This window comes from the organism of the source record quoted next, unplaced genomic scaffold (genome assembly GCF_019419815.1).
Source record: "Pyrus x bretschneideri cultivar Hongxiangsu unplaced genomic scaffold, Pyrus_bretschneideri_v1 Contig2, whole genome shotgun sequence".
NCBI classification, from domain to species: Eukaryota; Viridiplantae; Streptophyta; class Magnoliopsida; order Rosales; family Rosaceae; genus Pyrus; species Pyrus x bretschneideri.
Window position 1 is genome coordinate 10,779,298 of NW_025999501.1, and position 141,827 is coordinate 10,921,124.

General features: G+C 36.7%; 16 protein-coding genes and 3 long non-coding RNA genes across 27 annotated transcripts; 10 read left to right on the forward strand and 9 right to left on the reverse strand.

Moving 5' to 3' along the window:
* The first annotated feature begins 6,276 nt into the window (after window positions 1-6,276).
* On the forward strand, window positions 6,277-8,154 carry LOC125476770 (macrophage migration inhibitory factor homolog). The gene is made up of 2 exons (XM_048583280.1): window positions 6,277-6,542; window positions 7,653-8,154. The coding sequence occupies exons 1-2, from the start codon at window positions 6,279-6,281 to the stop codon at window positions 7,878-7,880; spliced, it is 492 nt and encodes a 163-aa protein (XP_048439237.1). The 5' UTR covers window positions 6,277-6,278; the 3' UTR covers window positions 7,881-8,154.
* Window positions 8,155-10,371: 2,217 nt separating this feature from the next.
* Window positions 10,372-12,472, forward strand: LOC103962144 (macrophage migration inhibitory factor homolog). 2 transcript variants are annotated; one of them, XM_048583525.1, is made up of 4 exons: window positions 10,372-10,533; window positions 11,595-11,795; window positions 11,889-11,947; window positions 12,082-12,472. In XM_048583525.1, the coding sequence occupies exons 1-3, from the start codon at window positions 10,423-10,425 to the stop codon at window positions 11,940-11,942; spliced, it is 366 nt and encodes a 121-aa protein (XP_048439482.1). In that variant the 5' UTR covers window positions 10,372-10,422; the 3' UTR covers window positions 11,943-11,947; window positions 12,082-12,472. The 2 variants fall into 2 exon arrangements, with proteins under 2 accessions (XP_048439482.1, XP_009373089.2); XM_009374814.3 differs by lacking the exon at window positions 11,889-11,947.
* A 1,181-nt stretch (window positions 12,473-13,653) lies between these two features.
* Window positions 13,654-14,682, forward strand: LOC103962143 (PRA1 family protein B4). The gene has a single exon (XM_009374813.3). The coding sequence runs from the start codon at window positions 13,713-13,715 to the stop codon at window positions 14,394-14,396; it is 684 nt and encodes a 227-aa protein (XP_009373088.2). The 5' UTR covers window positions 13,654-13,712; the 3' UTR covers window positions 14,397-14,682.
* A 1,159-nt stretch (window positions 14,683-15,841) lies between these two features.
* LOC103962135 (probably inactive leucine-rich repeat receptor-like protein kinase IMK2) lies at window positions 15,842-19,391 on the forward strand. Its single transcript, XM_009374806.3, is given in 3 exon segments — window positions 15,842-17,264; window positions 17,267-18,413; window positions 18,532-19,391. Coding segments are annotated over 3 exon segments (2,481 nt in total). The 5' UTR covers window positions 15,842-16,556; the 3' UTR covers window positions 19,158-19,391.
* Window positions 19,392-20,818: 1,427 nt separating this feature from the next.
* Window positions 20,819-24,778, reverse strand: LOC125476953 (sister chromatid cohesion 1 protein 1). Its single transcript, XM_048583658.1, has 14 exons — window positions 24,464-24,778; window positions 23,828-23,906; window positions 23,645-23,723; window positions 23,453-23,556; window positions 23,244-23,329; window positions 23,004-23,159; window positions 22,605-22,770; window positions 22,433-22,515; window positions 22,156-22,342; window positions 21,980-22,046; window positions 21,692-21,822; window positions 21,497-21,581; window positions 21,283-21,395; window positions 20,819-21,168 (listed from the first exon to the last, which is right to left on the reverse strand). Exons 1-14 carry the CDS (start codon window positions 24,611-24,613, stop codon window positions 21,086-21,088), a joined length of 1,569 nt encoding a protein of 522 aa, XP_048439615.1. The 5' UTR covers window positions 24,614-24,778; the 3' UTR covers window positions 20,819-21,085.
* A 3,646-nt stretch (window positions 24,779-28,424) lies between these two features.
* Window positions 28,425-30,685, forward strand: LOC125476654 (dehydration-responsive element-binding protein 2C-like). Of its 2 annotated transcripts, none has more exons than XM_048582985.1 (2): window positions 28,425-28,643; window positions 29,069-30,685. In XM_048582985.1, the coding sequence occupies exons 1-2, from the start codon at window positions 28,621-28,623 to the stop codon at window positions 30,540-30,542; spliced, it is 1,497 nt and encodes a 498-aa protein (XP_048438942.1). In that variant the 5' UTR covers window positions 28,425-28,620; the 3' UTR covers window positions 30,543-30,685. The 2 variants fall into 2 exon arrangements, with proteins under 2 accessions (XP_048438942.1, XP_048438941.1); XM_048582984.1 differs by lacking the exon at window positions 28,425-28,643 and adding an exon at window positions 28,652-28,786.
* An 8,304-nt stretch (window positions 30,686-38,989) lies between these two features.
* LOC103962142 (protein DETOXIFICATION 44, chloroplastic) lies at window positions 38,990-43,860 on the reverse strand. The gene is given in 17 exon segments (XM_048582952.1): window positions 38,990-39,175; window positions 39,178-39,197; window positions 39,273-39,394; window positions 39,472-39,567; window positions 39,683-39,799; window positions 39,897-39,968; window positions 40,089-40,252; window positions 40,335-40,435; window positions 40,553-40,649; window positions 40,773-40,908; window positions 41,007-41,126; window positions 41,375-41,511; window positions 41,597-41,734; window positions 43,265-43,363; window positions 43,366-43,388; window positions 43,501-43,663; window positions 43,666-43,860. Coding segments are annotated over 17 exon segments (1,764 nt in total). The 5' UTR covers window positions 43,787-43,860; the 3' UTR covers window positions 38,990-39,137.
* Window positions 43,861-45,079: 1,219 nt separating this feature from the next.
* On the reverse strand, window positions 45,080-48,450 carry LOC125476660. 2 transcript variants are annotated; one of them, XR_007257984.1, is made up of 2 exons: window positions 48,214-48,450; window positions 45,080-45,389 (listed from the first exon to the last, which is right to left on the reverse strand). It is a non-coding gene; the product is annotated as an uncharacterized LOC125476660 (long non-coding RNA). The 2 variants fall into 2 exon arrangements; XR_007257985.1 differs by having other exon boundaries at window positions 46,141-48,450.
* A 12,314-nt stretch (window positions 48,451-60,764) lies between these two features.
* Window positions 60,765-64,227, reverse strand: LOC125476633 (protein trichome birefringence-like 35). The gene is made up of 6 exons (XM_048582932.1): window positions 63,818-64,227; window positions 63,372-63,651; window positions 62,899-63,070; window positions 62,424-62,620; window positions 62,171-62,320; window positions 60,765-61,295 (listed from the first exon to the last, which is right to left on the reverse strand). The coding sequence occupies exons 1-6, from the start codon at window positions 64,026-64,028 to the stop codon at window positions 60,965-60,967; spliced, it is 1,341 nt and encodes a 446-aa protein (XP_048438889.1). The 5' UTR covers window positions 64,029-64,227; the 3' UTR covers window positions 60,765-60,964.
* A 1,207-nt stretch (window positions 64,228-65,434) lies between these two features.
* Window positions 65,435-69,298, reverse strand: LOC125476651 (protein trichome birefringence-like 34). The gene is given in 6 exon segments (XM_048582971.1): window positions 65,435-65,966; window positions 66,576-66,734; window positions 67,016-67,212; window positions 67,998-68,175; window positions 68,500-68,699; window positions 68,701-69,298. Coding segments are annotated over 6 exon segments (1,293 nt in total). The 5' UTR covers window positions 68,911-69,298; the 3' UTR covers window positions 65,435-65,617.
* Window positions 69,299-82,263: 12,965 nt separating this feature from the next.
* LOC103944883 lies at window positions 82,264-82,821 on the forward strand. Its single transcript, XR_007257940.1, has 3 exons — window positions 82,264-82,424; window positions 82,519-82,662; window positions 82,763-82,821. It is a non-coding gene; the product is annotated as an uncharacterized LOC103944883 (long non-coding RNA).
* A 222-nt stretch (window positions 82,822-83,043) lies between these two features.
* LOC125476940 lies at window positions 83,044-84,332 on the forward strand. The gene is made up of 2 exons (XR_007258221.1): window positions 83,044-83,100; window positions 84,141-84,332. It is a non-coding gene; the product is annotated as an uncharacterized LOC125476940 (long non-coding RNA).
* Window positions 84,333-88,847: 4,515 nt separating this feature from the next.
* LOC103930152 (abscisic acid receptor PYL4) lies at window positions 88,848-90,717 on the reverse strand. The gene is given in 3 exon segments (XM_009339447.3): window positions 88,848-89,223; window positions 89,810-90,043; window positions 90,045-90,717. Coding segments are annotated over 3 exon segments (684 nt in total). The 5' UTR covers window positions 90,486-90,717; the 3' UTR covers window positions 88,848-89,214.
* Window positions 90,718-105,182: 14,465 nt separating this feature from the next.
* LOC103930154 (uncharacterized protein At5g01610) lies at window positions 105,183-107,165 on the forward strand. Its single transcript, XM_009339449.3, has 3 exons — window positions 105,183-105,439; window positions 105,832-105,886; window positions 106,566-107,165. Exons 1-3 carry the CDS (start codon window positions 105,353-105,355, stop codon window positions 106,934-106,936), a joined length of 513 nt encoding a protein of 170 aa, XP_009337724.1. The 5' UTR covers window positions 105,183-105,352; the 3' UTR covers window positions 106,937-107,165.
* A 15-nt stretch (window positions 107,166-107,180) lies between these two features.
* On the reverse strand, window positions 107,181-109,183 carry LOC103930155 (mitoferrin). The gene is given in 3 exon segments (XM_048583527.1): window positions 107,181-107,638; window positions 108,053-108,435; window positions 108,438-109,183. Coding segments are annotated over 3 exon segments (978 nt in total). The 5' UTR covers window positions 108,823-109,183; the 3' UTR covers window positions 107,181-107,428.
* Window positions 109,184-113,599: 4,416 nt separating this feature from the next.
* On the forward strand, window positions 113,600-115,698 carry LOC103930157 (ferritin-4, chloroplastic-like; the record flags this gene model as incomplete). Its single annotated transcript, NM_001302284.1, is given in 8 exon segments — window positions 113,600-113,957; window positions 114,068-114,151; window positions 114,273-114,333; window positions 114,426-114,513; window positions 114,654-114,715; window positions 114,833-114,898; window positions 115,152-115,215; window positions 115,326-115,698. Coding segments are annotated over 8 exon segments (798 nt in total). The 3' UTR covers window positions 115,379-115,698.
* A 5,123-nt stretch (window positions 115,699-120,821) lies between these two features.
* LOC103930159 (protein TIC 56, chloroplastic) lies at window positions 120,822-126,278 on the reverse strand. 3 transcript variants are annotated; one of them, XM_009339454.3, is made up of 7 exons: window positions 125,513-126,278; window positions 124,960-125,157; window positions 124,366-124,648; window positions 124,126-124,288; window positions 123,500-123,726; window positions 121,181-123,409; window positions 120,822-121,020 (listed from the first exon to the last, which is right to left on the reverse strand). In XM_009339454.3, the coding sequence occupies exons 1-5, from the start codon at window positions 126,231-126,233 to the stop codon at window positions 123,532-123,534; spliced, it is 1,560 nt and encodes a 519-aa protein (XP_009337729.2). In that variant the 5' UTR covers window positions 126,234-126,278; the 3' UTR covers window positions 120,822-121,020; window positions 121,181-123,409; window positions 123,500-123,531. The 3 variants fall into 3 exon arrangements, with proteins under 3 accessions (XP_009337729.2, XP_048439485.1, XP_048439486.1); XM_048583528.1 differs by having other exon boundaries at window positions 120,822-121,029; XM_048583529.1 differs by having other exon boundaries at window positions 120,822-121,096.
* On the reverse strand, window positions 121,152-121,772 carry LOC103930158 (RNA-binding protein cabeza). The gene has a single exon (XM_048583401.1). It carries the CDS (start codon window positions 121,770-121,772, stop codon window positions 121,152-121,154), a length of 621 nt encoding a protein of 206 aa, XP_048439358.1.
* A 10,738-nt stretch (window positions 126,279-137,016) lies between the features above and the next one.
* On the forward strand, window positions 137,017-139,748 carry LOC103930160 (APO protein 4, mitochondrial). 4 transcript variants are annotated; one of them, XM_048583531.1, is made up of 4 exons: window positions 137,028-137,153; window positions 137,967-138,035; window positions 138,093-138,264; window positions 138,607-139,748. In XM_048583531.1, exons 2-4 carry the CDS (start codon window positions 138,011-138,013, stop codon window positions 139,352-139,354), a joined length of 945 nt encoding a protein of 314 aa, XP_048439488.1. In that variant the 5' UTR covers window positions 137,028-137,153; window positions 137,967-138,010; the 3' UTR covers window positions 139,355-139,748. The 4 variants fall into 4 exon arrangements, with proteins under 4 accessions (XP_018498745.2, XP_048439488.1, XP_009337733.2 ...); XM_048583532.1 differs by having other exon boundaries at window positions 137,042-137,153; window positions 138,006-138,035; XM_018643229.2 differs by having other exon boundaries at window positions 137,017-137,153; window positions 138,005-138,264.
* The last annotated feature ends 2,079 nt before the right edge of the window (window positions 139,749-141,827 follow it).

A 141,827-nucleotide genomic window follows, 5' to 3' on the forward strand; every position in this document is an offset into this window, starting at 1 on the left:
CGAGCAAAGTTTCAATCTTCTGTTAAATCTGTTGGGGCTGATGTTATTCCCTATACGCCCTCTCTTCTCTTGAAGAAATGTCAAGCTTGGCCGCTTGAACACAAACAAGATGTTGACTAATCTCAACGCGTTTTCATTCTGCTTCTGGTTTTCTAAACTATGATAACATTATCATTTGGAAGTGGGTCAAAGCTTCATTTTGTTGCAATCACCTTCTGACAGTTTGCATTCACCATTTGACTTCCTTCAAATCTCAAGCCTATCTTTCCTCTAATCCAATTGCAGTGGAACTCTAAGTCATACCAAATCTTAGGACAGATACTTTTAGGTTTCTTGATTTAGTTTGAAAAGTCGACTTTAACCTCTCTACATGAGGCTCACATGGTTTTTTTTACTTTAATGAGAATAATAACATAAGTTTGAATTTGGACTGAATTGCTAACGTAATTTACCACGAAACTTTAATTAACAACTTTTTCATTAGAAACGTCAAAGTAAGAGCGCGGTTTGACCACAAAGACTACGATTCTTAAATATTTGGCCCGCAAAGACTATGATTCTTAAGATATTTGGCCTAGTTTTTCTGGCCCGATTCATGAATTTGCGATGAATCAAAGTTTCCAAGGGTTTGAACTGTTTTAGTTACTAGCATAAAAGTAGATTAATTAGACCATCTTCAAAGGAAACTTTGATTTGAACGCTTATGTGGCATATAGATCTTTTTATAAATTTTGTTCTCCAACCGATATGTCAAATTTAAACTATTACTTATTACATTATTTACTTTTTATAGTTGTAATTAGTATTTTGAAACAAACGATAAATATAAAAATTATGAAAATAATTTATTAATTACTATAAATATATTTGAAGCTGCTGCCATATTTGACAACAACTTCCTCTGCTGTCTTTCCATGTCATGCCACATAAGAATTGGCATTTCATTTGGAAAACAATTACTGATGTGGATTTTTTGACATCTTGTTTGAAAATGCTCTTATTAGTTCATTTTTATGGGTCATTACTCATTAACACATGTTAATATAAGGACGGTGTATCTAACATTACAGTTTAATGTTATTATTCTGTATTTGTAAGTTAAAAGTTCTAAGTTCGACTTCTGTTAATGTCACATCCCGACCCGGGCCCCCACCACGCCCTCACGGTTTTGTTTCTAGGAACTCACACAAGAACTTCTCAGTGGATCACCCATCTTGGATTGCTCTCGCGCGAACTCGTTTAACTTTGGAGTTCCTACGAAATCCGAAGCGAGTGAGCTTCCAAAAAACCTCGTACTTGGTAGATATGAGAAAATACATATAAGGCTTATAAGATCCATTCCCTTGGACGATATGGATCTAACAGTTAAAGAATTTCCATGAAAGACAAACGTGCATGATATTCATAAGTTATTGCATACATCTCCAATTCCACCACCACATCCATTTTCGATTCATAAATCTCTCTTTGTCTCTCTCCTTTGGCTTTGGGAATTTGATGCTGAAAAGAAGTTCTGATTCCCAAGCAAATTTCTTGCTAATGGGTTGAATTTTATTGGTGAAATTCCACTATAAAATCTGATATAGCTATTAATTCTAGGCCATACCAACCGAGAGAGAAAGTCGTGTTGCTCACTCGTTGGGAATGTGTTAGTGCACTTTGGGGGGCTGCCGGCGAGGCCAACGGCGGCGGGGAGAGGGGAGATACAAGATTCGTGTTCTAGAAATTCCATAGTTGTATATATGAGGTATATTTTTTTAGGTTTTTATCACGAATGGTTTCTAAAATTAACCTACCACATCAAGATGGTCTTTGAAATTGAAAATAAATTAATGTAGTCCCTGAAAATAGATGTTACAAATCAATATGATTATTCCGTCAAAATTTTTGTTATATAATGACATGACACATAACTGAACCTCACAAATGTAATTAATAGTATCACTTGAAATTAAAAATATTTAAATATTAAGGCAACTATTTTTATTTTTGTATAATCGAAAACTTAAAAAAATAAAATAAAAGAAAAGATGAATGCATCCTCTTCTTCCCCTCCCCAATTCAAAACCTTCATCGCCTTTTAAAGCTTTCGGGATTTCAGAAATCCTTCACACTTCGGATAGATTTTCGCTACTAAAGTCCACCACAAGATCAACCCCCAATTTGGTTGGTTGGTTAAACAGTTAACATCAGCATCGCCTTATCTTGGGATTCAGCTCCGGTGGCTTCCATTTCTTCGCCACAACCGTCGCCTTCTCTTCATCATCGGAACTCGCTGACAACTCACCATCCTCAACCAAGTTTGTCCCACCCAGACTCAATCCCGACTCGCCGGACTCGCCCAACTCAACCGAGTTTTTTCATTTTTATTTTTTTAAGTTATTAATTATATAAAAATAAAATTTTAATTATTTACAAATTTTTAGTTTCACATGGTAATATTTAATTAGATTTGTAGGACTCACTTATGTGCCACGTTAGCACATAATAGAATTTTTTTATGGAATTATGACAGAATGATCACATTGATTTGCAACATCTATTTTTAGGGCTGCATTGATTAATTTTCAATTTTAAGGATCATCTTGATGGAGTTGGTCAATTTCAGAGACAATTTGTGATAAAAAACCCTATTTTTTTGTCAAACAATAGATTTTGTTAGATGACATGTTAGATTAACCACATGCGAGGTTTAAACTCATGCCGTTATGTAAGGGCTCAACACATTTCTATCACTGTGGTAAATGACCACTTGCTATAAATGATGTATATTCAATGTGGGCAAACTTGGGGAAAAACTCAATTTGTCAAAGACATTCATTTACATTGTTTTAAGCGTACTGTGTACGGAGAGAGGACGACAAACAGCGATGGAGGTTGGTGGTTAGTCCGGTGGGTAAGGTTATCAAATATTCAAAGAGGTGGGTTATTAGCTTACTCTTAACTATACGGTTAATATTCCAATTTAAGTTACTGAAATTCACCTATTGTTAGGTACTGGGTTTTTTTACAAAAATATCTCGGCATTATTAGGAATGAATCTATACACTTATATATTCTATACTATTTTCTTAATTCCTGATGTGGGACTTATATTCAACAAAGATTGTATTGGCTTTTCGTTAAAATGAACAGTACCGGAAGCTTTTCGTTAAAGTTCCCTTAAAATTAAGGTTGTTGAGTCGATTAAATATAGCAAATATATAGATAGTTCGTAATGTTTTTACTTAAGTCTTTTTTTTATACAATTCGATGACTAAATGATCTTATTTTTTATTGATTTTTTTGCAGAGATTTACAAAGTCGCCTATTATATTAACGTTTTTTTTTATCATAAACACAAAATTATGTAAATTGGTTAAGAAATGTTTTGGAGGAATTCAATCCTCATTTTTTATCATTCTTGAGTAGTCAAGCATTGTAATTAATATGAGTTTTAAGTCTCATGTGCATTGGCGAGGTATGCACTATTAATAATAGGATGATAATTTCACACACTTCATTTTACCTCTAACATACCCTTTCAAATTTTTATTAATTATTTGCTCTTTTCAAGTATTTAGATAAATACAAAGGGATACTACACAATTCGGGTCCAAAAAAGTAGAACCCCTCCAAATTTCCCAACTACATATATAAATGATAACCTTTTGGCAATTGTTTTTTTTTTTTTCAGTTTAAAAATAAGTTTTATATTTGTTTTAGATCTAATTACATATTTTTTAATTAAACAAATTCAAAAATAAAGAAAGAATAATTAACCACTCACAAAGTGAGTTCGAAAATTCATTTAAAACGTGCAGAATTACCATTATGTACCTATTTTGTTTGGGTAGTTGTTCGATGTTCTTCTCTAACAAAGTGAGGGTAGTATAGGAATTTTAACAGTTTCACCATCTTTGCTAAATTAAAAAAGTGTGTAGGAGGTAAAATGGAATGCGTGAAAATTACCACTTTTAATAAACATAAAATTTTGTAAATGGAGCATATAGTAAATTGACGAGGATTTGTTAAGGAGCCAAATTAGTTCTTAATATCAAGCTATCTCAACAAGTAAGTTATAAAGTTTCAACTAGCCAAGACCTAAATATGCCTTTTCTCTAATATATTTTTTAGTGTATCGGCAAAACAAGGATAATAACTTCTGCAATTCGGGTCATGAAAAATAGCAACCCTCTAATTTTTCCAACTATATAGAAAGGGGCGTTTTTATACAGGCACCTCATGTTTCAATTTCTTTGATTAAACATCTGTTCCTTTTAGGAATTTGATTAAATTTTTTTTTTATAATTTTATTAGAGGTATGTTTGATTATTGGTACGCTTGATTTTATGGTACATTTGTACATTTTGTTCTTGGTACATTTAGAATCTAAATATATCAAAAGTTGATACGCTTATTTTCAAACGTACCATAAGTTTTAATACATTTTTTATATAACTATACGTAAAATTTTAACAAATTAATAAATTTTTCTTACGAAAGTATTAATGACCTTTTAATAAAGAAAGAGACTAATTACATATGATAACAGAAATAAAAGGTTACTTTTTTTTATAATGATAGTGAAGAATTAGTTCAATTAATATTTTTAATAAAAAGCCACGAATTTAAATTTTCTAGATTACGGAAAATTGGAATTTGGTTGTTAGCTAATTTAAGTGGATATATATAGAAAAAATGCTAAGTTGTCAATTGATCAAAGCATCTTAATCAAATTTTATAAATGAACAAATGTTTTGTCTAAACAAGTTGAAAAAAATGCAGGGGATTCTAATTAATATCCTACATATATATACTAGCCCTTCTTCCAACTACATATATAAAATATGCAATTCGGGTGTAGCTGTTGTCTTTTTAAAATTTAAAATTTAAGTTTTATTTATGTTTTAAGTCTAGTTACATATTTTTTTAATAAAAAAATCAAAACCAGAGGAAGAATAATTAATTCCCCACGATGTGCGCTTGAATATTGATTTAAAATATGTAAAATTACAATTTTATTTGAGTAGTTGTTCATTATTCTTCTCTACTAAAGTGAGACAATATAAGGATATTGAAAGCTTCACAAGATGGGCTAACCTTCTAGCTGCGCTTCTGCCTATTTCAACTCGTTAAAACTTATTCGTCTTCCACAAATTCGAAGTTGGTGGTAGGTTTATCGAAACTAGCTTTAAAGGGAAATGTATGTTAAACTATTAAAAATTGTAATGTTAAGGAGATTAAATTTATAAACAAAATTTTGTAAATTAAACGATATGGAAGTTGATGATTGCATTATGATCTATGCGTTGATAAACGTATTCATTTTTATTATTGATACATCATTTTATTTACAAATTTTATGTACAAATTTAATCTATCTAGCATTACCTTTTTTTTAATATTTTAACATACATTTCCCCTTCAAGCTCATTCCGACAACCTTAACACTAACTTTGAATTTATGGAAGATGAATAACTTTGAAAAATGGATGATTAAAAGATTATTGCTATATTTAGCCTCTTGTCACACATATATGTGTGTCGTATTTTGATTTTTTATATTAAATTATGTTTTTTAGGAGATATTTTTGAAAAAAATGAAGCAACGCCATGACACCGGAAACGTGGTTTTTTTTTTAAATTATTTATTTTGCTTAAGATTTTAATTTCATTCAAAATGTTCTAAATTTACTATTTTGTCTCTCACTAATTACATGTAGTATTTTAAATCTCTAACTAGCATTTGGCTACACATTTTATGTGTATGAACACATTTTTTTTAGAAAATGAGAAGGAGAGAGGGAGGGGGAGAGAGAGAGAGAGAACGGGGGGGGGGGAGTGAGAGGTTTTTTTTTTTGTTTTTTTTTTTTTAATATTAGAGGTATTTTAACATTATCTGTAGGTGAGGATTTAATAAAAAACAGTAAAATTTGGACCTGTGAAATTATATTATTGCCCATCATTTTTTTTTGTGTGATAGAAGACTAAGTTGTTTTTTCACCTCTTATTGTTGACAAAAAGGATTTCATTAATTAATAGAGATTATTGGACGGTATTTTATAGTATTTTGAAAACTTCACTTTCTCCTTCTCATTTTATATGTAGAGATAAGGATAATGCTAAGAGACACAATTTTTAAATTAAATTTACAAATTAAATGATGTGTCACAAATATGAATTAACATTTAATTAATAATTTAATCATCAATCACTGTATTATTTGATTTACAAATTTGATTTAAAAATTTAGTCTATTCAATATTATCAGAGAGATAAATATCACCAAGATTCCGATGGGCTTGTTTTTCAAAAGAGCAGCTGTCTCGTTCGAATCCCACATCTCAAACTTTAGTCCCTTATTTATTTCCACCCACAAATTCATAAACAAGTTTTGGTTTTGGAGGTTAAAACTCAAATTCCAAAAGAAGGAAGATCGGAAGATAAACATGCCTTGCCTTTACATCTCCACAAACGTCACCCTTGACGGAGTCGACAGTGGTTCCATCTTTTCCGAAGCCACCAAAGCCATCTCTGACATTACCGGAAAGCCCGAAGACGTAAGCTCTCTCTCTCTCTCTCTCTCTCTCTCTCTCTTTCTCGCACACACAGAAAAAAACACAACCGATGTTGGAGATGGGGCATCAACAGTTTGCACCATTTGTTAGTTTAATCGCAGTTGCTATATCGTCATGTAGAGAACGATAGGTTTGACTTTTGTTTGCAACGCAAAATAGGTAATGTTTGACTGGCCTATGTGATTAATTATTTCTGGAGTCTAGAAAAAAAAAACCCACTAAACTAGCTTTTGGTCGATCAACAGTGGGATTTGATCTGGGTTGGGTATTTTAAATATATATATTTTTGATTCATCAGCTTCAAAATATCATCTGTGTAAAATGGTAATTTCTGGGCTGTGTTCGTTGATCTGCCAAGTTGGAAAGTCAACTCAAGCAGATGGGGATGCCATGTCCAAATCTGAAGGAATAAGGGGAGTTTTGATGGTTCAGAAATGAGAAGCTATCTACACCTCAAAAGTCTCTGTGTGAGTATCCCAAGCAAATAATTTACTTTCACGCGTGTAACTTTGCTGATGATATGATGTATTACTTACTGATTGTGGATGTCGTTGTAATAATTTTCCCGAGTGTAAGTAAGTTTTTCTCCTGCCTTGACCAAAAGCCTTCTGTTCAAGGGCTGCTGAACTATATATGTTCACTCTGCTGGTGATTTTTTATTTTTCCTAGTTTATTTATTTATTTATTTTCGGGGGCAGGAAACTGTCTGTGGCAGTGATTGAAGGGTCTCTAGTTTACATGGAGATTAGGGTTTAAAATTTTATAAGCCAGTTGCTGTCTGTTGACATAATATAAAGCACTGGAGTAGCTGTCCATTTGGTTGGAATCCCACTACCTTCTTTCCGGATCTTTAGAACTTTACTCAATAATCAGTACTGCTTACACATATATGCCTAATTTGACTCGCAACCACTAATCTTAACTAGGGTTGTACTCGAGTCGTCCACGTGCGAGTGGTTCAGTCTCGGCCATGTGGGCTCTATATTGCATCAATAATGATTAGGAGTTATTCACTCGCATGTGGACGACTATACTTAGCATTTCTCGAACCCTTTGTATGTTTAATTGTTGAACTTCTCTTTGCTTGCACAGTTTGTGATGGTCTTACTTAAGGGATCGGTGCCCATATCATTTGGCAAGAGTACTACTATACCGGCAGCATATGGGGAGTTAGTAGCAATGGGCGGCATTACCACGGCAGTGAAGAGGCTACTGATCGCCACTCTCGGCACGATTTTCGAGTCCAAGCTTTCGATCCCAAAAACTCGATTTTTCCTTAAAGTTGTTGATGTAAGCACTGCTACAGGATCTAAACTGTAAATGAAAATTTCTAATGTTGTTCTCCAACAAAATAAAGGAGAGGCTAATCTGATCGATCTGTTGTTTTTATGCACGGTGTGAACTTGTGGTGCGTAAACTCGACAGATGAATCATGAATTTATGTACAATTCCAATTATTTTCTTGTGAAGGAATAAAGGATAGTGAAGTTAGGACACAGAAAGGAGAGGCCATGTCTCCATTTCTTTTTCCAGTCCTGTAATAATTTGGATGAATTTGACCAAGTTGGAATGATGCTTGACCTTACTTTTTTTTTCATGTCATGTACGCAATAGACCAATTTCAATTTCTTTTCATAGGGGGACCATATAGATGAGGGTTCTCCAATAAATCATAGACACAAAACTCAAATTTGGTTTTGATCTCAAATCCAATGGTTATAGAAGAGTTCCAGTTTGTTTAGGATTACTTTTAGAATGATTAGAAATGTTTTATGTTAATTAAAAATATTGATGCAATCTTGAATCAACGTAAATTCGACTGTAAATTACATACACAAGAACACAACGATATATTGTGGTTTACCTCAAGTTGGGGCTACGTCCACATTGGTGTAAGCCCGGTTTTCACTATGTAAAATGAGGGTTACATTGTACATAGAGATTTGGTACTAGCTAGGGTTTTGTCATCCTCCTACAGTGAGGGTGAAGTATCCTTTTATAAAACAAATTTTTTCTCCCCTTTTATATAAGTGAGATCCAATATATGGTACAATAAATAATATTCTAATTATGTTTGCAAAAAAACTTAAAAATAATTTTGCATCGTAGAAGCTCCTTCCGAAAAGCACATCTAGAATGTGCTCCCAATTGCTTTTTTCAAAAAGCACTTGCACTTGAATTTTAATAAATTTTTGAATGAGTTTATACCAAAAGCATTTTGTTCCAAAATGCTTCAAAAAGAAGTAGTCCCATACGACATCCAAATGGTGGAATCATAGATGAAAGAGGGAAAGGGAATTTTGATTCCCACCCATATGCAGATTTTAGGGAGTAGTAGTTTTCCACTCTATGAGGAGGGTTGTGTCCTATCATTATCACCGACCATTCACATATCGCTTGTGACAAACTAACATGTCAAATTGTACACCAAGAGATGATATACAAATCACATGTGAATGAAATTAAATACAATAGGCGACTGACATTTGGTTCGAAAAGTCGAAAAAACTTAAGCATCTTTATTTTAGACTTCAATTATCTATACTTCTGGAACTCAAAAACGTGCAAAACTTTGATACAAGTAAGTCGTGTATGTTTGCTATGAATCTGGAAATTTTCACATTCATTGGACAAATGAGCTATGTTTAATGAATTTTAGGTACATGTCGTTTTCTGAGTTTTTAATACAACAAGAAGTCGTTTATTTGGAATTTTAAAGTTTCATTGGTAGTTTCTGGATATCTGATTTAATGAGTTTAAATTTTCTTTTGTCTGACTCTTTTTTGTTAATAATTTACACTCTTAAACTATCACCTTCTACTTTTTGTTCCTCTTAATCTCACACCTCGAATTTTAGAATGATTTTGAAGTGTGATAATTTCAAACGCTAGAATTTCTCCATATATTCAATTCAACATACACCATACGTAAGGAGAGTGCTGAAAGTATTTCATACTAAATCATGAAAGTTTTGTATTAGTTTTTGAAAGATCTTGGACAACTTCATCGATTGCTTATTGATTTTGTGTAAATGCTTTTTTCACTTTGTCCATTTTTATCTCTTTGAGCTAGCAAGGTCCGGAATATTCACTCGTGGATGTGTCGGGCCATTGGGACGAATCTTAACCCAAAGTCACTCTTCGTAAACAAATATTGAGCGCAAGTGGCTCTTTACCACAATGGTATAAATGTGTTGAGTTCTTATATGACGACGTGAGTTCAAACCCTGTTGAAGGCTAATCTAACAAAATCTATTGTTTGACAAAAAAAAAAATGAATATCGAGCAGAAACCTTTAAGGTATGTTTGGTATCCTTCTAGAATCTAAAATTTTATTTTAAAACTGAGTACCAATAATTTAGATACATTCATTGTTATTTTAACTAAAAATTGAATATAAGAAGTATACTAAAGACCACTTAGTACTACAGTTTACTGATATTCATCAACTTGTAAGTGAAAGATCTTAGATTTGATTCTCGCCAAAAATGAATTTGAACCACATTATTGCTAGTTCATTGTGAGACTAATCTCAACCCATCTTCCTAGTATAAATTATATCGTTTGTTTAAAAAAATAAAAAAATAAAAAAAAATAGAAAGGAGGATGCTAGAGAGGGCCTTAGATTTTGGAGCCCTTACTCTCGTCGCGTTTCGGACCCGCTTCTCAGCCCAGAAATGCAAGTACTGGAATGGGCCCAGAGTGAAAACATTAGGCCAGGCCCATAAGGGCATTTTGGGTAGTTGAAAAGTGTGATGTTTACACTGATATTTTTCTCTCACACATAAAACAGAAGGGTTTACTTACCAACGCATTTCCAGAAAACAGCCAAAGAGTGTGAGTGACTCCGGGAAGACGAAACGATGCCGTGCCTGAACATTTCAGCTAACGTGAACCTGGACGGCGTCGACACCTCCGCCGTCCTCTCCGAAGCCACCTCAACCGTCGCCAAGATCATCGGCAAACCCGAGGCTGTACGACTTTGTCCCACTCTCTCTCGAGCACACACATTTACATACTTTAGAATTTTTGTCCCAAATTGGAAATTTTATGTATTGATGTGTTGCTTTTTCAAATTTACGTTTATTTATTTCTGCTGAATTAACGGTAAATTTTCTAAAACAGAAATAGGATGAATGTTTTTGGTAATTTGCAATATTTTGTTGAGAATTTTGGGGGATGACTGAGTAATTTCTCTACTTGTAGGATGTATAACTTGAACACTCGGAGAAAGGGTAAATAATACTCAGTAAGTTGAACCTGTTAGAGATTGTGGATTTTATTTTATTTTTTTTGGTTTTATTTTGTTTTGTTCTGTTTTTGGAGATAATGTAGTTCTTAGGGATTGTTTCACAAAATTGGAGAATCACCAATGCCTTTTCAGCGATTTGACTAGACCCGATAAGCTAGACGCTTCACCTACCCGACCACAGAGAGAATAGAACGAGTTGCTCGGATAAGGGAGCAACTCGAGATGGATGCAAGATCCTTTCTCCTGCCCCTCACTTAGAAGAGAAAGAAAAGTTCTTTTTTCATTTTGCGCTAACGTCGAATAATCTTGGGGTTTAGGCCTGCCTGTAATCACTCATCTAAAGAACTTTTAAATTTTGCTAAACACTCTAGAAGTGATTTTGGCCTGCCCGTAATCACTCCCAAACTGTTAGTCATGGACGAGGACAATTATAGAGTTAGGAGAATGATTTTCGGACTCCAGTTTTCTCCTCTGCACAACCTGGTTATTTGTGTCCATTGATTATCCTTTAATTTGTTCAATCAAAACGCCGTAAATAAGCAGGGCGTGTAGGAGGAGAAAAAGGTAATTACTTCCCTTAACTTTTAGCCTCATAGGCATGCCTTATTGATGATAACTTCAATGTCGTTTTATTCCTAAATTAGATGATAAAACAGCTATTGTTCTACTAATATTGGATGCGAGGTTCATAGTGACTTACTGGGGTTAAACTTTTTACCCTTTGGTTGATGGTGATTGTGTCGAACACATATGTAAACTGTGTTCGTGTGTGTTGATATGCAGTATGTGATGATTGTTCTGAAGGGATCAGTACCCATATCTTTTGGCGGGACTGAGGAGCCAGCTGCTTATGGGGAGTTGGTCTCCATTGGCGGCCTGAATCCTGATGTGAACAAGAAGTTGAGTGCTGCAATTGCTGCAATTCTCGAGACAAAGTTGTCCGTGCCCAAGTCACGATTTTTTCTCAAGTTCTATGACACCAAGGCAAGCCACCATCTCGCCTTTTTAATTTTCCATAGAAAGGGGCATTGGCATCTGCATGTGCTTCTTCTCATTGCATTCTTCCTGCTTGTTTAGGCCCACCAGAGTCAAGAATATGCACAGTGTTTGCATGCTTTACACCAGAACTAGATCATGTAAATAAATCTCTACTGTTTAAAACCCCGAGCATTGCTCCTGTTGGCCTTTCTCAAGAATCAAACTCATGTTTAGTAGCCATTTATTCCACTTGTTGATACGTTTAATGATTCCGATGTTTGCTATTCTGCAGGGTTCCAACTTTGGATGGAACGGGTCTACCTTTTAGAGTACGTGTTACCATTTGAACAGTGTCTTAAATTCGCCATGAACTTTCAGACAGCTTTATATGTAAGTGGTGATTTCATGTTATCGAAGTACTTTGAAATCATAGACTAGTTTATTGTCATTTTCCGTATGCGTGCTTAAGTAGAACCTAATGGAACTATCAAAGGCTTGTTGTATTCTTCGATTGGCGTAAGTTGTATTGAGCTGGTAGTGATCAATGATGTTATGGAACCTGTAGTTGGCAATCAGGGTGTTATGTTCATCCGTTTGGTGTTTGCATAACTGCGTTTATACTTTGTGAATTTTTCACCGTGGTTAATTTGTGGAATTGTTAAATGTCGTGTTTGGAGCCTTGAGTTGAAAATCTGTGTAGCTAAATTGCATTGGTTGGCATATGTAATTGTATTAGTTAGGATTGTTCTTTCGTTTGTTTTATACAAACTCATGTGCGGTTATCATGCGAGTTGTGAGAAAGTGGCACCACAACCTCCTCCCTCCCCTTGGTGGTCAACATCGCCTAACAAATTAACAATTACTTACATTGCACGATGTCAAATGCTTTTGAAAATATTGTCTTACAAAATTAATGTGACAACTTTTTATATGGTGCACTTAATGTGGTTTAATAAAATTCATCAATATGACAACCTGTATGTACTTCTTTTTCTTATATAAGCGATAGTGGGAGAGATGAAACCGTACGGATCTTAGATGTTTTTACGGAGAAAAACATCCTATAACTAGCGTAGCTCTCTCTAGTCCACCCTAGACCGATCCCCCTCTCACCTAGATCCTTTAACACGCCCAATACTTGGCGTCTGCTTAAATACAAGGTAGATGTTTTTAATCAATTGAGCTACGAAATTTTATTCGATATGTATGTCAACATTTGGGTTGAAATCGAATATATATCTTATCGTTATTAAATGATGTTCTATAGCAATGGTGGAAAGCAATTCTTTTTTCTTCTAACAATTAACTATCAACTCGATTAAAATAATAATAACGGTAAGTAAGTAAATAAAAACAACAAAATAGAGTGACGATTGAGACAATTTAAGCAGTTTTTTTGAGTCAAAAGATTTGGAAAGGGATCTTCTTTGGATTCCTTTCAACAAATTCATCAATCAGGGTCCTTGAAATTTGATCAAACAACTAAAAACTGGAATCTCTTTTAAAAATTATAATAGCTTTAACTGTTGGATCAAATTTGAAGAATTCGAATTGATGGATTTGATGAAAGAATCTGGAGGGTAACCTTTCCAAATGATTTACGCGGTTGAGCTTGAGACCCTGGAAGTAAACATTAAACGGTAAGAAGAAGAAAACCACCTTTCACCAATGGGATAGTCAAAATATTTTTCACCTGGTTTCCGTCGTTTACTTTCCGTCGGCGAAACGTAACGACGACGCAAGTTGAACCGTATAAACTCGTATTTCCATCCACCTTCCTTCTCTTCAAACTTTCAACCTTCCACCTCACAAGTCCCCCTCCTTATTTAACCAAACCCCCTAAATATTTTCCACAAATCCCTCCAAAAAGTTATCAGAGAGATCCGAGACAGAAAACCAGATCCACCGACACCACAACGTAAAATGTCGACTCCGACAGCCCCGCCGATCCTCCCGGTATCCACAACCGCAACAGCCACTGCCGCCGGCGGAGGGACGGCTCAGTCCCAGGCCCCGATCGCTACCCCGGCCTTCCGCGCATTCATCAACAACATCTACGACACCTGCCGCAACGGCCTCGCCCAGCGCCGCCCCTGGTCCGAGCTCCTCGACCGATCTGCCTTCTCCAAGCCGGAATCGTTCTCCGACGCCACCGTCCGCGTCCGTAAGAACTACTCCTACTTCCGCGTCAACTACCTCGCCGTCCTCGCCCTCACCGTCGCCGTCTCCCTCGTCACCCACCCGTTCTCCCTCTTCGTCCTCCTCGGCCTCCTCGCCGCCTGGCTCTTCCTCTACCTCTTCCGCCCCTCCGATCAGCCTCTCGTCATCTTCGGCCGCACATACTCCGACACCCAGACCCTCTGGGGCCTCATCGCCCTCTCCGTCTTCGTCGTCTTCCTCACATCCGTCGGATCCGTCCTCATCTCCGCTCTTGCCATCGGTGTTGCAGTTGTCTTCGCTCACGGCGCCTTTAGAGTTCCCGAGGACCTCTTCCTCGACGAGCAAGAGCCTTCCGCCTCCACTGGCTTCCTCTCCTTCCTCAACAACGCCGCATCCAATGTCGCTGTTGCCACATCCCCAGCCGTCGTCGCCGCCGCTCGCGGTTGATCTGATCTACGTCCCCACATTGTGATTGGATAGCGCACAAGACGATGATGGTACAATAAATTTGAAGCATTTGTTCTATAAATATATATGTAGGGTGAATTTTCTTGGCGAATTTGTATGGATCTGTGTACCTTCTTCGTTCTGATTTAGATAGAAAATTCATGTTTTTTGATGGTTCTTGGTATATCTATCAATCAAACTTTTGTCCCTTCGTTTCTTCATTTGGTTTTGTTAAATACAATTTGTAATTGCTACAGATCTATGATATAGTTCATTCTTTTTGGCAGTGTGCATCTTTTACTATACAGCTTGTTTGTAAAAATCTCGTGGCATTGGATCTTTTGTGATTATCTCTAACACGAGTTTCAGATCTGTATGCTTCTCGGTTCATTTGTTAGAACTAGTGAAATTTTGTTTCTTCTACAAATTTAGTTCAAATCAAACGCTCCTGAATCGGTAGTGATCTCTATGTTTCTTGTTGTTTAGCAACAGCAACACTGTTGGCAATTCAGTTGTGCTTTGGTGAGGACTTAGGAGAATGCCCGTGAATCTAATATATCAATAGCTAAGTTGTCCGAATCAGGTTTTGTTTAGTTTTGCAAGCATTTGAGATGCCATTGCTGATACCTGGTCGTTTTGATGGTTGAAACTTAGGCGTCGTTCTCATCCATATCGTGATGAATTCTTTCCTTGGTTGTTAACTGTCCATGGAGTAGACTAGCAAGCACCAGTTTCTTTACATAATCTCCATGACTTCTGTAAATCTTAGATAAGAACAGTTTCTATCATCTGTGACGTTGTTCAAGTTAACCATATAGTGAGTGTTGAATCGGGCATGGGCTTATGAGAACCCGTGAGCGTTTCTAACTATTGCACTTGAAGCTAGTTTTGCCTCTATGAGTACAATGGATGGATTGCATCAGGTTTTGACCTGAGAGAACTATTTTGTGTTGTTTATGTTAGTTCCTATCCTTTGGAAGGATTTAAGTTCGGTCCAGTTTTCTTTGGTTCTCCGTCGGGTTGCAATTTACTGAGCTACTTTCATTAGCAAATTATGTGTTGCTCGAGTCTTCGACTGTCCTCGTGCTAGCGGATTCATGAATGATTTTCTGCTGCAAAGAGAAACAAAAAGGGTTGATACTCGTCCTACTATTCTTCATACAAACTGATGGTATTGTGATTAGTCCGGGGATAGTCGTCGGATTATTTGCATTGCTCCCTCCATCAAATTTGTTTTGTTTTGTTTTGGTTTGCAGAGTTTAAGGAATTGTACACCAGAACACGGTACACCAGATTTTCTTCTGGGTAAATAATCGGACACCAAAAAAATCCACAAATAAGACCACTTACGAGCAACAATAACCAAGCCATATTTAACTAAATGGGGCCGGCCGTAAGAATTCTAGAACGTCATTGTGCTTGGTTTTGAGCCAAGACTGCTTACGAACATTTAATAGAAAACATATGTAATGAATTGGAGATTAACTAGACAATAAGTCGTATATAAACCACGGATTTTTCGAGCTCTTTTATAAATTCTAATCATTATGACCATGATTACAAGAATCACCAGATTGTTTCTTTAAGTTTCCCAGGATTCATTGGTCCTGAATCAATCTAGGACGTCTCGAACAAAGGCTTTCAACTTTCCACCAGAGGTTATTATGGTCATTTTACGGCATGTATCAAGTGATAACACATTGCCCTTGGATGCCAAATGTGCCCTACGAAATATAGCCGTTGGAGAATCTTATAACTCTTTTACCTAAGTGAAGACCAAACTCCAGGTTTTTCAACCGTAACCGTTATATGGTGGAATTCCACCACAGAAATAAAAAATAAAAATAAAAAAATAGCCGTTATCTGATAAACAAAGGATGATGAAGAACTAGTCTTTCGATCCCACCCAATCTCTCCTGCCTGACCTCTTTACATTATTTTTCTTCCTTGCTCACTCAGATCTTCACATGCTCCAACTGCCTCAATTATTTCTGCCTCCTTATTTATCTTCCATTTCGTTTCTTCCTCACTTACAAAAATATACTTCACACCTTGAGCTCAACCCGAAAACGATACCTTCGCTTCTCCCATCGTTTTCGGGTTTTCTAGAGCTTGTTTCGTCCAACTTCTTCGATTCTTCGTAGAAATTGCGGTCCTTCGATGTTTATGGAATATAAGTCCTTCTTCATCCATGCCTTGCTCTTTGTTCATCTTTTGGTTGTCACTTACCGGCCTGTTTCGGGCCAGCGAGGGAATGATGGAATGATTGTGACTCAATCCGATTACCAAGCTCTTCGAGCTTTCAAGCGTGAGCTCATTGATTTCACCGGCGTTCTGCGCAGCTGGAATGATAGCGGACGTGGAGCCTGCTCAGGCGGGTGGGCAGGGATTAAGTGTGTGAACGGACAGGTTATTGCAATCCAGCTTCCGTGGAGGAGACTCGGGGGCCGAATATCTGAAAAGATTGGGCAGCTGCAAGCGCTTCGGAAGCTCAGCCTGCACGACAATGTCTTGGCTGGCCCTGTCCCCTTGTCTCTCGGCTTCCTTCCCAATCTCAGAGGGGTTTACCTCTTCAACAACCGGCTTTCGGGGTTTGTCCCGCCTTCTATTGGTAACTGCCCTCTTCTCCAAACTCTTGATTTAAGCAACAATTCGCTTACTGGCACGATTCCTTCTAGTCTTGCAAATCCTAAGAAGTTGTTTAGACTTAATCTGAGCTTCAACTCGCTTTCGGGTTCCATCCCAACAAGTCTCACCAAATTCCGTTCTCTCACCATCCTTGCCCTCCAACACAACAACCTATCTGGTTCCATACCAGGCACTTGGGATGCTGGAAATCGAAATCTAAGTTACCAACTTATGATCCTGACCCTCATAATCTGATTTCCGGAACTATTCCTAGTTCTCTGAGCAAATTGGGTTTTCTTCAAGAGATTTATCTGGACAACAACCAGATTTCCGGGACCATTCCCGAAGAAATAGGGGAGCTCACAAGGCTCCAGAAGCTAGACTTATCCAACAATGCCATCAATGGAAGCTTTCCTTCTAGCTTTTCCAACCTCTCCTCCCTTGTTTCGTTGAACCTCGAGGGCAACCACCTCGATAACCAAATCCCGCAAGGCCTGGAAAGGTTGCAGAACCTCTCAGTGCTCAACCTGAGGAAGAACAATTTCAGTGGCCACATTCCAGCATCTGTTGGGAATATCTCTGGAATCTACCAACTGGATTTATCCGAAAACAAATTCAGTGGTGAAATTCCTGCTTCACTTTCCAGCCTTGCCAATCTCACTTCGTTCAATGTCTCTCACAACAATCTTTCTGGCGCCGTCCCTTCTCTGCTCTCAAAAAAGTTCAATGCCAGCTCTTTCGCGGGGAATCTTCAGCTGTGCGGGTACAGTGCTTCAACTCCGTGCTCTTCTCCCCCGCCTCAGATTCTTCCATCTTCTCCGCCAACGGAGCAGCCTTCGAAGAAAAAGCATCACCACAAATTTAGTACAAAGGACATAATTCTCATAGCGGCTGGTGCCCTCCTGGCGGTTTTGCTTCTACTCTGCTGCATTTTGCTTGTTTGTTTGATCAGGAAAAGGTCTGCTTCAAAAGGAAAGAATGGTAAAACCGCCATGAAGGCCGCTGCTCCAGGGGGCGCTGCTAAGGCAGTTCCTGGTGGCGTTGGAGTTGAATATGGCGGTGAGGCTGGTGGGAGGCTTGTTCACTTTGATGGGCCATTTGTTTTTACAGCTGATGATCTGTTGTGTGCCACTGCTGAGATAATGGGGAAGAGCACATATGGGACTGCATACAAGGCGACATTAGAGGAAGGAAACCAAGTTGCAGTGAAGAGATTGAGGGAAAAGACAGCGAAAGGTCAGAAGGAGTTTGAAATGGAGGCTGCAGCAATTGGGAAGATTCGCCACCCGAATCTCTTGGCTCTGAGGGCTTATTACTTGGGACCCAAGGGAGAGAAGCTTCTCGTCTTCGATTACATGCCTAAGGGTAGCCTTGCATCCTTCCTTCATGGTAAGTTTATTCATCGATGCTCATCAACTTTTCTAATTCACATTATTCATATATCAGAAGCGCTATTGGTTTTAACCCCTTAACCATCTTGTTTTTGTGATGTATATTCCTTGTGCAGCTCGAGGGCCGGAAACCATCATTGATTGGCCAACAAGGATGAACATAGTGATTGGCATCACGCGTGGACTATGCCACCTCCACAACGAGGAGAACATTGTACATGGAAATCTCACATCCGGCAACATTCTGCTTGATGAGCAGACAAATGCTCACATTGCAGACTTTGGCCTTTCACGCCTCATGACTGCAGCCGCCAACACCAATGTGATTGCCACTGCAGGAACCCTCGGCTACAACGCACCTGAGCTCTCAAAGGCCAAGAAGGCCACAACAAAGACTGATGTGTACAGCCTTGGGGTGATCATACTGGAGCTCCTGACAGGAAAATCCCCTGGAGAACCGATGAACGGCATGGATTTGCCACAGTGGGTGGCTTCGATTGTGAAAGAGGAGTGGATAAATGAAGTTTTTGATTTGGAGATCATGAGGGATGTGCCAACCATTGGTGACCTGCTGCTTAACACATTGAAGTTGGCTCTGCATTGTGTGGATCCATCGCCGGCTTTGCGGCCGGAAGCTCAGCAAGTTCTGGAGCAGCTGGAGGAGATTAAGCCTGATCAGCCAACTGGTGGTTCTGCAGAAGAAGGAGCAGAAGTACCACCAGCAGCAGGCAGCAGCAACTGAGTAGAAAAGGGTTAATTACTTTTACTTGGGATAAATGTGGGTTTTATAATTGTCAGTTAATTTGTTGATAGGATTTGGAGGAGATATAGATATATTCTTTGGTATATGTAAATATAGGTTTTAATTATATTGTTTGATTCTTTTTGTTTCAAGCTGTGTTTCTGTTAACAAAGCAGAAGAATGAATAATCATTATAAGAAAAAACATGGTTATGTGTTTAACTATTTTCACTCATTTTCCCATTTGTCTCTCTTCCAACCAAACTTAATTTCTTGTGAATCTATGAGAAAAGACAACACATTCGCACACCACAAAAAACCCTAAAAACTTGACTTATTACGTAGCAAGTATTCACTGATACCGCTCAATTTTGTCTCCATTGAAGTGATGGAAACATCGCTCCATCAGTCCATATATTTCAAATTCTAACTTGATCCCATAATGCAAATCGAGTGAAAAAGTTATTTAATAGAGAAGAGAATTGTGACACACATAAACTACACAAAATATCATCGTTAAATGAAAACAAACACTTCACATTTTAAAACATATTTTTGTATACTTATATGTATTTAATACGATTATTATCTGATCTCTGACAATCGGATATAAATTATATAAATATATACAAATAAATAAACCAGAAATATAAAAAACCATTTTACATTTTTTTTTGGTAGGATAAATAATAATAAATTAATTAATTAAGAAAAAATTACTTTACAAACCAACCTGTTTCGTGCGACTCTCTGTCTCTGTCAACTAATCTGCTCATGCAATGGAAGACCATTCCATAGACAAGGTAGCAATATCCGGCCCGGCCCTAGCCGCCACGATCCAACGCTTCTCCACCTCCTCACGCTCCGTTGACGGCCTAATCTTCGGCCACGTCAGCCACATCCCCCCTACCCTTACCGACGACTCTCCCAATTCCACCTCCTCCGCCACTCTCATCGCCACCATCACCGCCTTCTTCTGGTCCGCCTCCATGGACAAGGTAACGATTTCACAATATGGCTACCCTAACTTGCTCTTGGTCACCATGCACCCTCTACGAAAATTTAAAACCTCTTCATTAATCTCATTTTTTAATGGTTGTATAAATGTTGCCTTTGTGTGGAGTCACAATGTGTTTGAAGTTGGAGGTTGAGTAGCACCGCAAATCAATCATTTGACAACAAGCATAGATATTTTAAGTCGTCCCGCAAAATTCAGCTTTTGATGTCTACTTTTGTATTCTTGATTTTCTTTTGGAATCAGTGAATATCGTTCATGGTAAAAAAATGAAGAGTAATTAAGTTTGTCTTGGTATACTAGATAGTATTCTTAACACACTGATATTGAGATTCAACCACTTGTATTATGACACTTTGTATACTAGATAATGTTCTCGACACACTAAAAATTTTCTCTTAAAATTACAGATTTTAACTTTTATGAAACCCAATGAGTTCCACTTCCAAAACTCACGTGTGGGCAATTGATCTAAGCGTTTCTGTACATTTTTCCTTATTGTAAAGTTGAAAATATTCTTGACAGAAAAAAATAATAATAATAATAATTGAAATTCAATTTTCCTTTCTTGGATATTGAGATTGAATTAAAAATATTGAAAAAAAATGATAACATCTAAAAACACACACACACACACACAGAGTAAAACTAACAATTTATTAATTTATAAAGGAGCTCTTGAGAGGAACAGCAACGTCCCCGTTACAAGATTGTTTTAACTGCTAGTAGTAAAATGCTGATAACTACAGAAAAAAGGGTAAGTCGATAAGCGCCTAAACGTTAAGCGGATGAGCAAATCTCTAATCTCTTCATCTAATTCTAATTGTATAACTATTTCCATGTTGATTAGGTCATAACGTAGGTGGGGATTAACGACCTACAAGTGTAGGACACTAGGTGTGGTCTCACCTCGTTCACATTTTCGGCCCTCTCGATATGAGAATCTCCCCGTAAGCGGTCCTCTGTTCGACTCTTATGACATCCCGGGTAGCCAGAACTGCGAAGAGTTATACATTATGATCCCGTCTTAGTTTCAAACTAGGTTAATATGTTAAATGTTACAAATCATAGCAATTAAAAAGGAGCACATAACGTACGGACAGGTAAGTACCACAAGTTTTGTAGAATAGCATAGCTGATTCTTTCCGGTTCCTTCCTGCAGTTAGGTTGTCCAGGGATTCGACCCGAGGAGCTCCCTCAGTCTCAAAATGTGATTTCAGAACCCTGCAATCATTTAAATACAAGAGGAAAACGCAATCAGGCAACCGAAACTGGAAGTTACTTGTTCACCAAGCAAATGCAGCAGATCTCATAGGCGACCTTACCTTCTGATAGTATCGGTTGTTTTGTCAAGCGGTTGTTCCATGATCGGTTTTTGAGTTTGAGTTGGTCCTGTTTCCACCAAGAGTTCTGCAAAAAGGAGTTACAATGGTGATTGAAATCCTACTGAAAGGAAAGAAGTTAACCACCACGGCTTTGGTTGCTGCAACAACAGGAAGGAGTAGTAAGGTATAATATACCTTGATCAAATGCCGGGCCTTGCTCAGGTGACCTCGACAACTCGAAATGTACATCGGGGTGACTCATTTCCAATAGTGGTTCAAGTCTAATGTTGCCCCCGGATGCTGAATGAGGCCTTTTCTTGCCGGATCTGTCCACAGCCAGTACTTCATCACAGGATTTAGGAGAAGCAACAAATCTCTAATTGCATGTGACATCTCATGATAATTGTCCAAAGAAAGAATTCATGAAACATTTTATAGCTTTGAAAATCTTAATATATTGGTTGATAAAAACATTTTACTAACCGTCCTGAATTGCCTTCTGAAGGAATTGCCTGCCCTGATGCTGAGCTCGGGATGGATCTTACGTCATCTGTACATTTGAATGAAGCAAGGAACTGATTAGAATATCACTGAATATGTTTGAAATGCTTTAACCAAAGATCCAAGGTATGAAATGTATTAAACAAATTTAACTGTACCAGAATTTCCAGGCGTGACCATTGGATTAGTATCATTTCCCGCTAAGCCAATGTTCTTAAGGTTAGCTGTCAGTCCATCCATGAATACACTTGCTGGGTCATTCTTGCCTTTTGTCACACCAGAACTTGGCCTTTGCTTATCTATGGAAGACTGGGAGCCAACTCCACTATGAAAATCTTGAAAAGGCTTCACATTTTAACACATTTTAACTTGTCAGACATGAGCTTAATCAGTCTTTTTGGAAATGAACAACTAATAGAAGGTGGATTGGCTTACGTATCCCATCGGACCATCAAAGTTTTGTCTCTCAGGCGGTATTGGTGACAATGGTCCTGGGGGCAGGGGTGAAGAGGTTCGTCCTGCAGACACAGCAATAATTAGGTGCTATTTCTTCTTTTTCAATTATTATACATGAGGAAGTTCTCGAAACGAAATAACAAGTACTGACCAGCAGGAGACTCATGGGGAGTTGGGACACTTTTCATCCACATATCAAGGAGAGGACGTGGATAATATACGTTTTTACTTCCAGTTGTAAATAAATCTTCCATTAGTACTTTAGGTGGCAGGTCCATGAGGTTAGCTATCTTCATAGTTGCCATTACATCTTTGCGCTGTAAACATACATAGTATAAAACATTGGCAGTTATAGTTTGTACTTGGTAACATAGAATCCAACAGTTTTTTCAACAATTTTGAAATAAAATTTATGCTGCGTTAATGACAATCGAAAAGTAACCCATCCTAGTCCCTTCGACTTGAAGTTAGTATGTACGCATGTAGTCTCACCTGCCTTAAATAGATTTGGCTTAAACTGATGGATACACCTTAGAGATCAGGGACAAACCTTCCGTTTTCTTGCATCTCGTGATAGATCTGAAGGATCTTGGAGCCAAGATTGATATACATGACCAGGAATGATTGTTTGTTCAAAATCCATTCCAGATGCTTGCTTTCTTGTTTTCCTTTTTCTAGTCCCCTGTCTCTCTTGAACCAGCTTCATCTACAATCCAAGATTGATTAGTTTGCAGTTAATTTTCCAACTTTAGAAGATGTGTTATATGAAAACATGATATTTACTTGCTACCTGTCTAAATTCCTTGCTTTCATATGGCTGATTGGCCTGGTGATCTGGATGTTGATCATCTTGGATTGTATCAGCTGCAGGAGGCCCTGAGATCAGGAAGAATTTCATGCTTGCAATTGTGTAAATTAAAGTGGACTTGTATCCTACTTCCAAATTCATCTAAATTTAGAAATTTAGAAATTATTTAATAGGTAAAGGGATGATCTGACCTTCCTGATATTCATCGCGAGGAGGTGAAGGGGGTATGTGAATGTGTGTGTGCTCTCCTGACGTGAAGTTAACCTGTGTCTCTTCATCCCCTTCGATCTCAAATCTTCCATCCACATAGAAAACACGTAAGACCATGATTACAACTTTAAAAACATGGGGTTTTCATGTAGGAGGATTGAAACACGTCTCACCTCTCCAAGCGATTGTACATAAAATGATCAGCTTGAAATGGATCAAAGCGTTCAGGTAAGGTGATATTCTCGACATCAGCTGAATGAGAGTAACTTGTGTTAGCAGATAAGCAAGCTTTGGACATGTGGACAAAAGACTCAAACCTAAATTACGAAGAAATCAGATTAGAAGAATGATACAACCTTGGTAGAGTTGCGGAGCTGGATCTTCCTCCCCTGCTGCGTTGTTGTTAACATATTGTTCATCGACACTATCAAGCCGCTGCAAAGAGAGACAATAGCTCAACGAGGCAATGCAGCGGGTTCAATCAATTCAGAATGTTTTGTATGCAGTTCCTACATAGGCATCTTCCTATCATACACAAAAACTATAAGGCATAATACAACAGTGGAAAAGAACACAATTCGTCCTTTCTAATGTAACACGAGCCTTGGCACATCGCCATAGAAACAAAAAGTTTAAATTAGTGTCATAACTGGTAGTATAGCTTTCCTCAAACGGAAACTATGGCTCATTTGGGAAACACTTTTAAATGATTGAGCGCTTTTAGAGAAAATATTTTTAAGTTTCGTAAATTCATAAAACACAAGCAATAAAAATAGTTCAATAATCAGGACACATAAACTTGACCCATCATTTAAATCTTCTACTCACAAACCCTATTCAGGTAATTCTTCAAACACCTTTCAGACACTATCAAGTGACAGGCACATAGACAGTTTCCCCTGATTGACAAAAATACCCTCAATGGACCATCCATGAGAGTCTGAAATGTAGGTAAATGTTGTACAAAAACCCGGAGAGGTTCGACATTTTACCATAGCAAAATAGGAGGTTTGCTGAAACTGCATGGAGGCGCTGCGGCCGTGGGAAAAATTAAGCATTCCTTCAATTTCTGTGTCTTCATTCTCAGGCAGCGTAATAGCTTCCTTTCTGCAGAAAAAAAAGGAGACGACAAAAACCCACATGTCAAATGACAATCCTGCCCCTCCACTACAAATGTCACTCTAAACTACGCCGCTGTTTCTAAAATACGCCGGTTCTGAAACTTATGGTAACTTGGAGAAGAAGAAGAAGCAGCGGGGAGGGACCCACCTGGCCTGAGATCTTCCTTTGGGGAGGACGGTGGGGTCCCCAACAGGTTTCGTCTTCCATGCTTCGTTTAATTCGACCTACAACAGCACACTCGGATATGAAAAATAAAATAAAAATCAATTAAACAAACAGAGAAAAATCGGAAATTAAAACAATTAAGAAATTCGAAGAAAAATAGTACCAGTAGACGAGTCGCATCCTCTGTACGGAAACAAGAGCAACACACAGAAACAGAATAAGTCAGAAAACATTTGTTCGAAAATTTTGAAATCAAAATTCTCCGAAATTCGAAGCGAAAAAAGAATGAAGGATAGGAACGTCACCGTATAGGAGCTTCACTTTTCGTTCGTAGACGATGACGACTCCACCTGGAAACGCAAACGAAGCGAAATGGTAACAGAGGGGGGGGAGAGAGAGAGAGAGAGAGAGAGAGGGAGGGAGGGAGAGTTTGGTTACCCATGAGAATCCCGGAGAGACGAAGAGCCATGGGAACCGAAGGGTTCAAAATCTCTTCGCTGCAAAATTAAAAAAAATGCAAAAAATCATGTTCCATCGATTTAGCTGCACAAAAAACCAGTGGAAATTATCGGCGAAACGCTGAAAATTTGAAGAAGTAAAAAGGAAGAGAAAGAAGTAAGGAATTACCAGATCTTGATGAGATCGAGCTTATCGAGCTTCCTGCGGTTGATTTTGGCGTGCATTGTAGCAGCCCTCCTTCGCGAGTTCACCATTTGCAAAGAAAAAATCGTTTAAAATTCGAGTTTCCAAGAGAAAAATGGCATGAAAAATCATAATTCCAAAGAAAAATAATAACAAAATAGACAATAAAACTCGAAAATCCAGCGAAAACGTCAGTTTCCAGGCGAAACTGCATGAAATTACGATGAAAATGCAACAGTGAAGTATACGGAAAAAAAGAAAAAAAAACAGAGCAATACATGTGACAAATAGATTCAACAAAAAATCGTGTAAAAAAAGTGAGAGAAATCGGAGAATCTGAGTGAGGTTTTACCAGATTTGACCCAGAGGAGCTTTCCTAGCTAGAAGCTGGTGCGAGTAGAACATTCTGTCGACGGTGAGAGTACGACGGCTAAAGAGAGAGGGATGGAGTCGAAGAGAGAGAGAGAGGAGAGAGAAAGTAGAGAGAGAGAGAGAGAGAGAGAGCGAGAGAGAGAGAGGGAGCTGAGAAGGAAGGAGGTAAATGGTAATGGCGGAGAGTGAGTGTGTGACTGTGTGTGGGTGTTTGGCTCTCTGCAAATATTAACGGATTTTAAGCGCGCGAGAACAAAGGGCGGCTTTTGCAGGAGGGACGTCGAATGCGTGTGCTGTGTACGTGATTAAATGACGTTGGATGCAGGGAAGCTTTGTGCTACAAGCTTTGAGAGTCTGACAGATGGACGGTATGTGCTGCGAGGGAGATTATTAACGGCTGAGATTGGAGGTTGAAGCTAAGATTTTAAACTTGGTTGGGCTGAAATGTAAATATGTGATGTGTGCGCATACAGAATTAGCTCCATAGCCACGTGGCTAATCAGGATTTTATCTGCCCAGTTCATTAATTTTGCATTGTACAGACTCGGGCTTGGACATGATCTCAAAAGCCCAATATGAGCCATGACCCATGAAGATAAGCCACAGGCCCGCCACCGAGTCAGGCCATGGACCTAAGGAAATGGAGCTACAAGCCTACAACCCATCAATTATCCAAGCTCGAGAATTTGAATCTATGGCAACTAAATAAGAGGAGCTAAATTCTTTTCTGTAAGCTAATTAATATTACGGTTTAGTGGTTTATCTTCACTTGTAAGTAAGAGATCTTAGGTTTGATTCTCGTCAAATGCGAATTTGAACTACATTATTGCTAGCTTAATGTGAGGCTAAACACAACCCCTCCCCTTAATGTAAATAACCTCACTTGTTCAAAAAATTCTTTTCTAGGGTAATAATGATACCCTAGCATCAATGGTTATGGTTTCCAATGACAATTTGATGGATATTTAATTTTATTGGATGAATTCTTATTCACTACGAGAATTGAATGCCTTATGTTTAAGGTACTTGAATGATCACCTTAGGGCTTTGCATATAATAATTTTAAGACAAATTTGAGGCATTACTACAATATAATACGAATTAACTTCTTGTGAATTACATAGTTGCGGTAACAAAATTTACAGTTTGCATGATTCTCTCATTCTCTTCTATGTAATGAGTTTTTCATGTTAAATTGATGATATGATCGGATAGACTCTATGTTAGGATATATGACACTTAACGAGAATTATGGTCTATAGTGCCTTAACCGAACTTAAATACGAAAATTGTTATCTAAGAGATGAAATTACTATTAAATGCATTGAAACCTAAACCCGTTTGTTTGTGGTTAATTACAAATCCCTAGACCTTCATCCCTTGCCTTAAAACCCTATGTTTTCTTCTCTTTAATCTCAGTTTTAATTTTCTATTATGTTTTTATTTCCTTATAAAATCATCACAACAAATTCTTCACAAGTTTCATTGAATTGTTAAGTCGAGGTCTAGTTTATTGTTTGCGTTTCATATTTTTGGAGTTTTGTGTTTTTAAAATAATTAAGTTTAGTTTAGTTTAGTTTATCAAATTGGAGATTGAATTAGAATTTTCGTGGGAATGATACTTGGACTTGCCAAACATTATACTATGACTATGTTGTTCATAGGGATGGGCAAAATATTCATGGGTATGGGGAACCACAATTATTCGTCCATTTAAAACTCATAAAAAAATAAACGGTTATGGGTATAATCGTTTACCATTGAAATTTAAATAGGTGGTTATGAGTATTACTCACAGTTACAAACGGGTATCCATTTAACCATTTATTTTAAGGTAAAATGCAGTTTGACCCCCTAAACTATTACCTCAATTGAAATTGGAATGGTATGAAGACTTAAAAGATTGAAATACGGAAATGCATGTTAAATGTACCTATAAACTTGTGCACTTGCAAGTTTACTCTAATCCTCGAGGCTTTATGGCTTAAAAGAGGTCTTCTCTGACACACATACTTATGTACACATTCAACAACGCATTTGGACAAAGAACCACTAGATTGATCTGGACGGTTAATAGAAAGAGCGGTGGTTAAGTTACAACCGATGGTATTATGAATTTTATACAATTGGCTACATGATTTCAAAATATTTCATTCCCTTATATTTACTGTGAATCAAATTTAGTGTTGGTTAGTCTTCTTATGGTAGTTTGTCTCAGCTTGGTTTTGGAACTTTTGTAGCTTACTTGTAGCGTTACTTACCCCTCCAAAGGTAGACTCTTCTTGTTGACGCGCGTTCAGCTCGATTTTGGAATTTTTATATCTTTACTTGTCCGAAGGGCTTGCTTTTATTTGTAATTTTGGAACATGACCCAAATTGTTTCTCAACTTGAAGAAACATTCAAACCAAAATTAAGCGTCTGTTTAATTTTAAATGCAAAAGCCTTCCTGGGCAAGAAACCGAAATGACAAAACAGAGGACGGCTCTTACGTGGCGAAACAGGGGCCACTAATCATCGCATGAGCTGTCCATGTCATTAATCCTTTTCGGGAGTATCTCGCAGTGCCATCGTGCCCAAGTCAGACACGGACGCCATTGCTTTGTTGTTATCTGCCCCCACCACAGCCGAAAACAGAGAAAACCCCGGCTCCTCGAAAGCGCCTCGAAACCTTGCTCAAGGGGCAAAAGCCTGTTTACACTTAAACCCTAGATAAACCCCTTTCAGATTTTCAGCTAATTAGAACGCAAAGGTCTTTGTTTTTGTTCTGCATATTGGACGCCCTGAAGGGAGTTCAGAAACGGACCCAGATAAAAAGGAAGAAGAAAGCAAGCAGATTTCTGAACTCGCATGGCGTCCGAGGCTTCCGACGGGTGAGTTCTTGAGTTTTTGTTGTGATTTTTCATCTGGGGTTTTCTGCGTGATTGATTGCCTAAATCCAAGTTTGGAGGTTTTTCAAGTTTGGGATGGGACTGCTTCTGAAATTGCTTCTGTTTTCGGGAGAAGTGCTAGTAAGGTGCTTATCTAGGAAGCACTTCAAGTTTAATAAAAATTTCAATGTCATTCTAACGAAAGAACTTTTAGCAAATGTTCTTAAGTTAACCGAAGCACTTGGATTTTTATAATAAAACTTGCAAAGAGTTTGTAATGAAAGCACTTTTAGCAAAACGCTTATAAGCATAAGTGTTTTCTACAGCAGCAATATCCCAAACCCGAACGAGAGGGGCATGGAAGTTAATTTGTTCGTGTTGATTGTTTAAAAGCTGAAACTAACTTTGGATTTGGTTCAACTTTTCAGGGATAGGAAATTGCGGAAGAGGCGCTATGGGTGCGATTCGATAGAGGACACTCTGGCTCGGTGGAAGAACTACAATGAGAGGCTTGATTTTGAAAAAGATGGAGGGACGAAGACTCGGAGGGTTCCGGCGAAGGGCTCCACAAAAGGGTGTATGAGAGGGAAAGGAGGGCCCGAGAACTCCAGTTGTGTCTACAGGGGTGTTAGGCAGAGGACTTGGGGAAAATGGGTGGCAGAAATCCGAGAACCGATTCACGCTACGGGCGGCGCTGTACCGAAGAAGAAGAATAACCGTCTTTGGCTTGGGACTTTCCCTACAGCCTGGGAAGCTGCACTTGCTTATGATAAAGCTGCTAGGTCAATGTATGGCGCTTTGGCCCGGCTCAACTTCGCAAAAAACACTATGGATTTGAAGGACTACTGCTCTAGTTTTGTGTCACCTACAATGACTAAAACATCATCACACGAGTCATCGTCAACGTATAATAGTGCGGATCAGGCAGAGGAAAGATCGGGTTTCTTTGAGGACTGTCTGCCCACAGAGCCGAAGCAGGAAATGATTTGTGCTGAGGGATTGGTGACTGAGGAATTACAGCTTTCCAATGCTACCTTAAGAGAACCAAAAGCTGTGAAACGGGAATACGAAACCGAACGCGAGCTTGTTAAGAACGGTGTTGTTTTTCAGACGGGGAGCTATGGAAGCTTCGATCATAGGGCCGATTACTTGCGAAATGAGCTCCCAGCTGTAAATTTTGATAGTGTATTTGATGGGAAGCCTCGTAACGATGTGGATTCTTTGGAGATACTTTTGAGGTCCAATTATGCTCACTTAACTGAGCTTGGAGACGGGGAATGCAATCAAAGAAACGGTTGCAACCCTTCAAATGGTGTCAAATTTGAGACACCAGCAATGAGGGAAGCAGTGGTGAAAGAGTTCCCGGTGATTCTGGAATCTGGAAGCCACAATGGCTTAGATGATAAGTACAACAATATGCATAACGAGCAGAAAAATGTTCCATCTGATGATGCTGGAATGAAGGGATCGATAACTGGTCAACAATTGCTGGGAGGTTTAGCAGAAACTACAAAATTAAATGGCCATAATCGCGATGGCTTCATACATACTTATGCTTGCTTAGATGATTTAGACGTGTCATACAGTCCAGGATATGGCATCAATGCATCGAATGACATCGGAATGCAGAGGGAGCTCGACGATAGACTCGAGTACATGCATAACTGGTCTGCAGAAAAAACCTATGGCATTGATGCTGCTCAAGAACAACAATGGGAGAGGAGGCATTGTCGCCCTATGCAATTTCAGACACAACCAGAAGTCGACATACCTGGAAGCTCGAATCATACGCAGGACGGATATTTAGACGTGGATTTCGGTTCAGATTTAGTCAGACAAAGTTATCATTCCGGTGTAATGGAAGAGCAGGGGCTGCATTATTCATGGTTCCCTTACTCTTAGTTGTGTTTTTTATTTGATTAGGAATTCTATTGAAATTTTCTTGAATGGAAATAGGAAGATTAGCTGTATGTTTTATGTTAAGAGATGCATTTTATTCTTTTGTTTGTAATTTCAGTTTATTAAATAAAGGGGTTTGTCCTTTAGTGAGTTGGTTATGTAACGGAATGCTGAGTTGGCATTTCTGAGTGGAAAAGCTACTAAAATGGAGCAATGGCCTCATTGCTCCTCGAACGGTTATTTGAGTTTTATTAATTAAAAATTCACACGAGCTTCTTGCTCGTCTTCTACCTCTCCCATTCCATATCTCCATAGCTACACTGTCCAGGTTTTGCAGGTTCTTAAACATTGGTATCCCCCAATTTCGATCCTGGATCCCTTTTTGTATGCCACGCTACAATCCAAACACTCGATTATCTCAAATGGACGCTCGAGTTGCTGCTTTGGAACCTTCTGTTGTTGCACTCTCTGACTCCATCGATTCAAAAATGGTGATGTTCTTCGAACAATTCCGTCGGGAGCAAGCGTGTGCTCGTGGGAGCGGAGGTTCCACTTCCGATGCCGACCCACCTCCACAACCACTCATCGCTGATCTTCCTGATTCCGGCGACCTTCATCCTCATCGGCCTCAACGTGTAATTCCTGAAGGTGGACTCTACCCTCCTCGCCATAACTGGCAGCCTCGCATCGATTTTCCCCGATTCACTCCTGGTGAAGATCCACTTGCTTGGATTTATAAATCAGAACAGTTTTTCACCTACTATTCCATTCCTGAGCTTCAGAAGGTCTTAACAGTCTCGTTTCACTTGGAAGGAGAGGCAATCCGGTTGTGATATCCGTCCTAAAATTATTATTTTATTTTATTCTTGACGTATTTTAAAGATTTAATTGGAACTAATTCTTTATTTCTTCAAATTTAAGAAAAACGAAGTGAAGGGGTACTTTAGTCATTTCTAATTTTCTCGATCTTTTCGGTCAACTATTGAATTGATTAGGTAGAGTTCGATGAGCGCGTAGGCGTAAACAGATCTTATTTCCGAGTCCGAATGAAGAAGTTAGAGACGTTTGAAGTTGGTAGCATTATGGTAATTTTACCAAAATGCTATAATTGGAGTGAAAACTCCAGAAAAGGGGGGAGGTTTCAGAAAATGGAAAGGGGAACTGCCTAACCCGTTTTAGGGAGAATTGGACCCATAAACCCACCAAACTTGACATGCTTGTATCTTCTTCATCCGAGCTCCGTTTTGGGTGATCTTGGTGTCCATGGAAAGCTCTTGACGAGCCCTACATCTCTGTGATGTTAGATTTCCCCATTTCTTTTCCATCTTTGCAGTTCGAGGTCGCAAAGCCCACGACTTTTTCTGGCGATTTTATCATTTTGCTGGCGATTCCGGCGACGATTTCCTTCGAGTGAGGCATGAAACTTCATCTACTCTTCATAATCTTCAAGTGGGTATGCTTAGTTTGTGCTTTCGTATTCATTTTAGAGTTGGGTGTTTAGAACCCTAGAAATCCGGTTTTCTCCGGTGAAATTGGACGGTTTCCGGTTAGAATTTATCGTCGGCCTAGTTGTGAAAAGTGTTTCCCTTATTGAGCTCTAGCTACCACGTAAATTTGAGCTCATCTAGTTAATGTTGAAAATTCGAGGTCTCTAAACCCTCCATCTTGACTTCCACCGCGTGTGGCGGTGCGTGGGATCGTTCACGAGTGTTGTCTAGGTTTCAAATACCTTCTAGTGACCATGTGAACCTATGTCTAGCTCGGTTTCCAAAGATTCAATTGTTTGGTGTGGTGATCAATTTGGACCGTCACTTGTTTGTGTGATTGACGAACTACGAATGGCTTGATCCCTGTCTAGGGTACGTAGGCAGTCTAACAGGGAGGTTAGATGCAGCCATAATGCATACAAAAAATAACTATGCGATTCGATTATTGAGTTGTGCTTGCCCATATCCCGGAGGTGGGGTATGATAGAAACGGATTTTTGGTGACGTCACGTGTCAATTCTGGACGTATGTCGAGATTGGGGCGTGACAACTTTTATGGTATCAGAGCATTGGTCCCCGGACCTTTGAATTTTCAGTGGACGCTGATGCTTGCCCTGTAGTATTAGTGGTGTCAAATTTAGAGTTTCCTTAAATTTGTGAACCTTGGAGGGAGAGACTAGTACATCTAGCCTATGGGATATGAATTGGGTAGCTATGTTGACCGTTCGTTCGAATCATTTACATTGGTTGTGGTGATTCAATTCGTATCAGTTTCGTTGTCTTCTTATTCCAAGTGTTCTGTCCGAGAACGTTATGTTCTTTGAAATCTGGTGGCTAAAGTTTCCTTAGTGAGTTAGTCGTTGAGGTAGAAGTTTAGTTTCGTGGTGAAGTGGTTGTCTTGAAATCCCCGTGTTGGATTTGATTGACAAAAGCATTAGTGGGGGGATACTTCTTGGATTCGTATTTTTGAATTCTTAAAGTATCGAAAGTGAAGTTGGTTAAATTCTTGGTGTCGAAGAGAAAGTCGAGATCCTTATCCGATGTTGATGACGTGGTTGTCAATACGAGTTCGAATAGTGGTGTGGTAGTTCCTTGTACTTTGGCTTATGGAAATTTCGGGGGCGAAATTTTTATAAGGTGGGGAGGATGTGATATCCCATCCCCAAAATTATTATTTTATTTTATTCTTGACGTATTTCGAAGATTTGATTAGAACTAGTTCTTTATTTCTCCAAATTTAAGAAAAACGAAGTGAGGGGTACTTTAGTCATTTCAAATTTTCTCGACCTTTTTGGTCAACTCTTGAATTAGTTAGGTAGAGTTCGATTTCATGGGCGTGTAGGTGTAAACAGATCTTATTTCCGAGTCCGAACGGAGAAGTTAGAGTCGTTTGAAGTTGGTGGCATTTTGGTAATTTTACCAAAATGCTATAATTGGAGTGAAACCTCCAGAAAAGGGGGGAGAGGTTTCAGAAAATGGAAAGGGGAGCTGTTGGACCCATAAACCCACCAAACTTGACCTACTTGTATCTTCTTCATCCGAGCTCCGTTTTGGGTGATCTCGGTGTCCATGGAAAGCTCTTGACAAACCCTACATCTCTGTGATGTTAGATTTCCCCATTTCTTTTCTATCTTTGCAGTTTGAGGTCGCAAAGCCCACGACTTTTCCGGCGGTTTTATCATTTTTTCGGCAATTCCGGCAACGATTTCCTTCGAGTGAGGTATGAAACTTCATCTACTCTTCATAATCTTCAAGTGGGTATGCTTAGTTTGTGCTTTCGTATTCATTTTAGAGTTGGGTGTTTAGAACCCTAGAAATCCGGTTTTCTCCGGTGAAATTGGACGGCTTCCGGTTAGAATTTATCGTCGGCCTAGTTGTGAAAAGTGTTTCCCTTGTTGAGCTCTAGCTACCATGTAAATTTGAGCTCATCTAGTTAATGTTGAAAATTCGGGGTTTCTAAACCCTCCATCTTGACTTTCACCGCGTGTGGCGGTGCGTGGGATTGTTCACGAGTGTTATCTAGGTTTCAAATATCTTCTAGTGACCATGTGAACCTATGTCTAGCTCGGTTTCCAAAGATTCAATTGTTTGGTGTGGTGATCAATTTGGACCACCACTTGTTTGTGTGATTGACGAACTACGAATGGCTTAATCCCTGTCTAGGGTACGTAGGCAGTCTAACAGGGAGGTTAGATGCAGCCATAATGCATACAAAAAGTAACTATGCGATTCGATTATTGAGTTGTGCTTGCCCATATCCCGGAGGTGGGGTATGATAGATACGGATTTTTGGTGACGTCACGTGTCAATTCTGGACGTATGTCGGGATTGGGGCGTGACACTAGTGGTTTTAATGGCAAGATTGTTTGCAAAGCACTCATCTGTGGGGGGATTTCACACACACATTTTGCAGAGAATTTACAATCAGGTACTCTCAAAATGCACTCTTCAAATTGAAACAATCAGGTACTCTCAAAGATTACATCACTGAATTTAGGCGTTTGGCAAATAGAACCCATGATTTAGGGCCTATCTTGTTAAAGAGTTGTTTCTTGGGTGGATTGAAACGTGAACTTAAATATGATGTTAAGTTTTTGCGCCCTTCTGATGTGCACGATGCCATTTCAATTGCCTTACAAATTGATGCTCAGTTGTGTGATTTGAAGAGTGGCTATACTAAGCCTTTTACACAATCTCGAGTGTTACACACCCCTACTACACCACACACCACTCCTAGTGTTAAACCTTCTAATTTCACTGTGAAGCGGTTATCTCCTGAGGAAATTCAGAGAAAAAGGGAGAAAGGTGTGTGGTGGTTTTGTGATGAGAAGTGGCGCACATGACATAAATGTGCTACTAAGCAACTCCTCATGCTTGATCTAGCATACCCTGAAGAGGAGATCACTAGTCAACTACTAGAAGAACCTCCACCTGAATTATTACAAATGGAACTTAGTGAATGTGCGTTTTATGGCACACTTGCTAAGACCACTGTGAAAACAATGAAGGTAATAGGTTCAATGAATGGTCAACAAGTCACAGTTCTCTTGGATTTTGGAAGCACCCATAACTTCGTGGACTCTAGACTCCTTAAGAAATTTGCTTGGCACACCTCAACCCACTAAACCATTTGAAGTGATGATTGCGGATGGGGGTAAGGTTAGTAGTTCAGGTTGCTGTACTAATGCTGCTTTATAAATTGGGGGTTATGAATGTGGTGTGGATCTATACTCCTTGCTAATAGGAGGGTGTGACATATTAGGGGTCCAATGGCTTTCGTCAGCTAGCTCGGTTCTCTGGGATTTCCAGTTACTAACTATGGAATTTACCAAGAATGGTTCTCAGTATAAACTCAGTCATAGTGATACAACTGCTCCACTGATTCAAGAGGTGACTCTTCAACAACTTGACAAAGAGATTTTCAACTCTAATTTGGGTTTGTTCCTTTATTCCATTGAAGATAGAATGGTTGAAGCTTGTGATTTAAAACCCTTGCAACTTAAGCAACTACAAGAAGTGTTGGGGCAGTTTGAAACCATTTTTGTCTGATCTATTGAGCTACCACCTAGTAGGGTTCACAATCATCATCCCACTACTTCTTGGATCTAAGCCCCCTAATATAAGACCTTACCATTATGGTTCTTTACAAAAGATTGAAATTAAGAAGGCAGTTCAAGAACTACTTAATGTAGGTTTTATGAGACCAAGCCACAATCCCTTCTCTTGTCCAGTTCTCCTTGTGAAGAAAAAAAAAAGGAACTTGGAGAATGTGTATGGACTACAGGGAGCTTAATGCCATAACAATCAAGGATAAGTACTATATTCCTCTGATTGATGATCTCTTGGATGAACTACATGGTGCTAGGTTTTTCACTAAGCTTGATTTAAGGTCCGGTTATCATCAACTTTTGATGCATCCTCAAGACATTGAAAAAACTGCTTTCAGAACCCACGAAGGTCACTATGAGTTCTTAGTGATGCCTTTTGGACTCACTAATGCACCTACAACATTCCAAAGCCTTATGAATGATATATTCAGACCCCATTTGAGGAATTTCATCCTTATGTTCTTCGATGACATATTAGTCTACAGTAAGACTTGGGAAGACCATATGTTGCATCTTAAAATGACATTTAAGGTGTTGCAACAGCACCAACTTTATGTTAAAAAGCAGAAATGTTCTTTTGGTCAAAGTTGAGTGGAATATTTGGGCCATGTCATATCAAGCAAAGGTGTAGAGGCTGATCCCTCCAAGATTCAAGCTATAATGGAATGGCCTAAGCCTACTGCAGTGAAAGAATTGCGAGGTTTCCTTGGTCTCACAGGTTATTACAGGAAATTTGTGCCTGGTTTTGGCAAAATCTGCCAACTACTTTACCATATGACTAAGAATGATGGGTTCTTGTAGACCACAGCAGCTGAAGTAGCTTTCCAGAAGCTCAAAGATACTATGACCTCTCCACAGGTCCTTGCTTTGCCTAATTTTAAACTGCCATTTGAGTTGGAATGTGATGCCTCTGATAATGGCATTGGTGCGGTTATACAGCAACAAGGGAGACCAATTGCATTTACTAGTCGAGCCTTGGGACCTAAGAATCAATCTCTCTCCACCTATGAGAGAGAACTCATTGCAATTGTACATGCTGTCAAGAAATGGCAATCCTATCTTCAGGGTAGGCATTTTATAATCAAGACTGATCACTGCAGCTTGAAATATTTTCTCAACAAAGGGCTCATACAACATTCCAACAGAAGTGGGTTTCCAAATTGATGGGATTCAATTATGAAATTCATTTTAAGAAGGGTGCTGATAACATAGTCGCTGATGCCCTCTCTAGAAGACAAGTCACAAATCATGACACTCAGTGTTCTAATGGGGTAAATCATTCATCCATGAATTGTCACGCTATCTCTTACCCCTATTTTGGGTGGTTGGATGAATTAAGAAGATACAATGAAGAAGATGCTTAGATTAAGCAAAAAAGGGCAGAGGTTACAAACTTTGGGAGTGGAGTAGCCAGTGGTTCTAAGTTAGCCCATTATCATGTTGATAATGGCTTGCTCAAGTACAAGTCCAGGATAGTAATTAGCCCCAATTCCACTTGGAAGCTTAAGCTTTTGGCTGAGCACCATTCAACACCTGCCGCAGGGCACCAAGGTGTATTGAAGACCTATCAAGGCTAAAAAAGGGTTTTTATTGGCCAGGTATGAAGGGAGACATAAAGACCTATATCTCAGAGTGTAATATTTGCCAACAAAACAAGTATGAAACTCTACCTCCTCCTGGTTTAATTCAACCTTTGCCAATTCCTCAAAAAATTTGGACTAATATAAGCATGGATTTCGTTGTGGGATTACCATCTTGCAAAGGCAAAACTGTCATTTTTGTGTTAGTAAATAGGCTTACTAAGTATGCTCACTTCTTAGCTTTAGCTCATCCCTATACTACCATAACTGTTGCTCAGTTGTTTGTTGATAACATATTCAAGCTGCATGGAATGCCATCTACAATTGTGAGTGAAAGAGATCTGTTGTTCCTGAGCACTTTTTGGAAGGAGTTCTTTAAGTTGCAAGGATCACAACTTTGCATGAGCTCGGGGTGCCATTCTCAGAGTGATGGACAAACTGAGGTGGTCAACAGGTGTGTTGAAACATATCTGAGGTGCTTTGTGGGAAACAAACCTAAGAATTAAGTCAAATGGTTACCATGGGCAGAGTGGAACTATAATACTTCCTATCATACTTCTTCAAAATTTACTCCATTTGAATTGGTATATGGGTACCCTCATCCTCATGTTACTTCTTATGACTTAAGTACTGCAAAAATGGACTTTGTGGAACAAGAGTTGATTGAGAGGGATAAGTTGCTTACCATACTCAAGGTCTAACTTAGTAATGGCTTAGAATCGAATGGCAGTTCAGGCAAACAAGAAAATGACTGAGAGAGAGTTTTCTGTTGGTGACTTAGTCTATCTTAAGTTGCTGCCATATCAGTTGCAACCATTGGATTCACATGCTTATCACAAGCTACACCCTTGATACTACGGTCCTTATGAGGTATTGGAGAGAGTAGGACCTGTTGCTTACAAGCTCAAATTACCTGAGGGATCAAAAATACATCCTGTTTTTCATGTCAGCTGCCTCAAGAGGCACATGAGAAATTTGGATCTACCTGTAACAGCACTGCCAACACTGACAGATGAAGCTCAGATGCAGGATTCTCATCCATCAGATGCTCCTTCGGCAATAATTGCCAGGAGAATTTGCAAGAAGGACGACAAGACAGGTGTTCAGTTGCTAGTACATTGGGTTGGACAAGAAGAGAGCACAGCTACTTGGGAGGATTACGATGATTTTCATGCTGGGTTCCCAACATTTCAGCTCTGAAACCTTGTGGACAAGGTTGATTTTAAGGAGGGAGTGATGTTAAGAAGTGCATTTTATTCCTTTTGTTTGTAATTTCAGTTTATTAAATAAAAGGGTTTGTCCTTTAGTGAGTTGCTTATGTAATGGAATGCTGAGTCCGCATTTCTGAGTGGAAAAGCTACTTAAATGGAGCAATGGCCACTTAAATGGAGCAATGGCCTCATTGCTCCTCGAACGGTTATTTGAGTTTATTCATTAAAAATTCACACGAGCTTCTTGCCCGTCTTCTACCTCTCCCATTCCATATCTCCATAGCTACACTGTCCAGGTTGAGCAGGTTCTTAACAGTTTTAACCCGAAAATATAAATAAATCTATATCTTTCATGGTGTAAGAACTTCCCTTTCGATTTCAGAATCTTTGATGTCGTTTTGTATATATTTGTAGGCGTTTTATGTTATACAAGAACCTGGTGAAGTATGGACGGGAAGAAATTTTCGGTTTGGAATGCCGATCATCATCTGCATCCCTACATACTAAATTTAGCTAGTCGGAAACCAGTCGAATTCACTCCTTGTTGATCCAGGTCGTCTTAATAATCCGGCAGGCCCTTGACAACCTTAGGATAACCTGTGTTCGAAAACAGGTTACACCAGTAGCATCAGACTTCAGACAGTTACTTGTGTTCGATAGCCCCTGATGAGTATTTTTACCTCCTGTCCCAGGAGATTCAACATTCGTCACGTTAACTTTCCTTTTTCCTCTCATCCCAGACCAATTTGATGGTCCAGTTCTTGTGCCCAACCTGGAGTGCAATAGTATTTGTCAGGAAGAAGTTCAAGTTGCGCGATGACAGGAGCTCGCACAGAAATTAGTTTACCTCCAAATCCCAGCTACTACGCGCAATGCCATGAAGAGAAACAGCCCGGTCCAGACTCCAGCAAGGCCAAAAGATGGAGAGGTAACAAGTATGACCGCGGAAGAAATCAGTCCTACTAACACCTACCCAAACAAAAAGAGAGGTGAGAGGAGACCATATGATATAACCATTTGTTGTTCACGATAGGATCCGGGAATACCATCGAATAGGCAGCAAATCCAAAGTCTGATACTCCGTAGTACAGTCCATCAATAACAAAAGCTAGAGCATTTATTGGCTGAGATCCAGCAACAAACTGGCAAACAATATCCATATCAGGTATGTGTAGCAGTGCAACTAATGCACACATGAAGCAAGTAATAGTCCATAGGCTTCCAACAAGCAAACTGTTGAGATATGTAGTTTCCTACCAATAAACCAGACCATGCAATTGCCAGGACTTGAGGGTCTGTGCTGAATAAGCTAGAAAACGCTTTAAAACCGATGAATAACATAATTCCCAAACCAATTCCCGTCACTAAACCAATCTGTTTGAAATTCAAAGAACAGTGAATGTAGATTCAGAGGAAAAAAAGGATATCAATTAACGATGAGAATGAAACAGTTGAAAAGAAAAATATGAACTTGTAGAACTCTATAAATTACTAGGCGTGCTTGTTCATAATCTTGTTGGGAGTAACCACTGGCGAGAAGTGTCTGAAGAAACATCATTGTAATGATTAAACTAGATCTAGTTCGTTCACACAATTTATTTCATTCAATTCTTCTGCGTAAATTGTTCACGTCATATGAAACTTGTGAAGTCAAATGTCACACCTGACCAGCCAGTGCTAAAGCATCGGTAAGCAAAGATACTGCCAACCAAACTTGAATGCAAATCTGATGGCCAGCCATGGGGATAGGACCCTCCTGGGCTGCCACGGATGTGGCTAGTGTCGTGGTTACAACAACTGCTAAGCTTCTGCCAATAAGAAGGACCCCTGACAAATACAAAGGTCGTTTAGAAAAAACTCAAATATCTGTATCATCTATATTTCATAAACAAGTTCACAAAGAACCTACCAGATTTAAGGTAACCGATGATTCTTCTCCCATCAATATGGGCAGGGACAAGTAATACTTCACTATTCAATTTCCACAAAAGAATAACAGCGATCAGGTACCTTGCGAAAAATAGACATGAAGAGTTGTGTTAGAAAGAAAACTTGACAGAATTTTATGATAGGAACATCAAGATCAAAATCCACCAGTAAATTAAGTTTACCACATCGTTGACGTATTCAGAAATCACCGTAGCAACAGCAGCACCGCGGATTCCAAAATCGAAAATAAATATCAATATTGCATCCAATATAGCATTAAGTAAGTTGCCAGCAACTGAGATAAAAGAGCAGACATTGTCATTTTCTCAGTTGGAAAACAATACAGTTGAGTTCAGAAACACGTTCTCAGTTGGAAGACCATACAGTTAAGTTAAGAAAGATGCAGAACAATACATACCAACAGCATACAGAGGTGTCTTTCTGTCTTTAAAGCCACGAAAGGTGCCTTGCGCGGCAAGTGCAATTACAATCGGTGGAGCACCAAATGCCCTTAGGGCGAGAAAACTCTCGGCAGGTATTCGCATTGGTGAATCCTATAACAATATCAAACTCCATTAAAAAAAATCCAGAAACATCATCAGTCAGTTAATGTCAAAATGCTACATATCCCGCAGTGAGAAAAATTTCCTACTCCATATACTAGTCTTTCTCTTCCATCTTTATCAGCCTACTTTGAAACCTTGAAGCCCCTTTCAAGGTAAGGAAACCTTGATACCCCTTTCAATTTCATTTGAATGCTGTGATAAAGTCTCTAATAACGCAGAAAAGGAAGGAAAAAGTTTGCTACATACTAGTGAAGAAGCGACTGTAAAAACTACCTAAACAAATACGAAATTCAACTCCAAAATCAATCATGATATTCATAATCATGTGAAAGAAAGAAACTGCACCAAGACAATAGACAAACTGAATTCGACGGAAGTAAGTAGATACATATGGAGAGTAAAGTAGCACAAAGTAGCATGCATCACATTAAACTGATAATTGGTGAAGATTGACATACAGCATGGCATTCATCAAGACACCCGACCCAAGAAAAAGTGCAACAGCTTCAGCTACGCCAAAGGTGGCAGCAAGAGCCAATGCCGTTGACACCGAGGGAAGGAGCTTCTTGCTCTGCCTGTCACCCTGAAAATCTTCACAAAACCATTTTGATTAAAGTAAGGTATTATTACTGAACTTCAAATATAACAAATCTTTCTAGAAAAAGTTGCTGATTACCATCCTCGGCCTTGCTAGCCAATGCCTGCTTTTCAGCAACAAAAGATGTAGTGATGTTGAGCAATGGAACGTTAAACAATTTAGAAACTAAGTTGAATACTGAAGCTGACACCCCAACTGCTGCCAATTCAACCGACCCTACACAAAGCAGAAACTGTCAAGATTTCAGATACACGGATGAAGGACCACTGCTAAGGCCATCTTCAACCGAAGGGTCCAGAGGGCCAGAGGGCCGAAATAGCCCAAAAACTATCTCCAACCGAGGGTTAGGCCAAACGGCTCGTGGGCCCCACTGGACAAAAAATGGCCAAAGGGCCAACCGGTTGGCCCAAATGAGCCAACCAGCCAGCCCACTGGCTAGCCCAATTTCATTTTTTTATTTTTTTTTGTTGTTTTCCATTTGCCCAACCCACTTTAGGGTTTAGGGTTTAGGGCTTAGGTTTTTTTTTTGGTCTCATCCCATTTTTTTTTTTTTTTATGCCCAACCCACTTTTCTCTTTTTTTTTGAACCTTTTTTTTTTTTTTTTTTTGAATTTCTAATTTTTTCCTACACCATTTCTCACATATTTTTCACCATTTCATACTATCTTACCTCATTTTATTTCAATTCTTCACATTCCATACTATAACCCCTTGGCCCTCAGTTGGAGACGGTTTTTTGTGATAGAGCTAAAACGAGCCCTATGGCTCTAGGTTGGAGATGGTAAGAAATATGGCCATGTAGTGTTCATTAAAATATTAACTTCTTGGAGGGCCAGAGGGCTAAAACAAGCTATTTGACCAGCCTTCGGTTGGAGATGGCCTAACATGCTGACGTCAGCTAGCTATTATATCTGATTTTTATTTTATTTTTTTAAGACAATTTTTAAAAAAAAACTTAAAATTTTTTTTTTTCCTATAACTTCCTAAGCCATTAAACAACATTAAATAACATTAAGTCACATGAAACAACATTAAACAATATTAAATAACATAAAAAAAAATTTTAACTACATAAAACTTAAACGTCTAATCCATACTTCTTTTGGCCTAAAGATGTGCAACAAGATCTTGTTGTAAGTACTTGTTTGTGGCACGGGAGTCATCCTATAGCGCCTCATGTACTTATTTAAAGAGATATTACCAGTTCTCGGATTCAAAGGCAAATTCGGCCCATCATATATTTTTGCACGAGCCCTTCTTGACCTATTTGGACCTTTTTTAAATTTAAGTTATTGTAGTTTTTAAATTTAAATAAAAATTATGTTTGACCCTATGACCCTTTGGCCCTCGGTTGGAAATGGTTTTTTGTCATAGGACTATGTTTGGCTTATGGCCCTCTGGCCCCTCAGTTGGAGATGGAAAGAAATATGGCATTGTACTGTTTATTAAAATATTACTTTCTTAGAGGGCTATAAGGTTCCAACGAGCCCTCTGACTCTCCTTCAATGGGAAATGACCTAATATCTTACCCCCTACTAGCACACCAAGTATGGAGTTTTATCACATAACCCTCAGTGTCATTAGGAGTAGAACCATTTGTTAATTGTAATTTATTTTGTCAAATCCGACATGGAATTCTTATATTATTTATCAAATACACACATAATTGTATCAATTAACAAAAATAAAAATAAAAATCAAACATTTATTAATTAGTTAAGCTTAATCAAGGAACAAAGTTGATACCTAAATGCCCAACAAAGGCTGTGTCAACCAAAGAGGTAATGGGGTCAGCAGCAAGAGCCAGAGCAGCAGGCAATGCAATCGACAGAATGTCCACAAAAATCCGTCAAGCTTAAACCTGTCATCTCTGAAATCATATGCCAATGAATCAAATCACAAATTTACAACAACCCACAACACACCAAAGCTAATCACCCATGAATTTGAAATTGTGTACATAAAATAAGATTAAAATCTACCTTAAACGACTAAGGCGGATGAAGAGGGAGTCGAAAGAAGACAATCTGGGAGGTGGGTTTTGGCCGGGCAGGTCGGCCCGCTTAAGAGCGCTGGCGGGCTTCGGCTCTTCCGGCGAACTTTGCAGCGAAGTGTTGGAGTCTCTCGGAGACGACGACTTCGATGGGTCCGCAGAGCAACGGAGGAGGATTTCGGGTTTCTGAAAAGTGTTTGCGTTTTTGAAAACGGTAGGTGGGTTTTTGAGGAATACATGCAGAGAAGGTGGTGGTGTGAGAGACCACTCGCCATTTTTCAAATTCTTAAACAAACAAATTCCAGACTCCATTTTATAAAGAACGAGTGTGTGAATGTTGCAGAAGGCCTGCAACCATATGGTTTTGTTGTTGTATCTTTATCTGTGGCGACCATTTTAACGGCTAGATTTCGCGCTCAGAAAAATATCACTGTTGGGCCTGACGCCTTAACTAAAAGTGTGGTTACCATGAATTGGAGCCCAATGAGCTGTCAAAGCCCAATGCGCATCAATTCAAGACCAATGGGCCATCAAATATCTTCCACAAGCAAATTTGATTACCAAAATTACTAGTGCTCATGGGGTGTCCACCTCTACATATTTTGTGGGTAAATATCTTACCTCAACGATAGGGCATGTGTACCTACATTTTTAGGTATGGTAGCGATATCGTAATGATATCTAGTTGTTCATAAATGAGATAAACAACTACTGGTAATAATATGATATGATTGAAATGGGTATAGATAATCAAACTTTGCGTCTCATTCCGAGTAAGCAAACAAGTCTTTTAGGAAAAAAAACTTACTACGTATCAAAGAAGTAAGCAATTGGGGAAATCCAGAATATAGGTAGTAAGGAATGAGATTGAATCAATTATTCTTCCCAGCTAATCTAATTTCTAAATTTTGAAGGTACTCGATGTTTTAAATAAATGTGGAGAAGTAGAAAATTAGAATTTTTCCTCTCATAATCACTAAACGTGAAGTGATTTCAACAAAAGATAAGCACAAAATACTATAATGTTAGGGTGACCAAATTGTTAAGCCAAACGTGCAAACTAAATGATGTGTCACTAATAATGAATAAGTACGTTAATCAATACTTAGATAATAATTAAATCATTACCAACCACATCATTTAGTTTACAAAATTTGATCTAAAAATTAGTCTACTTAGTATTATCTAATTAAAAAAAAAAGCAAAAACTCTGACTCGATCGTGATTGCACCAAATTGCTCATTGCATGAGGTTTGACTTTTTCAATGGCTTGTTTACTGTTTGTAATGGAGGAAGTAATGCATCGAAAAAGGAAAGAAAAAATGGTTCGTTTGAAAATGATATTATAATGATTGAAAGCATTTTGAGAAGACGGATTCATTGCATGACGGATTTTAGGGCTCGTCTCATCAAAAGTGTTTTCAATTATTTTAAAAACACTTTCAAAAGAATCTTTAAAGTAGAATTGACTCAATCTCTTATTTCATGTGTTAGTAAACACGAGAAAAATCAGGAATTAACATATTTTAATACCCATTTTTAATAAATGCTAAAAAGAACAAGAATCGTAATAATCTTAGTTTTCATTTCACGTAATTAAACATGACATCACGATATCTTAATCTTATGGACATTATCAAATTGTGAAAGGGACAAAACTAATTCGGTATTTTATTTATACATTAACCGCATAGAAAAAACAAAAATCTTATAAGGAACTTTTTCTCAGTTTCCTGATTTCTACGTTTGCTTGTCTCCCTCTCTCCCTCAATATCTGTAAACATGTTTATATTACAGCCTCCATTTCTGAAGATAAGGTCTGCATGACTTGAGCTTTGGTCCTCATCTCCATCCTTCCATACTCTAAACAGCAAAGCCCTGCAGTCATTAAACATCAAATTTAGTTGATAATCTTTGTGGTTTAGATACTAATACTGATTCTTATTCTTTAATTTTTGTAAACTTATTCGTTTTTTTAATTACGAAGGATTGCATGATGAATATTTAAGATTTGTCAATGATAAGCTATTATAAAATCAATTGCATGTAGAGCTCGTGTTGGATTGCTTCAATATAAGCATTTCTTCTCGCTTTTGTTGAAAATGCGTTTACTTATAAATAAATTGCTAACTAAAGTTGAGTATTTTCTGAAGAAGCACATAACTAATTTTATGCTCTTTACCAAATACATTCAAAAAATATTTTTAGTTGTCAAAAACACTCTTAGTCTTCCAAATGCAATTCCAAACAGGCCATAGATTACCATCATACCTTACGATGGAGGTAGAAATTTTATTTAGACGGGCGACTTTAACCTCTTGTTTGTTATACTTGAGAACAAAAAAATTCATCATAACCCTATCTTACATAATTTCATTGCCTCCGTCCATGCACACCCTTTTTTTTTTTTTTTTTGTCAATTAATATTGGTTATTGGATACGTGACAAAGAATCGAACGATTAAAACGTCAAGTGTATAAAATACATAAAAAAATACTAAAAAAATCTCGAAAAATCTAAACCCACATGAGAGAATAAAATCCTCAATGTGAAAAAGAAAATTAAAAGCCAGTCATGAGTGAATGGTATTTATTTTAGTGGAAGCAACAAGCCAATGAAGTATTATTACCCGAAATGGTAAGCAAATACTCAAAGAGTACGAAAATAGGTGCCAGAATTGCACAATCTCTAAAGCCAAACTTCAGGCAATTGAAAGGGAAATATCAGAGGCCCCTGACTTATTCACCAGGTTGGGTTGGGAAGTGGTCAACATCCTCCAGTTCTTCACCTTTTACATGTGACTACGGATAAGTCCTTCACTTTCATATTTGTTGTTTTTGCATATTTTTAAGGGAAATGTTATTGGTACTCTAAAAATTTCATTCTACACTTCTCACAAATGTATTTTTCTTTCCTAATATAGAAAATTTAGAGTGTAAAATAAGATTTTTGGAGTGCTAATAACAATTCCCATTTTTAATCTGTTTTTTTATTTAGCTATGGCAGCAAACAAGGCAACAAATTAATGAAGGGGAGTTCATCATTAACAAAAATAATCAAAGGAATTTAACAAAATAATAATAATAATAATAATCAGAGGAAAATCATCAACTTATTAAGGAAATATTTAGCTTAATCTTTGGCTTTTGGGGTTTTACAAGTTGAGTTTAATTAGGGAGATATTTAGCTTCAAATAGCAAAATAATTAAAGGAAAACATCAAATTCAAATGTAAAAGGAAGAGATAAAATTGAACATCAAAATCAACTCGCCTACATCCCATCATTCGGATATAAGTTTCGTTGATCCGTCTCTTTAAAATCTTGAAAAAGATCCCTTTGTTCAAATGTAAGGCCCGCTAATCTGTCTTTTTAAAGTTCGTCTTTTTGAAATCTTGACACACAATCGAGATCCCTTTATTTAACTCAAAATGAACTCTGAGTCTGCTAATGTTTCAGCTTTCAAGCAGATAGGTTTCACTTGCAACAGAGATTTTTCAAATAGCAAGGTACATTAGTCTTCTCAAAAGTTCTCAAACATAAGACAAAAGCATTACTAAGAGAAAGTAACAAGATTGCGAAAACAAACTACGAACCTTACTCAAAAGGCCACAATTCCTCAGGTAGAGAGTAAGAAGAAGCCATGAAACTCAAGATGGATAGCGCTAAACATTGATAATATTGGTTGATCCGTGATATCTCGCATAAATACTATTAAATTCTCATAGATTTTGATTCATATCAAAACTTTTGAACTTTGCCATAAAATGCAACTCACACAATACAATTTTTGTATTCTCAAGGTAATGACTTCGATAAATAATGAATATACATATATATATATATACATATTATATATTATTTGGTTCGGATTTGGGTACGGATATGGATTGAGGACCCTTATAACCATATCCAAAACCATAACCAAATAATATTCACGGTTTTTCCCCATACCCAAAATATACCCAAATTTTCATACCCAAATCCAATCCATTCGGATGGTTGTCCACGGTTATCGGGTTTAACGGTTAGAATTGTCATTCCCTGATGAGTATTTTTACGTCCTGTCCCAGGAGATTCAACATTCGTCACGTTAACTTTCCTGTTTCCTCTCATCCCAGACCAATTTCGATGGTCCGGTTCATCATTAACAAAAATAATCAAAGGAATTTAACAAATAATAATAATAATAATAATAATAATAATAATATAATCAGATGAAAATCATCAACTTATTAAGGAAATATTTAGCTTAATCTTTGGCTTTTGGGGGTTTTACAAGTTGAGTTTAAGTAAGGAAATATTTAGCTTCAAATTGCAAAATAATTAAAGGAAAACATCAAATTCAAATGTAAAAGGAAGAGATAAATTGAAAATCAAAATCAACTGGCCTACATCCCATCATTCGGATATAAGTTTTGTTGATCTGTCTCTTTAAAATTTTGAAAAATATCTTTTTGTTCAAATGTAAGGCCCGCTAATATGTCTTTTTAAAGTTCATCTCTTTGAAATCTTGACACACAATTGAGATCCCCTTATTTAACTCAAAATGAACTCTGAGTCTGCTAATGTTTCAGCTTTCAAGCAGATAGGTTTCACTTGCAACAGAGATTTTTCAAATAGCAAAGCACATTAGCCTTCTCAAACATAAGACCAAAGCATTACTAATAGAGAGGAACAAGATTGCGAAAACAAACTACAAACCTTACTCAAAAGGCCACAATTCCTCAGGGAGAGAGTAAGAAGAAGCCATGAAACTCAGGATGGATAGCGCTATACGTGGTTAAACCAAATCGAGAATGGCGCTATCCCTCCTGAGCTTAACAGATTCTTCCACACTTTTTAAACTCATGAGCCAGCAGCAGCAGCAGCAGAAGCAGATGAAGCTTGCTAGCTAGAGCTTCTGAGATATCTGAGTATGGAGGGTTATGAGTTATGGGAAGGGGCAGCAGTATTTATAGCAGTAAAGGAGGGTACGTGAGGGATATAAAATACAAAACTACAGACATCACCTCTCTCTTCTCTCTCTCGGAGGCTTGGTGCCATGAAAAAGCTGGAAAAAACTACATTAATTTTCACAAATTATTTGTACGGTCTACCTAATATTTTAGGAAACTTTAACAAAAAACTTCCGATATTATTTACTTTAACGAAAAATCACATTTTATATTAACAAATCAATTATGGTATTATTCATTTTACCCTTTATTTTATCTTTGTCATTAAAACTCAAAACTTTCAAACCATTTTCATTAGTTTCCTAATATTTTATATAGGCTTATAATTTTATGCCCTTACCGTACGTTACCCTTTTTTTCCTCCTAGAATACTTTAGAGTGGACTCCTAACCCTCCTTTCAGTCTTTTCTTTTATAATTACAAATCTCTTTCCCTTAATAGGTTAAACTTTAGGATCTATCATTATGACATTACATAATTCACTTTACTTATTGGATCTCACTGAATAATTTAACTGCTAATGGAAATGTTTGTCTCCAACCGAAAGGCACCACTTTCTTCTCACACAAAATCCTCATCGTGCATGATATAGCAGATGAATTAAAGATGATGTCGAAAAGCGTAAACCGGACCAGAACAAAGCACTGTAAATTTGAGCTTGCATGTCCAATTCAGGTCCATGACCTGACATTTCGAAGAGCACGGCAAAGGGTATCAAAATTATTTGTGGGCTTTTTCGACCAGATTCTATCGTTTACTACCCAAATCGGACTTTGATATTTTAGGACGTTTCTTGTATTTTATTCTTTGTTTGATTCCTTTTTTACTAGGTTATTTCGAGGATTAAATTACATTTTAAATACTTCATCTTGCCGTTAGTTTGTTATCTTAGCAATTATTCAATAGTAAACTTTGAGGTTATTTTTTTCATAATTTTTGGAAGACTCCAGTGCCCTTGTTCTTTAAGAATATTGGTGTTTGCTCTTCTCTTTGTCACGCTGCATCACATCATATGGCTCCACCTGTGAGGAATAATGCGAAGAAGTGTTGTTTATTAATATAATCACATACTGTTTAGTGCCTTGTAATTTTTTAGTTAATAATAATTTATTGAAATTTATTGAAAAACGATCATGAACGTACGTAGAACTTGCATACCAAAGGTAATTAAGAAGTCATACAAGCTAAAAGAAAACCACAGTTTCTTGACTCTCAGTCAACTTGAGGCATATGCATAACTCACCAAAAACAAAAGAAAAAACATTATGTATATGTTTGAGTTAGTTTTGGGTACACACGCGGTCTATATTTTATACATTAGTCATCGATCATTATTACAAAAAATTAGCCAAATTCAAAACTATCAAATATTCATTTATAATGAAGAAAATGAACGAATACGATTGTACAAAGAAACACTAAATTTAATTCATCAATCACGTGATTTCGGATTTAGGTAATTTTTATTAGACGATATTTGAGGTGAGATATAAAAGATAGACAGTTAGATCGTTAAAATATATTACATAATGAGTCTCTAAAAAACATGTTTCAAAATGCAAATAAAAAGCGTGTGTCCCGAATCTTAACTTATATATATACACATAAAAAAAATTCTTTCGTTTTTAATGAATCAATTATGCATACGCGTTAAGTTGATTGACAGAATAAGGAATTGTGATTTCTTTTTACGCGTATGACTTCTTATTTAAGTTTGGTATGCAAATTGTGATTTGTATGTAGACAAGATTTCGGAATTTCCTCGCCAAAGTTGCGTTTTCCTAATTGTTTGGTGTCGGTCTTAAACTTTATCGTTGTGAAACAAGACAAAAACTATATCAATTCACAAATGACAACCATCACGGATGTTTCAACGGTGGACGAAGTAAAAAATTTATTTCACACGGTGGATTTTGAATTTTATTCTTTAGGTTCATGAATTATACAATAATAACTAAAAAGAGATTGAAATATCTTTGTAAATCTTCTTAACTTCAAAAAAAGATCGATTGCCATAACTTTATCACCAGCAGATCATTTTTCGAAAAGAAAAAAATCATAAATGACATCGATGTTCATGTTGCATGCATCAAAGTACATAAAATGTGTATTATGACACGCACAACATACCATCATACTAAATAGTACTAACACCAAATAAGAACTTTAATTAAAAATGTAGGTATTCGACGAGTCTTAATATAAATAGACGATACGGGTGTCACATTTTAAATTATATTTTTTAAGGTCTTTCGACTTTAATTACATGTGATAAAACATTTTGTGTTTAAAACCTGCAGAGAAATTTCTCATGTATTGTGAATGTTTTAAGAAGATTTTTAAAGTGAAAGTTGCGATAGATTTTTTTAAATTTAACAGTTTAACATTAATTTTTATGTTATTATTATAAACTATTATGTTAAAATATAAGACGATAAATAATCTGCATAAGATGACAGAAAATGCATAGAGAATATCTTTTATAGTTTTTCTTTGGCATATCTCCTATTTATATATTTAAAAGTCTTTAGTCTTAACAGAATGGGAGTGCGCCTTGGGAATCGCATAGTCCTGACTTTCATTTTCTGCTACCCGAAGTCCCAGGCAGGAGAGCAGTCCCCTACTCCCCCCTACTTAATACATGCTCAAAGAGAAGAGAGCATTTTTGTTCACTATTATTTAATATAATACTCATCAACTTATTTATTATAGTTATATGAGTTTGAATTTCTATATTCGTGTGGTAAATAAGTATAAATTTTAAAATTTAAACTTATTTAATGATAATAAATTAAATGGTGAGCATACATCGTAATAAATGATGTTGATAAAAAATGCACTTTAGAAAGAACGAAGGGGTCAGAACCTACCAGAATTCCAGAATCCCCTTCACGCTCCCGATGCACATTCTTCCCTGAATACCCTCCCATGACCCCACCTTTCTGTTACTAATACATGGGTATTTTAGTCATAGTACAGATTTTAGGTCATCATGCTTTTGGGGGCAGGAATTGATGACGGGACCCTGCCATACTGCTGCACCACGCTCTCTTCGATTCAATCGTTTTAAGTATTTCGGATCGCTGAATTCACTCGTCATCACTGATATGGCCTGATAAAGTCAAATGCCCTAGAAATCTTACTTTGACTAGGACAAGTTTAAACTATAACAAGAGGATTTTTTAGTCCGAGAATTAATGGTGAACAACCACAATAATATCATAACCTTACTAAAGTAGCATTCACGCACGCACGTGAGTATTTTTTAAATCACGACGTATTATTTATATGCATAAATTAATAAAATGAAAATTAAATATTTGAAGTAAATGAATAATTTTAAATTATACTAGAAGAAAAGTATTTTTCAAATATAATCAAAAATTAACACTCAATTTTAAAAATGTCACTTTTTATAAAATCTTTCAAATATATCCAAAATTCCACCTAAATGACACAAATACCCTCAAATTTAATAATCAAATAAATTAAAGGTTTTTTAGCCAAAATGGTTTGTGACATTGACATAACTCCTTAATCTGATCCTTAACAATTAATGATAATCAATAATAGTGTTCTTGAATTTGTCTATCGTGAATCATTTTAGTTTTTCTTTGAATTTATCCATCGTGATCACTTTAGTTTTTTCGTGAAAAATTTGTCAATTGCTCTGTTAGTGTGATGATGTGGCGCCACATGGGCCTTACAAATACAATCATATAACGACATGTTGATTAACTTTAAAAACCATTTTTATATTTAAAACTAAAAATGATATTAATAAGAAAAAACGCGTTGAAGACATGATTGAAATTATGTTGCTCCCCCTTGCGGTAGCCGTGACGGCGCTCAATGTTGGTGATGAGGGGGTCGAAGGGGATAGGGTTATGGTGGTGGAGTGTAGAAGCGAAGGTGAAGTTGGATTGGAGCTTAAGGCGACGGTAGCTAAAAAGCTTTTAATTTATTTAATTGTTAAATTTGAGGGTATTTGTGTTTATTTAAGTGAAATTTTGGATATATTTGAAAGTTTTTATAAAAAGTGACATTTTTGAAATTAAGGGTTAATTTTTTGCTATATTTGATAAATACTCGCTACAAGAAACCCCTCATAAATTAATTAAAGCAGCTGAATTCATATAATAAAATCGATTTCTATAGCATTTACATTAAGAATAGAGAAAATAATATTTAATAAATAATTGATTGAATTACATTATTGCTAGCCAATTGTGAGGCTAAGCCCACCCTTTCCCCCTTAGTGTAGATTGCCACATCCCAGCCCGGACCCCCACCACATCTTAGTCTCGACTCCACCATAGCACGATATTGTCCGCTTTGGGCCCCGACCACGCCCTTATGGTTTTGTTTTTGGGAACTCACACGAGAACTTCCCAATAGGTCACCCATCCTGGGGATGCTCTTGCGCGAGCTCGGTTAACTTCGAAGTTCCTACGGAACCCAAAGCTAGTGAACTCCCAAAAGGCCTCGTGCTAGGTAGAGATGAGAATATACATATAAGGCTTACAGGATCCACTCCTCTAGGCGATGTGGGATGTTACATAGATAATATCATTTGTTAAAAATAAAAATAAAAATCATTTGACAATTTATTTAATACCCCTCATAAACCAATTAAAGCAGCTGAATTCACATAATAAAATTGGTTTCTATATAATTTACATTAACAATAGAGAAAATAATATTTAATAAACAATTGATTAAATCAAATTGTTGCTAGCCCATTGTGAAGCTAAGCTCACCCCTCCCCCTTAGTGTAGATAACATCGTTTGTTAAAAAAAAAAAAAATTCATTTGACAACTAATTTAATCACCTTATTATTCGCTTGCAAAAGACCTTTTTTAGAACTGGCATTACACGTCTCTTAAGATGTTTTGAATGCGCTTAAAAATAGAGAAAATAATATTGAATGAACAACTGATTGAATTACGTTATTGATAGCTCATTGTGAGGCTAAGCCCACCCCTCCCTCTTAGTGTAGATAACATCGTTTATTATCAGCATATGAAAGATTTTTTTTTTTTATAATCGACATTACACGCCTCTTAAGATGTTTTGAATGGCTTGGTGACACCAAAATCACTATTCACAACATCTGATTGAATCATATTATTGCTAGCTTATTGTAAGGTACTAATTTTTAAAATAAAATAAAAAAACTTTACTAATTTATCACCAGCACTATGCGTCTCTTAAAATGTTTTAAACACAATATTCATGATTTTCCTTTTTTTTTATTATATTTTTTTTCCCCTTCACATGGGCACCATCAACTTTCACTTATCCTTTCATTTTTTTTTATTTTTTTCTCTCTTCCCACTTATATTTATATTATATCTTATGATGACCAAATTACCCTTGCATTATTTGATATATTATATTGGGCTACTTTTAGATTTTTTTGGTTGGGGGACAATTTTGTCCTAATTTTTTTGTCGAATGGGGTGATCCTAAAATTTTGTCGCCATGCGTGACCCCCAGTCGGGGCTCTCGCTTAATATATAACTAGCCTTCATGCTCGTGCAGAAGGTATTTTTTGAATCACGACGTGTTACGCATGATTTACATGTTTTAAATGTATTTATTAAAATAGATGGAAATAAATAATAAATACATTTAATAAAAACAGTCTTTTAACTAATCAAAGCAACTAAATCCATATTAATAAAAGCGGTATTTCAATTTCCATCTACATTTTATTGAATTTACATTAAGATTAGAAAAAAATATATTTAATAAACAATTGATTGTTTGCCCATTGTGAGACTAAGCCCACTCACTCCCATTAGTGTAGATAACATCGTTTGTTAAAAAAATGATCATTTGACAACTAACTGAATCACATTATTATGTGTGTGTGAGAGACTTTTTTTTATCACTGGCACTACGCACCTCTTAAGTGTTTAAAAATTGAGAAATGACATTTATTAAACAACCGCAAGCAAAAGGTATTTTTTGAATCACAGTGCGCTTCGCGCGACTTAGACATTTTAAATGTATTTATATGAGTGAATTGCTTCAATATTTTTTTATTTTGTTATTTTCTTTTTTTAACACTGGCGCTACACACCTGTTAAAATGTTTTGAACACAACATTCATGATTTTTCTTATTTTTTATTATATTTTTCTTCCCCATCACTTGGGCACCATCAATTTTGCCATTTGTTTATTCTTTTCTCTCTCCTCATTTATATTTTTATTATATTTTATGATGACCAAATTACCAACCAACTTACCGTTGTATGATTTGATATATTACTTCGGTACGTTTTGATTTTTTTTTGGCTGAGTGGCAGTTTGGTCCAATTCTTTTTGTCAAAAGGGCTAACACCAAAATTTTTGTCCCATGGATGACCCAAAGCCACTGTTCACCACTATTCATCTCACCATTGGCTATATATATAATAGATGAAATCGATTGTAAGCATTCTAAGATATTAATGTGCTCAGTTTTATATTAGATCTAAGTATTTTAAGAGCTCGTTTGGTGGCTAGATGGCATTTGACCTTAGGGATATAATTGAATTGTCAGGAACTTGTAAGACAAGACTTGTAACTCATATATACAGATAGGTTAGATAATCCACTTTATTGTGAATTCATAACCCATCATATCAAGTCTAGTCCATATCACATTTTTACACAGCAAATAACGGACTTGACTTGACTCAAGTCCATTTTAATTGGTCACAACGTATCCCAACCAGCCCACCAAATAAACCCTATGTCTTTTCTTAGAGTCTCTTTTCAAGTCTTCCTATATCTTCATCTACCTTTTAGCCCTGAGCCTTTGTCTCGTATTCACATCTTCTAACTTGAGCATCTATAGGTCTTCGTTCATATGTCCAAATGACTTTAACCGATTTTTTTTCATTTTATCTTCAACTTCGACTACTTACTTCACCCCGAATAGCCTCGTTTTTAATCCTGACCTTTCTTGTGTGCCCACACATTCAATGCACTATTCCACTTCATTCAAACAGAGTGTTAGGGACAGTGGCTACCAACTTGTACGTAACTGATTGCCTATTTTGATACATATATGGATCAATGGTTCGTAATTAACTACTCAGCTCAACATTTTATTGTATAAACATTCGGTTAGGCTACTTGATCATATAAATAGTCTGACCAACTATATATTGGCAAAAACAGAGTCAAATTTTTTTACTATCGTACAAGTGATATTTTACATTAATCTAATTAGGAGAGTGAGAATTTAAATCCCAAACGCAATAAATTAAACAAACACTACTCCACAACACCACATCTACCACGACTGGTTGGCCATGGACATATAAAGCCTGTTATAGAAAGTCAAATTTCACCGCGGATATTTTAAGTGCTATTACTCTAACTAAGAACATATTTATGGTAAATGGCCACTGCTTAATTACTGTGATGTAAGCCCCATGGAAAACTGTTCTCTCTCCTTTCTCCTTTCTCGCTCTCACACAGAGAGGAAAGCATGCACATTAATATTCATATGCTTAATACTAATACATGGGGTCTCTTTGTGTCTCTCCCTCTAGATTTTCACTATTGTTTTTCATGTCACAATACTCTTCTACTAAGAAGGTCAATCTATGGCTGTTGGTTTGAAATAAAAAAGGAGACTTGAATTCTAGCGATCAATTATTTTTTATAGGCACCATGTACTAACTTGGACCATGATTGCTTGCGCCTTTGTGGATTTAAATTTTTTTTTGTATATGATGTCCTTGAGTGATGAGTTTTGATTTCTAAGCTTGATATTTTTCCTTGTGTCTCATAGGTGGTTGGTCGTTATAATTCATGAGGATTTATAACTCATATCAACTACTACATTTATAGGCACTTGCAAATTTGAAGTGTGATTGGCTTGCTGGAGATGTGTGTCTTCTTAAAGAAACGATTGCAGAGAAGATGAATATCATTACAGAGAAGATGAATATCATTGGAGGATCACACTCAGCCCACACAATGATTCTGCCCTTACCGACCCTACCCGAGGATCTTTCTTTCTTACATGCATTTGGTCATTGTTTAGTTGGATTTGGGGGTTGGGACTTGACCACTAGTGAGATACGTATCTACTTATTTGACAACTTTCTTTTGTGTTTTAAACGTCCTTTTGTGCTAGATTAGATTCTGTACACAATGTGAGCTTATGAGAAGACATTTGATCTTAATTATGCTAATTTTCTTCTAAGTACTCCTCCTCCCATATCTAATGCGATACAACTGAAAGATACCTCTCACCTTCTAGTTTTTGATTGGACCAAACAAAAACTGCAAGATTAAAACATGTTTTTTCTCTTCTAATTTGAGCTAATTAAACCCTTTTCACCACGTGTCCCACTTTCATCCTTACCATATCATCATTAGCTTATTGTTTTTTTAAGCAAATTGCAATAATCTGCTCCTAATTAAGTTACAAGTGTCCCTCTCGTTATAAAGGTTGTCTTAAACAAATCATTAGGCCCATGAGTTTGTCAGTAAAATGATGAGTTTTATGCGAGTGAGCTCGTGTTAGTGAGGAAAACAGTGGTTGTGGTGGCCATCTCAGGACCATTGATCGGCTATCAATGTGGGAAACTGGGGCCATATAGATCAAGCTCATGATCCGGCTATTAGAATTAGATTCATGTTTGTATTGAGTTAACACGATTGAAACACTTGAGTTTACAGTCACCATAAGACCTTAACGCCCAATCATTCAGGAAAACGTCTACATGATTGATGCTAACTTCCTATGTACCGGCATTGCTTCTTTTGTTCTACTGCCTCCTGTTGAGATAAGGACTGTGTCTTACTCCAATACAGTTCACCATTTTCCTAAATCAACTATTGGCCTTATCTTAATACTATCGTCTCACTAACTAATTAATCAAATACGAATTATGCTAGCGATAATTACAGAGTTGTACATAGATAACTTTTGAGGTGAAAAAGGTTACTTACATCAATAGCCAATAATTGGCGTGAGTGTAATTGATTGACCACAACATTTTTCTTCTCTAATCGTGATAAACGAGACAAATTTGATCATCATTCTTCGAGGTGAGTTAGCTAAGATAAATCAAAACGTGATCAAAACTAACAAAACTTGTTAATTCCATAGTCTTTGACAAGGCAACTGGCACACGTTGAAAGTATACCCAGAGAGAGAGAGAGTAATATAGTAGGACAATATTTTGCTTGATCCCGTAAATAGTGATATCATCGATCTTTCTTCCACGGCGGAACGGACAAACCAAATGACCCCAAACGAGTCAATAAGTCAAACCACGGGATCAGGGCCCTTCCTGTGCATAAATGTGATCATCATATCGCGGCCCCCACACCCCAAGATTTCTGTTGCCGCCCATTCGCAAGCAGCCCCAGACGCATTTTTTCTTTGGCACAATATAGAAAAAATGTTGTTTTTATCGTCTATTTGTATTATATTTTTAATAAAAATGAGATCTATATATATTTGTGAACTTTATTTATGTTAGTGACATGATACATATGATGATACAAATAGATGATAAGTGTAATACTAGGTGGCGTTAGGCAACTTGTTAGCAACCGATAAATTACTAGGCATTTGAAATTAAAAAAATGGTGCTTAGACCTGCTTAGGCATCGCGCCTAGATTGTTTATGTGCCCGCCTAACCCGTCCAAACCCGCATAGGTCACGACTTTTACTTAAACAGAAATCGATAACTTTCATTTTGCACTTTATTTTTTTTCAATAAATTGTACAAGACTTTTGAATACTTAAATGAACACATATTATATGTTTATTCCTCATGTTTTCATTATGTTCTAATATTTTATAATATATATGTCATTTTATTTTGTAATTTATGTATCCTAACACTGTTACGAATGTTTTAAGTATAAACATACACTTATTTATACGAAATGTAATAAGTTCACTTAAATTCGCCTAATCCGCCTCGGCCCATCACCTAGCTGCTAGGCCCTAGTCTGCCACCCGACTAGCGCCTAACTCTTTTAGAACCTTGCTCTATAGTAAGAAAAACTCTAAGGAACTCCCTTAAAATTAGAACTTTTTCATGGACTCTCTAGCATCTCATGATTTTTGCACAATGTTTTATAATATAAGTACAAGAATTGACATCAAACGGTGAGGTTACAATGAGTCCATGCAGAGGAGAGATTTTTCAATGTGTCTAAAACACAAGTACTTTTGCCATATGTCATTATATAAGTGGAGAGACATATGAAAAAAAAACTTCCCTCAACTTGCATAATGACATATAGCATACCGTTTCTGTGTTTCTGATATATTGAAAAATCTCTCACGGAGAATCTCACTTTTGAGAGAGTTTCTTTAGCATTCTCATATATAAAACCCAAGGGGTTTGTCTACTAGAAAGCGAGCAATGAGTTATGAGTCTCAACTTGAGTTTGAATTTACACGAATGTATTTTAGGTTACACATTCTACTTTAGCGTACAATATAACTCATGGATCACAAATATGCGGCCATCTCGTACATTACAAGATTTGTGGATAGGACTAGGATTATCTCCCATCCTCTTTCCATCCCCTTTCATTCCCTCATCTCACATTCTCTTATTTTGTCTTTTTTTTACTATAAAAAATTAACATAAGATGTTGACGTGGTTTAACCGTGACCGTTCAATTAGAAGAGGAGGAAATTAAAAAAAAAAGGAAAGAGAATCTTACTCCATGTGGATAAGGGATTCGTGAATATATCGTGGGTGGGATACCTCTCATGTTCAATTATATTATAATATAGTTGTACACAGTGTTGTTGTCGTGGCTTGAGTAATGCAGCCAACGGCATAACCGGATCAGGCACCCTATCTTGATGTCAAGTGATGAATGAGGGATGTTAATGGCTCTACAGATCCTGCCTCTGGCCCTGCAGGCAATGCATTGCAATCATGCAGTCGCAAAAGCCAATGGCCACAACATATTACAGGTATATGTATATGATTCCCTAGTATATATAGACACTGATGAGCTGTGTACTAACTTCATAGTAAAGATACCGTACCTTAAATTCACAAAAGTTTTATAGTGCTCCGGTGTATGTCATACAGAAATAGAGTCAAAATTGATTCTTTTTTTGTTGGGTTAAAGAGTCTAAAGAATTCAACGGTCCAAATCCGGTTCATATCATGTTGTGGTGCATAGTAAAAAGTTCTGAATTCCTAGTAATTTTTCAAATTTTAGGTATGAAAGTGTATTTAAGTACAAATATTTATAAATACTAACCAAATTGTGTCATAAACCCTTGAAGTGGTGCTACACCACATAACGAACCAAGTGTATTGATTAGGTCAAAAGTATCACTCAATGGGTAATGATGATGGTAAATTATGAAAATTGTTTCAATTTTAATTCACGATGGATTCGTAAACAACTTGTATATAATCAGTGTCATTCATACTCTAAATCTAAATAGCGTAGTAAACAACTTCAATAAGAATTTGAATTCTTACTTTTTTTCAATCCAACTTGTCCTCAATTTGATTCGTTCCCATCACAAAGTATAGATGAAACGCCATTAAACTATTGTAGGCACAAAAACATCAAAATCTACCTATACGTATAGTTTACTAGTGATTATGTATAAAGATTAAATTATGAATTTTTTTCAATATTCAAAATGAACAATTAATGAATTGAGTTTGCAAACCCTTCATAAAGCCATAAAAGGCCTTGTTGCTATCTCCCTTACAGCAGCTACAGCACACATCTGACTCTCTCCAGTTTACTTTGGAAACCGTTCCATCTGCATTCAACCCAAGTTGCTCAGAGTCAGTGCTGATCAAATACTATGAATGCCCCTTTTATCAGAGAGGTTTCTCAGTATGATCGGCACACAAGGTGATACATCACATGTCATTATACAAATGATTAGATTTGTGTGTTAAAAAATTAATAACTTAAAAAATAAAATTTCTCACCACTTACATGAAAACATATCGTATATCATCCGTATTTCCGTCACAATAAAAATTTCTCCCATTTCTCAGCGTATCAATTTCACGCTCTCATTTTCTCATTTTGCATTGATCCTCTCCTTTTATTTGTCGCCTAATTATCTCGTTCGATTTATTTAATACAAGCGCTAGAGAGAAAAAAGAAATGCATCGAAGAACGAGTGCAAAAATCATTTCCTTTCCGTTAACGGGTCATGAGCCTGTGTCAATGTGGACTTACCATTAGGTCTTAAACTTATTTGGATTGGGCCAAATCCCAACCCAGATTCATGTATGATGACAAAAGTAACAAAAATTAACATCATAATTCCCAGCAAGCATGGATCTAATATTGCAAGAACAAAGTAGATACAAAGTGAATACAAGCACTATATTTTCAAAGAATCGAATTACGTAACAAAAGCATTGACGGTTGACGGTCCGGTTCGCAATGCTCATGAGCTGAGAAGACAAGGCAATCTGTTGTATGAAACCACTAAGATTGCCTCGAAAAAATTATACGTTCGTTTACAAGAATTGGAATAGCAACTCGTTCCATACGTCAGGTACACCAGGCAAGCACCAGTGTATGCAATCCGAGTAACTCGTGGGGTTAGACAATTGTTCAGGCTTCAGTGGCTCCCAGAATTTGCGGTAAATGGAAGGGTGACCATCTTTCCGATACTCCGATAATTGGGTAATGTTGATAACAGAAACCTTGGAACTCAACTTGCTGAGGACCGTCTCCACCATGCTCATGGTAGGCAGGTCAGAACCACTTCCCCAGTAGCCCTCCAAGTCGATGGGGGATTTCTCACTGTAACAATTACCTTCACTTTCTTGTTTCCATTCTCGACTCCTAAAAATTCAGGAAATTATGTATTAGATACATGCAGATCATATAAGAAATTTCCAAAAATGATGAAATTGTCCTCTGTACAACTAGAACTAGGTTAATACCACGATTTTGTATACACAGGTCATCAACTAATGTTGTCCGCAGTATGAGGATACAAATATAATTGAATTTCGAACAATTTCCAAAATCTGAAGGATAGGTTTCCCAAACATATTTAGAAAGAAGTTTTGATAGATAGGTGGCGTATATAGAGATCAAAACCAAAAATAATCACGAGAAAAAAAAAATTAGAAGTCATCTACTTGCATTGAGAAAACTTCTTAGAAAAAGTAAGCACAGTTGTTATTCAAATGTACAATTATTCGAGCGTTTGGTTCAAAGGGTGACTTTCTTTGTAAAATGCGTTTGGACTTAAGTAACTAGGAGTTATTCATACATGAATTGAATTTATTCAATTAAATTAACTCAGTTGATGAGGTTTGCATTATCAGAGCGCTTGGAGTGACATTGTTGTTTTAATTAATGAGGTTCTTTGGCTTTCTCCTTGTTATTTTCCAGTTCAAGTTAAACACATAAGGCTGGGTGGAAGTGACATTGTTGTTTTAATTAAACAAAGAAGGAAACGATCTTTTGTGGTCAAGTATCTTTGACAGGTCTAACTCGTGGAGAACCTCTAAATCTTTAAAGAATTAGATTTTTGCATAATATTGCATATAGCAAGAAGTCCAGAAGTGACTGTGTGTGCCTCGAAATGCCTAGTTGACTATCTCATTCAAGTACCAAGAAGCCTATATTTATTACAAAAATTGAAATTTTTATAGAAATAACAGCCAATGTGGTAAATAAAAGAATATGTAGAAGGGCAAGATGCTAACCAGAGATGTGTAGGAGACATTGTGACGAAGAAGACCTGCTTCTTGAGGGGATTGACCTTAGAAGCCCAGTCTGCCCAAGCCTCCATGGCCAACTCCATGGCTCCAAGGCCGTCTACTTCTTCACAAACACCGTTTGCTTCCGCGCTCCATCTGTATGAATTCGAAGTCAGATCAATTTAGATACCAATTCAAATTTCTATATAACCCAGTTCTTTCTAAACTGAAACCTGGATGGGATCGCAATTATACTCACATCAGCTTAACTGGGCCTTGTCTCCACCACAGGTAGGAATTGAATATCAATATATCAGCATTCTCCCATATTGATGCATGCTTAAGAACTGAATCTGGTCGGATTATCCGATCGGATGTTCGGTGATTCACTGGATCATCAGAATTAGATTCTACAAGAAGCGGAGCCCAGAGAAATTCCACAGTAGCATTATATTCCTGAAAATGACACAAATTCAATTTATGCACTCACCTACCGCAGGGAACCGCACCCAAATATCTTCCACTCTTGCCACTGATTCTACTGAAAATTTAAGTCAAAACTAAAATTGAATATTTCATGACGACAATTATTACCGACTTTCAATTATTTCCTAAGGATATTCCTTGATCTAAACTCCAAAATTTTCTCTTAGTCATAAGAGAACAGCCTAATGCATTGTACATAGTTGTACCAACCTCAAATAGTTTACTCCCAGATTGCAAACTCTGTTTACCTCTGCTTTGAAAATAGTAAGTTTAGCGTTCGGTGACATTGATCTCTTATCTGAAGGAATCAGAGAATGTAACAAACAGACCATTGATATCCATTGCCCTCGGTTTAATGAATCCCCTACAAACATTAGCCTTTTGCCTCTCAACTTCTCCCACATTTCAGTCACATTCCATCTATACAGAAAAGGAAACAATTTCAATAAAACCATACATTAAATTAAAAGGCAGCTCAACCTTTCCATCCTCAAACAACCAAAAATACCATACTTGTTCTACAAGTCAAAGTCCACAATTTTTCCAATGAGTTTATTAAGAGCAAAACAAATTCCAGTTCATGGATTCAAGTATATTGAACTAGAAGTTGCTTTAAACTGAATCGGAACTAAGTGCTTTTTCCAATTCTACTGTATAAAACAATTGAACAGACAATGCGGGATTATAATTTCCAATCCCAAACAACAAAACACCTCTTTACCTCTTCAAGTTGCAATTGTGGGGTTGCCATCTCCAGTATTGGTACCCCAAATCAGGCCTCCCATGCTTGTGACAGGCCAACTGGTCCGACATGTAAGGGCACTCCGACTCCTTGTACAGCGGATACGATGCATTATCAAACACCCATTTGCCGGAAAACACATCACACCTCTCCAAACTCTCTCTCCGGTGACCGTACTCCGGCGTCCGGTCAGTCCACAGAATTTTCTGACCACTGTACTCTCTGGTGGAGTTGCATGTACTGAATCTATCCAAAACCTCTGAAATTTCACAAAACCAACTTAAACCCACTTCGCCAAATCAAAAAAGAACCGCTAAATTTAAAAACCCAGTAAAGAAATCGATCAAGAATTCAGATAAAGATTCAAGAAATGCAGAAAAAACAAACCCAGAAAGCTTTTTTGGCAGAACCAAACACTGCCTTACCTGGAGCATGGTTTTGCTGGGTGAAAAGATTTGGCTTTACAAAAGTGACTGAATCTTGACGGTGATAAACGCGATCAGGGCTCTCTTGAATTTGCAGAATTCTGCGTTGGCTGTGGAGATTCGAGAAAACTATGAACAGAAAGAAGAAGAACACCAGCGCAGGAACATGGGTTTTCTTCTTGTTCCACTTCCACCTCTGCGACTGCTGCATCGTGAAAAAGATTAAGACTTTTTGCTTGGTTCGGGAAATTAATTGACCGAAGAATTGAAAGGGAAAGAAAAATCAAAAGGGGATTCGAATTTGTTCAATCATTATCGCATGAAAAGGGACAGAGACTGTATGAAATGATGGAGTCGTTGCCGAAGAGTGAGAAGACGAAGAAGAAAACTAATGAATAATCGTGCGGGTAAATAGAAAATTAATTGTTTTATTATTAATAAGGAGCTAATAATTTATTAGTTGGACTGTTTTGGTAAAATTATCCGCTGGATTTGTCGTCTGTGGAATTAGGATTTTTAAAGTTGAACAAGTTTGCTCTTTACTTTATAGATTTGTTGGAATTTCACAGTACATGATGTCACTTAAACCAGAATCTTTTTTTTAATGAATACTTTAATCAGCTTCTATATGAGTGTGGTTTGTCTTTTGAGAGAGAAAGTTAGACCAATGCTCTTGAATTTTGACGCAATTGGAATTTCCTACAATAAAATTCTGTGAGTATTAGCCTGCGAAAAGGATTAGAAGGTTATAAGCATTTTTAAAGGGGGCAAAAAATGGACGGAAATTCTAATGGAGTTAACTAAAAGGACAATTGGTCCACATGATTATAGGTTTCAGACACATATTCATGAATTTTTAGTTTAGGAATCAAAATTTCAATTGAGTTAAAGTTAAGAGACCATTGCTCAAATTATTATTTTTGGTTTCCTAGTCAGGAAACTATACATATTACAGGGGCCGTTTGATAACTATTTCGTTTTCAATTTTTGATTTTTCGAAAAATGAAAACTGAAAACTGAAAACCAACCATTGAAAACTCAAGAAATTAATTTTTAGTTTTCATTTTTTTTGAAAATTAAAAGTAATTACCAAACAAGATTTCAGTTAAAAAAAAAATAGAAAATAAAATAATTATCAAATAACCCTTAAAATAATAGGTCCTTTATTCCCTATGGATTTTAGTGTGCAACCCGGGGGTAGACATTCTCTCAATTTCATATTGGATGATTTATAAGATACAAAGAGCGAAATGTACCGAGAAGTCTTCGAAGCCAAATTTCTCAATTCATACTTTTACCTTTTTTTTCTTTTGAGAAATTATAAAGTACATTCAGTAAGCAAGGTACGTGACAAAATAAGGGGCAAAGTTGAGTGAAACCCTTTGGCTTTGTTAGGCTTTGGACATTGAAATCATTGTTCAGAAACCCATAAATGCCTTTATCTTCCTTTGCTAAGTACACCAACATTGTTCATTGTCATGCAATTTAAACCCACATCATTGTCTCCTTTAAAACCCACGTCAATGAAATTAACCTAAACGATTTACAAGGGGGTTTTGTTGTACAGTCTTGTCACGTGATGAAATACATAGCTAAAAAAAAAAAAAAAAAAAAAACTTTATGACACCCAATAAAAACTCGTCCTATACATTCTTTATGGCGGCAATGGGTTTGATGTGTTCAACACAATAACTATTGCATTCAATCCTAATTCACAATTCGTGGTTTTTACTAATTCATTTAAAAAAAAGGTACAAGTTTTGATCTGTTTGGAACCTTATTATTTCCAAACAGAACTTATCATTGTTGGAAAATGTAAGCATAGAGAATCTCATTCCACACGTCAGGCAGTCCAGGGAGGCACCAGTGTATGCAATCTGCAAAAGTGCTAGGGTTTGATGTTTGTTCTTCAGTCAGAGGCTCCCATTGCTTCCTGTAAATTGATGGATGCCCTTCTTTCCTGTATTCTGAGAGTTGTGTTATGTTGAGCATTTGAACATCCAAACCTCTTACTTTCAGTCCATCAAGGGCATTCTCAACTAAACGCAGCATTTTGGGATCTGATCCATTTCCCCAATATCCCTCCTCAGTGATTGGCTTTGTTTCATTGTAGCAATTCTCACCACTTTCCCTACCCCATTCTTCAGCACTGCATATATATTTATTTTTTGTTAGGGTTAGGAGTAAAGGTTCTAATTTGGGACGTCTTTTGACATTAAGTGGAAAGAGAAGTACCATTAGACTAACAAATACGACGTAATCATAAATTTATTTAGGCATACAAATAGAGAATATGCACAAATAGAACTGAATACAATGTTTCAATAATAAAAAAGTAGATCTAGAGGGGCACTAAAGAAACACTAAACCGTAGCTTATGTAAAGCTTATTGTTTGCTTAGTCTCGTATAGTTCTATTTTTTTAATTAAAATTTGGAAAATAGGATATAAATTTTTTAACTAAAGAGACACATTTTACACTAAAATGTGTTATATATTTTTCTATATTTTTCATTAAAGCTTTGTAAAAACTACAAAATTCTATATATGTTTTTTTCTTTACAAGTTGTTTCATGTTTTATTTGTATGTATTACCTTAAGAAACAAATAGGGAAAAAAGGCTAAATGAGTCTCATTTTTAGACCACTAATCTCAAATGAGATGACGTTGATGCTGTGTATTATAAATATTTTCAAAATCAATATGGTCCAAAAACGTGAAACTGATAATAATATTCAATGGAAAAACCTTATTGATACCTTTGGTGAGTGGGTGACATGCCAACAAAAAACAATTTGGTCTTGGTTCGATTGACATGGATCTCCAACCAATCCGACCACGTATGTAGAGCCATCTCATAAACCCTAAACATCTCAACATCTTTGTATATCGCGTCTGAGCTCTCAAAAGATCCCCACCTTCAATCATTACCAAAAACAAAACTCACAATAATTAAATTAAAATATAATTGCAAAGTCAAATAAGTAGTTCTATCTAACGTCTACCTAATATTTGTATCCAAAAAAATTAACTTCTACCTAATATTGTATTAATATTACTCAATAATTTTTCAGTAACTCTGGGGTATTTCACATTTTGAGAGTCAAAAATAAAATAATCGATATCTAATGATTAAAATGTTGAAATATAAAATACTTTGAAGCACCAAAAGATTTTGGTATTTAGAAACTTTACTTACAAGACATTCATTTGGTCCCTTCTCCACCAAAGATATGAATTGAAAACAAGAAAGTCGGCGTCCGTCCAGTGCCTTGCATGTTTTTCAATTGCCTGCACTCTTACAGTCCGATCTGGCAATCGGTGGTTCACTGGGTCATCGGAGTTTGACTCCACCAGCAATGGGGCCCAGTAGAACTCAACTGTGGCATTGTATTCCTTAATTTAATCACATTGATTAAAACAAAGATTAGTTAGTTTGATCAGAATTATAATATTGGATTCTGACAGCTATGAAACAAAGAAAACATGACAAGCTAAGGATTCTGACAGCAGAAGGTTCTGCTTCTTTGTTAATCTATTTCTAAGTTGGTGAAATACATGCAATGGAAATGTTATCTTATTTGGGTTTTGGCTAAGTAGTGTGTATTCTTCTGAACTAGTATGTTGTGTTTTCAGATGAATCGTGTTTAAATAGGTTGATCTTGATTAACAGTTCAATAACATATTATTTCAAGGTTTTCGTGTGGTTGATTTTTTACCGTTGATGGTATACAAGCTATACATGATCAATGATCATATGTGATCAACACATATGCATAGGCGACTAACATTAGCTACTATTATCAATGTAACATATATCATGTCAAGAATTTCGCGTGGACAATTTCTGACAGTTGATTGGATCCAAGCTACGCATGTCAATGATTAGAAATCGTCAATGTTTAGTTGTAGCTACTATTGTTAGTGTAATGTATCATACAAAGGTTTTCCGTGTGGGAGTTTTTGGTTGTTGATCGGACGCTACACGTGATCAATAATACAAAAAGTCAACGCACGTATGTGGGCGACTGACGTTAACTTCTATTGTTTGAGCTTAAGTTTGCCAATTACACATAAGCCAAGCTAAAGGAAAAACCAAACAAAGCCCAAATAAAGAAACACCAAGCCAAGCCCAAATAAATGGGTTATAATTAGAGAAGAGAAAAGAAAAGAAAACTCACAGTGGCCTTGAAGATGTGCAAGGAGCCATTGAATTTTGTCTGCACCGATTTGAGCTTTGGACTGATGGCTGAGTCAACCAGGCATACCATAGAAACCCATTGACCTCTATTCAACGAGTCCCCAACAAACACAAGCCTCTTATTCCTCAGCCTCTCAAGCAACGCTGTCGCGTTGAACCTAGCTTATGTAATTTTACATGAACACAATCCCACAAAACTCAAAAAACAGCCATTTAAAATTACAATCTCATTATCCAGCTGCCCAAGAAAACGAAAAAATTATACACACGTAAAAATCCATATTTTAAATTAAAGAAAAATTTAGGGAGATCGAAACTTCCCTGCACTTGGAATCCCTATTGTAAGTTAATCATGCATTATCATGTGTTTTTATTGGGTTATAAGAATGTTGTCTCTGGGGCATCCCAGGTGCAGCGAAGTTCTTATCAGAATAATAAGAAGAGAGGGAGAGAGAGAGAGAGAGAGAGAGAGAGAGAGAGACCTAGGGAGGTCGCATTGGTGAGGCTGCCACCTCCAGTTCTGATAGTTCAAGTCTTTTCTCCCAAACTTCTCACAAGCCAATTGGTCTGACATATAAGTGCACTGTTTCTCCTTGTACAGAGGATAAGACTGGTTGTCGAAAACCCATTTCCCTGAAAACAAATTGCATCTGCTGCTGCTTGGCAATTTAGGGTTTTCCCCTAGCTGCGGCTGCTGCTGAAGTTTCCAGTGTGGTTGTTATATGACAATAATCTTGATACAACAGTTGCAGTCCACCATCTAGGGTTAGATAAACAGCCGCAACTAGTACAGTAGTCACAAGGATTGCAATGAGGGAATGCAAGCTGCTTCGGATATTCCATGTTTTTGTGGGAACAAGCACAATTTTCTGCTTTTTGGCCATTTGATTCATTGCAAAAATATTCTAGCTAGCTATTTGGTGCATGTGGGAGGAGTCTCTGGTTTCTCCCTTTTCAAGCTTCGTGATGAGAGTGGTGGGTGAGAAACAATTTTTATTATTTAATTTTTTTTTCTTGTTCAGCATTAGGAGTTTGTGAAAATTGCACTTTCCTGGTGGTTTGCTGAAAGCAATACATTTTGAGTTGGGTTGTCCTGGTCTGGTATGACAATTGACCCAAATAGTAATCTTCTATTTTCAGCAATGGACCAATTTGATAATATTGCTTGGATTGTATTTGCAGCAATGTGTCAAGGCTAAGCAAATATAACAAGATATATTTATATATTCTTACAATTTTCTGGTGAGATGTTGATGTATGTAAACGAAACTGGACGATAATGTTCTTTTTTTTTAGCTTAGTCTTAATAGTATTACAAGTACAACCATGAATTAGGGTTGAACATGGACGTTCCACCTTAATATATCTTGGGAGTCAAATAATGGTCGTTAGTGGATGATTAACTGAACATAAAACTTCAGCAATGTTTTATGAAGTTAATTAGCAGTTTGTTAATTGCTTTCTCGACAATTATATTTAGATTACTTAGACGGCAACTAATTCCGTTTGATGACTCGGCTTGGACTGGATTATTTCGATTAAATTAGACTAATGTTCTGACAAATATTTGGTGAACATATAGATCATTGGACCAGACTTATTAGATTTTCATAACTGTTCATATAATTGTTTTTTTTGTTTTTTTCGAGTTAGAGGGGTAGGACTTTCTATGACCGGTTTAAACTCAAGTCCAGAGTTGATGGACAGTCCAACCACCAGGGAAGTAAAATGAAAGATTCTACTAAAATGACAGTGATTACAACTCTTCATGATCAAGTAATGGTAAATTTGGTTGGAGCATATTATTAACAACTGTAATCCACAGATTTATGGAATGTGAAAAACAAATAAAAGCTTGGAGAAGAAGCTTAGAGAGTAAGAAAAGGGCTAAAAGATCTTCTCATATAACTGCATTTCCACTTTTTACAAACTACACCGACTATGAAAGAGAGAAATGCTTTATATAATTGCAATACAAATGTAAACCGACATAAGCAATTGTTGACGTGGCAATTGCTTATGTGTGTCCAATACCCCCCTTCAATCTTAACTGGGATATCCCAGATTAAGATTGTTATAGTGTGAACAAAATCTGGTCTATGAAGACCCTTAGTTAAGATATCTACAACTTGATCCTTGGTTGGAACATATTGAACTAGCAAATCTCCTTTCTGTACTCGTTCTCGAACAAAATGAAAATCTATTTCCAAATGCTTAATTCTGGAATGTTGAACAGGATTTAGACTAAGAGCAAGAGCAAATTGATTATCACATAGAAGCAATGGAGGATTGGGAAGCACAATGCAAAGATCTCTCAATATCAACCTTATCCAAGCTATATCGGCTGCAGCATGAGCTAAAGACTTGTATTTAGCTTCAGCAGAACTCCTAGATACTGAACTTTGTTTCTTAGATTGCCAAGAAATTGGATTATCACCTATATAAATGACATACCTTGTTATGGACCTCCTAGTATTAACATCAGCAGCCCAGTCTAAGTCACTATAGCCATTGAGATGTATACCAAAACCAGAGGTAAAGTTCAAACCATATTTGATTGTTCCTTGCAAAAACCCACTACTACAAAAGTGGCTTATTGTGTCGGTGATTGGTGACGGTTTTATATAATATATTAGCGGATAAGACATTTTTGACACCCTCTTTACATGGTGTCGGAATTAATGTCGGGTATAACCGACATAAAGTGTCTATGTCGCTTATAACCGACATAGCTTTTAATCTTTTTAAATGGTGGTATCGTATAAAAAGAAAACCCTGTCGCTTTCAATAGATATAAAGTTAATGTCGGTTTAAAAAAGAATTGTGTCACTTCTACCCGACACTAATAATTATTTTTAAATATTTTAAAACCTGGTGTCGGTTGTAGCAGACACTAATAATTGATTTCAAAATATTTTAAAACCTGATGTTGTTTTGTTATCTACCACGAGCATAATGTGTGATAAATTCATATATACTTAAGTTAAAAAAAAAAAATTTAAGAGGTGGGTACTAAACTTTTGCAAAATTTCAAACATTTTGAAATTTGAAATTTTCACACCACTCGACCAGCCCACAGTAACCACAACAATGGCGTTCACATCGTTATTCTCTACGCCGCAACCACAACAGCAGCAGCAACAATCGCCGTTTCAAATTCAACAGCCTTCACAACCCTTTCAGCAAAGCAGCTCATTCTTCTCCCAACAACCACCGTAGCAACAGCAGCAACAACAACTGTATTTGTTTGCTAATGACAAGACTCCGGTGAGTCATTGTACCAAGTGGGCGGATCTCCATCCGGATTACCAGAAAATTCTTTTCCAGATTAAGTTAGTTTTCTTGAATTTTTGTGAAGAAATTTTTTGCTTGTTATTGGTTTTTCATTGTGATTTTTTAGGGTGTTTGGCCTGATTGGTTACTGAGAAAATGTAGGAAAAGAAAGCGAAATTTTGAGTCTTTTTCGTTGTGTAAAGTAGTATTAGGCAAAATTGCTGCATTAGATTTCGTAAAGTGAACTCTCTTTTTTTTTCTTTTTTTTTGTTTGTTTGTTTGTTTGTTTGTTTTGGTTTTGTTTTTTAACTGATATTTGTTGGGTTTTAATTAAAGTTCAAAACTTGGGTTTAGTTTGTATTAAATTCCAAGTGTAATAGTTCAGAACTTGGGTTTACTTTTTACTCTTATAATTATGAGTTGAGCTGAGATAACTGATATGGTTTAATTTTGAGGTTCTTAACTATTGTTTGCTCACAAGGAACGGATACTGGGGTATGGGGATGAAAGCCAGCGGCTGGATCAGTGTACTTGAGATGGAAATTGAAGGATGTTAATTTTTTCGGTCTTCCTCAGTCCAATATCTGCTTACAGGAGTATGTTTTTTTTTGGCAATTTGATTATTTTGTATACACTTTATCTTTATAAAAGTTGAAAAGCATTTAACTTGCAAGATTTTATGCTCAATTCTGAACGACTTCGTAGCTTTATAATAGAAGTGCATTGCACAGTACTGTTAGGTAAAGGGATTGACTGAGACAGACTTTTTTATTTTTTATTATTATTAATTGTTTGTGGTGTCGCTTATGGGCAACATTATAGTGGTTATTTTATTTATCAAATTATTAGGTGGTGTCAGTTAGGACCGACACCAGTCTGCCCCATCCAACAGTCATTGTTAGTACTTAATGTCGTCTGTATTCGACGTGAGCTGCGATGTCATTTTTAACCGATGTTACTATCTTTTTTTATATTTTATATTGCTTTCCTTCTTTACGGCGGATTAAGGAAACTAATCGACATCAAAAGCCTTTTCGTGACGCTAGCAATGGTGTCAGTTTTGTTATTTTACATTGCATGAGTATATGTCGGATTTTTACCAAATACCCGACAGAAATTATGTTTTCTTGTCGGTTTTTGGACTGTCAAATATAGGTAATTTTGTAGTAGTGACCTGATAATTCTTTTAACCAGACCAAGATGGACATCTGTGGGAGAATTCATAAACTAACATACATTGTTAATAGCAAAAGTAATTTCAGGTCTTGTGAAAGTCAAGTATTGTAGTGCTTCTACAAGACTTCGATAAAAGGTTGGATCAGATAATAACACTCATTTAGTAGCAAAAACTGAGTTATTAGGTTTGCAAGGTGTGAAACATAGCTTACAACTTTCCATTCCAGCTTTACGAATGAGATCTCTAACATATTTTTCTTGATTCACAAACATATCACCATTGGACTTGTATTGGATTTGTAATCCCAAGAAATAAGTAAGTTGTCGCAGATCTTTCAAATCAAAAGCTCTACCAAGATCACCAATCACAGACTAAATAAGATGTGAATTCAAACCTGTGATGATTATATCATCTACATAAAGTAGTAATATAACCACATCTATCCCAACTTGTTTAAAAAATAAACTGGAATCAGATAATGATGCAGTAAATCCAAGAACATAAAGATAACTGGTAAATTTGGCATTTTATGCCCTTGGTGCTTGCTTAAGCCCATACAATGACTTGACCAACTTATAGATATAAGAGGGACACTTGGAATCAATAAAACCTGGAGGATGCCTCATATAAACTTCCTCATGTAACTCTCCATGTAAAAAGGCATCTTTAACATCAAGTTGTCTAAGAGACCACTTGTTAGTAGTTGCCAAAGATAAAATCAATCTCACAGTTGTGTGTCTAACTACTGGACTAAAGGTTTCAATATAATCTAAATCTTGTTCTTGACTAAATCCTTGAGCAACTAATCTAGCCTTGTGTCTAGATATAATGCCATTAGGATTTCTCTTCAATTTATATACCCATTTACAGCCAATGATGTTCTTATCAGAAGGAAAAGGAACAAGAAGCCATTTACCTTGAGTTTGAAGAGCATCGAACTCCTCTTGCATAACTTTTTGCCACTTAGATGACTGAGAAGCAGCCTTAAAAGTAGTAGGTTCTGAGGAATCAGTGATATCTGCAATAAATGAAAACCCTCCAAAAAAATGATTATCATCATGCAAATTTAAGGAAGTAATCTCATGAAATGTAGCCATGAGAGCACTGTAATCAATTCTGGTAATTGTACCAGTTTTAAGCCTTGTTTGAATACCATGAGAAACTTTAGGTGAACCTGGGAGAGAAGGCAATTAACACAACTTCCATCTGATTTGAGGAGAGGACAGGCAACATGGGAGGAGAAGAAGAAAGAGTAGCATGAGAACTAGGATGAGTAGTAACTCTGAAATGTGAGAGTGTTGAATAAGATCCTGACTTGAAGAATTGGAAATAGATGCAGATGACGACATATTTGAACTCAGAGGTGACTTCAATGATTCACTGTGAAACTGTGTTGCAGACTGAGAAGAATTATGTGGCATAGTAATATTAGTACCCAACTAAACAACAATAGGCCTAGTAGAAGAAAATGTCCCATAAACCATATCAGTATCAATTGGTGATGAAGCATAAGTTGATACAGCAAAGGGAAAACAAGTTTCATCATGTATCACATTTCTGGACACTAAAAGCTTGTTTGTCAACTTATTAAAACACACAGAACCTTTGTAGCCAGAGATATAGCCCAAGAAAATACACTGAGTAGACCTAGGTTGAAACTTATGAGCATTATAATGTCGAAGGTATGGATATATCGCAGATCCAAAAACTTTCAGTGTAGACAAATCAGGTTTCTTATGAAAAAATTTCTCAAATGGAGAAATCATCTGTAAAATCTTACTAGGCATTCTATTGATTAGAAACACAGCATGCCACAACATGATACCCAAATCTATGAGGAAGTGATGCAGTGGACAACAAAGTAAGGGCAATCTCCACAATATGCCTATGCTTCCTTTCTACTAATTCGTTTTGTTGTGGTGTGTATGGACATGATATATATTGTACAATACCCTTATGAGCAAGAAGATTTTTGAAATCATTAATGTGAAATTCAACACCACCATCAGATTACAATATTTTCATCTTGGTTTGAACTTGATTTTCTAGATAAGCACAGAATTTTACAAAGGTACCAAAAACAGTTGATTTATTGATTAAAGGAAAAATCCATACAAATCTTGTTGCTTCATCTACAAATGACACATTGTACATATAACCTTCAACTGATGCAATTGGTGAAGGACCCTATACATCACTATGTATCTTATGAAAAGGAATTGATATTCTATCAAACTTCTCTGGAAATGATAACCTACTCATTTTACCACTAATACAGTGAGAACAAGTCTTAGGATGTACATTAGTAGAGAAGTAAATATTAGAATCTCTAAGCATAGTTTGTAGAACCTCATTGGAAGGATGCCTCAGTCTGTGGTGCCACAAAGAAGACTTTACCATTTTGAAGAGACATCACCTTGATTCATCGCAGTTGGAAAAACATGCATGGGAATCCTAAATAGTTCATTGTTGCTACTCTTTCCTTGATATAGTACTTCCCTTGTTGCCTTGTCCTGCACAAAGAATTCAACATCATCACAGATAAACCAACTGTGGTTATCTCGACAAAGCTGCTTTACAGAAAGTAGATTGACTGTCAACATTGGAACATGAAGAACATTTTTGAGATATAAAGGCTGAGAAGAAGTAGGTAATTGGCTAGTGCCAATATGTTTGACAACTAAACCTTCCCCATTACCAACATTAATCTTCTTATCTCCATCATAAGGAACTGCAATGTTTAAGATAGTGAATCAGGACTCATATGGTGTGGGGCTCCTGTATTAACTATCCAAGAACCATTTCCAGAGGTAGGTTGAGCAGTAAATGCAGTTGGCAATTGATTTTCTGGAATATCTGAAAAATTATGAGAAGACTGGCCTTGATGAAAAAAAAAAGGTGGTGCAGAAAAATCAGGAGGCGCATTTGAAGATGCTGAATGAAATCCCTGATAACCAAAAGTACCAGCAAAAAAATCGATCTGAGAAGAATTGTACTGAAACTGAGAATGATGGTCTTGAAATGCCAAATTTGCATGTAAAGAAGCTGGTGGAGGAGCCCCTTGATACGTATAATTGCCCATGTGTCTGCAATCAATAGCAATATGTCATTTGACTCATTTCTTTCCACAAATCTGGCACTCTTGAATTACTTGATTATTTCACTCCTATAGCAACATGTAACAACAGTATGTCCTTTTCTCAAACATATTTGACATTCAGGAATGACCGTTTGTCGATTAGATGTATTTCCAGACCAAAAACCACAGGACTTTGAATCGTTATACCTTGGTTTATAGCCACCATTATTCCTGCCCTTGTAACCATTATTACCATAAAGCCTAGTTCCTTGACCTCCAAAATTATTGCCAGATGATTGAAAACCATTACCATTTGAAGTTCCATACTGAGGAAAAGAAGATTGTGGAGCAGCCATGTTTGAAGAATTAGGAGCATTAAAACCATATTCAAAATTTTGTCTAAATACAGAAGGAGCCAGAACCAACAGAAATACTAGATGCACCGGAATGAGATTGAAATGATGAATTACTATTCTGAGAAGAAGGTATTGCCCCATTGACATACATAGCAGCCATACTATGAACAAGAGTTTGCATTCTAGTTTCAATGGTTTTCTCAGCCCCTAACAACTATGCCCTGAATTGTTTTAAGGAAATAGGTGTCTCTCGAGCTAAAATCACAGTTCTAATCATATCAAAATCAACAGGAAGGCCTGTTAATGCTGCAATAATTAAATAATTGTCTGTAATTTGTTCACCAGCAGCAGCCAATTTATCCTTAATTGTCTTTTAAAAGAGGGTCGTTCTTGTAATTTACTCAATAACAGAACTATATATCCATTATCTTATACATTAAAATAGTGAATAAGTAGGTGCTAAAAAGGGTATAAAATGAGGTTGCCAATTGACATCCCACATCCTAATTTTGTTGTAGTGAAGGAAACTCAAGGCCTTGGTAAGGGTTGATCATTGATGGCATCCCCTTTCAGCTAAACTTTTAAAAAATCGTGCAGGAAAACAACTATTAGCCAGTGAGGAAGTAGTAAAAAAATCCCCAAATTTTTCATAAGAAAAACCTGATTAAAGCTTGAAGTTGCTCAGTCCAAGACCCCATCCTTTCAAGGGCATAACATTTCTTTCAAGAAATAGGGAAATATGCTCGAGAATTTGTACTTCATGTCCAAACAAAATTGCAGGTCCAGTTGCGAACTTATAATAAAACAATCTTAGGCCAAGTATCAATAGAAAAACTGTGAGAGATAATGTGCTAACAACAAGAAATAAAATGATTGTTTCGTAAGATATTGTTTCATTCGTTCACGTATTGAATAACACCAAAATAAACTGACTCGTTTTCTAAATTATTACTTCTAATTAATAAGGGTCACCTTCCCAGCCATAGAAAGAGAATGACCACACAAATCAGATATACAATTATGAATCTTGTCTACCATAACTTGGAATTAAGCTCTTTTAGGTTGTCCAATAAAAATTGGAACCCCACATATATACAGGGAAGCTTACCAACGGGATGCTCAACCAAAAAAAAAGAAAAATGAAAAAAAGAGAGTAGATACTGGATCGCCCCGAACACCATGACTACATTCGAAGAAGCCAACCTGAATTCCATAAAAAAAGAATAGAAAACCTCACAGATGTCAGAATAGTAATTACCCATTGGACAAAAGTTGAATTTAACCCATAAGCAATAAGAAACCGGCAAAGAAAATCTCAGTTGAGAGTGTCAAAAGCTTTAGCCACATCAAACTTTATAGCAATATTCGTCATCGCATTTAGTATCAAGCAAGTTGACATATTCAGAAGCCAAAAATATGCAATCAAAGATATGTCAATATTTAAGAAAGCATATTGGTAGGCAAAATTATCCGTGAAGCAATAGAGGCTAGGCGAACAAAAAGAGTACTGTCAATAATTTAAAAAATGAAAGATTCTACTCAAATGACAGTGATTACAACTCTTCATTGTCAAGTAATTGTCAAATTGGTTGGAGCATATAAACTGTTCTGTTAATAGAGGATCGTTTTTGTAGTTTACGCAATGACAAAGCTGTATATCCATTATCTTGTACATTAAATTAGTGAATACGTAGGTGTTCAAAAAGAATAAAAATGAGGTTGATAATTTGACATCCACATCCTAACTTGTCGTGAAGGAAACTCAAGGCCTTGGTATGGGCTGATGGCATCCCCTTTCAGCTAGACCCTCTTTTTTTTTGTCAAAGCTAAACTTTCTTTTTAATTGCCGAAATTTCAAACCATATGGCAGAGTGGGTTTTGAAATTCAGTCGAGGAGACTTGCCTCGGCAAATTACCGATGAGAATGAGTCTTATATTAATGGAGTGAGAGATCTTGTATGAGTTTATAAGTAAGTTGTGCTACTCCTTATATTGCCAATTGATTTTATAGTGAAACCTCAATTTTCCTCATAATATTAGAGCAGGTTGTCCTATATGTAAAACCCAACGGCCACACGTGTATCACGTCATCCGGTTGTGTTGTCTATTTATTAGGCTTGAAAATTCATCACATGTGAGGGAGCGTGTTGAGAATGAATCCTACATTGATGAGAGGAGGGACACTGCAAGTGCTTATAAGTAAGTTGGACTACTTTCATATTACCAAGTTTTATGGTGGAATCCCAACTTTCTTCATGATATCAGAGCAGATTATCCTACGTGTGAAGCCAAACGGTCACATGCGTTCCATGTCACCCCGTTGTATTGTCCACGTGTTAAGCTTGAAAATTCGTCACACGTGAGAAAGTGTGTTGAGAATGAGTCTCACATTGATAGAATGAGGGAGGCGGTGTTGAGAATGAATCCCACATTGATGGGAGGAGAAACCTTGCATGAATTTATAAGTAAGTTTGGTTACTCTCTATATTGTCAATTAATTTCATAGCAAAATCTTAACTTTCTTCGATTATCACCAATTTTCTTATCAATCCCAAGAATCCCATTGAAATCACCAAATACTAACAGTGCACCCGAAAACCCTGTTCACACTTATTTGATCAATAGAAGACAACAATGATCCATGCTCCACAACAGTCGTTACAACATAAATAAAAACATTACCTTGCATCATATTGCCAACCAAAAACTGCACAAACAAGTGTTGGCTAGAAGAAGAGCACACAGTCGGAGATAAAATATTAGTAGTAGTGAAACACCCAATATTTGAAAAAGACTGTCCTCGGTCATCAACACCCAGCAAAACCATACTAATTGAATTCCAATAAGAAGCTGGAATCCTTGTCATTGAAGTCGGAGGCTCAGCTAAACTAAAAAAATCCGGAGCATACGTCCGACGTTCATTCACAATCATATCATGCCGATTAGTTGCGACCTGCACATTATGCTCATTCCGTTCAGCTAAACAGTAAGCACCTTCACTGTGCATGTCCAATCTCAAACCAAATCTCCATAAATATGCTTTCTTGTTCCCTAGCTTTAGCTTGCTCTAATTGTTCCGTACGTTCTAAAAAGCTAAATGGCTGGCCAAACAAAGGGGCAAACTTAAAAAGGAAAAGTAAAATGACCATATATTATTCAGCCTCCACGACACTAACATTGACGGTAGAAAGTAGAACTGATGTACATTTTTTGCTAAGAGGATCGTCGCCGGATCCTCTTTGTGAGATCCAAGAGATTCTCTTTGTGAGATCCAAGAGATTCTCTAATCACATCCGTTCATCATATATCGTGCGGTCAATTTTTATCAGGTACTGTTTATATTCAATTTTAAGTAAAAAAATTTACAATAATTTCTGATCGCACAATGTACGATAAACGGATGTGATTTGAGGATCCTCGAGATCCTTACTCCATTTTTTGTTGTTGAGGAGATATACGCGTATTCTAATACAATATAAACAAATGTGAATTTGTTTACAAGGGGCGTTTAAGGGTAGAGATTCTCATTTTTATATAAAAAAAATGGGAATCCCTTGTGGGGCCCACATCATATCAAAGTTTAAATAACAGAATCATTTTTTTTTCTTTCAAGTTACATCTCGTATATCATCTTTGCAAAATATTAGTCAAATCAGAAATATTTGAGACATCTAATTGATTTTAAAGAAATTGACAAACACTTTGTTATAAGAAAAACATTAAAATTTCATCGTGATAATTAAATAGGTAAATGGTTTCGGATTGAATTGAATTTTTGTAATGATGATCTATGAATCGAGATTTACAAAATAAACGGTTCAGATCAATGAAGTTCGATGTAGAATAGGTCTCACAATTAATCCCTACTTTTAAATAAATGGAGATCTCTTTCCTTAAAGGGGCTGTTTGTTTGCATACCTACTGCTCATTGAATAGATGGTGGCATTTCATATTAATTGGAAACTTCTTGCATCCATATATATAAACAACAAATCCACTATTTTGATAACAACTTACATAATCATGAAAAATTATTCATTTATTTAATGAATAAAGGTGACTAAACAATCTTCAATTTAATTAATGTTTCAAACATATGATTTTCAAATAATGATTGAAAAATAAACGGTTTTAATGAATGAAATATTGTACTTTTCTTATAAAAAAAAAAAAAAAAACCGACCATAAAATGTGAATAATAAAAATATGTTAATCACAAATGGATGGACAAAGTGGTGCAATCATGAGGTGAGTTATGCATTATATTGTGTGGTTCCATCGGAGGCAGATTGATTGCCCTCCTGATATGGTGCCCTCCTATTTTGTGCGGTCACGGTTAAGTCACGTCAAAATTTTATATTAATTTTTTTATAGAGATAATAAGACAAGAAGCAATAGGAATATAAAATGTTGACGTGGCTTAACCGTGACCACACAAATAGGAGGGCATGGAGAGGGCACCATATCAGGAAGGCATACAATTTGCCTCCGGTTCCATCATTCCACTACTAATTATAAAGAGGACTATTGTATCAAACCCTAATACATGCTATGTTGTGCAATGTGGTTAGTTGTGGAGTTAGTTGTGGACCATTAGTTCGCCTCTCTAAAATAACTACACGTCAATGTTTGCCGAACCCAAAATGGCAGCTTGGTTTGCCACAATCATATATGGTGGAATTTTTCAGTGTATCTAAAACATCATATATAGTGAGATTTTTAGTGTATCTAAAACACTATCAAATGGAGTCACTTAGTGTTACGGTTTGGTGGTATTCCTCTTCGCTTAGAAGTGAGAGGTCTTAGGTTCGAATTTCGTGGATGACGAATTTGATACCAAATTAGGTTACCCATTGTGTGTCTTAGCCGAACCCCCTATCTTCTTACTGTAAAAATATTGATGTACTAAAAAAAACAAAAAAAACACTACCAAATGGTGTTATAATTCTACTCAAATTATTAAACATCTATTTATTTTTTGGGATACTTTGGATGCGGTCTCTAATATTTAACATTCTTTGATTAAAACCTTAATAGTATTCAAAGTTTGATCAAGGTCCCTTGACTTTGTACACCTCATTATATTACTATTACTATTTATATTTTTATAATTTTGACATTAATTGTTTGATATTTTATGAGATTTATAATCCTATAAATTTAAAATCCCTCATTATAATACTATTAGAAACGGTTACAATAAAAAAATTCAAAACATTTTGATTGAATAAATGCATAAAAACTATGTAAAAATAAGAAATAATAAATGGCAAATTAAAAAAAATTGGTACATTTTACATAAATTAGGGTATATATAAAAGATTAAAAATTATGAGTACAAATGAATTTTAAAAAATATAGGTGTCACATCCCGGCCCGGGGCGGATCACTTCCCCGGCCCGCTCCACTACCGTAGCACGATATTGTCCGCTTTGGGCTTACCATTCCCTCACGGTTTTGTTTTTGGGAACTCACGAGCAAATTCCCAGTGGGTCACCCATCATGGGATTGCTCTAGCCCCCTTCTCGCTTAACTTCGGAGTTCCTACGGAACCCGAAGCCAATGAGCTCCCAAAAGGCCTCGTGCTAGGTAGGGATGAGAATATACATTTAAACTCCCCTGGGCGATGTGGGATGTCACAATCCACCCCTCTTAGGGGCCCGACGTCCTCGTCGGCACACACGCGACCAGGGTTAGGCTCTGATACCAAATTATCACATCCCGGCCCGGGGCGGATCACTTCCCCGGCCCGCTCCACTACCGTAGCACGATATTGTCCGCTTTGGGCTTACCATTCCCTCACGGTTTTGTTTTTGGGAACTCACAAGCAACTTCCCAATGGGTCACCCATCATGGGATTGCTCTAGCCCCCTTCTCGCTTAACTTCGGAGTTCCTACGGAACCCGAAGCCAGTGAGCTCCCAAAAGGCCTCGTGCTAGGTAGGGATGAGAATATACATTTAAACTCCCCTGGGCGATGTGGGATGTCACAATAGGCGCTAAAAGAAATTAATACATGGGTACAAAATAAAACTAAAAAGAAAATACTACAAATTAAAAAAAAATGTTGCAAATTAAAAGTGGGTACAAACTAAAAATATAAATATATGATACAAAGTTTAGGCATAAAACATAAATATACCATATATAATTTTTCTATCATTGATTAAATATACAATGTCATGTGACGGTATATGTCACAACCCGTCCCGGAATTTTAATTCCGAGGACGTGAAGTTATGAAAATGCCCTTAAACGGGACTAAGGGGCGTAAAATATGTTATAACTTGATGATTTGGGGAGTGGGTAGGACCCCACATCCCTCAAATCTCTCCCCCATTTCTGCATCTTGTCTCTCTCTCTCTCTCCTCCCTCACAAATCTCTCATTCACTCTCCGTTCTCTCTCTCTCCTTCGAACTCACACGGACCACCCACAAACCACCCTAAAACTATACCAACGAAGGATCTAAGACCACCATCGTACTCCTGAGGATCACACGAACACGATGGTACCAATTTCAGGTGAGTTTCACTTCGGAAAACATGGATTTCGATTTCACTGTGCTTGTGCACTGTTCATGCACACGTAAAACTTGATGTTTTTGGGATTTTGAAGCTTGTAGGAAGCTTGGTGAGGTCCTAAGGAAGCTCGGAGTGCTTCGTTGGACAAATTTGGACGTCGGGAAAGCTTAGTTCAAGTTTGGCCGGAGCTTTCGAGACTTTTTCCGGCGAATCCAGGCCGAGTTAGGGGTCAAGGCAGGTATGGATGTGTTCGTCTCGTCAATACCTTCATTTTGATATAAAGTACATCGAAAATGGTTAAGAAATGAAGAAGTTATGACACTTTGAAGTTTACCCAGAAATTCCGGCAAAACACCCACCTCCGGCGAAACCAGTCCGGCGACGCGAGGAAGAAGATGCGCGCGTGGGCAGCGCGTAGACTGGGCGCGTGAGGGCGCGTGGAACATCCAAATTGAGTTCTGAAAATTGTCACGCGTTCGTGACGTTGTGTAGATCACCGTGGTATATTCACACACCTAAATCGAGCAACATATGAGAAAGTTATTGACGATTGTTTGGTGTATGTGCGTTAAATAACGTCAAGTTGGTTACTTTTTGTATAGGTGAAAATTATACAGAAGAAGAATGTAACCAATCTAAGGGAGGCTCAGGGACCTTCGAGACGTCGATGTGATCTGTGAGTGGGCAGTTTTGTTTTTCGTATATATATACGTATGCTTGACGTATTTCCCAGAAAACGTATTTTAAAAGAAATACGAATTAAATATCCTGTCATACATGCATCATACTTTAATATGTGCATTACCATAATTATGCATACTGTTGCATGGTGCTGAGGAGGCCCAGGTAAGATACATTCGATATACGTATGAAATACATTTGATATACGTATGAAATACGTTTGGAATACGATTGAAATACTATGGAAATATGATGAATTATACGATTAAGATATGTTGGTGATATGATTGAGATATAATTGAAATATGATTGAGAAGTAGCTTGAGATGTTTAGAGAGCTCATAACCTGATCCCCGGTGTTAGTGCTCGCCCTGAGCAGGGCCAGTCCTTCACGTGATGTTCACCTCCCCGCACCTTATGCTCAGCTTGGATCCAAGCTAGGTGCATAGCCTGTCGTACAGACCACATTTGGTGGTTCCGACTCGTAGGTGACGTGCGATTATTCGCCCAGTCTTCACGTGATCGTAGCACTAGAACGTATATATACGTAACACCTAGGCCTGTCGTACAGACCACATTAGGTGGTTCCGACTCGTGGGCAGGTTCAGTTGTTTAGTTATTGTGAATGAGATTTGAGCTCTATATGCAGCCGTACAGGTCACGTTAGGTGACTCCGGCTGCCAGATGTTATGCTGTTGTTGTGATGAGTTGATTATGAGCTATATATGCAGCCGAGGGCTGAGTTGATTAGAATGAAAGAGTATGAACTATGTTTATGGCCGAATGTTGAATTGATTATATGTTATTCCATCATATTCACATAGAGATGATGAGCATTCTGTTATGATACTTGGCATGACATACATTCATATTGTCTAGCATAATTTGAGATATATTACGTACATGAGTATATACTTTATTCTGGGAAAGTATACAAGTTTTACGGAGAGGGGTTACAAAGTTTTTGAGAAGTGTTTGGATCTGAAAAAGATTTGTTTTACTGACCCACTCAATTTTGGTTTTGCGCCCCTCCAGGTTCAAGAATTGCAAAGGTGTGGTGACTACGAGGAATTTCAACGGTGTTCTGACAGAATGGACCAAATGAGGACTCACCTTCGGGTGGTTCATCTTAGAAGTTGTGTATTTTAAAGCTTCCGAACTGTGTAAATGGTTACGTCACTCTCACGTGACGGCCAGCATGCCCTCCTTCGGGACGGGGTGTGTCAGTATACACATGAGTACAAACACAAATAAAACTTTAAAAAATAGGGGCATAAAAAGAAACTAATATATGGGTACAAATTAAAAATGAGAAGAAAATTGGTACAAATTAAAAAATATTTGCAAATTAAAAATAGGTACAAACTAAAAATAAAAATATATGATAAAAAATTTAGCCATAAATATAAATATACTAATTGTAACATTTTTAACACTAAAGGAATATATTTAAAAATAAAAATATTTTATTATTCAAATAATTAATGATGTTATTAATACCCAAGGACCTTAATCAAAAATTCAAAATGAATAGGATTTTAATCAATGGAGTAACAAAAAGATGGATGTGAACCTAATTTTCCCTCATTTTTTTATTAATACATACATGCATGCATACATACATACATACATACATACATATATATATATATATATGTATTGTAAAAGTGAGAAATATTATTATTGTGTCAAGGGCCCATAAGTGTTCATAGAGCAAGTAATACTCCGATATTTTTCTGAAATCAACTACTTATTAGTATACTATATAGGCTTAACATCTTAAGGGTGCGTTTAATTGTTTGGCCTCACTAATTTTCATTGGACTGAACTAGAACTACTTATTAGTGTAGTCCCGTGTTTTTTACATGCAAGGACTATGTTTAATGAGATTAAAGGGGACTCGTGCCGACTAACTCCCTTGCTAGAAGCAGGTCTTAGAGAAACACCCCCTCCCCAAACCTAGAGGATTGCTAAGACCATATTCAATATAGAGTTGCTTGGTCATCCTCATCCTCATCCTGCTCAATCATCCTCGTTTGGTAAATCCTGCTGATTAGTTGGACCGCTTTGTTCATGTCTACACTATGGGATCTACGATCTCTTCCATTTCGGGTACTGCTCGCTCACTCGAGCAGGTCAATAAAATCGCTAGTCTCTCTCTCACGCATCATTGACAATTGCCATTTGTTGCTTTGATTCTATGTTTTTCTTTGTATTTGAAATCTGGGTTGCTCTTATTTCCGACCATTATTTCAATTTTTTTTTTTATGAAATTCGTTGTTTTTGTATTATTTGTTATTTGGATATCTTTTATTTTGTTGTCTTTTGCTTACGCTGTGAAATTTGCTTTCTTTTTCAATGATTTTTGTCCTGCCTATTGATTGAATATATTGACTGGTTAATCATTTTCTTTTTCGTTTACATCGTTTTGCTTAAGTTTACTGGATTTGATGAGTCAATTTCATATTATATATTTTACCCTATTCTTAGTATGTTTTGATAGAATGTTGATACTTTGCTTTATATTTTCAATGTAGGACATTTGAATTCTTCTTGAGAAAAAAGTGGCCACATGGACGAATTTTGGAGTGATTCTAATTGGAAGATGTTCGTGTGTCCCTTGGCTTGTTCGTATCAAAATTTGGGATTTTTTCTACCAAAAGGTTATTTTCTGGTGATGAAATAAAAAAGTAGTGCACGGCGCTGGAAAATGACGTTTTTTGGCTTAATTGCGAGTTTTAGAGCCCAAGATGACCTCTGATGGGTTCATGGCCTTATGGAGAAGTTTTTAGAATATTTCAAGCTTTAAATCCAGCTATTTTGGGCCTATTTTGGAGTAGATATGGATCCAAAACATGACTGATTTGTGGCTGGACCGATTTGCCATATTTGATTAGGATTATGTTTCCTAGTTTCTCCGAAGTTATTATGTTTTCTAGTTTATTGAAGACCTTTCTAGTAAGGATTTTAATTGTGTAGTAGTATAAATAAGGCTTTTCAGCCATTAGGGTTTCGGAGGGGAGAACACATGCACTACTTTGGAGAACTTTGCTAGGCTTAGAGAGCTTTTGACGATTCAAGTTGATTTTCAAAGTATTTTCTATTCATATTTTTTATAATATTTTGTTTTATGATTGTTCATAACTAATTCCATTTGCTAGGGCGAGGCTACGAGCTTTGGCAAGAATATGTAGTTTCTTTTCAATTTACTTATGATATTATGCATGCAAGTTTTGAATTATTAATCACCGTGTTTAAACTATATATTTGTCTTAATGCCTGATCACCATTAGGATATTTAGAAAAGTAATTTGATGTAATTTTGGTCGGAGGTTGGTCCCTAAAATTGACAAAAGCTTCTTGTGATTAATATGTGCAAGTTCACTTAAGATGAATACCACATCTTAAGGGTTGCATGGTTTTTCAAAAGGTTTCACAAAACTTAATGAGCCATGCATGTTTAGATTTGATCTAAATACCACAGACGAGTTGCATGTTTGATATACACTCTATGTTGGGGGTCCAAGTAGGCATACTTTAGGAAAACCTAACCTTCAAAATATACATGTGTAATTCATAAGTAATTGGAAGAATTATATAGGATTGTTAATTAAGGTAATGCGTGGAACCCTAGTGCTTTCACAATTTATTTTCAAAAACTGTTTTCTTTTAGTTTATTTTATTTTGCCGATTTATTTAATTTTTTTTATTAAATTTGTTTTTATTATTTTAAATATCAAAATCAACCTTTTCCCAAACTTTGTTTTAAGTAATTAATTAAGATTTGATTTTACACAATTTATTCATTCAATACTTGTAGAGAACGACCTTACTAGAGCTGTTATACTACAATTACTTTGTATTCTTACAAGTATTTTAGGTGTTTTTATCCCTACTTTTGAGATAAAAGCTTATGAGTACGTATAATGTGTTGTTTTCTCGTTATCTTTCAAGTAATTTGTAAACCAAATGATCTGGTTGTTGATAATTGGATTGTTACTTACGTGTTAATTAATGTGCTTATTTCATATTGGTGACAAGTCATTTAGTTTGCAAATTTAATTTAAAATTTGGTCTCCCTAGCATTGTCCTATTTTTATTATTTGCTTCAAACAAACTAATTGTGACATGCGTGATGCATCATGGTTTTTCCAGGAAGCAGCTGCTAGCCTGCTAGGTCATGAGTGATGATGTAATCTCTCTTATATACTAGTCCATAATTTCCATGCAAAAAGTGAAAAACCATACCAGCCCCATGATGTACCAGTCTAAGCATCTTGTTCATATATATGAAGAGTTAACTTTAGGGCAGATGGATGGAATGGGTCATATACTGATAATTGGGTGGCGTGAAGGAATTGAAAGGTAGACAAGAATACACGAAAGAGAGAGAGAGAGAGCCTTCTCTTCCCTCCCACTTGCTTACCAACTTGCAAAGCAGATTAGATGTACAGTCAATCGGTCTCCATTCAAACATATATTCAAAACTTCACCATTCACATTTCTGCCACAGATACCGATCGATCGACCAACACCCCGCCAACTTGCATTTCTTTAAACGAAAAGAATGACCGTTAGAGAGAGAGAGAGAGCAAGTTGCAACAACTTCATAGTTTGCTTTGCAAGTATCCTTCCTTTTCTTCTCTTTTCTTTGGTAGAACAGCTAGCTGATAGCAACTGTTTGAGTTATCAAAAAGAGCAAGTTGCAAGGGAAGAGGCAGCTAAGCTATTTGATTCCCGTCGCGTTGTTCACCATTTTTCAATGTAAATACATATTCTCCCAACAGTCCAACCTCTGCATATACATGCTTTCAATCCTCTCGGTTGTCGATACCACCCATACAATACGACAATATATGCTTTCACGTTCTCTTCTTTATTTACTTGGTTTTTCTAGGGTTTTTAAGAAACGTTTATCTCTATGTCATTTTCTACTTGATCGTGATTAGCGAGGACAAATGAAACAATTGAAAGAGAAAAATCTCTTGAAGGTAGTTAGCCGGCTTCATTTTCAATATAATTCTTCACTTTTATCTCTCTATCATTTTGTTCAAAATTAAAAACTTCTTAGTAGTTCAAGATAGGAAAATAATTTCTGCTCCTCAATCCATTTTCTCTTTTACACACCATTTGATTTATTCGAATCAAATGCTAAAAATAAACATGAGTATGCAAGAAAATAAGAAGATGAGCGCATGAAAATCAGTTTCATTATCTCTAATTTTGTTTCCGATTTCTTAGTATTTGAATCTTGAAAAGGGTAACGTTCTGCTCTATATTTGGTGCCCATACTGTTTTTCAATGTAGTAAAATACATACAATATATTAGCTGTATTTTATGGTTTTTATACATTAGCTGTATTTTTTGGACCTAAAATGTCAAAGCCGTATTGTTTATTCAAACAAGGCTAGCTAGGTTCATTTCTGTGTCCACATTGGCGAGCAAACGCGCGACAGAAAGCTAACAGCATTTTTAGAACATTATTATACTACTTCATCACAAACCTTAATTATTAATCAGCACTATATATAATTAATTTATCTTTTTGCGAATCAAAAATCTGGAAACATGATCTAGTGCATTAAGTGTCACAATGCATTTAGTTAAAAAAATTTTTCTTCATGTTTCCAACTAATTGTGTTACACTTTGCGTATCAAACCGTATTCCCGATGCACTAATTAATCTCTCCGAGCAAATCATACAAGACACAACAGGAGAAGTGATCTTCTCACTCCCTATATAATAAATAAGATATCAATCTGATTAACAACTTAATCTACATCGTATATGTTTAACTAATACAATACCATCTACATTGCATGTTACCTAAACCAAAACCCTAATAGACGCGCAACTCATTCCCGCGCATTAAACGACAAAGTTAATATTTCAGGACTTAAGAGTTCATAACGACAACATAGATTGATAGCAGCGCATGACAATGAGAATTAACTTAATTACAAAATATAATACACAAAGAATTTACACAAACTACACACTTACTCTTAACTTAATTATGCCAGTGCTGTGAAATGCACGCTGAGACGCCGGATGAATAATTTTCTTGTTGAGAAGCCTAGCCATGCAGCTGCCAACTGCCTCAGTAGTCAGCAGCACTGCCATTACCATACCCATATCAATAAAAAAAGTTCAATATTATCCAAAATATTAGGCAGCAGAATGGCTTCTGCTCTTTTTTTCAGATCATGTCTTCTTGCATGCCATTATAAATTTCTCTCATATTCCAATTAGACGAACAAAACCATAAAATAATCGACAACATATATACTGATCAAATATAGACGATACAGTAATGATCGAATATTGACCACATCTCGACTAGATATCAACACATACTGAAATTGATCTTTTCAGCCATTGAAATTTGAAAAGTGATTATTTAGGCCAATTTTTCCAAAATTAGTTTATATCACACACAGTAATAGCACTGATTAAAGCCTTAAACCTTGAACTACTGAAGCTGTTTCATCGGATTAAAATCACAAATCAATGGCGGAAACGCCAGAAAAAAGGACAAACACAGATGACTAGCTCATAACCTCGATCATAGACATTCGATCACGACGATTTGATGAGCCTAATAAATCCATGTATGTAGAAAAGAAGGAGGATCTAATTAATTAGCTAAGTAGCCAAAGTATGATTAATTAATTTTAATTAAATGATTACTATCATCATTACTTGCGTCTTGCTAGCTATATCCTCGGCGATCTTAGCGAGTGACTGCAGGTTGCAACGAACAATGGTGTCCACGAAAATACACGTGTCATCCTTTGTGTTCCCGTGCGGCACGTCCACCACATACGACTCCACCACCACCGTTCCGCCGCCTGCGCTCGACGACGGGTGCAGCGTCGTCACTGACCTGTAGTTCGACAGCCGATGGTCCCCGCCAACCATGCTGAAGCTGATGACTGTGGCTCTCATCGTCAAGGATCTCCAGCCTCTCCGTGCTGTTGTTCGCAGGCAGCCCCGATATCACCTGCACCTCCCGCAGCGACCCCACGTCGCCGCCGCCCGCAACGACGTGGCAGCTCTTGACGAAGTGCTTGTACGCCTGCGGGTTATCGAAGCGCCGCACCACCGACCACACGGTGGACACGGGGGCAGCGATCTCTTGAGTCACGGCCGAGCAGCACTGGTTAGGACCCACCGCATGCGTGTGGTGCCGCGCCACCACTTCTGGTACTGTGGCCCGCTTCTTACTATTATTATTACTATTGTTGTTGAGTAGCAGTGCAGCAGCTCCTCCGCCTCTTTGGTTTTGGTACTGCGACGACGCCATGTTTGATGTCGCCGACGTGGCGGTGTGGACACGGTGGAGCAAGACTGAGGATTTGGGCGGGTTGGGAGGCATTTGAGTAATCTCACGCTTGAGTTGAGCAGATGCAAACTGGGTAGCTTTATGGGTGGAGAGCTTCTTCTGCCAAGAGGGAGGGAGGCTCTTTGCTTTGCTCTGGCTTCCCCCGGGGGGAGGGGGGGGGGATCTTAATTCTTAAGGACTCTAGCTTTCTCTCTCTGTGACGAACAAACAGAGAGATGAGTTAGTTGCATTTTTCAAAGCCGAGAATTAGTGAATGTAAAAATGGGGAAAGTTCATGTACGGGATTATAAAATAGAAACAAGTTGGTCCTTGAAGCCAATAAGAAAAGGAATAAAAAAGGGAAAAAGAAACACAAGTTGATCTGTTGAAGTTACCATATTAGCCCTGTACTTATTTTTTTATAGATAAATAAGCCACAAGTTGATTTGATTCCAAGTTGACGAGGGATTTTTCGGTGTACCCGGTACACCAAAAAAATTTGGTGTACCCTCACTCATAATAGTGAGGGTGCACCAAAAAAATTTGGTGCACCCTCACTTTTTGTACACCAAAAAAATTCTAATGAGTGAGGGTACACCAAAAAAATTTGGTGTACCCGGTACACCTAAAAATTTTCCCAAGTTGACCCCCCTGAAAAAAAATGCGGGGGATTTAATTAAGTTATCATTTCATTTAAATATGTTTTCCAACTCATGAATTTGATTACTTTAGGATTTATAGCTGAAATTTGTATGGTTGTTGGTCCTCACAACTTCAAGTCTTCAAGATTGGCACACTCGCCGTATACTTACGGGAGAAGAAATAAGTATAAGAGCATTTTCACTTAATAAAATGGGGGGAAAAAAAAGATGAGAAAATTTAGAAATAGAAAAGGTTAGGAAAGAAATAAGAATAAAGGCATATTTATTTATATGTGGTTTAATATTTTAGTAGAATAATGAATAATGTATTGGATTTCTATGTATGCATTAATTTGAAGTACTCGTGTTCCTCTATGGGAGATGAACATATTTCACTTCTTTCGAATAACACATATTCATTATATAAATTTCATAATCGAAACGGTTTAGTATCTTAATCTTTATTTGAGATTATCCCTGCAAAAAATCATTGGAATTGGATATTGTTTAGCTATCTAAATTTATGGAACTAATCGACGGTGTGAGTACCAAATAAAATATTTATGAGGAACCGTCTATTTATTTGATATATTTAAATAACTAAACAATTTCTGATTCGTATAACTTCTGTGTAGGGAGGATCTTTAAATGAAGATTAAGAAGCTGAACGGTTCTATAATGAAGTTTATACGAGGAAGAAAGGTTAATTACAAAAGGTGGGATATGTGCATTCCTCCATGAGGAAATGCAAGTATTATTCTTTTCGAGTATTTCCCCTCACTTTAATAATAATAAAATAAAAATTGAAGGCATATTTATTTAATAGAAATGAAAAATTAAGAAATGAGAAAACTTAAAAATAGAAAATAGGAAATGTTGATTTGGATCTAACATTTTCGGCAAAATTCCTACCTTTTTTTTTTCGTGGTTCCTTATATTTATCAAAATATATGTATAAGAACCATTTTTTTATACTTATTTTTTAATAAATATAGAGAACTCAAGAATCAAAGTAATTATAATTCTCATTCATCGTAAGTAAACACCCCTTAAGATAACGTATTCGCTTTATCAATTTAGTTCGTGATTTTAAAATATAGCATTGTGCATTGTGGATGTGTTTATAAAGTCGGAAACCAAATAGTTTAAATAACTAGGTAAAATCTGCAATGCTTTGTCAGTCTGCTCAGTGCTCATACAGCAAATCACCTTCAAATTGGCTCATTCACCACCAAATCAGCCGTTAATTCAAGGATCTCATTGGCTGCTGATTTTAATTTCTTCATTTGCTATGACAAGTAATTGATTGTCCACTTGCTGAAAAGGACGAGAGGTCATCCATTGGAGAGGTTGAAGAGACACGATTCACCTCTACGGTAGGTTGGGCTTTATAAAAAACTCTCAGATCAACAAGCTCATTTCTTTTCGGGTTTTGCACTGTCCGCTACTCTTAGTTTTTTGTTGTTTACTTGCCCTCCTGCTAGAGAAGGTTGGGAATTCGCTGCCTCAGTTTCCTTCCTGAGATGACGACATCGATTACGTTTGTCAGGCAATTTTCATGAACTACATCAATGGGAAAACTATGACCCTCACGTTAAACTATATCAATAGAAGCTTCACCATATATGACATTTTTGCATGGGGGTGTTTGTCTCAAGTGCTAAGAAAATGAGGCACTAGTACAAAAATCAATTTGCGTGACGGAGCGAATTTCGTCGTGCAAAGTGTGTTTGCGCGACTCTAAACACAAAGTGTCGCGCAAGATTTTGGCGCCAAACGAAGGATCTTTACCGTTTTTTTCCCAACTTTGCATGACACAGGTGGGCCTTCATTGCACAAAACTGCTTTGCACGACGTAGGTGGGCCTTCGTTGTGCAAAACTACTTTGTGCGACAAAGGCTGGCATCGCGCAAAGCTGTTTTGCACGACGAAGGCCCACTTGCGTAGCGCAAAGTGAAACCAGAAATTATTGTCCGTCTGTCATTTATTCTAACACAAGTCAAAAGCCAGGACAGAACAAGGAAAAATACAGACATCCCAACCCTCTCCCTCACCTGTAGACCTCCATAGCCGCCCTGATCACACTCATCACTCCAATTCCAACACTTCACTCAAAACTGAGAAAACCCAATTGCCATAAGAACCATTTAAACGTACCAAATGTGAGAGCTTTCTTTTCTCTACAATTTTGCTACTTTTCAAATTTCATTTATTTTTTTATGACTTTTTTTTTTTTTGATTTAGTGTATCTGTTTGTTTTTTTTAGACAAGACTCGAGGAACATGTAAAAATTGAATCAAGAGGAACGTGTAGAAATTGAAAGCTTTGAATTTCATTTTCCGTTGTAAAAATGAATCTTTCCTTGTTGATGGCTTTTAGAATGAAATGCTAACTGCAGCTATTTGCGGGGATGTTTTTGCCTCACCACAAGTTGATTCAATTCTAGCAGTATGGTCTCTTGGAATTTATAGCTTTAATTGGAAGGGAACCAAACCCTATTGATTTATGTACAATTGTTACATGAGGAGACTCTGATCTGATATAATTGTATAATTTATAGGGCATCCGAGCTGTGACTGGTATAATTTGAAGGAGCATTCTGAAAGACCATTGCTTGGGTTGCGACTGATATATTTTTCTTATCATCATAGGGTTTTTGAACTCCTTCAGGTTGTCTTCTTATTGTCAAGGTATAATTTCTACTTTGTCTTGAAGTTTCTTTGTTGGGTTATCCTCTGTATGGTCGGGATGCTAAATGATAGATGTGGCACAAGTTTTGGAGCATGCTGAAAGACCATTGCTGGTAAAAAGAAAAATTCCACCTTAATTCATATTAAATTATGGAATTGCTTTAGCTATAACAGAGACATGAGTGTTGCAACACAGTTACCACTGCTATTGCCGACTTCGATATCAATCTGTGCAAGTCAGGCGGTGAATTCAGTTAAGATTTTTGTGGATTTAAAGGAGTTTTTATGCTATAACTATTAATTAATTAATTAAAATAAAAAAATAAACATAAACCTTTGCAATTTTAACATAAGGTAAAGCTTGCATGCAAATGTGAAAAACAATTAGAGAAATCTGATCAGACCTAAGAAAATAATTAGTGCAAAAAAACACAAATGCCATTAATTTGAAGGAGTTTAAACACTATGATGATAAGAAAAATATGAGAAAATAAGTAAAGTGACACACAAAATTTTATAAGTAAATTATAAGAACAATAGATCACAAAAATAAAATAAAAACACAAACACTAAATTAAATTAAATACGAAAACTAATAAGATAAAAAAAACTTGTTATTGTGTACCTTTGCCTGCATGCTATGCCCTTTTTTGGTCATGGTGGAGTTTTTTGGGATTGAATTTTTAATTAATCTTTATTAATTTTATCTATTTTATTTAGTTTTAGTAATTATTGTGATTTAGTTTATTTGTATGCACATATTTTTGTACATCACGTACAAAATTGTTTTGTGTTGTACGAAGTTAATACTACTTAACTTCGTACCCTTTTTTCAAGAAAAGCTTAGTTTCCCGTTCAATAATTAGTTGGATTTTGTGCATGGATGCGAAAGCATGACTGCGGTCCAATTAATTCTTCAATTGTCCCATTTTTTGGACAGTTTGGGAATGCATAGTTATGTGTTGTAATTTGTGGTTCACGGATTAGGTTTCGATAGTGGAACTTTTGGTAACATTTCATAATGTTCTTCGAGTACACGGTGGATATTATGTATCTACAGTGTGCACTTGAAGAACTGTACGGAGATGCTGCCGAAATTAGCCCACGTCGAAATTTAATCCATTGGAATCATAAATTACGGCACATAACTGTGCATTCCTGAATGGGATAAGGCCCTTACCAGAGGAATAAGGTGACAAGACAATAGTTGAAGTTATTGTAATTCTTGTACTTTTATTAGGATTGCAGACAAAATGGACAAATAGTGGATACATAATCATAATAGATGTGATGTTGAGTACTTGGATAGAATAGATGAGTTCATTGAATTCGCAACTAGACACAGACACAACCTAGGTTCAACTTATATCCGATGTCCGTGTACGAGGTGTAACAACTCAATATGGGAGACATTCGAGAATGTTCGATTTCATTTAGTAAGAAATGGGATGATGGAGACCTATACTACTTGGTATCATCATGGAGAACGATTATACCAAGCTTCGTCTTCATAGGTGACATGAGTGGAGACTGCTGAATCTAATGTGGATCCTAGTGAACAAGTTATGAATATTCTAAATGACGTTTATCCATACGCCTCGAGCAACACCAATCAGGAAGGGGAAGATGACGGTTGTCCAACCATGGACAGTGAGGCATTCAAAAACTATGAAAAACTATTAAAAAATGCCAAGCAAGAATTATATACGGGTTGCGAGAACTTTTCAGTGTTCACAACAATTGTGGAGTTGATGCATGGCAAGATTAAGTTTCGTTTGTCAAACAAACAAGTGTTTTGATTACTTTTTGGGAGTTATCAAGAGGATGCTTCCAAAGGAGAATTGTTTACCTGAAGATCATAAAAGTGCCCAAAAAGTGTTGAAGGGTCTCGCATTGGGCTATGAAAAAATTCATGCATGTGTAAATAATTGTATATTGTTTTATAAGAAGAACAAACAGTTGGATAAATGCCTTGTCTGCAATGAGCCGAGGTTTAAAATGACATCACAAAATAGAAAGACCAAGATTCCACAAAAAGTAAAGCTTATCTTCCAATGAAGCTTAGGTTGCAGTAATTGTACATATCGATGCATATCGCAACCGACATGAGATGACATAAAGAAGGACGGGTAAATGACGATGTTATAAGGCATTCTGCAGATGGAGAGGCATGGAAAAAATTCGATCGGATGTACCCTGATTTTGCAATTGACCTGCGCAATGTCAGATTGGGACTTGCCACTAATGGATTTAATCCGTTTTGGGTTTTAAACCAAATCCATAGCACTTGGCCGGTTGTCATGTTTCCTTATAATCTGCCGCCTTGGAAGTGCATGAAAAAAGAATACATGATGTTGACTCTATTAATTACCGAAGATCCAGGAAAGTCCATTGATGTTTATTTGTGGTCGTTGGTTGATGAGCTAAAAAATTTATGGGAAAACGGTGTTTGTACATACGATAAGTATACTACGTTGTATTTTGTTTTCATTTTAAAACTATTATTTTTATGATGGTGAAAATTTGTTGGATTGTAAAAAATGTGTTGCAGGTTGTGAATTATATTTTACTGTTTTAAGGTTTTGGGAAATGTTATACTATTACAGGAGGTTGTGTCGAATTTTTTGTACAAATTTAAGCTTAGGGTTTTCAGCATTTAAGTATTTTTGGCTAGCTAAAAAAAAAAACCAGGGGGCCTAATCAAATGTTGAAGCAGGCATAAAGCGTACGTTAGGCCTCCTCCAAGATCAAGATTGCATATGACCCGCGACATCATGGATAGGCTACCTCACAGCAACATAGCAACGTCACTAGTAGCTGTGGTGTTGTTATTCGACAAAATTGTCCTTTTCGGTGGGAGTCTTGGGCAGAAATTCCCGAGAAGACGAAGAAATTGGTGCGAGACAAGTTGTCGGTTAGTATATTAATTTTTAGCCTTTATCATTTTTTTAATTTTGTTTACAAATATTAAAAACCAAAATATATTATCTTAATATTATTAAATTTCTTTCTATTATTTTATTGTTTTTCATATTCGTAGGTCATTTATGATCTTCAGGACATATCCCCCGAGACCATGGCCTACTTAAAGGGGACCATAGCAACCCAGTATAAACATTGGAAGAACAATTTTCACATGTATTTTAAGCGATGGGATGATCCGGAGATTGCTCGCCTACATGTTCCAAGCGAGTTGCAGGATCGGCCAGAGGATTGGGAGCACTAACATGTATATTGTATGTTTAACAGAAGAAATCTGTTGCTGGCAAGAAAGCTTAGGAGTCAAAGAAACTTCTCTACCATTCCAGTTCGATGCCCTTTTCGTATAGGCTTGAGGCACTACGTCAGGTAAAAGTATATTAACTTTGAAATTTTATACAATTGATTTATTATTATTGATTAATAAAGTTTTCTTAATGTTTTTTTCTTCAGGAGGCTTCTAAGTTCCCAGAGATCGACATGTTTAAGGACGTTTACATTCGACCTGGCAATGTGATCACTGAGCAGCTATGGTGGAAAAGAGCACTGTTTTTCTCTAAGAAGCAACATCGTAGCTTCCCCCGGATACCCCGATCGAGGACATCACGGTACCCGAGGATGTAGGTTTTCAGATCATGACTGATGTCCTGGATCAGAACTTCAGTCGTCGTTATGGCAAGGTTGTTCGATGTATAGGGAAAGCACGGGTTCGTGAGACGGGTGCCTCTTCTTCCAGATCGAACATAGCAGAGGTCAATGCATTGAAGGAGGAAATGACAATCCTAAGGGGTCAGCTTGTGATCCAGGAAGAGTAGATGAGGGCCCAGGCCGAACAGATGAGGACGCAAACGAAGGCTTAGGGCGAAGAGATGAGGACCTATGCCGGGATGGTAAGAGACCTTGTATGAGCCATACAGATGTCCGGCCTCCAAATCTCGCTACCAGCACTTAATCTTGCTCCACCTTCGACCTTAGAGCCACCTCGCCCTACCGATACCCAGTAGCCTGATGTATCAAACCTAGACGACTACTTGTAGTTTTTTCTTTTTTGTTTGTACATCTTGTATGTACATTTTCATATATTGTATAATTAAATATTTTTGCTTGGTTAATTAATTATTGTTTAGAATTTAATTACAATATTTATCAAAAAATTTTTAAAAAAAATATTTTTGACCAAAACAAAAAAAAAGGTTTTGCGCAACGTAGGTTACTTCTTCGTCGCGCAAACCCTTCTGTTACTGCCTTGGCGCGACAGTTTTTTGACTTTGCGTGACGAAGTACCTGCATCACGCGAAGTGTTTTTTGTACTAGTGAGGGTTCATAGGGTATTGCCCGGACCACCGGTTGGTGCAACAGAGTTTGCTTCAATTTGAAGGAATTGGACCATACAGAATTCGAATTCATGACTGTCCTTTGGATAGGAACTCCACAACCCTAATCAAATTGAAAGTTCTATAGTGAAAAACCCTAATCTTGGTTAATTTACACGATGGCGTTTTTGGTCATTGCGTATATTATCTAATATGTGTTGTTATATCATCAAAATATGACAAAGTAGGAGCAGCTCTTTAGCAAGATCACGTTTTACTAAAACAAAAACTGAAATTGATTGAAGTATTGTAGGAATCGTGATCCTTAACTCTATCGTTCCCTTTTTTCTACACTTCGACTAAAATAGAATCGTTACTAAGAAAGATCTCGAGGTAAAGTGTTAATGAACATAAACAACATGATTATATTGATAATTCCACATATAAATTTGTGTGTGCCAATGTGTTCACCTCGAGTTCGATATATATCTTTCAACTAAAGTTTAACCCACTTGGTTTCTTCTTTTTAAAATACTAATCAAATTGCTTTATTCAATCTTTGCTTCTTGATTTCTTCTTCTAGATTGATTCCATTCTTCTAAAAGCATTGCTTAGCTTAGCTTCCACTTGACATTTAAAAACAAACCTAATGAATTGTGGTCGCTAGCTATCTTATTCTACTTTCGGACCTTTTAAACTAACGCCAAATTGTGCCTACTCTATTGGCTTTAACGTACCAATCGGTATATTTCTTTTATTTCCTCTCTCACTCATGATTGATATTTAATTTAGTGTTCGAAAGCTCATAAGCAATTGGCCATCACTCAAAGATTTAGGATATAGTGTTGTCAATCATTTTCAAGTTGTGAGAAATTTTTCAGTGTGCTGGAAATACTGTTCGGTACACCGAATGTAAGAATATAACTAATTGGAAACTTGAAGAAGAAAAAAATCAACCAATTACATGGCCACACTTGGTATACCAACTATATTTCGAGCATATTGAAAAATCTCTCTCAAGGTGGCTCTTTGTGTTTAATTATCTTAACCATTGCATTTCAAGGGATGAAGTTTTGTATGAATAATGAATAATGAGTCGGATGCCCAACTTGTCCAAGATTGTGATGCCAAATGCTATTAATTTTCAGAGGACAGGAGATTAGCAAGTGTTGACAAAGGTATGGACTTTGGATTCACTCAACTGTTCGGAAGCAACTTTTCCCAAAGAAGAGGTACGAACTAAAACATGGGCAATATACATGGACCAGAAGGAGAACATCCCTTCGTGCTATATATATGAAGTATCAATAAGTACGAATTAAGTAAGGATGTGCTGTTTGTCGCTTCAAGTTTGAGACACAACCTTTACGACGAGGCTCATCTACATGTATAAATAGGTTCATAAATGAGCCTCGTTGTTCAGTTCGTAGTTCCATCATTTATGATTTATAGAATAAATAACAATACAAGTTACAATTGTCCATAATGCGTTTTCATATTTTAAAAACGCTGCATTATAGCTTCATTATCAATGAACGAAAAAACATTGCTCTCTATATAAACTACCATACTATCACTCTACCACTGATTTCCCATTCGGTTACGCAATGGACTTTTTACAATATTATAAGCGGAAAAAGCTCTCTCCACCGAAGCAGTAGCAACCGGTAGAAACAAAACCAATCAATTGGCAACATGATTATACACTCTATTCCTCCCCATCTCCACCCTTTTTTTTTTTGCAAGACTACCAATCCTTTTCAATTGAGAAAATTCACTATTTAAATGCGTACCAAGAATATAATGCCCAAGTTGATATTTTAGAAAAATAACAAGAACGTCAACTCCTCTTTGAGGCAATTTATCATGTAGTTGGAGGACATGCATGAAGGACAACTCCAACCTTCAAAGGGGCAATACTCAAGTCATTTATGGAGATTCATGGGAGTTTGGAGAGTCAATTGACGCCACTTGCCCCTTAAGAGCAAGTCCACCGTTGGCTTTAGCTCGATGGACCGTGGACTGCACAGAACCAAATTGCTGGGGTAATGAACTCCAGCCCATGCGGGCTTCAGCATCGGAGGGGGCCTGAGCGACAGGCCTAACACAAATCGGTGACCTGAGAGCCTGAGGTGGAGGTGATGCAAAGTTGACGTCAGTCACAATATAAAATTAATAAAAATATTAAGTATTAATAAAAAAAATGTCAAAAATTAATAAATAAAGTAAAAAATTAATAAATAAATAAAAGTAAAAAATTTAATAAATAAAAAAACAGAAAAATTAAAATTAAAATTAAAAAAATTGATTTTTCTATAAATATGTTGTCATTATCTTCCAACTTACACCATAATTTTATATTTTCTCAAATACTTTGGGTTTTAATTTCTTATTTAATGACACGTGGTACAACGAGACCGATTAAAAATCATATTCAAAATTACAAATAAATTTTTTTTTAATTATTTTATAAAATAAAAAATACTAATATTTTATTGTCTATTGCCATGGCTATTCAGTGTAGGGGTGGAAATGTAGAAGGTAGTTACTGTTCATTAAAACAGTTATTGTTCATTGGAGGCTATTCAATAGTGACTTATCCTAAGGGGCCTTTGCAATGGTGGAGTTGCTTTAAGGAAACCGCCAGTGCCTACAGATTAATTATTTAGTTCACTTCTACATTCTACGTACTAGAGAGCATTAGGCATACATTGTAGAGTCATTTGTAAGAGAGGGTTTCCTACATATTCTCTATAAATACAAGCTTCGAAGAAGAGGAAGGCATCCCTAATCAAATCCGTCATTCTATTTTTTCTTCAATTCTTATCTTAGCATAATGTAGCTCTAATCTAGATCATTTTTATGCAATTTACTTCCCGTACTGGTATTTTAATTCATTGATTAATACAATTTAGATTACGAAATTTCTTTAATTCCTTTGGTTTTACGCAATTTAATTCAAGCACTTCTTTACGTTACACATTTCTTTTCTCTCATTGCGTTTTCAGTTTCTTTTACTTTCAAGCACCCTTATTGTTATGCATTCGTCTTCATTTAATTTATTTTCTTGCTATTATACTAATTTTAATTTCATTTATTTTCAATTTCTTTTACTTTCTTACTCGGTCTTCACCTTCACCATTTCACATTATTTTGATTGTTCGTTCAATGCCACCTTCAAGGTAGAGAATGAACCTAGGCAGAGAAAATGTTCCTTGCTTGGCTGCATAATTGTTTGATTAGAATCAAATCCATAGGGCAAAAACAAATCACTTCACATATTTTCTACGTCAACCTATCTAATTGACGTGGTGACACACTTGTGTATTAAAACCAAAGAAGGACCCAAAATCTTTTTAGGCCAGAGCTTCGGCCGAAAATATGGAAACATTAGGCCATCTCCAACCGAAGGGTCCAGAGGGCCAGAGGGCCGAAAATAGCCCGAAAACCGTCTCCAACCGAGGGCTAGGCCAGAGGGCTATGGAATTTGAGAGAGCCCCACAGAATCGGAGAGGGCTAGAAGGCTGGCCAGAAAATAGAGCATTCATGTTGGTTATAACTGACAGGAATATATTTATATTAAAAATTAAATGTATTCTTGTCGGTTATAACCGACAGGATTGCTTAAAAAAAAAATTTAAATACAACGGCTAGTCAGCTAAAATGTACCTTTTATATCAAGTTGTTGTAGTAAAATGTACCTTTTTTATATATAAAAAATCTATTCAATTATTTTCTAATTCATTTTTAAACTTATATGGGTACATTCTTTTTCTTGATTTGAGAATGTATCCATGTCAAGTTTAATCAAAGAAATTTACTAATGTTATTAAGCCTAATATCTATTATTTTTTTTGTGGTTTCAAAGAATGTACCCATATTTTGGTACAATAATTTTTTTTTTTTTAATTTTAATGAATATGTACCCATATTTTTATAATACATACATATATACACACACACACACACACACACAATATATTGGAGAGTATAATTTATATTTTAATATTTTTAATCCACAAATTATGAGTTTTTTTATTTAAAATCTCATTAATACAAACAACTATAAATTTCAATTTTTAATTTAAAAAAATATAGTAACCTACATATAAATATATTATCACATTAATTTCAGGAACTTCGATCAAAAATTGAAAACCAACAAGGTTTCAGTCAAAGAATATTGATAGTTAGGGACCATATCCAAAGTGTCCCTTTTTTTATTTATTTATTAACAAATGATATTAAATACACTAAAGGGTGGGGAAGTAGGCTAAGTCTCATAATAGCTAGCCAAGTCATAATAATGTGGTTCAAATTCACCTTTAGTGAGAATCAAATATAAGACTTTTCACTTATAAGTGAAAAGTAATATCATTAGACCGTTGTACTAAGTGAGTTATCTAGCTATTTAGCATAGTTTACAAAATACAGAACGAGTATAGCATGTTGTGAACAATACCTACTTATATTATTTTAAAACTTTCCTAAAAACCAGTTAAATTTTGGTCATGATATGAAATTTTAAAAAAGTATTATTTAAAAATAAATAATTTTTAATGTTTTTTCATAATATGTTAAATATATGTGTTTAATGCACGAATTTTATATGTAATATTTAAAAAAATAGTGAAAAATACATGTTGTTTTTTTTTTTTTTAAGAAGAGTAAAAATTACGTGTTAAACATGAAAAGTATGTAGATACATGTATTATATGTATATAGTACGTTGAAAAACGTGTATGTTTTCATATTAATGAGAAATGTATGAAAAGGAAATTTTTTTTTTTTTTTACACAAAAGTATGTACATATAAATATAGGGTTAATTAAACCAACATCCCTTGAGATTTATCATGTTTTTACAGAACTTCTTCACTTTTGTTGAATAACACTAACACCTTCTAATGTTCTAATTTTCTTCTATAATTAATTACTTGAAAAATAAAAAACTTCCATAAATTAAAAAAAAAATTGCATTAAACATTATAAAAGACAATTACAAAACCCTGGGCATCATCTTCTTCCCTTACTATTCCAGCAGCCATCCCCAAAAGATATTGGAGTCACCAAAAGACTCATACACCTTTCTAATGGTTGTAGCCCATGCCATTCGGTATCAGCCGCACAACTCCTTTTTTCTTTTTCTGAAGAGCAGGGCAGGTGTGTTTTCTAATTAAGCTCTAAAAATGTGCAGATTTAATCCCACCGTCTCGATTATATCCGACGGCTAGAAAACATAATAGAAAAGAAAATATTAGGGTTTAATAATCTCAGTCCTTAATAACGTTTATCAAAAGAAAGGAAAACCCTATTCCTTGTTCTCCCTCAGACTGTTCTTCTAAATTTCTCGATCAAAAACCCAAAACCCTTGAGTGTGAAACCAATCAAAGTCAAAATCAAAATGCTGCCATGGGCCAAAACCACGATATCAGCCTGGGAACTTCCAGTGATTCTCTGTGCTAGTAGGATTAAAAGATATATTACGAGATAGGGTGACAAAGATGGAGCAAGATCTGGCTTATTTTTTGAGGTGTACTTTGATATTATGTTGTGTTCCTATTTTTTGTCATATGCTTTTTTAGAAATGTGGTAAAGATGATATAGTAAATTAAAGAACATTCTGAATCTCTGATATACAACTATGAGTGTTATAGAAAAACACTTTAAATTTGCCATAACACTAAATTATCATATTCTACAAACTCAGTGCAAAATCACCAAATTAAAGAACATTCTGATATACAACTATAATTTGCCATAACACCAAATAATCATATTCTACAAACTCAGTGCAAAATCACTTATAATTCAGGTTTGTTTTTTTTTTTTTTTTTTGGTGTGTAAAAGGGAGAATTTATTAAACAACCACCACAAAATTACAAGCAAAACAAGGCCCAAGAAATACCTATTAACAAACAAAACAAGGGTCTAAGAATAAATACAAACAGAAAAAAAGCCCACGAAAACAGGCCGATAACAGGGAGAAAGTAGTGGTGTTGGAAACACCGGAACTCTACACACGATCTTAATAGGAAACATGGCTGAAGATCGGACCAAGGGATAGCCGGGATGAGGAATACCTTTAGAGATCGAGGAATTGGACAGACCGGAGTTAAAATTTGGGAGAAACAATAGTAAAGGCAAGAGAAAAAAAGGAAAGGGGAGAGCAGATGACACGACAACCGACCCCAGCAGAAGTTAGGGCTGGTGCCACTGGAAAAGTTTAAGTTTAAAAGTTTCACACAAATAGTGAGAATGACTCTCAATGTGAAGAGAAAACTCTCACCTCGGAGAGAAGTTTTTTTTGTATCAATATAAACTTGTTTTGCTTTCTTATAATTCAAGTTTAAACACTTGGAAAACAACGATGGAAAACCTAAGGAATTTGAAATCTAAATAAATGAGTTCAGATACATACATTAGACTCACCTCAACTCGTGGTTCCAATGGAGACGACGCCTGCCTTCACATAGTTGGTGGCTGTTCAAGACTCGTTCATACTCCTCAACCCTCTCTGAGTCTCCACAAAGATAACGAATTGAAATTTCTCTTGGATTATAATTTTGTTTTGGATTGAAAACTAATTGATGTTGAAAATCGGAGCTACATTGAGGCACTTTCAATTATGAAATCGATTCTCTTCGAAAACAAAATGGTGTTCAAGAAAAATTATATGCCTTTACTCACATAATGTAAACATCTATACCAGGAATATTGATATACGAAAACTTATAAGTCAAACAAATTACAAAATTTTGTGTCTCCCGACACAGGAAAGAGAACTTGAGTACAACTGATTTACTACAGCAACTCTCATATCAACTATAATTGCTTAAAATTGAGTGAAACCAAAACACATAACACATTTACTTTCATACATCATGCTCTACGAATGACGTGATCAACCATCCCTATACTCCTATTCAAGTATGAAAATTTCCAAGTTCATAGTCGAAACAATGTTAGAGACGCTTATACTATAGAACGACAAATTGACAAATTAAGAGACCAAATAATAATGAATTATATGCCCAAAAAGAAATAACGAAATAAAATAAAACGACTTGGCGTTGGCGTGCCTACGAAGAGAGAGAAAATTCAACGAGTGATAGCGAGTCGACTCATCATCCTTAAAAATTTCCCCCAAAATTGAATGGACAGTTAGGTGTGGGAGATAATTTCCGAGAAGCCATCAGAGCCAAGCCAGAGAGAGAGAGAGCCAGAGTTCCTCTTCTCTCTCCAGCATTCTGATCGGTTTCCTTCTAGTGAGAGAGAGAGTGTGTGAAGGGAATTTCCATGGATCAGATTTTGAACAAGGCCGGATCCTACTGGTTCAACCAGAAGGCCACCAAGGAGCTCTCCTCCGTCGGGGATGACATCAACGTACCTCTCTCTCCCTCTCTCTCTCTCTCTCTCTATATATATATACACACACATATAACTATGGATCTCAATTTAATTTAATATGTTATTCAATTGAGCATTTGAATCTGATTTAGGTTCCAAGTAGGGTTTTTTTTCCTGTTAATAATGATTTGGGTTCACAAAGTTGATTTCTTTACACGATCTGAATTGTCTGGGTGTGACTCACTTTCGTAATCGTATTTTAGATTAAATTTTTTATTTAATTATTTTCTTCTTAAATTTGAATTGTGATTGATTCCATATATTAATTGTCAAGATTAATACTTTCCCAAATTTGGGTTCTTTTGTTCGTTTGTTTTGGTTTCGGTTTATGACGGTTTTTTCGCTAACGTTGCTTGTGGAATGATTAGTCATTGCAAAGCAGTGTCGAAGGAGGAGCCAAATGGTTGGTTAATAAACTCAAAGGTTAGTTTTCTCTGCTGGCTATGTTTGTTTACATTGCCAGTTAAAGTAACCTCACATATTGCTGTAATATGGCTGACTTTGCGAGCCCGAAAGTTTGGACATTGTAGTAGCATTAATTCATTAATTCATGTGGTTAATATGTAATACGTCTAAGTAGTGGCAATTAAAAGTGAGTGTGATTGCGGATACTGGCGAAAGTACGGGTGTGCCAGAGCTGTAGAAAGCGTTGTGGTTGAACGGTTGGGTCATATTCTTGAGATGGTTTGTTCCTTAATCTTAAAGGTGCTTGGTAGATATGAGTATAATTATATAACCCTTTTCATATGGCTTTAACTTGCTCGACTCTCAAGATGTCGTATGTGGAGTTCAAGCAAGGAACTTGCTGCTGGGGTTTCTTGAAATAGCACAATGCAAAAGAAAAATAATATGTGATATAAGTTGTATTTGTGCTGCTAGGGAGGGCAGAATGGTGCTTCGAAGTTCCAAGCTCTAGGTTTGGATTGTATAAACTGCTATGTTCAGGCTGTAGACTAGTTCTATATTCGTTCTGTCATTTATTTTTGTGTGACAGAGTCATTACTGGTGTAGTAAATTGAAAAGAATTTATTAGGATTTTAGTCCTCGTGTAGGTCTGTGTTACTTTGATAAATCTCCATTACAATTTAAGCAACCTTCGCAGGGAAAATGCAAAAGCCGTTGCCTGAGCTTCTAAAGGATTTTGACTTGGCAATAGGAATCTTTCCTCGTGATGCTACCAACTATGAGTTTAATGAGGAGACTGGGAAACTTACCGTCTACATACCGACTGTCTGTGAAGTGGGCTACAGAGATTCATCTGTTCTGCGTTTTTTCACCACTGTAACTGGATATTTGAAGAAAGGAAGGCTAGAAGACATACAGGGGATGAAGACTAAGGTGCTTATATGGGTAAATGTGTCATGCATCACATCAGAGCGATCGAAGCTCCATTTCACAGCTGGGTTGAAGAGAAGTAGGAGTAGAGAGGCTTATGAGGTTCAAAGAGACGGAATTACTGTTGAAAAGTTTTAACAAGGTCAAAATGCTCATAAGTTATTATCGTGTATTTTAGTTTGTAGATCTTTTCGACCATTTGGCTTGTATGAATTCTGGTTTAATCAACTCTTGTTTGTTTCATGTGGACGTAGAACGGTTTGATGTAGTTAATATTTCATCTTTTGTATGGTTGTAGAATGTTTCCGGGTTTTATGTATCGTATTGGGAATTTGCTTCGAACATATCAACTTAAATCATTTGTGTATCCCTCTCCAACATATTAACTAAACTAGATGGTTGGAAATGATCATTTCCCCCTTGGATTGATAATTCATATCTACATTATTATTTTTAGCACATAATCGGCAGTATATATTTATATCTGCCTGAACCGAGTTCTTCCCGGTGAAGTCATTTACACGAACAAGGGCATTCAACCGAGTTAAATATGTGCATCAGTAACTCCGATGCTGCTGCTGTAGTGTGTGAGAATCCAGAGTAAGGTTTCTGCAGAACCAACTTGCTTGATCAGTTCCTGGAACTGTCACTGCCATTGAGTTCTTGAAAGAAAGTTTTTGATGCTTCATAAGTTGACCAGCAAATTGCAGCAGCAGGGGCATGGAAGAGCATCCTTGGAATCCAACCTCGCATAAGACTGCGGTATCCATCCTTCATCACCAGGCTTCGAACAACATCCCCTATCGAGTTACTCGAAAATCTATCGCATCCGCAAACCCCCTGTGGAAAAAAAAGTGAAAGCAAGGCCTACTAAGGGAATTTGAAAGCAACAAATACAATCTTTCCAGTCCTTGCGTAGCAAGAAATTCATAGCAACTAGGACTTTATCGTAAAAAAGAATGCCATTGTGTCAGGTATCTTCAGTCAATCATGCACTTCTAAATGAGAAGATTAAGACATAAGACAATGCGTGAGTGGCATGGGTCCTGCCACAACAGATCCCCATTGTTGGTAAGTTTCGCTTCGGAACAACAAGGAACTAATTTTTTGTGGTACAAAACAGCATATTCCTTCATCCAGATTCCAAACCCAACAAAAGTCATATATACAAATTGGATCAAACATATCCATGTGCCACAAAACAAAACAAAACAAGGATATTGAAGCAACAAATTGATTGATAAAAGTTCTGACCTGGCACTGCAATTGAGTTTTCACAACATCAAGCGGGGTGGTCACAGCCGCTGCTAAAGCCCCAGCAGCCGCACCTGCAGTGGCATGAACCACCAGCCTCTCGTCGTTCGCACTCTCCGGCGACACCTCCATCAGCCCTCGTTTCGCTGCCTCATACGTAGCGAAATGGACGGCAGTAAACGGGGCATTCATCACGACAGTCGTCCTGTACGACTTGTAAAATGCTCCAACCCCTTCTTCCACTAAAACCCTCCTCACACAATCCCCAACTCCCTTGTACGGACTGCTCTGCAGCTGCAGCCTCTGTTTCACCACGTCCATCGGTGTGATCACCGCGTCGCTTGCAACGGTCGCAAACACCCCAGAAACCGCATGCGCCACGAGCTGTTGGGATTCCCACGTGTCAAATACTCCTTGAACATCTCGTACACTGAGAAATAAACTGCATGGGCAGGTCCTGCTCCGAGCCCCATTGCGCCGATGCCGCGGTAGAGCCCTGCGGGGCCTTCGAGCTTCAGAATCGAGCCGAGGGCCTGTCTAACTCCAATAGGTTGAACGGAGCAGGACCCGCCAAAAACCTGCATGCGGGTTTTGAGGGTGTCAACTGGGAACATAGCCATGTGTTCAACTAGGCCCGCTATGGAGCCGGCTATCATGAACTGCCAGAACTCTAGGCCGTCGTGGGCGGAGGAGGGGGATACCGATATTTCAGGGTGGAAGTCGTGGGGTTGAGGAACGGGTCGGAATGCGGCGGAGACATCCGTGGCCATGGCGAGTGATGTAGGACAAGATGGGGGTCAAATTTCGAGGAGAAAATTATAGAAAAAAAACCAGGGAAAGTGAGTTCGAGTATGGAAACTTTGTTCGTGCTTGTAATCCGAATGGGGTTGGAGAGTTTGAAAAATGGAGTGAATAATTGGAGTTTGGGAATCGCTTTCCGGTTGAATGTGAAATACTGGGTTGTCTCCATATGAAGAGAGAGTTTTGGTTTTTGGGTGGATTTTTGAGAGAAATAAAAGAGACTGAATGACATTTATTTACACATTAAGATCAGAAGACAATTACAGATAGAACGAAATTAACTGAGAGAGATTAATATGTGTCTAAAAAGAGTAACTGGTTTTCTGTTAACTATTGTGTTCTATGTGACCTTTAAAGTTCATTTCTTCTTTTGGTACTTTCCCATAAACTTGCAGTTTCAGTTTGCAACTTGAAGTCCTATACTAATTCAAGAATTCCACAAGCTAGTCCGGCTATGAAACAGTCTGATTGTTCGTCAATAAAGGTCTCATTGTTAACATATTATCAATAATGTTCGATTATCATCGTTATGGCATCTGCCGATAGGCTCACTCGTCATGCATTGACATTTGCGCCATGCTCGCTCAAAAGCTACTGACATTAATCGACATGCTCACTCGAAAGTTGTTGGCATGTGTCTACATGCATGAAATATGACTTGGCAAATGACCTCAGGTCTATCAAGGCTCGATGAAATGCCAATTTGCATGCTATTCCATCTAAAAAAATTTGCGCGATGCGTGCTATTCTTGCTAACCTCAAACAATATTTCCTACGTTCGACACTATGCTTATGCATTCTGGTGCATGTTCGATCCCTACCAATCCTCCTAACAACTAACAATTTAACTCATCCGCGTTATCGTTTGTAAAATAAATTATATTAGAAAGAGAGAAGTATTATTTACGAATATTCCGCATGTAAACATCACATTAACTAGTGTTTGAGTTCTGAAAGCAATTTTATAAGCTTAAGGACAAATGGTATGCCATGCTTGTGCTATCCACAAGCTTCAATCTTCGTTTGTGTCCACATGCACATAAGTCTTACCACAATCGGGTTCCATCCCTATCAAAAATTTAGCATTTCAATTCAATCCCAAAGGCCATACCCCAAAGCATAATATCTCATAAGGGAAAATCCCCTAATGGGGCTCCCATTATAACTACGATAGGAGTGCTATGTGGCACCTCCACAACCGTAGGTATTGAGATTCAATTAATTAGAGTGTTGTTATGATCACTGACCTGTTCTATTTTTCCATGCATAGTCCACTCTTGATTATTCTTTTCTTTACCATGACTTATAGGCTCTCAAGACAAAAGTTGTAAGATGTATTGTGGCTGTGAAGATGTAAAAAAGTCTACATGCATCCGTTGTATGTAACATTTTTTGTATTAATTCTCAACATCATGCGACTAGCACACAACCATAGACATGATGTAGTCATTGAATGAGAAAACTCTTCCATTGTAGAAAATGAGACATGCAGGTGTCGACATCAATCTCCACAAGGCTTCCAAAAGGGTCATCCATTCTTCCAAAATAAGATATTTTGACGTGAGAGAGCCACAAGTTTTCACATCGATCGTATATTAGCTAGACAAGCTCTTGCATAAAATTCAAGCATGCAGTCGTGTTTATTTTGCAGATTCCTTGCGTAACTGATTTGATATGCTCATTTTCTTTTCTTCTTTTCAAAAAAGGAAACCAGCTAGTGGTTTCGTCACAGTTGTCCACCTTTTTTAGGGCATAAAAGATTCACATAGGCATTTCAAGCCTCTCACTTACCACTTAGTGTGATTTACCAGGCCAAAAATCGAGGCCGTGATCATGGTGTGCTCATTTTCTGATGTTGTCCAAAAGCTTTTGGCGTCTTGGGTCGAGTTGTTATATATCAAACTCCCTGGTTAATTAGTCGCCTAGTCCATGTTTGTTGTCTTGGCTTAAACCGGGCTAATGTTCTGATCGTCGACCTGGTAAGAACTTATTAACTTGGATAGTATTTACAAATTTTGTCCATCTTCATCACCAAACGAATGAAGTATTTCTAGCATAAGAAAATGTCTTCACTAAATCAATAAAATCATGCCAGAATTGAGAAATCCCATAAACTACTCACCCTCACACGTTCACTATTTCCGTCTAACAAAAAACAAATCTCAAGAGAGAAAAGGAACCCTAATGAAGTTGTCAAAATACGTAGACACATCCATTTAGTTTGGCGATTACAGTTTTTATTTGCTTACAGGAGATTTTGAGTTCAAATCTTATATATGATTTTATAGGCGTCGTTTGATTGATGTTAAGAATTGGCTCGGCTTAGAAAATTCATTAAATACAATGAATGTTGAATAAAAATATAAATATCAACTTGCATATTTGTTTAAGTGAACGTCGAAGACAGAGAAAACATGAGAAAAACTTATCCTCCTAATTCCTCCAAAAATGGTAAGGCTGAGAGGGATAATCGTGACTTTTCCATCTTCTACCTTCACATAAAATAAAATAAAAAATGCAAGTTGATGATATTCATAATACTATTCAACATTTATTAAATCTAATAGATTATCCAACCCAAGCCAATTCTTAACATCAAACGAGCCCAAATGATTCTCGATGACCTAACCTTAAATAAGGTCTTCCAATAAGTTGATATCCTTTTCTAGTTTGTTAACGAATTACTAATAAGTTCATATGACTTAGTGTAGTCAATTGTGATTCTAAGATATTTTAGTTCTTTTAATAAATGTAGGGGTATTCAATTAGGATTTTAAGTTATTATCTGAAAATAAATGTGTATTCAATCAGGATTTTTAAATAGTTTTTTAAAATTTTTAGAAATCTGAGTGTATTAAATCATGATTTTAAACAAGTTTATAACATTCAAGTGTATTTAATTAGAAATTTATTTAAAACTTTTAAAAGTTGAGGAATTTGAGAGAATTATAAAGATTTCGTAGTATATTTTAAGCATTTACAAATCTCATTTCTCCTCCTAAGATTTCGAGATAATTGAAGTAAAATTTTACATGAAATCTTTATAAAGCAATTAAACTGTATCTAAATTTATGAATTCATAAATCCTTTCAAATTCCTCAAAATCTCAATTAAAACTAATCTAGATCATCACACTCCAATTAGCTACCGCTTTACAGTCTGGGCTTTTCGGCCCAATTCACAAATCAAGCTGTAGGGCTTAGTAAGCCCAATTAATTTCTTTCCCCTGCCAAAATCCATCCCAACAAATATAGCAAATGAGCAGCTAGCCAACTACGACTTTTCCCTTGCTTGCAAATTTGCAATCATATCATCTAGATGAAAAGTTATACTTTTCGTCCTAGAGGCGTCCAGATTCATCCATCTTCCGGATCATTTTTCTAGGAATCCGGATATTCTGTGATCATGATCGTTACATCGTGTGGTCAGTTTTCGTTAGATACTATTTATATTTAATTTTAAATTTTAAATAATTTATGATCGCATGATGTTCGATGAACGATCATGATTATAAGATCCTCCAAATCCTCATAAAACGATCCTTTTCCCATCTTTCCATCTTCATTCATGCCCAACTTTGTACGCTACAACGCTCTATTTTTCTTTTATTGATGTACATAACAATAGGAGTCCTTTAAGCGAAAGGAATCTCAATTTTTTTTTTTATGAAAACGAGAATTAGTTGTAAGATCTACACCACATTAATCTTTAGCAATTCGAATCATTTATTGTTCAAGTTGCATCTCATAGATCATACTTGCAAAATATTAGCCAAATCAAAAATATTTATGACGTCTAATTGAGTTCAAATAAATTGACGAATATTGTGTTCTATAAAAGACATTGAAATTTCATTTTGATAATTAAATATGCAAATGGTTTCAGATTGAATTGAAATTTTGTAAGGATGATCTATGAATCGAGACTTATAAAATAGATGGTTTAGATTATTGAAGTTCGATGTGGAGCCGGTCCCACAACTAATCCCCATTTTTTGAAAAAAATGAGAATCTCTTCCCAGGCTACACAACAATGATATAACGAGATGATTTGTTTTCCCACACACCTCTCAAACTCTCACACACTGCTTTTCTGTTTTTTGCAATTAGATTGAATAAATCAAATACAAATAACGGCTATAATTAAGAGAAATGCTAAAGAGACTTTCTCAAAATAAAACTCTTCATGAATCTCATCAACTTACAATTTAACATTAATGCTCACGTCAATATTTTAGAACCATAGTTTTCCAACTTTAAAATACATTTCAAAGATTTTCACCAAGAAAAAACTTTTCCAAGCTTGCCACGCTATAAAAGCAGTTTACTCGCGTACTCGCCATGGAAAACTATTTCATTTTACGAAAGTGCCCTTTACTTATATTCAGGCGACTTAAATAGCGCGAATTTCCCCTTAGGCCAGTCGAGCGAGTGAGAAACGGGAATAACAAAAAGACAAATTTGTGACCCTTCTGCGATTGCAACGTGGAACGGAAAGTACGCTAGATTCCACGACTCAAGTGGTATTTGGATAACCACCACGAGCTCGCCACACGCCCTTTCACGTGTTCGAATCGTAGCCACCCACCTATTCTCTGATCCAACGGTCCAGAATAAAGCCCATGCCAACTGGATTTCCTCCATATCCCTATATAGCCCCTCACCCCACTCTCAGCCTCTCACATTTCCTCAGCGTTCTCCAATTCCTCTGCCATTTCCAGTCCAGATTCTTGTTCAAACTCTCTTCTTTCCAATCACCCGTTCGAGATAATCCGATCGAAAACCATGTCGACGACGTCTCTGAGGGCCATTTCGACGTTTTCCGTCCCATCCAAGCTAGGGGACCAAGGCGGTGCTGTTAGCACCCTCTTGTCCAACTCAAAACTTGGATCATCCTCTTCTGCTCTGAGCTTTAAACCGCAGCGAAAACTCGAAAAGTTTGCGGTTTCTGCATCGAGCGAAGCAGTGGCGTTGACCGGAGTCGTGTTCCAGCCGTTTGAGGAGGTGAAGAACGATGCTTTTGTTGTCCCTGTGTCTCCTCAGGTCTCTCTTGCCCGTCAGCGTTACACAGATGAGTCCGAGGCCGCCATCAATGAGCAGATCAAGTGTGTATCTCTATGTGTTACAAAATTTTAATTTCATTTATTATTTTTTCGATTTTTGATGATTTTTTTTTTCATATGCTAATCCTAAATCTTGAATTTTTGTGTCGCAGTGTGGAATACAATGTTTCGTATGTGTACCATGCACTGTTTGCGTACTTTGACAGGGACAACGTTGCTCTCAAGGGCCTTGCCAAGTAAACACACTAAATTCCTAAATATCCCCGCTTAATATATAATATACTAGCCTCTTTGCACACGTGGTTTAAATTTTTATATTTTAAATTGATGTATGGTTAATTGGTTGTGATGTATCAGGTTTTTCAAGGAATCAAGCGAGGAAGAAAGAGAACATGCCGAAAAGCTGATGGAATATCAGGTATACGAGTTTTCGTGTGTGTGCGCGCGTGCGTGTTCATGTGTTAGGGTCTTGTATTGCGAAATCTGATGGTATTGCGATTTTTTTCTCAGAACAAGCGAGGTGGGAGAGTGAAACTGCACTCTGTAATCGCGGCGCCTACGGAGTTTGATCATGCAGAAAAGGGAGATGCATTGTATGGTAAGACTTCTCATTCCGTAGGCAACACAGTTATCGGCTTTGACAATTTCTTTGCTGCTGAATGATGAATTGCTGATATGTGTAATTAGAGAATGAGCATGTCTTTATCTGAAAGTTTTCTCGTTGATTCGTTGATGCAGCTATGGAGTTAGCATTGTCTTTGGAGAAGCTGACAAATGAAAAACTCTTGAACTTGCATAAGGTAACACATTTCTGCGATACAAGTTTGGATTTGAAGTCATTGATAAAGCCCGTGGGGTCTGGTTTCCGTTTGACGCTTTCTTGTCGTTTTAAATTCTCATTATTTGATCCAAAACAGGTTGCAGACCAGAACAATGATCCCCAGTTGATGGATTTTATCGAGAGCGAGTTTCTGGCTGAGCAGGTGAATTAAACACGTGTTCTGCTCTAGTACTAGGTTGAATTACTATTGTGATATTGTCATCGTTAGAGTAAAAAGCCACGATCTGTTCTTACTTTGGTTGTTAATCATTTCGATTACACTGAAAAACATTTTTCTCATCACTAACCAACTTGGACAAGAACAATCACAGCTTTTTACGCCGGACTAGTAAGAAAAACTGGTGCTTTGCAGTATTCGAACACTGACTAAAGCTTATTCGCGTATTATTTTACAGGTTGAGGCCATCAAGAAGATAGCTGACTATGTCACTCAACTGAGGAGGGTTGGAAAAGGCCATGGTATGAAGCAAATTTCACTCTTCCAACTCTTCACCATCATATTTTCCTTCCGATTCGCCTCTTATCTCAATTTCTGGACTCTATCTAACGAGCTATTTCATGGCTTGCAGGAGTGTGGCACTTTGACCAGTATCTCCTTCATGAGGGTGATGCTGCAAACTGAAAATTCACAGCGCTCTGTTTGCTCTCGTGTTTGTTTCTAATGTTTTGGAGTGCTCTCTCTCTCTAGAAATATGCATATTTATATTAAGCAAGCTGATAAGAGTGTGATCTCAGATAGGCGCCTTCGACATGTCAGAGTAGACTTACTGCATCGCAAATCGTTGGTTCGAGGGTTTCATCGCCTCCAACTTATGTAGTTAAAGATCTGTTGAGTAGTGTATACGTTCTAGTTATCCTACGAGTCTATGGCTATGTATACAAATTAAACCAAGTTCTATAATGGTTAAGTGGACCTTGTTATATGCTTTTTATTTGAAATAATCTCGTTTTGCTGTTCTGAAATTACAAAGTGTGACGCTCGAAAGACGCTAAAAATGAAAAATCAAGAGCAACTATATCATCTATGCTCACTCAAGTCTGGTATTTACATGTGACATCCTGCAGAATCAAAGCTAAGATTCATGGCTGGTTAACCAAAAGCCAAGTCTTTTGAAAAGGAAGGACACAACTTATGTGGCTGAAGACAGAATATCCAATAAGAAGACGACCTCTTCCTCCTCCTTGTAGTGTTGTTTGCATTCTGTTGACAAGAGTGAATAATCTCCCACATCACTCTTATATCTTCATATTCCCCGCAAGACTCCATGTCTTTGTACAAGCTCACCAATCCATGCCCATTTCCTGCAAATTTAAACCAAATCTCAAAAAGAGATCAATGAGCAGAGAGGTTAATCCTTACCGAAAATCCTAGTGTGTCAGTATTCTAAATCAATCACGCAACTTCTTTGAGTTTTAAGATTTTCAAATAACAACGCATAATTGGCTTGGAATACTGTCACAACCGAATTTCTGCTGTAAGGAAGTTCGAGGCAGATAGATAAGGAGAAGGGAGAGACTAACTGAAAACCTAACTCACCTTTGGATTTGTGCCTTGAATGTGAAGTAAGCTTGAGAAGGAAGCACTTAGTTGGGAGGAGGAAGGATTGCTTGAAGCAAATCCAGGTCTTCCAACCCACCATCTTGACATGGTTCCTATTCCTTCCCCCCCTCCTCTCCATTTTATATGTTGAATGTTGCACTTGAGTCCTAACTTCCCCTCACTAAAATACTAGTAACCAACTCCAAGCAAAGCCAACAAAATGCATGTAGACATAGCACTAAGCAACACTCATGAAAACAGAGTATTTTTGTTGCACTCTGATTGGATCATTCCGAAATTAAACCTGTGGCCAATCACATCAAGTAGGGAGGGATAAAATTGGCATGTTACATAATAGTTCAATTTTGTATGGCAGGTGGGATTTACCCAATTTGAGAATTTGGGTTTTGTGGTCTAACCTGAGTTAAAACAAGTGAGTGGGATTGCTTAATGACCTAAAGTGTTAATTTGGGTAAAACTCGTGTTATGTAAAAACGATTTTTGCAAAGTCTTTTTCTCTCAAGCATATTTTTGCTTGATACGATCTTTCATCTTTGAATTGAATAAAATAAAAAATAATCAAATGACATGAATAAACTTGTATGTTTAAGAATGATAATAATCAACCACTTAGTATTACGGTTTAATAGTATTCCTTTTATTTGACAGTGAGAGATCTTAGTATTTATTCTCGCCTAAGGTGAATTTGAACTACATTATTGCTAGCCTATTGTAAGGCTTAGCCTACTCCCCCACATGTTTAGTATAGATAATATCGTTTGTTTTAAAAAAAATGAACATAAACAAACTAAATTCAAAATTTTTATGATAGAAAATTTGGTAGTCGAAGCTCTTTAGAATGATGTTATTTGCACACTTATTTTTTACTTTTTATACATTATTTTTTTAATTTTCGTTAGATCAAGTGAACTGAAAAAAATCAAAAGACTGAAATTAAGCTGAAATAAGTGAAAAGTTAAAAAAGCTTGTGAGATAACACCACCCAATCTTTATTCGGAGGAAATGGACAATGAGTGGGAGAGTGTTTTTGGATTTTGCTTTTCTCATATCCTTGATTCCCAAGATTCTTAATTCAATAATAATGGAGGGAGGTCAGTGATGGGTCCCCAGTCAAAGGGTTAGTTGGATTTTCTTATACTGCCATATAGTTTGTGCTTCTACACTTCTTTTTAATTGTTATTAACTTATTATTTTTTTATTAAATTGGCCCGTTAGAGATGTGATATGTAACATACGCCATGTAGCATAAAGTTGGGTTATGTGAAAATTTATCTCGGTAACGTCATCAATTTTAGACGGAATTTTAAACAAAATGAGCTTGGTATTTTAGAGCAATTCTATCCCTAAAGATTTTGCATTAGCATCCAGCTCATTTATCCACTTAAGTGAACAGTAATAGACCATAATAAACAGTAATAGGACAAAGCATCTCCACCTCTGAAAAAAAAATAGCCTAGTCCATTTTATTAAAATATTGTTTTATTATAAAATAATAAAAAATAATAATTTTATTTTTAATTTTTGAATTTATGAAAAATAAAATAAAATTTTTATTTTCTCCTTCCCATCACCGCCATTACTGTCGAACAAAAGCGAGCCCATCATCCAGTACTCAATACTATGCTGCCTTTTGAGCCCGAAGTTCTTTGGTCACGAAGGCCAAGTTCGGGCAGTGATAGAAGTCTAGTCGATGCTCCGATGGTTCATAATTCCAACATTGAAGCGATGCGGGAGATTGTACATGTAGACCTTGAGAGGCGTGGAGGTGGTGGCGCAAAGGGACCGAACAACCGGCGGCGGCGATGAGGGGATGAGTGGGAGGAAGTAGGATCGGATGTCGACGGTGCCGATGAAGATTGAGTAGGTGAGGAGGAGGAGGAAGGCGAAGATGAGGGCGAATGCGGCTTTACCGTACATTTTGTGAGATCTGGTGTTAGGCAACTTGGCACGGAAAAAAAAAAAAAAAAAAAAAAAAAGGTGGCTGATGTCACGCTGGCGTCGGATGGGTCGGTCCCAAGGTCAGTCAAAAATGGGCTGGTCTGGAGACTGGCACGGGCTGAACGCCAGGCAAGTTTGTGGGCTAGAGTGGATTGACAGAGTCCTAGCCTAGTTTTTTGATTGGGTGTTGGGCTATTCCACCTCCGGTGGAAATGCTCTTAGCAAGCATCGTTGTAACTTTTGAAAGCTTAAAAAAAGTAAAAAAATACAAAAAATTTCAAAAGACGTCAGTGTAACTTACTCGTAAAAGTCCAAAGCCATAGATTTTACTTTGATCGTCACTTAGGCAGGTTTCGTATTATTGTGCCTTAAAAAAAACTGCTTCTGTTATGCTGTGAAAATAAGCAGTTTGGTAAACTTTTTTTGTAAAAGTACTTTTGAATAAAAAAAAAAAAAAATAGTATTATAATATTTGGTAAACTTTTATGCAAAACAGCTGTAACAATGTGAAAAGACCAAAACCAAACTTATCTATCATATTTCTTTTTATCCGTTCCCAAAACCAAGATTAATTTTATCTTTTACATTTTTTTTTCCTTTTCTCTTTTCTTTTACTTTTCTAGATCACTCTCTCCCTCTAGAATCATCTCCATTATTTTTTCCTTCCGGTCCAACTGCCTCTCTGTCTCTCTCTCTTCACTTTTTCTCTCATCACCAAATTCCATTGTTTTCGTCACTTTCTCCCTCATCATCAAATTCCATTTTTTCTCATTCATTCTCAGAAAAAGCTTCTGGATTTGTCATATGGGTTTTCGAAGCTGATGTCGTACAGCGACGATCTGGTGAAGGTGTTGAAGGACCGGAGGGACATCAACAACTTGGCGCGGTGTCTCCAGCACCGCAAGGCCCTCCGATCCTCCTGCGATTCCGATTTCAATGAAGTCCAGAACTCGCTTCGAGGTTTGTTTCCTCACTTGGGTTCTGTTTGTTTCCCGAGAAAATTTCTGACCCAGAAAATTTTCAGTTAGTTGCTTATACTTTTTTCCACTTTCAAGCAAACTAATCTGGGATTGTATAGTTTAGAAACTTACTTAGTGCACACCCGTAGAGAGCTCCACCTCAAAATGTAGGGTTCTAACCCATTTTCCGGGAAAATGTTTTCTTAAAGTGGGGGACAGAGGGGTTAGGTTCAATTTGAATTTTTTTTTTTTCTGGTTGATTCTCGTATTTCCCTTGCATAAATGTTTCTCGGAAAGAAGATATTTGGCTGGTGTTGTATGTCGATACGTGCATTGATTGATGAGTTCTTATACGAAGGTAGGATTGCCAGAAACTTTCATTAAAGCTTTTCAAAGGTTTGCGAAGAAGCTGAAAAGCCAGTTTTTCAGAGGTATCCTCAGAAGCTGAAAAGCCAGTTTTTCAAAGCTGTTTTTTTGCTGCTTCTGTTTATTGGCTTTTTTTCATTTAAAATTGTGAAAAAAAATTGAAGATGGAAGTTTACTAAACATCAAAAACTCTCCCAATTTTTTTTCGTACCAGCTTTTTTTTAAATCATCTCAACCCCAAACCATACCTTAATCCCTATTGGCACTCTAGTAGTGGTAGTGGAGTGGAGGGAGTGTGAAGGCATGTGATATGCAACCGCTTCTGGTTGGTTGTGTGTTCTTCAACTGTACTCCATCACGTCTCACCGACTGCCACCAAATAAGTCATCATCTCCCAATCATGACGTTATCTTTTGAGATTTGAGATTATATAGACTTGCAATCTTGTGTTTTTGGTACTCATTTCAGTTGTAGCAATTGATAGTTCCTATTATAGATAGGGCTTCAAGTTCGTTTTGACAATTCAATTTACAAAAGCACTTTTACAAGATGGCTATACGACAAAGTTATGTTAGCGAATTAACTGGACCTGCAAAATGTACACATTGCAAATTTGCAATGTATATGATACTAACATTAATATGATTCAAATTTGGGACATTCTTCAACCGAGCTGAGACAATTACGATCGTAACAAATGTTGGTTAGTTGAACTTAAAGAGGTTATTGGACTACATTGTAAAGCAAAAACGCTAACCTCATTTAGTCTCTCTGATTGGATTAGAATTACACAGTAAGTTATCCTTTCCAATCCAATTCTTCAGACAATACGAAGTTGTAGAGAGAGTTTGCAGCGCAAGGAATCGTATTTTTTGGTTAAAGTGTGCTGAATCGCCGCATATGGGCCTATTTTTGTTTTCCTTTCTTGGTGAACTTTGCGCTTCCTTGGTGTTGGTTTTTATTTTTAGAAAAACTAATGGAAAAGATTTAAAAACTTTAAATTTTAATAATATAGACAAAATAAAATGTAAAATGAATAGTATCAGAATTAATTTTTTAGTGTAAAAATATGATTTTTCGTTAAAGTGAACAGCACCGTGAACTTTTCGTTAAAAATCCTAACCGACAGTAACCAAGTTGTATCAAAATATAATATTGAAGACAGATGGTATCTAGTCTTGCACACCTCAAGAACTAGTGAGTTTTCCAATGCCATACTTGTATCAAATAATACAGAGAGCTTTACCAAATCATAACATACATTAACATTTAACATTTTACCACAAAAGTAACAACACCGAAATCGGAAAAAAACAGAAAACAACAATTTGGAAGGGAAAAAATAAAATACAGGCACTTCTTGTACTAGTGGGCACACATTGCCTGCTTAGTCTTTGACAATCGAGGTAATAAGAATGGAGGCCTCATCCGTTGTCGGAGCTGCATCATCTGGTCATTAGAAATTCATTCGACAATATTCTCAGTTCACAAAAGTGCTTATGAACAAAAGCAGTTTCTGTTAAATGCAATTTCAAATCAGTTAAAATGAGGACAAACAAAATACTTCAAAATTATTCTAGAGAAGAACTAACGGACCGACCTGGAAGTGATGTAGGCAAGTGAGAGACAATATTGTCAATGATGCCACCTCCACCGCCACCCTCCTCCGCCTCCTCTGCCGTCTTCATCCTCTTATTCCCAATATCCTTCTCATCTTCTTTATTCACCTCATCAACCTCTCCTCCTCCTCCTCCTCCTTCTCCGCCGCCATTACTCTGGTTAAAAAAGTTGGAGATGAGATTTGAGAAAACCCCTCCATTACCATTTTCACCACCACCCTCTTTCTCCGACTTATTAGAAAACTCCCCGTTCCCCACATCATCGACTTTAAACTCACCTTTTCTTTTTCCAGCATCCCCGCCTTTCGGAGCGCTCCTCGGGGAAACTATAGATATAAGGTGTGTTATAATCCCACCACCTCCCTTTTCTTCTTCCTCCTCAGTACCTCCGATCATGCTTTTCTTCTCTGCATCAACTTCTTTGTCCTCTCCTTGCTCGCTGTGAATGGACCCTTTTGCCGTCCCTTCACCTCCATTAACAGCTCCATGACCTTCTGTGTTGGCTCCGCCATTTGTATGGCGGAGATTCACCGGAAGCAGCAGGCTTTCAGACTCTGGTATAACATCCTCCATCTCTTTCTCTCTCGTTTTTGTTTCTTCCAAAGAAATATTCTAAAAACTTCTCTAATTTACAGAAATGGCGAATTGAAGAGCGATTCGAGCTCAGTTGCAAAGAGGAAAGCTCAAAATATCTGTCTAGGGTTTGCAGACACTTTTTCGTGTATTCTTCTTCTGTTGGGTGCACAGATGCAGCTTATGTAGAGGAGACAAGCGTCCTCGTTCCAAAGCGGTCTTTTAATGACAAAGCTATGGTTTTCCTACACGTACTCCGCTTCTCATGCAAAAGATCCAATGAGAGGTTACCTCGTGTCGAAGTTTCGGGATGGTAGCACGCATCTCAAAATGGAGTCGGTGGGGGTAACTACTCCTTGTCGGATTTGAGCACCACGATGAGACCATGGACTGCCAAGCGTTAACCCCTATGTTGTTGTTTTGTTTTTTTTTTTTTTTTTTTTTTTTTATAAGTACATCGACGTTTTTACATTAAACGTAAGAAAAATTTAACTAAATCACAAAATGAGCAGCCTAATTCGATATTAAATTCGTCATCCATAAGATTCGAACCTAAGATTTCTCACTTCCAAATGAAAAGAAATATTACGAGATCATAATACTGAATAGCACTCATATGTTATTAAATGGGTATAATTTTTCAACAACAAAAATGGATTTAATTCCTTTTTCAGTTTATCCAAGGTGAGTTTTATCCAAAAATGGGATATTTATTGTTTAGAAATGCTAAGGTTATCGATGGATTCTCTGTCTTTTAACACAATATGTTATAAGTTTAGCACATCAATTAATATTAAACTATAAAGTGACAGCGACATTAAATTATAAAGTTACAGAGAGTTCATAAAGAATTTTAGTTTTAAGAAATCTCCTTAACATTTCTCTTATATATTTATATGGGATGAGCTTTATCCAAAAATGAATATATTTGAGGTGTGTTTTGTCCAAAAATTCTGAAGTGTATCATCACATGGTATAATAATAAATACATTGAAGAATTCAACCGCTGATATGCTCTCAACAATCCAAGAAAATTCATCATAGAAACAGAATACTACTTGCAAGAATCAAAGCCCACATCACCTAGTTGCCTCCCCGACTCGACATCCCCTCCTGTTATCTCGCACGAGTCTCTGTTCCTCTGCTCGTGCGAAATAAAAAGAGGGGAATTACGAAACGGAGGCTGGTATTATCCTTTCCGAGTCAGCCCGTGAGTCATAACCTCGGTACACTTAACGAGGCAAACTCGGCGTTAGAAGTTTAGAACACAGCTAACTGTGTGCTAATCTCTCTTTAATTCTGATTTGGGTTGCAATTACAATCTCTCAACTTTGATATGTAACTATACCATATCAAATAGATAAACAGACTCTTCGCTTCCGTTTTCGTGATCGCTGAGTTAACGGAAGGATCCGCTATTTAACATGTTAAATGGTTTAATACAAAAGATCTGATACAGTTTAATACCAAATGGAAACTAGAGGATTTTGGCAGCATGAAACTAACACAGCATTTTCAAATCTAACCTTACCAGCCTCCCATGCTTTCACAAGGATATTCTCAAATAGCCGTCATCATCCCAGTCGACGCGAAGTACAAACGGATAGCACGGAAGAATATATGTTGAACACCGCAATCTGAAGGAATGACAGAAACGAAATTATCATTTGAAAGCAGATCTCATGCGTAAGTCGCCATGAAGTGAAGGTGGAATTTTTTAGTGTTACCGTTCAGTCCACAGAAGAATGACTTTTGTGAGTTAATCATCACTTTGAATTCCCAAGGCTTTTTCCTGCTCGGCTTTCATCTCTGCCTCTCTTCTTGTCTTCCGTTTGGCATCCCTTGCAGCGGCATCAGCTTGGACTTTCTCCATTATCTTATCAAAACCAGGAATTGTTCGCTCCAGTTTCTGGTAGACTCGGCTGCTTAGGTTGTCGAAAATATTATATAGTCTCTGAACACGAAAAAACCCACAATGATTTAGCGGAAGTGCTTGCACATCCCTAAGGGGAAATTATGCAAAATGTCGTAAGAGATTGAGAAACTGATATACAAATAAATCCCATAGTATGTTTTCACAAAACATCTATCCTCTTTGTATCCTTGGACTGTAGTTGTAATTACCATTCACAATACCAAAATGTAAGAAAACTTTGATACCGTAACCAACTTATTACAATTGCCAATGACAGTTTTCTTTCAGCAAGGTGTTTTATGATTATTTTCAACTACACCAATTGCCAATAAGCGTTTACTTGGAGTAAGTGTTCTACGATTAGATTTGAACACAATCATAAAACTCAAAAAAAAACTAAACTTGTAGTCAAAACTGATGTAAAAAGAAATTCTGTACCTTGACATCATTATTCCAAGCTCGAATGTATGGAGGACCTGTCGTGTACGAGCCAAGAGGTTCACGGAACCACTCTCCCTCATATGTTATCTGATCCATTGCTTGTTCCACACTTAGAACCTCCCATGGCCTTAACCCAGGTATAATTTTAGACAATTCAACCCTGGTCTCACAAGCAGACGAAGATGTTAGCGACAAGAAATATACTATGCAAGACATCAGATACCAAATGTAACATACCTAAGAGCTTTTGAAATGTATTTGTTTGGCATGTGATCCTCTTCTAGAATTGTTGTCAGTTCAGAGCCACTAGCCCAAAGAAATAAAGCATGACTAGGTGTTCGAACACCTGGCCAAACACCATCGTTAGCTTCAAGTACTGCTAAGTCGCGTCTCTTGCTTTCTACAGCCTCCTCTTGTAGCTGCTTATAGGTTTTCTTCTCACGTCCCTTGAGTGGAACCCAAGGAGGAATTCCCTTTTGTAGTTTGTGAATCAAAGCAGTTGCACCAGCCGCAAGTCTAACTGAAGTTCACCGAACCATAAGCCAAGAATCAATTTGTGGAAAATGCAGAATTAAACTAGTTATTAGACTCCTATGCACGATTCATGAATTTAAGATTGCTTCTCATACATGATAAGTTTCACATTTCCTTCAAATATTTTGTACAAATTTGACTTGCACATTAGATGACACTACATAACCACAGTTATTGGCCCCATCGCCATCATATCTCAGTGGTAATTGGATTCCAATATAAAGGCGGTGTGTATTGCGTTGCTCCTATCACCCATTATAATTTTGCTGTTAAAATAAAAAGGGATATTTAGCATACCTTCCCAAGTGGCAATAGCGGGTTCCAACCCGTACACCATGTGAATCGGAGCCCATTCATCCATGTCCTCACCCCAAATGAACGTGTCTTTATCAATAATCCCAGCACCCCAAGCCGTTTTAAGGGTTATTAGCTCCAACGGACCTCTTGTTCGACCTAACCGGTCCTTATAGTAAAATCCACCGCTCCTCATGATAACTATATCAACATAAAATCAATGCTTTGAACAAACCATGCAGATTAACAATCAATAAAACATCAAACAACCCTCTTATCCAAACAAATTCCGAATGTCAATAACGAGTTCAAACCGAAGAATCATTGCTTAACAATACAATGGAAGAATGAGACATTACTTTAACTTGAGTCAAACAGCCACATTGTGATTAAAACATTTGTAGCCAATTCTCAGATTCACCAAATAACTGCACCAAATGTTAACCGCGGCTCGAAAATCCATTTCATAAACTCACTACATTATGCAGCAATTAACGAACTTCAACCTAACATATGCAAATGCAATCACCACAAAGATTTAACTCCACAAACTTACAATCATAATACCGCTTTTCGAGCCGCTTATACCCGATTGCCTGAGCAACATCGATAGGCCGGCCGGGTGGGTAGGGGCGCTGGCGGAACCCCCAAAGCCCAAAAAAGAACTGCCTTGCAAAATCCCAGAACTTATCATCAGACTCCTGCCTCGTCTTTATCGCCTTCCTCGGCATTGGCCTCCCTTCCGGCCCAATAACATGCGGCACCGCCTGCCACAGCTTCTTATCCTCGTCCCTGTACGGCCTATCATTCTCCTTCAGCTCCACTTCATTGACCATATCCGCAATCTTCTCTGCCTGAGCCAGAAACTTCACCACCGGGCTCTCCCGGAACTCCTTCCAGAACCTCTCGTTCTCCCGGAGCTCCTCCTCCGTTGGGTTCTCCTTCTTTTCGAAAATCGGGTCTTCGTTCAGAATCTTCTCGACTTCCGGGGCGTGTCTGTAATCCGGGTCGTTCTCGCACTCCCAGAAGAACCGCTCCAGCATCTGGGTGTAGTGTCCGGGTTTTTCCGGCTCGGGGTCAGATGGGTTTTTGGGGTCGGGTTTCGGGGGGCCGTTGAAGAGGTTTGAGAGGCTAAGGGAGGAGAAATTGGGAGGGGATTGGGCCGCGGTGGTGCGGTGGAAGAAAGAGTCAGTGAGGGGGAGGAGGTTGATGAGTGGCAGGGGGTTTGGGGGTTTTTTGAACCAGCTTTCGAAGGGGTTGAAGTTGACGGAGGCCATTGTAGGAGAAGGATGTGAGAATTTGGAAAGCCTCTCAAATATTTGGGGTTTATCGTTGACAAGGTTGAAGAAATGGAGAACTTGGAGTGACAGAGAGTGTGAGAGTAAAGGGATTTTGACTGTTGAAAGTGGATATGATTCAAATTTGGGCCTGGGCTCAACATGCTCTCAACTTTGTTCCGGGCTTGGGTATTAAGATGTCGGTGAGGATTGAGGATAAGAGGCTTTTCTGATCCACATCTGAAACAAAAACCATTATATCTCATTAAGTTAAATAATTTAACAGTCGTTATTTAAATGTGTAACTTAAATGTACGCTAGAGAAAATTCAATAAGAATAATGTATCTGTTCTCTTGCCGGTATGCAATTTACGAATATCGCTTTGCGGATAAATAATTTATTAGATGACATCCTTCTTGTTTATGTTGTCACACATGCTTTTGTTTTTGTTTTGTTCATCAAAGCATCCCTCATACTTCGTTTATTATTTTATAAATTTTCCTAAGGCTTCCTCATCCCTCAATACTAATATATTGGTCTCACACTAGTGTAATAGTAGTATTATAGATATTAAACTCATACTGCATGATTTTTAAATATAAGTATCACACTCACTTAAACTACTATGGAAGGTTTAAGTGCAAACATAGAACAAGGTTGTATTTCAGAATCAATTGAGTATTTAGAAGTCACATTGTGAACCATACAACCTAAATTGATAACAGTTGTAGACTAGACTAAGAGCATCTCTAGGAGATGTAGCAACCCAATTAACAAATTGAAAAAGTCAGTAAGTCACCCTTCAAATATATACAATATGAGTTTCTACTTTTTCAATTTGGCAATTTGGGCTATACAATATATTTTAATAAAAAAATTATTATTTATTGATGAATTAAGTACCTAAAACTTTATAATTTTTTTAGTGTCATTCTAAATTGATCTCAATCTTTTTAAACATTCCAAACAAGTACTCAACCTATTGAAAATGTTACAATCGTTAATGTAAATGTTGCAATCGTTAATGTAATACCCTAAAAATTTAAAATATATGAATATGTGGAGTAAAGTGAGAATACATAGATTTATGGTTACGAAAATTTGATTAGAGAAATTCTAGATTTTTGTTTCTGGGATTTATTATAATTTACATCAAAAAATTTATCGAGAAGCGGAAAATAACGAAAATGGCCCTAGTTGGTAACGTAGTTATACGATGATGTATTTTATCCTCATATATTTTATCATATTTCTAGGCATATTTGGATAGAGCTTTACCCTACGAGCGTGTAGGCGAAAACCGTTTGTGAAACGGAACTATAACGAAGGAGTTATTAACGTTTAAAGTTAAGGATATTTTTGCAATTTAACCTTCACTCTAGAAGGCTCCAGATTTTCTGGAGCAATCTGATGGAGCCACGTGGACATTGTGGACGGTTGTGATGAAGAGTGGAGGAGAGAAAGGAGGGTCAATCGGGGGGAGAACAAGGAGGGAAATGAGAGAAGAAAAAAAAAGGGGGGGGGGAACTGGTGTTCTTCTTGACCCGACCCAGCAGCAAGCAAACCCGACGCCAATCTCAGCAAATCGCCGCCATCCATCACTTGGAAACAACTCCCTAGCCTTCCCGCTTTCATCTCCACCAAAAAACCACTTCAATTTACCCAATTTTGGGAGGAACGGAACCCATTGGTTCTGTGGGTGTTCCGGCAAGATACACCGATTCCAAAGGTCTTGACCACTATCAAACTACTCCTTTAGTGGCCAGGAACAAAGCCCAAATAAGTTTGGAGGCGTCGGAGTTCGTTTTGGGGCAAAATCAAGAACACCCATTTTAAGGGTTTCCAAAGGATCGAGGCTATTTTCAAGGGTTTTCCCCCCAAATTGGATTTCGACCTAGGTATGAAAGTTGTTCCTCTCATTGAACTCTACTTTCCTGTAAAATTTGGTAATTTTTAGAGTTCGTCGGAAAATTTGGTTTCCTTTCGCAGGAAACCGCCACATGCGGTGGCACGTGGCCAATGGGCCGACACTACCTTTTCATGTAAATTTTGATATTTTAAATCCGTAATTGGTACCATTTGATGTGATTCAATTATGAAAGCTAATGTTGAATATTTCCGTTACTAGAATATTTCGGAAATGGATAAAAGAATGAATGTGAACTACGAAATGCTTAATCCCGTTCAAGGTTACGTAGGTAGTCTAATGGGAGTTAGATGCAGCTTTAAAATAACCAAGATTAATCTTTTGTTGAAAATTTGTCTAAGAAAAGGAATTGGGTGATTAATTTAAAAGTTAACCTTATGTTTTTGGTAAATAAATTGGGTTATAGATTTTGTGAGTAACTAAGAATTAAATAAAAGAATTGTGATTAATGGTAGTAAATAAATAAAAGTTTAATTTTGGCCTTTCACCGAAATTAGTTTCCGAAATAAAATTTTCGGGTCGGGGTGTTATAGTTAAGCCCTAGTTAAATTTCTGTTAAATTAACTAGAGCTTACTTTGTCTCCAATATCAATAAAAGGTCATGGAAGCATGACCTCCAAACCCAGCACACAACCACCAACTCCACCCTGCAACTCAAGAACACTCCAAACATGAGCAAAGCAAATATGCTATAGCGGTTGGGAGTGGTCAAAAAAGGGTATCCACTTCACATCATCACCCACATGGATAACATAGAACTTCAACATGTTATCAAAGAGGCAAATCTGGTGGTAGATGCACAAGCTGACTGAGGGCATACAATAGGTTTGAAGTACTAGAAATAAAACTAGATTCATTCTTGTAGTGGTGGCCGCTATTCGATTGGGTTGTTCTTTCTCCTCTAATATCAAGATTATGATGGTGAACATCAATATCAGCATAAGTTCTTTCTCCCCTTTTATGAGTCTTCCTCGCTTATCATTTTATCAAATTTAACCCACTCTAAGACTCAATATTTTTTACACTAAGTAGGCCAATCAAAGCTTTAAAGACTAGTATAAAGGTTGGGATGGAGTTTCGGTAGTCGTAGGTTGAGCTTGGAGGTGGTGGGGGCTTGATATTACTCAATCTTCATTTTTGTTTTTCATTTTATTTGTGAATTGTTCTTTTATTTTTATTTTTTCACTTCATGTCCATGCTTGAAAGAAGTCAGTTACAAATTCTCGTACATACTATTGTAATACTAATATGGTGCATTCTAATCCTGTCTATTCAATATTTTGGGATTTATCCCTTACTAAATTGACATCAAGCCTTTGAGAATTTGAAATCTCTCAGTCCAAACATAGCTTAAAGATTGCAGAAAGTTTTCACATTAGTTCCTGAATGACATTTTAAAAGATAAATTTTCACATAAAAAGGATGGGGATTCTCTCCCCTCCTTTTTTTCCCTCCCCTCCCTCCCTTCCTTTCACAGTTTTTTCTTCTTCTTTCTCTCTACAAAGATGAAATCTCAAACATTCAAACATGAGGGGAGGAAAGCAGAGGGAAAAAAAGAAGGGAAATGATCCTTGTCCCTTTTAGAAATGCTCTTTGTTAAAGCAAGCTACCATCTCCTTTGTTTGTCTAATAGAAATGAAGAAGTTCTCGAAAAAAAGATACTTCTATTAGATTGAAATCTAGTTGGTCGCACACTACAATTTTTGTGAAGTTAAAGGGAAATCAACACAAAGAAAAGGGCAATGGACAGAGTGAAAAGAGAAGGCCAGCCAAGCTCCCCAAGTTACGGTGACTTATCCATAAAGATACGAAAAAGGACACATACTTTCAACTATTTTCAATCTTGTGCAGTTCGAGAGCACGTGAATTAGACCTGGCATTCGTGTCGTGTTGCCCGTTTTCGTGTCATACCCGATATCTTAACGGGTCGTGTCGTGTAACACCCGTTAAAATAAACGGGTAAAATGACCCGACCCGAAATCGACCCGATAATATTAACGGGTAATATGACCCGACCCGTTACCTGTTAAGGAAAATATATTTTAAACTAATAAATAATTAAATAAAAAAACATAATACTTTTTTGCGTGAAAAAAAGGTTGCAGTTGCACGCCCAAACTAATAACCCTAAACGGTCGTTGGACCCCATTCCAAAATTGGGCCATATAATTGAACAAAAAAGTACAGTACAGAGCGAGAGAGAGAGAGAGACTAGAGAAAGAAAGGGATTAGATTTATTATTTAGGGCTGCTGGGCATTTGCATTTGGGCAGTGGGCTGGCAGCCTGGGCCCTGGGCTCTCAAAGTCAGTGGGCTGGCTTTGTTAGTGGCTTTTTTTTATTTTTTTATTTTTTTTGTTTGAAGTCTTTAATAGTTTTTTAATTAATGTAGAAGTATAAAAAATATAGAAAAAATATATAAACGCTCGTAATAACAAGCTTTACAACTTTCGTGAAGAGCTTAACTTTGAAATTCGCCACTATAATCATATAAATCATAGATTAAAATTTAACCGTTGATTGTTGTTTACATTTACGCTTCATTTTTCTCATCAAATTTTGTTTTTTCAGATTTTTTTTTTTTGAAAACATGATCTATTAGAGGATGCCAAAAAATGAACGGTTTGGATCGTTGATATTATGTTCAGAGTTTTATGGTTAGTGAAAATATTGCTTGATGTTTATAAAGTTTCTACAAACTATATGACATCGACTCATATTTCAATTAACCGTAAATATCGAAACATGATATTAAAGATCTAAACCGCTCATCTTCTTACATCCGCCAGATGATCATGTTTTCAAAAAAGAAAATTAAAAAAATGAAATTCAGTAACAAGAATAAGGCGTAAATGACAATCAACGGTTAAATATAAATTTAAGGTTTATGGATTATAGTGTTGGATTTCGAAGCTGACCTCTTCATGAAAGTTGTAAAGCTTGTCATTATGAGTGATTGTATATTTTTTTTACATTTTTTACACTTCTACAATAATTATTATTAACTTTATTAATTTTTCCCTCAAATAAAAAACATTATTTATGAGGATTTGGGTCACTAGAGAAAGGGATTAGATTTATTATTTAGGGCTGCTGGGCATTTGCATTTGGGCAGTGGGCTGGCAGCCTGGGCCCTGGGCTCTCAAAGTCAGTGGGCTGGCTTTGTTAGTGGCTTTTATTTATTTATTTATTTTTTTGTTTTAAGTCTTTAATAGTTTTTTAATTAATGTAGAAGTATAAAAAATATAGAAAAAATATATAAACGCTCGTAATAACAAGCTTTACAACTTTCGTGAAGAGCTTAACTTTGAAATTCGCCACTATAATCATATAAATCATAGATTAAAATTTAACCGTTGATTGTTGTTTACATTTACGCTTCATTTTTCTCATCAAATTTTGTTTTTTCAGATTTTTTTTTTTTGAAAACATGATCTATTAGAGGATGCCAAAAGATGAACGGTTTGGATCGTTGATATTATGTTCAGAGTTTTTATGGTTAGTGAAAATATTGCTTGATGTTTATAAAGTTTCTACAAACTATATGACATCGACTCATATTTCAATTAACCGTAAATATCGAAACATGATATTAAAGATCTAAACCGCTCATCTTCTTACATCCGCCAGATGATCATGTTTTCAAAAAAGAAAATTAAAAAAATGAAATTCAGTAACAAGAATAAGGCGTAAATGACAATCAACGGTTAAATATAAATTTAAGGTTTATGGATTATAGTGTTGGATTTTGAAGCTGACCCCTTCATGAAAGTTGTAAAGCTTGTCATTATGAGTGATTGTATATTTTTTTTACATTTTTTACACTTCTACAATAATTATTATTAACTTTATTAATTTTTCCCTCAAATAAAAAACATTATTTATGAGGATTTGGGTCACTAGAGAAAGGGATTGGATTTATTATTTAGGGCTGCTGGGCATTTGCATTTGGGCAGTGGGCTGGCAGCCTGGGCCCTGGGCTCTCAAAGTCAGTGGGCTGGCTTTGTTAGTGGCTTTTATTTATTTATTTATTTATTGTTTGAAATCTTTAATAGTTTTTTAATTAATGTAGAAGTATAAAAAATATAGAAAAAATATATAAACGCTCATAATAACAAGCTTTACAACTTTCGTGAAGAGCTTAACTTTGAAATTCGCCACTATAATCATATAAATCATAGATTAAAATTTAACCGTTGATTGTTGTTTACATTTACGCTTCATTTTTCTCATCAAATTTTGTTTTTTCAGAATTTTTTTTTTTAAAACATGATCTATTAGAGGATGCCAAAAGATGAACGGTTTGGATCGTTGATATTATGTTCAGAGTTTTATGGTTAGTGAAAATATTGCTTGATGTTTATAAAGTTTCTACAAACTATATGACATCGACTCATATTTCAATTAACCGTAAATATCGAAACATGATATTAAAGATCTAAACCGCTCATCTTCTTACATCCGCCAGATGATCATGTTTTCAAAAAAGAAAATTAAAAAAATGAAATTCAGTAACAAGAATAAGGTGTAAATGACAATCAACGGTTAAATATAAATTTAAGGTTTATGGATTATAGTGTTGGATTTCGAAGCTGACCCCTTCATGAAAGTTGTAAAGCTTGTCATTATGAGTGATTGTATATTTTTTTTACATTTTGTACACTTCTACAATAATTATTATGAACTTTATTAATTTTTCCCTCAAATAAAAAACATTATTTATGAGGATTTGGAGGATTTTAAAAATCTAAACGATAATGTAAGTGTAACCATTATATACTGGTAGAGGAATAATGATGAATCACAAGTGTTTATATATTCTTTGACATTTTTCATACTTGAATGTATGTCTTCTTAGTTTATTTTAATTTTGGACAACAACATATTAAATAAAATTTATTATCCTAAACTTTTCAAGGGTATTGACTATTGAGGTGGGCCTGGCTCACGGACCTTTTGGTAGCATGGTTTAAGGCTTTAAGCCTTTTAGTTTTAGGGAAGCATATTTGATTTTATAAGTTGGACTCTCTCTCTCTCTCTCTCCCTAAAATCAAATGTGCATGGTTTTATAAAATCAAATGAAGCAGCATGACTCCTAAGTCCTAACCCTTTGGCCTTTGCTTGACAACCTATGGGCTATGGGTCAGAATTTCCTCCTTCAAGGAAGGAGAGCTCCCATATGATATCCTAATATTGATAATAATTAATAAGGAACTCTCATAATAAAAATAAATAATGACAAAATTTTTGTTTTTTTTTAACTTATATAGAATAATAATACAAAACTATATATTTAATATAGAAATATTGTACATATAATATATTAATAGGGCTATTGTATTTTATAATAAATCTTTTAGTAATTAAATTTTAAAATTATCAAAATCATTTTTTTCTTAACGGGTCGAAACAGGTTACCCACGTGTTACCCGCGTGTATACCTGTTAACAACCCGTTATTAACGGGTTCTTAACGGGTCACCCGATAATGACCCGATAAGTTATCGTGTTGACCCGAAACCCGTTATTTTCGTGTCGTTTTCGTGTCGTGTCATCGTGTCGTGTCAGAAACTGCCGGGTCTAACGTGAATGAATGTCCAGAAAAATGATTTGATTTGATATGAAAAATCAGGGCAGGAAAAAAAATCCCAAAAATCTCAAACCAAATCGAAAAAATCTTGATCCTAAACCAAAAAAATTCCAAACCAAAATTCCTAAAATTTTCGGTATGTCATCCCAAACCAAACCGAAATTTTTGGTATGGGATTCAGTTTTGCACCTCCATTTTTTCAGTACCGAACTGAAATAAATATTATATATATATATATATATATTATTTTTTAATTATAAGAGAATTATTTCAACCGTTGATTGTTTTGGATTTAATCTGTGCCGTTCATTTGTTTTTAGGTCGGATCCCCCATTTCATTTCCGTTCCATTGATTCCAATTCCATCGAACTTGAAGCGCAGCCACCGCCAGCCTTCCTTCACCACACAGCCTTCTTTCGAATCGTGTCTGACTCTCCAGCAGCCCAGTCTTCCTTCACGAATCACCACCCAGCCACCGCCGCACCAAAGCATCAAAGACAGAACTCTCCAGCCTTCCTTGACGATTCCTTCACAAATCGTCTCTCTCTCAGGCGATTTTCTCTCACAGACAGAACTCTCGATCCAGCACTGAGTCCGAGTCTCACTCTCATCCCAAATTAGGTAATTAATTTAGTGTTTTGAAATCTAATTTTTGTCACTCATCCAAAATTTAGTGCCCAATTGACAGTAGGGATTGTTGAAGGGCTCGAGGGCGGTTATAGACTCGCTGATGGCCTAATTTATTCATGTCGTTGGCAAATTTTTTTTTTTTTTTTTGTGTGTGTTAATAACTTATACATTTCTTCCATCTTCATCTGTTTGTTAGTAGTCATTCAATAATTAAAATGATGTTTGATTGAGTTTAAAAATCGTTTCTTTTATTGATGATGCGCTGCGGCACCCATGTGTGATGCTATGTATTTGGTTTTGGCAGGTTGTAGGGGGATTAAAGTTATGGGAAGGTTCTCTTGATCTAGTTAAAGCTCTAAGATCTGAATTTCAAAATGCACATTTATCATTTGCCGGTAAATGCGTTTTAGAGGTGGGCATCCTAATATTTTCAGGTGAATGTATTGTATACTGTCCCACGATGCCTTCACTTGTTAACCTTTCACATCTTAACATTTTTCCTACTACTTTAGCTTATATGATTCCTGCCTAGTAGTCTAATTCTTGAGTGTAACTTTTCTTAGTCATAAGTTCATAAAATGACACGTGCAAGCTTCTTTGCCTTGAATTGTATTATATCCTTACAAAAAGAAACTAATTTTGTTTCTAGTTGCATCATGCTCGCTTCGTTCAGAATGTTGGTACTAGGTTTCCCCACTATGTTAGTCCATTAATTTCATGTTCACATAATACATACAAGGAAACTCTTCAACTTTCTAGATGGCTAGTTCAAATTGCTAGGCTCTAATATCATAGCTTGGAAGTGGAGAATTTCAACTCAATTCTTAATGAATTGCACTTTCGTTGCGATACCTTAACTAACAAGGGGTCTAATGAGAATAATACCCCTGAGTTTACACTCTGGAGAAATAGATTGAAGTTATACTTTTTTCTTGGAGTCTTACTTGCGACAATAAGTAAATCTCTTCACACCTGCACGTACATCATTGAATTAAGCGTTCACTGGTGCACCTTTACAGGTAATAAATTAAACCGCTATCATTGATCATTAATCAACAAAGAAAATTATTAAGCACTACTACAAGTGATTATCTATGTTGACTGATTTCCTGGTTGTCTTCAGGGAGAAGTGTTAGCAGGTTTAGCACTGTTGTAGCAACTGAGGAGTTAATCATTCCACCTGTTCAAACTTCAAATTAGTCACACACTGCGTCAGGTAATATTTTTGTTTTGGCTATAGAATCTTGGATACATGGTCTTGCTTTAATGTTTGATAGCAAATCAAGTTTTGTAATTCTGTGCACAAATTGGCATATTCCAGGCAGATACTTAACTGGACCTTGCCAGTTAATTGGCATATTTGTGCATAGATTAGTAGAAACAAGACATGACGTTACAAAGTCTGTAGGTTTGCCAGCCCTTATATTAGAAACCAGCTGGTTTTTATTTGCTTGGAATATATTTCCATGTTGAATGCTCAGGTTTTCTTGAATATATTTCTATGTTGAATGCTAATATTTTTGCTTTTGGATTTGGTACTTAATTTATTTTTATTGCATGCATGTGTAGTAGAAATTGAATAGGCAGATGTTATTGTGCACACATTTGTGCACATACAGATTGGTAGATTGCTTTTGAATAGGCAGATGCTATGAAAGTATGAAACTATGTCAAATTTGCAGATTGGGCAGATGCTATGAAAGTATTGAATAGGCAGATTTCTTTTGAATAGGCCTATAAGTCAAATTTTCAATATAAAAGATTGAATTTTAGCCCAAAAGCATAATATGCAAATTTTAGTCCAAAAGCCCTAAACTATTTCGGGATTCTCAAAAATTAGGATTCCTGAAAATTTAGTTTGGGATCGGTATTACAATTGGGATTTCCAAAAATTTCGATTTGAGAATCGGGACAAGGGTTTTAGTATGGGATCTCATACCGAACCATCCCTATTAACTGCTGGAGTTCGAATCCCTATTTGTTGTAAATTATAGGAGTTTAGAATATCATTTGTATCAAGAAAAGTTCAATAGACAAAATGCACTATAATTTTCATCTCATCATCATAAAACGAAATCCACCGTCACCCAATTCCATAGACAACCCAACTTGCAAAAAATGACCATAATCTTCAAATACAAGTGTAAAAAGGAAAACCATATCCTTCAAATTTGATAGTAATTCGTATATACTAGAATATGCAAAAAAAAATTGATTTCCAATAAACAGAAAATCATAAATTGATCGAATCTGGAAGTGGAAGAACGCTCAATCTATGCCCGGTTGCTGTGAAAAAAGGCAATCAGAAAATCCTCCAGGTTTCGTAGAAACATTGGAGACTTTGTAATAAGAAGCATACCGGCGCAAAGCCAATAAAGGACCCTCTTCAAGCAACACTAATCTTTCTTAACGAAGCCGAGACTCCAAGGTTCCAGTTCGTTTGCAGCTCCAATGAGTCGCAAGGAAGAAAACCTTGAAATTCCTTTTCGGCGATACGATGTCGTTTCTCTTAATGTTTGGTGACTTTAATTTATTTATAGGAAAACTGTTTACAACCTTTTAGAGTAAGGACGTTTTTAACGTTAAAAGTAAACAGTTTTCATAAATAAATTAAAGTCACCGAACACTAAGAGAAACGACATCGTATCGCCGAAAAGGAATTTCAAGGTTTTCTTCCTTGCGACTCACTGGAGCTGCAAACGGACTGGAACCGTGGAGTCTTCGTTAAGAAAGATTAGTGTCGGTTGAAGAGGGTCATTCATTGGCTTTGCGCTTGTATGCTTCTTACTACTCTGCCTCCGATCTTATCTTTCAACCATTCCATCTAGTTTTTTATTTATTTTTAATTTGTTTTGAATTTTTGTTTGTGTTTGGCTGCTGAGAATCGCCGTTTCTACGAAACTTGGAGGATTTTCTGATTGTTTTTTCTCGGCAACCGGACATAGATTGAGCATTCTTCCAATTCCATATTCGATCAATTTATGATTATTTTTATTGGAAATCGAATTGTTTGCATAATCCAGTATATACGAATTACTATCAAATTTGAGGGATATGGTTTTCCTTTTTACACTTGTATCTAAAGGTTACGGTCATTTTTCGCAAGTTGGGTTGTCTATGGAATTGGGTGACGGTGGAATTCGTTCTATGATGATGAGATGAAAATTGTAGTGCATTTTGTCTATTGAACTTTTCTTGATACAACGATATTCTAAACTGCTATGATTTACGGGGAATAGGGATTCAAATTCGGGCAGTTAATGTGGTTGCTTTCTGTTCTTTTGTGCAATCTGGGTTGTCTATGGATTTGGTTCACCGGAGGATTTCATTTTTATGATAATGAGTGGAAAATTGAAGTGGATAGTGATTCGAACTCGAGTGCATGCAGGGGACGGAACTGTTGGAAGGGTTTTTTGTTTTTGAAGCAGTGGTTTTGGGTTGATTAAAGAGTTCTACTTTGGTTGTTAATGTAGTTGTTTTCTGTTCTTATGTAAAAATATTGGTTTTGTTCTAAAAAAATCTCTGAATATGTTGTACTTGTTGTCATGTTTTCTGGATTGGCTTTATCTCTACCCTTTTGTGGAGCAGATGTGATTTATCTTGTGTAAAATTTTTGGCACCAAAAGGAAATTATGGCACTGAGGAAGAAATTGTGCGAGAGATCCAATTTCAATGGCAAAATTATGGACAGCTTTGCAAGGTATTACAGCTTGAAGATGGACTTAAGGAAGCTAAAGCCTATGATTCAAAAGAGAATCCAAAACCGAGCTAAAGATTACCCAGTGCCGGCCATGGTACCGGTTGCCCAGGAGGTCCTTGATTCCCGGAGGCTCGTTATGCAAGGTGTCTCTACTCTCCTCAAAATGGTACCAGTTTTGGCCTGCAAGTAAATTCCTCATCTGCCAAATATTTGTTTACTTATAAAATAAATTCTTTTTAAGCTTTGAACTGCTTGGCACTTTATTGTTCCATCGCATATTTACTGACATGTCATGTCCTGGAATAATACTGACTTTGAAGCTCCAGTGTTTATGTTCTGTATTTCTTGTTTTGGAATAATTAGACCACTTTATCTGAATGTTCCTGACTCCTGAGCTCCCTAAATGTTATTTTTAGGAGCAGCACAAGCTATGTTTTGCAAACTAGATATATCTAATTGACCCTCCGTTCTCCATATAGCTCTTTTTGAACAATTTCTGTGACTCAACGAAAGGCCTAATTTTTGCAGGTTCTGTCCAGAAGTATATATAGGTGAGAAAGGCCACTTAATTCAGACTTGTTGTGGCTTCAAACGTCGTGGCAAAAATCGAGTTCATGAATGGATAGTTGGTGGTTTGAAAGATGTGCTTGTTCCAGTAGAGGCATTTCACCTCGAGCACATGTTCCAGGATGTTATAAAACACCATCAGAGGTTTGACTTTGAACGTGTTCCTGCAGTTGTCGAGCTATGCTGGCAAGCAGGGGCAAATGATGGAAATTATTTAAATTGGAACTCTGAAAGTGATTGTGTTGGCGTTGTTGGAGCTGAGTCTTTGTCATCTGATGAACTGATTCTGGTTGCCAGTGGAACTTTGAGGGCATGGGAAATTCTTAGAAATGGCGTGGAGAAGTTGCTGATGGTTTATCCAGGGAAAGTCTGTAAACATTGTTCAGAAGTTCATGTTGGGCCATCTGGGCATAAGGCTAGGCTTTGCGGAATTTTTAAGTATGAGAGTTGGCAGGGAACCCATTTTTGGAGGAAGGCAAATGTAGATGATCTTGTACCTCCAAAGACTGTATGGCGGCGGCGTCCTCAGGATCCTCAAGTACTTTTGAATGAAGGGAGGGGATTTTATGGGCATGCTCCGGCAGTAGTAGAACTATGCACACAGGCAGGTGCCATTGCACCTCCAAAGTATCACTGCATGATGAAACTGCAGGGTGTAAGTACCATACTTGGAGATCAAAGGTTGCTCCACCCGAATGATCAAATGTAAATGCCGGTTGATTCGAAGGTAGAATATTGAACCTAGCAGAAGCTCCCCAGGACTGTCGGATCACAGATGTGTGTAGAATTGCTTATAGCTGCAACGCTTGATGATCTGAAATGGGAAAACGAAACACCACAAAAGCTCCCTTTAGATGGTCTGGTCTTCATTCTTGAGAATGATTGTAACATCAAATGACTGACAACGGAGTTCAAGATGGGTCGCAAAATCAACTGAACGCGTATTGCCCCCTTCAGTTGGAGCATGAAGGAGCTAATCGAATTTGTAGCTTTGCTTTAGCTATGCATGAGGAACGTGGAAATTTAATTAAGCTTTTCTTGTATTTAATGATGTTTTAGATGGTTAATTCAACTTAATAAATCATTCGAACGCTTATTACTTATGCTTCTCTGTAGATCTTCGGTACTGTGACTAGTTTACGATTGATTTTCAGCTATAGGATTACTGTTCTTGTGCATATCAATGTTTACTGCGATAGACCGTCCCCAGATGCCGCTTGAAGCTGATGTTTCCTGCTCAGAACCATTTGCTTCTGCTCATTGACTGTGCTCGAGTCTTCAGTTTCACCAGAATGCTGGTCGCATTGAGCAAACTCGAGGCAGTTTGTACCACAGGACAAGGGTTGGCCTTGAGAATTAGGGGGCCTAGGCGAGCCTTCGAAGTGGGGCCCTAGAGTTCTCTGACTCCTGACCCTATGTATATTGACATGTGTAAAAAAAAAAAATCACTAAATATATGAAAAAAATTATTTCTACATCAAATATCATTAAAATTAATATAAAAAAAGAAAGATATACAAACATTACTCAAATATTATCCATCTCGCGTTTTTAAATGCAAATGCACTTATTAAGTTAATTTTTCAACCAATTCAAACCGAAAGAGAAGTTCTTACCCAGTATGCCAAATTTCAATCATTTTTCTATTATTACAATGTTACTTATTACATTCAATAAATGAATGAATGGATAAACATAAAGATAATATTTAAGAGAAAAGCAAAAAAGCAAAAATAAGATGGTGGGACTATTTAAAAGGGAGATGACGTGCAACTATAAAAAAGATGGTGGGACCATCTTAAGTAAAATCGTGCAATTAAAATGATGTTGGGAATATGGTTGTCTTCTTCCTCGCATGAGGCCAACCCTGCAACAAAAGATTTTCAAATTCTGACGTTTACATGTAAGCCCGCATAGCTCCAACCCATCTCCTTCCAGACCTACCTAGCTCCTCCTAAAAATTGGGGGCCCTAAGCTATGTTTGGATGAGAATTTAAATCTCTCATCCAAACATAGCTTAAAGGAGTTTTCACATTAGTTTCCGAATGACATTTTAAAAGATTAATTTTCACATAAAAAGGATGGAGATTCCCTCCCCTCCTTTTTTTTCCCTCCCCTTTTTTTTCCCTCCCCTCCCTTCCCTTCTCTCACAGCTTTTCTTCTTCTTTCTCTCTACAAAAATGAAAAAACAAGATGAATCTCAAACATTCAAACATGAGGGGAGGAAAACGAAGGGAATAAAAGAGGAGAGATGATCCTTGTCCCTTTTAGAAATGCTCTTTGTTAAAGCAAACTACCATCTCCTCTGTTTGTCTAATAGAAATGAAGGAGTTCTCGAAAAAAAGATACTTCTGTTAGATTGAAATCTAGTTGGTAGCACACTACAATTTTTGTGTAGTTAAAAGGAAACCAACACAGAGAAAAGAGCAATGGACAGAGTGAAAAAGAGAAGGCCAGCCAAGCTCCCCAAGTTACGGTCACTTATCCATAAAGATACGAAAAGGGACATATACTTTCAACTATTTTCAATCTTGTGCAGTTTGAGAGCACGTTAATGAATGTCCAGAAAAATGATTTGATTTGATATGAAAAATGTGTATTAGGAAATTGTTCAGATTCTTCATCTTCTTGTTGGTGATCTTAGTAATTCCATCTTATTCAATTGGTTGAAATGACAAGATAAGGCCCTGAGCTTATTGATTGCTGCAACATTTGAAATGGCAATGACAAGATTAGGCACTGAGCTTATTAATTGCTGCAACATTGGATATGGCAATGTGGTTGGTTTCGCTTATATTTCACACACATGTATATACAGGGTAGAATTCTCTACCCTTCTATTACCATTCTCTTTTATCCCTTCCATTTACATTCTTCTTTTTATCTTATTTTCTATATAAAAAATTTAAAACAAGATATAGATATGGCATAATCGCAACAGTTTAAATATGAGAGGATGGAAGGGCAGAGAGAATAAGGGCTGGTTTGGTATTGCTGTGCTTTGAAAAAAAAAGTTGCTTCTGCTGTGCTGTGAGAATAAGCTGCTGTGAAATAAAGCAGCAGAGTGTTTGGTAAACTTTTTTTGTAAAAGTGCTTTTGAAAAAAAAAAAATAATAATATTATAGTGTTTGGTAAACTTTTATGTAAAACAGATGTGAAAAAAACCGGTTTTTCAAAGCTGG

Excerpts from the sequence above, each read along its gene's own strand:
- LOC125476633 (XM_048582932.1), bottom strand. The coding sequence starts at position 64,028 with ATGCAGCAGTCGCAGAGGTGGAAGTGGAACAAGAAGAAAACCCATGTT. Across the intron at positions 62,621-62,898 it reads TTACTATTTTCAAAGCAGAG|GAATATAATGCTACTGTGGA; the intron begins GTAAACAGAGTT and ends TGTCATTTTCAG. Across the intron at positions 61,296-62,170 it reads ATGTCTCCTACACATCTCTG|GAGTCGAGAATGGAAACAAG; the intron begins GTTAGCATCTTG and ends CTGAATTTTTAG.
- LOC125476770 (XM_048583280.1), top strand. The coding sequence starts at position 6,279 with ATGGGCTTGTTTTTCAAAAGAGCAGCTGTCTCGTTCGAATCCCACATC. Across the intron at positions 6,543-7,652 it reads TTACCGGAAAGCCCGAAGAC|TTTGTGATGGTCTTACTTAA; the intron begins GTAAGCTCTCTC and ends TTGCTTGCACAG.
- LOC125476953 (XM_048583658.1), bottom strand. The coding sequence starts at position 24,613 with ATGTGGGTTTTTGTCGTCTCCTTTTTTTTCTGCAGAAAGGAAGCTATT. Across the intron at positions 23,557-23,644 it reads ATGTACAATCGCTTGGAGAG|ATTTGAGATCGAAGGGGATG; the intron begins GTGAGACGTGTT and ends TGTGGATGGAAG. Across the intron at positions 22,771-23,003 it reads GAGATGCAAGAAAACGGAAG|CGCAAAGATGTAATGGCAAC; the intron begins GTTTGTCCCTGA and ends GTATGTTTACAG.
- LOC103930158 (XM_048583401.1), bottom strand. The coding sequence starts at position 121,772 with ATGGAGGATGTTATACCAGAGTCTGAAAGCCTGCTGCTTCCGGTGAAT.
- LOC103930159 (XM_009339454.3), bottom strand. The coding sequence starts at position 126,233 with ATGGCCTCCGTCAACTTCAACCCCTTCGAAAGCTGGTTCAAAAAACCC. Across the intron at positions 124,289-124,365 it reads TACATTTCAAAAGCTCTTAG|GGTTGAATTGTCTAAAATTA; the intron begins GTATGTTACATT and ends TTGTGAGACCAG. Across the intron at positions 123,727-124,125 it reads CTTGGAATAATGATGTCAAG|AGACTATATAATATTTTCGA; the intron begins GTACAGAATTTC and ends TTTCGTGTTCAG.
- LOC103930154 (XM_009339449.3), top strand. The coding sequence starts at position 105,353 with ATGGATCAGATTTTGAACAAGGCCGGATCCTACTGGTTCAACCAGAAG. Across the intron at positions 105,440-105,831 it reads CCGTCGGGGATGACATCAAC|TCATTGCAAAGCAGTGTCGA; the intron begins GTACCTCTCTCT and ends TGGAATGATTAG. Across the intron at positions 105,887-106,565 it reads GTTGGTTAATAAACTCAAAG|GGAAAATGCAAAAGCCGTTG; the intron begins GTTAGTTTTCTC and ends CAACCTTCGCAG.
- LOC103930160 (XM_018643229.2), top strand. The coding sequence starts at position 138,011 with ATGGCACTGAGGAAGAAATTGTGCGAGAGATCCAATTTCAATGGCAAA. Across the intron at positions 138,265-138,606 it reads GTACCAGTTTTGGCCTGCAA|GTTCTGTCCAGAAGTATATA; the intron begins GTAAATTCCTCA and ends TAATTTTTGCAG.
- LOC103962144 (XM_048583525.1), top strand. The coding sequence starts at position 10,423 with ATGCCGTGCCTGAACATTTCAGCTAACGTGAACCTGGACGGCGTCGAC. Across the intron at positions 10,534-11,594 it reads TCATCGGCAAACCCGAGGCT|TATGTGATGATTGTTCTGAA; the intron begins GTACGACTTTGT and ends GTTGATATGCAG. Across the intron at positions 11,796-11,888 it reads TCAAGTTCTATGACACCAAG|GCCCACCAGAGTCAAGAATA; the intron begins GCAAGCCACCAT and ends CTGCTTGTTTAG.
- LOC125476654 (XM_048582984.1), top strand. The coding sequence starts at position 28,737 with ATGGGACTGCTTCTGAAATTGCTTCTGTTTTCGGGAGAAGTGCTAGTA. Across the intron at positions 28,787-29,068 it reads TCGGGAGAAGTGCTAGTAAG|GGATAGGAAATTGCGGAAGA; the intron begins GTGCTTATCTAG and ends TCAACTTTTCAG.
- LOC103962143 (XM_009374813.3), top strand. The coding sequence starts at position 13,713 with ATGTCGACTCCGACAGCCCCGCCGATCCTCCCGGTATCCACAACCGCA.